General features: G+C 37.4%; 2 protein-coding genes and 1 non-coding gene across 3 annotated transcripts; 1 reads left to right on the top strand and 2 right to left on the bottom strand.

Moving 5' to 3' along the window:
• Positions 1-66306: 66306 nt before the first annotated feature.
• EXOC5 (exocyst complex component 5) lies at positions 66307-118233 on the bottom strand. The gene is made up of 18 exons (XM_045162060.1): positions 117978-118233; positions 102883-102977; positions 102107-102254; positions 100868-101062; positions 97128-97192; positions 94628-94656; positions 93497-93606; positions 92688-92732; positions 92443-92583; positions 91347-91429; positions 90134-90343; positions 88721-88868; positions 79097-79205; positions 74062-74182; positions 71470-71556; positions 69513-69621; positions 69101-69316; positions 66307-68482 (listed from the first exon to the last, which is right to left on the bottom strand). The coding sequence occupies exons 1-18, from the start codon at positions 118002-118004 to the stop codon at positions 68294-68296; spliced, it is 2127 nt and encodes a 708-aa protein (XP_045017995.1). The 5' UTR covers positions 118005-118233; the 3' UTR covers positions 66307-68293.
• Positions 118234-118328: 95 nt separating this feature from the next.
• AP5M1 (adaptor related protein complex 5 subunit mu 1) lies at positions 118329-137768 on the top strand. Its single transcript, XM_045162061.1, has 8 exons — positions 118329-118723; positions 124700-125345; positions 128695-128922; positions 129474-129613; positions 130329-130414; positions 130508-130626; positions 133919-134015; positions 137059-137768. The coding sequence occupies exons 1-8, from the start codon at positions 118650-118652 to the stop codon at positions 137139-137141; spliced, it is 1473 nt and encodes a 490-aa protein (XP_045017996.1). The 5' UTR covers positions 118329-118649; the 3' UTR covers positions 137142-137768.
• A 5578-nt stretch (positions 137769-143346) lies between these two features.
• On the bottom strand, positions 143347-143478 carry LOC123464741. The gene has a single exon (XR_006639766.1). It is a non-coding gene; the product is annotated as a small nucleolar RNA SNORA72 (small nucleolar RNA).
• Between the last annotated feature and the right edge of the window lie 701 nt (positions 143479-144179).

Genomic DNA, 144179 nt, shown 5'->3' with positions numbered 1-144179 from the left:
AAACATTTGGATGGGTGAAACAGCCAAAGCAGCCAAAAGTATTTTTGCTTCACTTTTTAACCAAGGGCTGTCAGTCCTGCTGCTGCTGCTGCTAAATCGCGTCAGTCGTGTCCGACTCTGTGCGACCCACATAGACGGCAGCCCACCAGGCTCCCCCATCCCTGGGATTCTCCAGGCAAGAACACTGGAGTGGGTTGCCATTTCCTTCTCCAATGCATGAAAGTGAATAGTGAAAGTGAAGTCACTCAGTCCTATCTGACTCTTAGCGACCCTATGGACTGCAGCCTACCAGGCTCCTCCATCCATGGGATTTTCCAGGCAAGAGTACTGGAGTGGGGTGCCATTGCTTTCTCCATGTCAGTCCTAAGTACATTCAAAATTAGAATATGAAGTGCAGATGTATCTGGAGAATTGTAATAAAAAGGGCCTTTGCTGCTTGACCTGATTACTGGTATGTTTCAGATTTATAGGAGATATTTATTTTAAAGGTAATGATGTAAGTTTAATTTCAGGCTTCCTAAGAAAACAAAGGGATTGCTTTTACCATTTATAAATGGCAAAAATAAATTGCTTTTACCATTTATAAAATAGGCACCTCTGAAGGGAGGGGTGCCATTCTTTGATGCTTCCTAACTTGGATCTGTTTTATGATCATGTTGAAAATTGTTAGCATTCAAAGATATTTACTGTATAGAAACAGAATTAATCTAGGTCTTCATTTCATAAAGCTGGGAGCACTGATGGCCATTCAATTAATTAATAATGGAAGAAGAGTCTAAAATATCAGACATTCCTAAAAGCTCTTCAGCTTGATGAGCAGCAGAAGATAAGCATTTCATTAGTGCAATGACCACTTGCACCTAATTCTTTGATGTGCCCTAGATAAGCAACTTTAAATGTAATTACAAGGGCATTCTTGGGAGATGGTTGCCAGCTGTCGTAAAGAGAAATGGCTCTCATTTTTAAAAAAAATTCTAATATCTTAATTCAAATAGAGTCCTATTGAATTGACTGCATTTTATATATAAAATATTTATAAACCAATTAGCTATAATTATGTGCCAGATAAATTTTTTGAACTACTCTACTGCCAAAGGTTAAAGTATTTAGACTTTCATGCACCACCAAAGCTGCTTTTGTGGAATTCCTTCTGTGATAACAGAAAATTTCCCTAACCTTGGAATAATGGAGAACATAGAACCCCAAACTTTATTCCAATCCATCTGCCTCCCACAACAAGAGTTTTCTAGCTTTAATTAGCAGCACCTAAATAACTTATTCTATTTTGGAAAATTGTAGCTTAAAATTGCTTTATACGTATATTAAATCCAAGCCTTCTTCCTTATAATTTCCACCAATTTATTTGTGTACTGTCCTCTGGAATCATATTGAAGGGGTAATCTACTGAAATTTGTTTTTCCCAGGATAATCATCCATAGTATCTTCCACCTTGTCTCACAGTTTCTTCTTTTAAGACCCCTTATTCCAATAACTCTCTTTCAAGTTCAACCCCAGCTTCCCTACTCCCTTAGTTGGCTTGCCATAACCAGTGTCATTTTAAGTAACATATTGCTTATCGATTTTTTCAAGTGGGAACCATAATACAAGCAACTTAAAAGGTTGTCATAAGGACTAAATGCAATATCAAATGCAGTATATGCTTAATAAATGCTTGTTTCCCCTTTCCACAAGATGAAAATTTGGGAGCACTCATCTTCTATTGGCTTCCCAGGTGGCGCTAGTGGTAAAGAACCCGCCTGCCAAAGCAGGAGATACAAGAGACGTGGGTTCAATCCCTGGGTTGGGAAGATCTCCTGGGTTGGGAGAAGGAAATGGCAGCCCAGTCCAGTAGTCTTGCTTGGAGAATTCCATGGACAAAGGAGCCTGGCAGGCTGTAGTTCATAGGGTCACACCGAGTTGAACACTACTGAAGTGACTTAACACATACACTCCTTCTGTTAATGTAACATACAGCTTATTGTTTCCTGTAGCTGTGTCACACTGATAACTAAAGTTGCATGATATGGACAGAATTGTGTCCCTCCAAAATTCATCTTCTGAAACCTTCACCTGCCCAGTGTAACTATATTTGAAGAGATAATTAATGTTAAATGAGGTTACAGGGGTTGGGCCCTCATGTGATAGGACTGGTGTCTTTATGAGAAGAGGAAAACAGACCATCTCTCTTTCTTTCTCTCAGTCTTTCTCTCTTCCCATACCACAGAGGAAAGGTGCTGTGAGGATGCAATAAGAAGGTGGCCACAAGCAAGCCAGGAAGAAAGTTCTCACGGAAAGTGAGTTTGCTGGCACGTTGATTATGGACTTCCAACTTTCAGAATAGTGAGAAATAAGTGTCTGTCATTTAAGCCACCCAGTCTGTGGTATTTTGATATGGCAACCTGAACAGACAAATATATGATGCCCACTGTCAGTCAAAATCTCTACATTTCCCCTTCATATGCTGCTGTCAAGTCCTGTCTCACTAACATTCCTAATGCCATGAAAGAAAGAGCAAAAGAGCTCAACAGTACATTTTCAGTGATTCACGAATAATTCTTCCAGCCAGAAGTAAATCTTACCAAGGACCTATGTCAGCTCATCAGGTTACAGTGGCAGAATCATACAATTATGAAAATTTGGAACTGCCCTTGCTCCTCTCCAGATTTCTGTAACTACTCCATTTCTCCCACTTGTTTTCTTAATAATCATAAAAATAGCAGCCATTGCTAGGTCCCGTGCTAAGCATTCTAGATGGGTTAACTAACAATCTTCTTGTGCCTCGGTTTTCTCACCTATAACATGCAGATGATAAAAATAATCCCTACGTTATTATGTTATCATAAAGATTAAGTGGGCTTCCCTAGTGGCTGAGCAGTAAAGAATTCACCTGCACTACAGAAGCCACAGGAGATGTGGGTTCAATCCCTGGGTTGAGAAGATCCCCTAGAGTAGGGCACAGCAACCCACTCCAGTATTCTTGCCTGGAGAATCCCATGGACAGGGGAGCCTGGCAGGCTACAGTCCACAGGGTCGCAAAGAGTCAGACATGACTGAAGGGACTTAGTGCACACACAAAGATTAAGTGGGGTGGCCAAAGTCACATAACTTGTACATGGTGGAGTCCAGATTCAAGCTAGCTGCAGGACCTTGAGCAAGTGACTAGACCTTTTTATGCCTCTTTTATCTATAAAAATAAGGACAATAATGGTACTTAGCACATAGGGCTAGGCTAGTTCAAGGATTATATTACTTAACATGTGTGAAATGTTTGCAGCTCACATACTGTCTTATAAATCACCCAATTAAGGTCTGGCTCCAAGGCCTGGGATAGAACTGTCAGCTACATGAGGGCAGAAAATGGATTATGTCTTATTCTCTGGTCTATTCCCTGCTCCTCATGCAGGACCTGACACACAACAGTCATTTATTGGGTATTTGTTGAATGAGCCAAAGGCAGGCACCAAGTAGTTAAAAGTGGTGGAATAAAAGTCAAAAATAGGAAAACAGAATGCAGGAAGAGTCCTGGAGCATTTCCTTTTTCCTTCCAGCTGCCACGACTCCAGTTTACCTTGTTTGTTATTTTCTGTATACAGGCCAAAGGGTGTTTCAGAGAAAACTGATGTAGAATGAGCAGCAAGTGTCCCAGCCATGGACTCCCACACCTGCACAAATCTCCTTTCAAAGCCCACTTCCTGGCACTTGGTCTTCCCTGTTGAACTGTTAATTGCCTCACTCATCCTGCTCACCAGTGGGCTTCAGTGCTCTGCACTGGGAGTCACTCGATAAATATCTGAATGAAAGAATGAAGGAAGTGGGGAGGTGGCAGAGAAGAAAGGGACCTAGAGTAAGAGGAAGAGAAAGAGGAAACAGAAAGTCTCTGGGAAATTTTGTCCAGGAGGTGGGGGGTACAAAAAAGCAAGAAAGGGAGTGACCCAGAGAGCAGAGCTGTTGGTACCTAATTCATCTAGGCTGGGAGACCTTCAATACTGCACACAGCTACCTGTTCTTTAGAGTCACCTCAGTGTCACGGGTTTCAGCTCATCATGGTCAGTGTTTGACCTCCCTTCCAGTTTAACAGTGATCATGTTCCTTGATCCTGGAGAGACCATAAGATGCACATGTGGCATGATGACTAATGACACCACACAGGACAGAAACTCTGGGACCCAGGAGAGTCCGAGAGAAGTGCAGAGGAGGGGAGGAGAGTTGCACACTGGGGAAGGTGAGGGAGTCTCCACCAAGGAGGGTGGAAAAGCTAGCCCGAGAGAGGTAACGACAAAGGGCGAGAAAAGATGAGGGAACAGGGACCTCGTCAGCCTCACGAAGGATGGCACCTAAGGACAACCTGATAACTGTGAAACAAGGACATTAACAATGGCTAACATGGCGTACTTACTTTGAGCCAAGAATTGCACTAAGTGTCTGACAATATATTAACATCTATTAATATATGTGTATAAGTATACATACATATATATATATATTCATGTGTAGAATACAACTATTATTGTCACCACTTTACAAGAAGGAGCTGTGTCAGAGGGATGAGCCTACTTGCCTGTGATCACTCTGTATGAATGGTAGAATCAGGAGATGAGGCCATGGGCGCAGGACACAGGCAGTCTGGCCGACAAAGAAGAGTGCAGACTCCAGGAAGAGTGCAGACTCTGAAGACAGCTATGTTGCAAAATACAAAACTTGCAGGCCTCAGGGATTACCCCGGGAAGCTGGGAGGAGCAGGAGAAGCCACTCCCAGAAAACAGAGATAAGAGGGCGTGGATGAAAAGGATGAGGTCAGAGTTACTGAGCATCCACCTGACCTCACACCCCATGTTCCTTCCACTACCTTGTGACACAGAGACAGAACTTATTAGAATTCCCCTCCTACTCTGCAGGTTGAGGACATTTATCAATCACATGCCTCATTTATCTAGAGGGAGACACGCACACAAAGAAAGCAGGGTATCACCATCCCGCCCCCGCCCCGCCCCCCCGTCTCCTCGCACAGCAGAGCCAGCCCGGCCTCACACATGAGCACTGAGACGTTTGAGGCCAAGCCTCTTTTTCCCTTGAATCCCTTTAGCTGATCATAGCTCTGTTCTACAGTGTGGTCCTGCTCTCTTCTCCAGTAACAAGCTTACAAACATCACCAGACAAAAGAATTTTTGTGGATAGTGCCAGCCAACCTTTCGAGTAGGATTTATCTTCAAAAATTTGCAAAACTTGTGGAATGACGCCGTGGAGTTTGGGCATGGTGAAACTTGAGCAAGGATCTCTAGTAGACACCATGACATGCCAGTCCACGTCCTCCTTCAGGACTGAAAAACTGAGTCCCCGAGTTGCTGGGGCACAGTGCCCTCTCTGGGAATATTCCGGCTAAAGAGAGCTTTACTGGGCAGCATGTATCGTGGGTTTGAAGGCCCTGTCCCCATAGGGGCACCTTGCTCTGGAGCTCCCTGGAGGCGAGCTGAGACCTCAGTTGAGTTTTTATCACAGCTCAGCTTCACCCTCTGCATGACCCTTGCCCTTCCCTTCCTCAGTTGTTAATCCCAAGAGCTCTCCTAATAAACATCCTGCCTGCTAATTTCCATTCCAGATTCCACTTCCCAGGGAACTCCACTGCGAAAGGATCTGATCAGGTCACCTTTAGAGAAGATATGCTCTAGTTGCCTCTCTACTCACTGTCTTCCCATGAAAAGTTAATGCATTTCCAAGTATGTTTCAGAAGAAATATTTGAGAGCTGGAGGAAAACCTAATTGCTAGCTTATCTTATGAGGAACCATACCTCACTTCCCTTTTTCTCCATGTCCCTGCTTCTCTTGCCTTTTCATTCTATTTCATTCTGTGAGCTGCTCTAGGGCACTGCCAACTCTGTACACCTTGTGGCCCCTTGGTACCTTGTGGAGAGTATGAAGTGCTCAATACCAGACCTATTGCCTGTCTTCTTCTCTTATCTTTATTAAGTCCCCAATGCATTCATATCTTACTCCTGCTACTTTCCTGCTTACAGTTCCTCACAAATAAATTACAGGCTAAGGTGCTTTAGGGATGAATTATATGATAATCATTTATGTACACATTTAATCACTAGACTCAGACTTTGTATGTCACTGATTTAAAAATCTTGGGACAGAGATTAATGTGTAGTAGACCCTGATGCTGGGAAAGATTGAAGGCAGGAGGAGAAAGGGACAACAGAGGATGAGATGGTTGGATAGCATCAAAGACTCAATGGACATGAGGGTAAGCAAGCTCTGAGAGTTGGTGATGGACAGGGAAGCCTGGTGTGCTGCAGTCCGTGGGGTCACAAAGAGTTAGACATGACTGAGCGACTGTACTGAACTGAAGGTTGTCTGGTGGCCCTAAACAGATGTGCCCACATCCAAATCCCCAGAACCTATAAATATTACCTTATTTGGAAAAAGGATCTGTGCAGATGTAATTAAGTTAAAGATATAAAGATGAGATGATCCTGGATTACCAGGGTGGACTCTAAATCTAATGACAAGTATCCTCATAAGAGATCAAAAATGAGAAGATACAGAGAGACAGAAGAGGAGAGCCAATGTAAGGGGAGGGTGACGGCAGAGACTGGAATGATGGCAGCTGCAAACCACAATGACTGGGGCCACCAGAGTCTCCTTAGAACCTTCAAAGGAAGGCTTCTTGATTTCAGACCTCTGGCCTCCAGAACTGTAAGAGAATAAATTTCTGTGGCTTTATGCCACCAACCTTGTGGTGATTTGTTACAGCATGGCTGGAAAATTAGTACATTATGGTGGGAACTGGAAGATCCAGAGAGGTTCCAGCAGTGCTATAAAATCTATGTACTGGGACATGGATATCTACTCAGCCACTCCCAGACAACACCCTGTATCTCTCCCTCTGCAGACGACCTCAGCAGCACGTTCACAGGGAGGGCATTGAGGTCACCCAGTCACTTTGCAGCTGCCTCTGATGCTTGTAGCACAGCACTGGCCAAGACGGGAGGTTAAAGAAAGGCCAGAGTACCAGATATGCTAGAGGAAGGAGATGCAGCTTCATTTGGGTGACTTTCTAACACTTAGACAAGTTTTATTGAGTTAATAATCCAACATTCAGAAAACGAAAATCATGGCATCTGGTCCCATCACTTCATGGGAAATAGATGGGGAAACAGTGGAAACAGTGTCAGACTTTATTTTTCTGGGCTCCAAAATCACTGCAGATGGTGACTGCAGCCATGAAATTAAAAGACGCTTACTCCTTGGAAGGAAAGTTATGACCAACCTAGATAGCATATTCAAAAGCAGAGACATTACTTTGCCAACAAAGGTCTGTCTAGTCAAGGCTATGGTTTTTCCAGTGGTCATGTATGGATGTGACAGTTGGACTGTGAAGAAAGCTGAGCACTGAAGAATTGATGCTTTTGAACCGTGGTGTTGGAGAAGACTCTTGAGAGTCCCTTGGACTGCAAGGAGATCCAACCAGTCCATTCTGAAGGAGATCAGCCCTGGGACTTCTTTGGAGGGAATGATGATAAAGCTGAAACTCCAGTACTTTGGCCACCTCATGCGATGAGTTCACTCATTGGAAAAGACTCTGACGCTGGGAGGGATTGGGGGCAGGAGGAGAAGGGGACGACAGAGGATGAGATGGCTGGATGGCATCACTGACTCGATGGGTGAGAGTTTGAGTGAACTCCGGAAGATGGTGATGGACAGGGAGGCCTGGCATGCTGCGATTCATGGGGTCGCAAAGAGTCAGACACAACTGAGCGACTGAACTGAACTGAACTGAACTGAATCCAAGCACTCAAAGAAAAAAACCAAAGTAAACCTCAAGATAAGGCAATACTATTAGATAATGAATCATAGGCCTTGCTGGAATAGAAAGTAATTTTTAACAACCATAAACCAAAACTGAGAAAACTGAGGTGGCAATGTTTTGATGGGCTATGGCCACATACCTAGTTGGAGCAGAGCCTGAAGCAGAACACAGGAGCAGGGCTTCTAGCTCAATATTCTTCACCAAACTAACATATAATCCTAGAACCTCTCTTTTTGGTTTGTTTTAACATTTCTAAATTACCACAGAGGATTACTTATCTATGCATTTCCAATGAGCCATATAAAAGTAAAATATTAGTCTCGATTTTGAAAATAGCTGTGTTGCCAATAGATGTTTAGAATTCCACACCAGTTTGCATCCTGGTGACATTCAGCTAGATGGAAACAGAAGCAAACAAACAAAAGGAAGGCTTAAGAACTGACCTCCCAGCTGCATGGGAAAATGGCTTTGAGGCGGTTAACCCCGGCTAGGAAGAGCCAGGGAAGCAGCAGGTCTACACCCTACCCATATATATTCAGACGCTTTGTCAAAAAAGCCCAGTGCTGGAGCATTTCAATTAGCAAAGTGGGATGGTTTACCTGATAAAATGCTCCCTGTGTGAGTGTAATTACATATTTATACCCCACAGAGATTTTTTAATTTCTGTTTGGTTTGTTTGCCTTGAAAGTGTTTGTCACTGAGAGTGTTCTTGATGTGCAATTTTAAAGCAGTGTTGGCCAACTGTGTGGCTTGTTTTCATCTGAGATTCATTACAGTTTGAAGATGATGCTTTTCCCCTTGTCTGCACACAATATTGATACTTCCACAAGAAGACAATGCATCAAGGAACAGGAAAAGCATTAAAGAGTACTGTCAAGGACCTGTCTTCTGGTCCTCCCCTAGTAGTTTTCTCTTTTTTTAAACCCACCAGAGGCTATTAATTGAATTGAAAATACTCGACACTAGGTTTTCTTTCTTTGCAAGTTTGCTTCTTTCCTGTTGTCTGTTCCTAAACCTTTTCCTTCGCTCTTACCCCATCAATATAGCAAATAATGCTGAAAGAAAGCTGGTCTTTTCTCCACCCCTCCCTTCCCTGATGAATCCACAAACACACAGATACAGATTTCTGATTAATTGGAGTTGCTTTCATTCCATCATAAGCAGCCAAGTCCCTGCTATGGGCCGGGGACCACTGTTCGGCTTGGATATACAGAGTTAAATCTGTGACCCTGATCTCATGGAGCTGTATGCTAGCAGAGGAACCAGGCGTGGAGAGAAGCAATTAGAGCCTAGCCTAGCAAGTGCCGTCACTGAGGTACGCATGAGGCACCATGGTGGCACTGAGGAGGCAGAAATCAATTCTGCCCAAGGCAGGCTTCACGGAGAAGATGGTGGCTCTTCAAGAGATCTTCTCATACGACAGTTCCGTTTTTAGTTAAGGAACCACCATACTGTTCACCATAGTGGCTATTCCAATTTATGTTCCCATCAACCCTGTAGGACAGTTTCCTTTTCTCCACATCCTCTCCAGTATTTATTGTTGGTAGATTTTTTTATGATGGCAATTCTGCCTAGGGTGAGGTTGTACCTCATCACAGTTTTGATTTATATTTCTCTAATAATTAGCGAAAGAAATCCAAGAAAGAGGATATATATCTCTCTCTCGCTGATTCACTTTTTGTACAGTGGAAACTAACACAACATTGTAAAAGTTGTATAAAATTTTTTGTAAAACCAATAAAAATTTTTTAAAAAAGAGATTGCCTCGCAGACATGAGAGTTCACCAATTGCTCAGATCAGAAGGCTCTGAATATGATCAACATGGTCCCTGAATTCATTCTTCCAGAAAGGAAAAGACACTAAGGAAGAGAACAGAAAAGATAATTGGAGATAATTATGATCAGTGCTGTGAAGGGACTATTGATGGAGATGCCATAAGGAAAAGAATTCCTTTATATGGCTGGTTAGAGAAGACCTCTCTTAGGAAGTGACACTCGAGTTGACACATGAAGGACAAGAACTCTTCATGTGCAAAGCTAAGGGAAGGGCAAGTGCCAGACCCAGATAAGGGTTGGAGTGGGCAAGGAGCAGAGAGGCAGTGTTACCAGTACAGGAAGGCACAGAAAGTGGGAAGCTCGGCTGGAGTCAGGTCCCAGAGAGCTTTAAAGGACACAGAAAATGTTCAAATTTTACTCCCAGAAATGCAAATCTAAACCACAACAAGGTATCACATCACCTGTTTTGAAAGGCTATCACCAAAAGGCAAACGGAACAAAACATGTAAATGTAAACAAAACAAAAATTGCAAAGAAAAAGGAACCCTTGTGTTCTGTTGGAAATGTAAACCAGTGCAGTCACTGTGGACACTTCATGGATAATTTTTTGCAATTACACAAAAAATCAAAAACAGAACTATCATATGATCCAGCAATTCTACTTCTGGGCATATATACAAGATCAGATCAGATCAGATCAGTTACTCAGCTGTGTCCGACTCTTTGCGACCCCATGAATCACAGCACACCAGGCCTCCCTGTCTATCACCAATTCCCGGATTTCACTCAGACTCACGTCCATCGAGTCAGTGATGCCATCTAGCCATCTCATCCTCTGTCATCCCCTTCTCCTCCTGCCCCCAATCCCTCCCAGCATCAGAGTCTTTTCCAATGAGTCAACTCTTCGCATGAGGTGGCCAAAGTACTGCAGTTTCAGCTTTAGCATCATTCCTTCCAAAGAAATCCCAGGGCTGATCTCCTTCAGAATGGACTGGTTGGATCTCCTTGCAGTCCAAGGGACTCTCAAGAGTCTTCTCCAACACCACACTTCAAAAGCATCAATTCTTCGGTGCTCAGCCTTCCTTACAGTCCAACTCTCACACCATACATGACCACAGGAAAAACCATAGCCTTGACTAGACGGACCTTTGTTGGCAAAGTCTCGGCTTTTGAATATGCTATCTAGGTTGGTCATAACTTTCCTTCCAAGGAGTAAGCATCTTTTAATTTCATGGCTGCAGTCACCATCTGCAGTGATTTTGGAGCCCAGAAAAATAAAGTCTGACACTGTTTCCACTGTTTCCCCATCTATTTCCCATGAAGTGATGGGACCAGATACCATGATCTTCGTTTTCTGAATGTTGAGCTTTAAGCCAACTTTTTCACTCTCCACTTTCACTTTCATCAAGAGGCTTTTTAGTTCCTCTTCACTTTCTGCCATAAGGATGATGTCATCTGCATATCTGAGGTTATTGATATTTCTCTTGGCAATCTTGATTCCAGCTTGTGTTTCTTCCAGTCCAGCGTTTCTCATGATGTACTCTGCATAGAAGTTAAATAAACAGGGTGACAATATACAGCCTTGACTAACTCCTTTTCCTATTTGGAACCAGTCTGTTGTTCCATGTCCAGTTCTAACTGTTGCTTCCTGACCTGCATACAAATTTCTCAAGAGGCAGATCAGGTGGTCTGGTATTCCCATCTCTTTCAGAATTTTCCACAGTTTATTGTGATCCACACAGTCAAAGGCTTTGGCATAGTCAATAAAGCAGAAATAGATGTTTTTCTGGAACTCTCTTGCTTTATCCATGATCCAGTGGATGTTGGCAATTTGATCTCTGGTTTCTCTGCCTTTTCTAAAACCAGCTTGAACATCAGGAAGTTTATGGTTCACATATTGCTGAAGCCTGGCTTGGAGAATTTTGAGCAGTACTTTACTAGCATGTGAGATGAGTGCAATTGTGCAGTAGTTTGAGCATTCTTTGGCATTGCCTTTCTTTGGGATTGGAAAAGAAAAAGTCCTGTGGCCACAGGACTGGAAAACTGACCTTTTCCAGTCCTGTGGCCACTGCTGAGTTTTCCAAATTTGCTGGCATATTGAGTGCAGCACTTTCACAGCATCATCTTTCAGGATTTGGAATAGCTCAACTGGAATTCCATTGCCTCCACTAGCTTTGTTCGTAGTGATGCTTTCTAAGGCCCACTTGACTTCACATTCCAGGATATCTGGCTCTAGGTCAGTGATCACACCATCATGATTATCTGGGTCGTGAAGATCTTTTTTGTACAGTTCTTCTGTGTATTCTTGCCATCTCTTCTTAATATCTTCTGCTTCTGTTAGGTCCATACCATTTCTGTCCTTTATCGAGCTCATCTTGCATGAAATGTTCCTTTGGTATCTCTGATTTTCTTGAAGAGATCTCTAGTCTTTCCCATTCTGTTGTTTTCCTCTATTTCTTTGCATTGGTCACTGAAGAAGGCTTTCTTATCTCTTCTTGCTATTCTTTGGAAGTCTGCATTCAGATGTTTATATCTTTCCTTTTCTCCTTTGCTTTTCACTTCTCTTCTTTTCACAGCTATTTGTAAGGCCTCCCCAGACAGCCATTTTGCTTTTTTGCATTTCTTTTCCATGGGGATGGTCTTGATCCCTGTCTCCTGTACAATGTCATGAACCTCATTCCATAGTTCATCAGGCACCCTATCTATCAGATCTAGGCCCTTAAATCTATTTCTCACTTCCACTGTGTAATCATAAGGAATTTGATTTAGGTCATACCTGAATGGTCTAGTGGTTTTCCCTACTTTCTTCAATTTAAGTCTGAATTTGGCAATAAGGAGTTCATGGTCTGAGCCACAGTCAGCTCCTGGTCTTGTTTTTGCTGACTGTATAGAGCTTCTCCATCTTTGGCTGCAAAGAATATAATCAATCTGATTTCGGTGTTGACCATCTGGTGCTGTCCATGTATACAGAGGAAATGTAAATAGGATCTTGAAAATATATCTGTGCTCCACTGCTCATAGCAGCACTATTCACAATAGCCAAGATATGAAAACAACCTAAGTATTCATCAACAGATGAATGGATAAAGAAGAAGTGGGGAGTGTGTGTGTGTGTGTGATGGAACATTACTCAGCCATGAAAAGGGGGGAAATCCCTACCAATTACTACAACATGGGCATCATTCTAAGTGAAATAAGTCAGACAGAGGACGATAAATATGTATGATCTTACAAGTGGAATCTAAAAAAGCTAAACCTATAGAAACAGAAAGTAGAATGGTGGTTACCAAGGGCTGGAGGGTGAGGGATATGGAGAGGTGTTGGTCAAAGAGTACAAATTTACAGGTGCAAGATGAATAAGTTCTAGGAATCTAACGTAGAGCACAATGGTTGTTGCTAACAATACTGTATTACAGTGTATTGAAAGAGAGTAGATCTTAAATGTTTTCACCACAGAAAAGAACTGGTGATTATGTGGTGTGATGAAAATGTTAACTAACATTATGGTGGTAAACATTTTGAAATACACATGTATCAAATCAACACCTTATACACCTTAAACTTACACAATGGTATATGCCAACTGTATGTCTAGAGTTGAAAAAAATTATTACAATAAAAAGATTTTATTTACAGAGAAATAAAAAAGTCATTGAAGGATTTTAAGCAGGGAAAATTATGTAATTTGATATAGTCTGCTAAAAAAAATCAGTTTGGCTACTGTTTAGAGTATGGGTAAGGGAGCAAAGTTGATATGATAAAACTGAGAAGGTAACTGGGTAATTCTTTGGTTACTGTCTGTACTCTCTTTGTTGTTCAGTTGCTCAGCCATGTGTCTGACTCTTTGCGACCCATGGACTGCAGCATGCCAGGCTTCCCTGTCCTTCACCATCTCCCAGAGTTTGTCTATACTCTTCAATAGACTGCAATTGCCGTAGGGCAAGAGTAATGTAATGACTCATATCAACATGTCAAACATATGGTAGAATTCAAGAAATAATTACTGAATGAATGCATGACATTCTGAGCCAAAACCAGCCTATGCAAAGGCAAGGGAGCTTGCAGACTTTACAGCTTATCACAGACCAGAATACTTTCCATTCTGGGAGAATTTGTGCCATAGTCAGCCAAAGGCATTCCCATATGTGTCTACAAGGAAGCCAACCTGCACCACACTTCTCTCATCAGCTCACCCCACTGACTCAAACATTCATCAGAATGGGAAGAGGAAATGCATGTGGAGAAGAAGCAATCAACAGACTGAGTTGTGCTGGCCTAGACAAGTAGTTAGTGTCACTGAGTGCCTACAACCAGATGCAATATGGTCACTAAGTCAGATGCACAGACCTTGGCATCCAAGGCTATGGTTAATCTGCCAAGTTAGCAAAACAATCTGAGCGGCTGTTGGAATCCTTGTTTTGATCTGCTTGGTATTTGTCTCTCTTCCTCCTCCTTCCTTGGAAAAGCACCCCATTTCCTTGTTCATTTCAAACAAATTTTAGTATAATTTTCAGTCACAGTAAATCACTCCACTTTTGGTCACAGACCTGAACATGTGACTCAGACTGGGCCAATTATGGTATCATTTGGCCCTGACTATTTAGACTGGTCCAAGTGATACAACTTGGTTGCTAGTAGACTTCTTTATCTCCCCATGGTGAGATTTTCTCACAGCAGGAAAGAATAAGTCTGATATACAGAGAGAAGAAGAAATGCACAAAATCAAAAGACAGAGAGGGACAGAACAGACCTCATCACTGAGGTCCTGGATCCAGCAATGCCTGACTCCAGGTAACATGAGTCAATGGATAGACATTTTTGTTTAATCTAACTGAAACTGGAGTTTTGTTGATTGCAACCAAAGAGTTCCTTTCAGTCCCCTCCTTGTCTTCATCCAAGTCTCCTGCTTTAGGAACCTAGAAGAGAAGTCATTGGCTTGTAGGCAGAGATTCTCAGTCGGAAACTACAAATCAGGTTGTGAATTCCAGCTGAGAGCCAGAAAGACAAGTTCCAACATAAAATTATGCCAATTCCATTTGTAATAGGTCTCTGAATTTACAGCATTTTATATTTATAGGATAGCCCCTGTTTTATCATGCTTAGAAGAACTCCATTAACAGAGCATCGAACAGAAGTCCTTTACTGGTTACTCTATCTGGGCCCTGAGTTGCTCACTTCCTAAAGAGTTACCTTTAAGAACAAGAGTATTGACTATTTTCAAATAGCTGTGCCAGTCCATGGTGAAGGCCCACTCTCTGGGAACTAGATTCTGCCCTGACTGTCATGGTGATCATAAATAAATTACCCTCTTGCATGTGACCCCTGCTCCCCTAATTTTCCTAAACTTCTTTTTTGTTGTTGTTAACTTTTAATTTCCCTTCAAATAAAGTGAGCATGCCATTGGATGTTCCAATAAGCTCATGCTGACTACTATGGAGTCAAATTAAGGGTCTCATGCCTATTCGCTATAAAACTAACCAGCCAAATAAAAACGTCTGCCAAAGAATAGAGAACTTTGAGATGGGGTGTGTTGTGAACTAGACAAAAGACTCCCCTCATAATCAGATCTTTATAGAGTGGCCTCACAGTTTAGTCTGAATTTTGATGCTGTAGATACCTGTAGCCTAAGGCACACTCATATATAAAGAACACTGAGGGACTTCCCTGGTGGTCCAGTGGCTAAGACTCCACATTCCCAATACAGGGGCCTGGGTTCAACTCCTGGTCAGGGAACTAGACCCCACACGCTGCAACTAAGAGCTCACATGCCGCAACTAAAAATCCCGATCCTGCAATGAAGACCAAAGTTGCCACGTGCCACAACTAAGACCCAGTGCAGCCAAATAAATAAATTAAATTAAAAAACAAAAACAACAACATTGCGAACGCATGCATACTCAGACATGTCTGACTCTGCATCCCCATGGTCTGTGGCCTGCCAGGTTCCTCTGTCTATGGAATTTTCCAGGCAAGAATACTGGAGTGAGTTGTCATTTCCTACTCCAGAAGATCTTCCCAACCCAGGGACTACGCACCCCCTCCCCACATCCTACTCCTCCTACCTCCACCCCTACCTCCTACACCCCCCACCCCACCCCCGTCTCTTGTATCTCCACTGGCACCACCAAGAACATACAAACACTATCTGATTCTACTGAAAACTTATTTTGGAGCCACTTAGCCTCCTTCTAGGCATTCCTCACTGTTCTTGATCTTTAGAGTTACTCTCAAAGTTTCACCTAATTCTAATATTGCCTTAATTTTTCTTAATCATAGCTTGCCAGCCAATCAGTCAGTGAACATGGACTCAGAAGCTCCTATGTAGCCATGTTCTGGTAGACATTTAGGTAAGGGAATAAGGAACAGTCAAAGTAAAAAAGTCCTGAGCAGGAAGGGTGGTATTTGAAGAAGTACAAATACTCCCAGAGTGGCAGCTTGCATGTCATCCCAAGAATCTCACTTACAAAGGGAATAAAAGAACCACATGGGATTGACCCTGAGACCACCATGTGGCAAGCCCAAAGCTGTGCATCTTTTTAACCTGGGGATATGGAGGGCTACCTGGAGAATGTCTCTGGGGAGCAAGAATGGTGGGTGGGAATAATAACTGGGCCGGCCAACCAGAATGGTTACATTTTAGTGGTTTCTTGAAAATCTCTCATAAAGCTAGGTTATACGATAGCACATAAGTCACTAGGGTTTATTGAGCATTTACAATGTGTTCTGTGCTATTCTAAAAGCTGTAAAGACATTATTTTATCCTCACATATTATCCCTATTTTTAGATGGGGGAAATGAGGCAAGAGTAGTTAACTGTTTTGTCCAAGGACACACAGCCAGTTGATAATCAAACTGAGATTTGAAGCCCATGTTGAGCCATACGGATGCTCATCAACCTGGTGGGCGGATATAATTATCCAAACTGTCACTCATCATCCATTCGTTCTTCTTTGCATTTTACACATTTGGGGCCTTCATTTCAGCTATGCAACTGATATTTCCCAAGGAAAAATTAAATATCTATATTTATTCCCTTTAGAGATCCTATTTCCCCTTTTAAAAGGTATGAAATTTAGACACCCACAGCTCTCCACAAAAATAACATCCATATTCTATGTGCATGCCCTTCTTTCGAATTTTCATGGGCTCTAGTTGTAGGACTTGTCCCACCGACTCCAATTTGAGAACGTGCTCAGTGATCCAGTGACTATAGTGAAGGGTCAACTCAAGGTCTTTCCTGTTGGTGTGCAGGTGTAACACATTGTAAATGGTGGTGTGTGAAGTTCAAATGCTTGGGAAGTTTGCTGCACGAACCATTACAAAAATTTAAAAATAATAATTGCCTATTTATTCACTAGGCCACCTGGAACAGAGTCATGTTACTTTAGTCAGCATTCCAGGAAATGCAAGGTTTTCATTTTTCTCTCTCTTTTCTGGAAGAAAGCATACTGCTGAGACTATTAAAGAAAAGGCAAATCTCCTAGCTGCTTGGGAAGCCTCCAAAAGAGTGAAAGTGAGCAGTTGTTAACAGTAGTGTTTCGATGAAAATGTAAAATCTTTGTCTTTAAAATTTTTGTTTGTTTTTTAACTGAGGAAAGTTTACACAGCTTGTGGAGAATTATAGTGGAAGAAATCACATTTTGCTTCTACCATTATTCATTTTCTCTACCTGCCAATTGTCCCCATTTCAGTCTGCTGGCACATTGGCGATGCTTAAAATGATCAGAAAGAAACAACATTTCTTATTAAGATGAGGAAAAATGCAATTAGCTCAGAATGAGAAATTTGCATCCCTCCTGGTCCACATACATTTGGAATAATTTCTTCTAAAATAAGTTTGTCGGTCAGATTTTTATTCTGCTTTCTCCTTGTCCATTGCTAATGAACAGGGTAGTGAATATTTGGAAAGTTCCTAAAACCACTGACCCTTTGACAAGAACAGAACTCTATCCTGTAAGTATGCAGTAAATACTTGTTGACTAAATTTTAAAAAGGAAAATCTTATATAAATTAGTGATCAATTAGTGATTCATGATCAATGAACAGATTTATTTAGGTGCTTTTGGGGGAAACTCCACTTGAGGTAGAGGGAAGGTAATGAATGCTTAGGTTTCTCTGTAATATTCTCCTGTCTCCTCCTTCCTAAACTCCTTCCTCACTTTCAGTCAACCTCAGATATGGGCACAGAGGTAGATGATGATTAATAATGGATGAGCAAAGTGTGACCGAATGGTCCCTTTGTTTTAAGTTTCTAGAGCTTAAGTCTTAGCATCCCCATCAACAATTATTTCTTCTCATATTAATATAGAAACTATAAATCCCAGGAATGTATATCTACTCCTTATCATATTGAGATGATAAAGTGGCAAAAGGAAAAATACAAAAGTACCACATCAGGCTGTCAAATTGAAGTTTAGGAGGCCTCTGATGGTTTCTAATCATGGGATTCGTGTAGGGAAGCTTTTTTAAAAATCTCATGATTCTAGGGGCTGTCCTCACCCCAAAATCTGATTAAGTGATCATGAGACCTGGGAATCTAAATTGTTTTTTTTAACTTCCTTACTTGATGTCAGCCATGTCTACAAATGATTTCTTCAAGTCACAACAGTACAGTCCCTAAGAAGTATTCAAGCACATGTAGTATTTAGATGACAAACAAGAATACAGGAGATATGGGTATATTATGAAGCATGTATTTGGTTTCCTGTGAAGCAGAGACTTAGCTGACTAACATATTAATATTAGATTCTAGATTATATTCACTTTATGTTGATTGCGCTACAATGGCCTGGAAAACAACTGAGTTGTTTTGAAATAAGCACCTTTCTACTCTATCAAGGTCAAACCTACTTGATGTACTTAACTAACCATGTAAAATATTACATCAGCAAGCCTACAAGGCACTTAGAGATATATTCACATTTGCATAATGTCCTCTGTAAGTTAGTCTTTGGTCCTTAAGGGTGTTTAGAATAACTGCATGCAAGAATATACTTAATCCAATCTCATTTTAGCTTTTGCTCTTTTAAGATTTCAAAATTAATAAATCCTCCTGATACTCCAAATTACCATGAGCTTTTATAAGCATAACTTTGTAACTTTAACCCATTTATGAACATACCCCACAGGCAAATGTACTAATGAATAAGAAATAACATTAGAAGTTTAAAAGATGGTCTCTTTATGAAGTAATGTAAGAAAATCCTGTTAGCTGGATCAAGTACAAAAGTGTGATTTCTTAAAAAATAGAAAATCCGTCACAAAATTACATGTAATTACAATAACCAAAGGATAGAAAGTAAGAATAGTTGAAGTACCGTGCATTATTTAACTTAGTACATGTTATCACTTGCTTGCATATGGATGAAAGCGGGAAGAAAGGAGCCGACAAACTCTCTGCCTGTGGCTAAAGAAATTGTGGTATTTTGTACCTGACTTCCTGGTATGTGAATTCTTGACCAAAGCTATCAACAGACCTGACAGGTAGACTGTGCTTCAAGTTCCTTGTCATTACCTGCCCGTCCCCTGGCTTCTTTCACGCCCTCTTCACTGCCTACCTCATTACATGGTTACACCACAGAGTAAAGGCAGTACCAGCAGCAGTCTCCTTCAGAGCCCTAAGAAATGCTAAAATCAGTTTCATTAACACGTCGGACCCCTCCTTTGAAAAGGCAACAAAATTACAAACTATACATTGTCATTACAGGCATGCATGCATGTGAATTTCTACCTTCCTAACCATTTTGTAGTAATCTCATTCACTACAAAAAAATGCCATAAACACCATATTGCAAAAAAACATATTATACACACCTCCAGTTCACTGATTAGGACACTGAGACACAGAGGGGATAAATCACTTCCCAATGTCACACAGCTAGTCCCTGCCCAAGCAGAAAATATAATTTAGATTTGCTGAGAATCTAATCTTCTATGGTTCACTGAAGTGATATCCAAAAAGAGGATGAAGTGTTCCATAAAGAATTTGAAAGGAAGATTATGAAGAGCAAGAAATGATGTTAGATAAGCCCTGAATACAGAGCAAGAGTCCAGCACAGGGACCATCAGAGCCTTAATGACAAAATAGAATATCTAGTGTGCTATCTGTGGCTGAGATGGCCAGGCTCGGTCTGGCCCTGGGAGAGGTGAACCAGTGGATGCTTCCAGACTGGAAAAGTGGAGGCTGACTTCTGAAGACCATTCCTGGAACAGGCACTCTCTGATGTTGCTAAGAACCTTCCTGGAAAGCACCTTGGCAATCAAAAGTTTGTACACTTCATGTTTTAAGTAAAACTGAAATGTGGGCAAAAACTTATCTTCAAAAGTTAACTATAGACTTATATGGTGAAAAATTAATATTAAGGAATAACTTAAATGTCCAACAAATGGAGAACAGTTAGGTAAATGATGGTATAGTTATGAGACAAAATATTATATGTCATGAGCAAGTGCGTTCTCTATAATGTGTATTGAGTCAAAACAAAATACATAAACTTATCTGATAAAATGATTCCCAATAAAAGGACATTAAAATGTTAGTGATTTTATCTCTTATTGGAAGGGCTTTGACATTTTTGATGGTTTCCAAATTCTCCTAAATGATGATGCTGTTAAAGTTTTACACTCAATATGCCAACAAATTTGGAAAACTCAGCAGTGGCCACAGGACTCGAAAGGGTCAGTATTCATTTCAATACCAAAGAAGGGCAATGCCAAAGAATGTTCAAACTACCACACAATTGCACTCATTTCACATGCTAGTAAGGTCATGCTCAAAATCCTTCAAGCTAGGTTTCAGCAGTATGTGAACTGAGAACTTCCAGATGTACAAGCTGGATTTAGAAGAGGCAGAGGAACCAGAGATCAAATTGCCAACATCCATTGGATCATAGAAAAAACAAGAGAATTCCAGAAAAACATCTACTTCTGCTTCATTGACTACTCTAAAGCCTTTGACTGTGTGGATCACAACAAACTGTGGAAAATTCTTAAGAGATGGGAATACCAGACCACATTACCTGTCTCCTGAGAAATCTGTATGTAGGTCAAGAAGCAACAGTTAGAACCAGACATGAAACAACAGACTGATTCAAAATTGGGAAAGGAGTGCATCAAAATTGGGAAAGTTCTAAATTGGGAAAATTGGGAAAGGCTGTATATTGTCATCCTGATTATTTAACTTATATGCCAAAAACATCATGCGAAATGCCAGGATGGATGAAATACAAGCTGGAATCAAGATTGCTGGGAGAAATATCAATAACCTCAGATACCCAGATGACACCACCCTTACGGCAGAAAGCGAAGAGGAACTGAAGAGCCTATTGATGAATGTGAAAGAGGAGAGTGAAAAAGCTGGCTTAAAACTCAACATTCAAAAAACTGAGATCATGGCATCCCTTCCCATCACTTCCTGGCATATAGATAGGGAAACAAGGGAAACGGTGAGAGACTTGATTTTCTTGGGCTCCAAAATCATTGCAGATGGTGACTGCAGCCATGAAATTACAAGATGCTTGCACCTTGGAAGAAAAGTTATGACAAACCTATACAGCATGTTGAAAAGCAGAGACATTACTTTGCCTACAAAGGTCTGTCTAGTCAAAGCTATGGCTTTTTCAGTAGACATGTATATATGTGAGAGTTGGACCATAAAGAGGGCTGAGCACTGAAGAACTGATGCTTTTGAACTGTGGTATTGGAGAAGACTCGTGAGAGTCCCTTGAACTGCAAGGGGATTAAACCAGTCAATCCTAAAGGAAATCAGTCCTGAATATTTTCCTGAACCAGTTGGAAGGACTGGTGCTGAGCTGAAGCTCCAATACTTTGGCCACCTGATGCAAAGAGCCGACTCATTGGAAAATACCCTGATGCTGGGAAAGATAAGTGGCAGGAGGCGAAGGAGATGACAAAGGATGAGATGGTTGGATGGCATCACCGAGTCAATGGACATGAGTTTGAACAAGCTCTGGGAGACCGTGAAGGACAGGGAAGCCTGGCAAGCTGCAGTCCATGGGGTCACAGACTTGAACAGGACTGAATGACTGAACAACAACAACAAAAAGTCTCTTCAAGGAGCATGTGTTACCTTTATAATCAGAAATAAAACAAACATTTAAAAATTGCCATCCTGGATTCTTATCTTCTATTGATGAAAAGAATTAGCAGTGTTTAGTGTGCAGGGATATATGTAAGGACGTTCATTGAGAAATTATTTGCAAGAGTAAAAAAATCAGAAGAAACAAAAGTATTTCAGCAGAAAATGGGCAAATAAATTAATAATAGTATTAAATCTATTTTTATTATTAAACAGGTAACATGTATTTATCCCTATCATGTGCTAGACACAGTTCAAAGTACTTCAAATGTCTTAACATTTTTAATCCCCACCACAGCTCTTTGAAAGACATACTACTCTTATCCTTATTATGGTTGGGATTTTATATTCATATAATATTCATTATATGCAGCTTTTAAAGAATGAGATAGTCTGATGTTCTGGCACACAAAGTTATCCGTGATACAGTGCTATGCAAATAAAGACATCATAGAAGAATATTTAAGGTGACTGGGGCTTCCCTGGTGGCTCAGATGGTACAGAATCTGCCTGCAATGCAGGAGACCTGGGTTTGATCGCTGGGGAAGGAAGATATCCTGGAGCAGGGAATGGCAACCCACTTCCGTATTCTTGCCTGGAGAATTCCATGGACAAAGGAACCTGGTGGACTACAGTCCATGGGGTCGCAAAGAGTCGGACACAACTGAGTGACTAATACACACACACACCTTCTTTGCTTTTAAAAAAGTGAAAGTGAAGTTGCTCAATCGTGTCCGATTCTTTGCGACCCCACGGACTGTAGCCTACCAGGATCCTCTGTCCATGGGATTTTCCAGGCAAGAATATTGGAGTGGGTTGCCACTTCCTTCTCCAGGGGATCTGCCCTACCCAGGGATCAAATCCAGGTCTCTCGCATTTTAGGCAGACGCTTTACTGTCTGAGCTGCCAGGGAAGTCCGCTTTTAAAAAATGTATACACAAAAATGCATGTAAGCATTTGTACATGAAGCAGTCTGCAACAACAAACTGAACTACTGATAGGGCTTTCTCTTGGGGAATGAGAGTGGAATGATGAAGAGAGTGACGTTTCTCTTCACATACTCCTAAATTTGTATTTAAAACATAAATACTTTTGAAATAGAAATATGATTACAGACTTAAAAGAACAAAAAATAAAATAAAATTACCCTACTTTCATACAACAAATACTTAGGAAGACAAAATAAAATAAAGCTGGAAAAAATCCACAAGTCACCTAACAGAAGCTGATGGATATAAGCCAAAAGATAGTTACTATTATCTTAGCCAAGAGGGAATGCTTATGAGCAAATTACTTAAAGAATGATAACTACAAGTTTAGTGTGAGTCAGGAGAGAAAAGGGTTAAGCAAAGGGTATTTATCAGTAAACAGAGAAAATTAACTGATGAGGTGAGATAGTTTTATTATTTAGCATTGAATCCAGCAGGCATCAGAGTTTCCCTGGTGGCTCAGATAGCATCCGGTAACTACTGTAACTTCTACAGTAAGAAATGACATGGTAGGTCACAGAATTTAAGAAAAATTCATCTTATAGATGATTCAGATGACTTGACAGAAGAAAAATGCATAGGTGGCTAGAGCTATTTCAGTATCAGTATACAAGACAACTCGAAGCAGGACTAAGAAATGGAGAGGAAGAGACATATCAGGACAGTTCCATCCTTACAGCCAGGCAAGAGAGTTGGGATCCCAAGCTTTAGAGGGCTCTATCAATAACCTCAGATATGCAGATGACAGCACCCTCTATGGCAGAAAGTGAAGAGGAACTAAAAAGCCTCTTGATGAAGGTGAAAGTCGAGAGTGGAAAAAGTTGGCTTAAAGCTCAACATTCAGAAAGCGAAGATCATGGCATCTGGTCCCATCACTTCATGGGAAACAGATGGGGAAACAGTGGAAACAGTGTCAGACTTTATTTTTCTGGGCTCCAAAATCACTGCAGATGGTGACTGCAGCCATGAAATTAAAAGACGCTTACTCCTTGGAAGGAAAGTTATGACCAACCTAGATTGCATGTTCAAAAGCAGAGACATTACTTTGCCAACAAAGGTTCATCTAGTCAAGGCTATGGTTTTTCCTGTGGTCATGTATGGATATGAGAGTTGGACTGTGAAGAAGGCTGAGTGCCGAAGAATTGATGCTTTTGAACTGTGGTGTTGAAGAAGACTCTTGAGAGTCCCTTGGACTGCAAGGAGATTCAACCAGTCCATTCTGAAGGAGATCAGCCCTGGGATTTCTTTGGAAGGAATGATGCTAAAGCTGAAACTCCAGTACTTTGGCCTCCTCATGCAAAGAGTTGACTCATTGGAAAAGACTCTGATGCTGGGAGGGATTGGGGGCAAGAGGAGAAGGGGACGACAGAGGATGAGATGGCTGGATGGCATCACTGACTCAATGGACGTGAGTCTGAGTGAACTCCGGGAGTTGGTGATGGATAGGGAGGCCTGGAGTGCTGCGATTCATGGGGTCACAAAGAGTGGGACACAACTGAATGACTGATCTGATCTGATCTGATCTGATGTACCACAAAATTAAAAAAAATTAAAGTTAGTAAAAAGCACATGAATGGGTTTCCCTGGTGGTCCAGTGGTTAAGAGTCTGCCCTGTAATGCAGGGGACACAGGTTCGATCACTGGTCCAAGAAGATCCCACATGCTTAAGGGCAACTAAGCCTGCGTGTCACAGCTACTGAGCCCATTGGCCCACATCTACTGAAGCCCAAAGGTCATAAAGCCCATGCTTCACAAAAAGATAAGCCACTGCAATGAGAAGCCCACATACCACAACAAAGAGTAGCCCCCACTTGTCTCAACTAGAGGAAGCTCTTGCAACAAAGACCCGACACATCAAAAACAACTAGATAAATAAATAAATAATTTTTTAAAGCACATGGACAAGTCTTTCTGGACCCAATGTTCTGCACCAGCATGGCACAACCAATATCTCTAAACATTCACTCTCCCAGCTAACACCTCTCAGGCCTGAGGGAAATGCTTTTCCACCTTCCTTGCCCTATACCCTTAAAACAGAATGCAGTGGTGTTCAGGCACCTGTGTCCACTACCATGAAGGTGTGGGCTGCGCTGCTGCTTGCATTGGAGGCAGACACCGCGCTGGAGTACAGGAGGGCTTCAGCAGCAGGAGTGCTTAGATTCAAGAAAAGATAATAATTTATAAAGCCTTCCTCCCAGCATGAATGCAATAGATTCTTGCATAAAAAATATCATTTCCTAGTACAGTTGAGCATCCATTTTCTTGCTTCTCTTTGTGTCCCAGTTTGTGGTTTCAGAGTCCTCATAAATAAGGGAATATTTAAAACAATTGCACATGGAAGCTGAAGAACATTTTGATATATTAAACAATTCATTTACTGTTAAATTTGAGTATCTAGATACCACATGTACATAAAAAAAATCTTTCACTGTTGCTAATAGTTCCATTTTTGATAACAACAGTTAATGAAATTGAATTCATTTTTAAATTAAAAAGATTAGCTTTATCTAAATATGCTTTAAAACATTGAAAATCATTATTATTTGTATTTTACCTTTTAAGCTTTCATATGTAAATTTTAATATTTTAGAAGAAAATAACTTTTTGGAAAGCCTATTAAAATAATTTTAATTTTTCATATTAATGTTTCAACACTTATTTTTACTTTATAGTTTTGGTGAAAATATATTCAAAATTTGTACACTTGAATTGTTTTGTTTTTCAAGCCTTTACATCATCCCAATTAATAGAAGACAAATTATGTGAAAATTTTCATTATAAAAACATAATTGGTGATTTTGCTGAAAAGAAGACAAAAATTTTAATAATACATACACAGTAACTTATGAAATATGTATATCTTTTTTATCACTCATTTAAACATTGTCAGACCATCAACAATACACCCAGACATGTGCAATTATATTTAAATTCAGTTGTTTTTGACATTTTGCCAAATTTCAGTCACATATAAACCATAGCTTCACTCACACTTTTCTATTGTGTCATTATGAAGGTATTATTTGTCCAGACAAAAGAGAACATTTTGGTTGTTAATTGTGAGCCTGATTTTTTTTATAACTTTCAAGTATCTAGGCACAGGGCACATGGGCCACTGTTATTTTACTCTTGCTCTGGGCCCCTCAAATAACAGAGGCAGTCCTGGATTCCAGAGACATCAGAAAGAAAGACACAGGAAACTTGTAGGATGTAGGTTACAGGGAGCAAAGGAAATAAAGACATTAAAGATGAAAAAGATTATGAATCTGGTGGTCCCACTGATAAGAAAAGGGAAGCTGAAGAGGGTAATTTGTATCTATCTGTCCTTTCATGAAGCCTGGCGAGAATGAGTAATTGAAATCAGTCATAAATGTGCAGTTGTAAACTGAGGCACTACAAATTCAGAATGAGCAGCATTAGTCAGGATAACAGGAGCATACCCTCATGGCATCAGCCTCATCAGGACACCTCTTGTACAGCAGCCCCTGGTGGGCAATGACTAAATGAACAGAGTTTGTTGGGTGAAATTAGATTTAGGTATTTCTATTATGGATAATTTCAGAGTAGCTCTTTAATTAGAATTCCAGAAACGTAGGCATTATGTCAGAATTTCTGAATCATACCATGGGGTTTTTAGAAGCAAATTTTACTAAATAAAGCATATAGAACTTTCTTGTTACTGTACTCTGAGTACAGTATAGTACTTTTTCTCTTAAGTAGCCTATGCATCTAAGCATTGACTGATATTATGTGGGCGCCACTGCTCTTATCTTCATGTTTCTCCATCTTACACCAATCTCTTAGATTGTTTAACACTTTAGAAAGAGGGACTAACCACCCTCTATTTGGCCTCAGGTCTAGGACTTGACTGGTCACTTTTTTTTTTTTCTCATAACACTCACCACCCAGGTGGTCACAGCCAATGGCTGTTCCACTCAGATTTCAGTGGAGGAAAAAAAGAGAATCTCTGAAAAGAACCATGAGGAAGACTATCCCCACCCAAACACAGAACTTAGCCTTTTCCCTCCTTTCTCCCCATCCCACCCCTAACTATCATCTCCCAGGTCTTCAGGAATCTCCCAGGATCAAAGAAGTGTTTTTGGCAGCTCTGACTTACAGGAGGCAATCTTTCAACACTTTTAATGCTTTAATAGACTGTCCTACTCATTTTTTGAGGTTAAAACGTAGCATCCCTAACCTCTACCCACATTCAATTTATGTTGTTTTATTTTTTTTTAATCAGTTCAAGTCAATTAATTATTTCCAGGATAAGCCTTATTAATGTGAATATTCTCAGTTTGTACCCTACTCTCCCACCCACTCACACACATACATTCCCCCCTTACCAGCTAAGACAATGTTGTCTACACTGCCCACTCCCTCATACTCTAAGCATATTAGGCATTTGCCAAACCAATCTGGGCTCTTCTCGAGACAGAATTTGAGGAAAGAGTAGACAGAAAAAGGACCCGAAAGAAAGGAAAATGGGGGAAGAATCTTGCTAGTAGGGCCACTTTAATTGCTCTCCTTTGTTGTAAAAAAATCTGCTGCTGCTGCTAAGTCGATTCAGTCGTGTCCGACTCTGTGCAACCCCATAGATGGCAGCCCACCAGGCTCCACCGTCCCTAGGATTCTCCAGGCATGAACACTGGAATAGGTTGCCATTTCCTTCTCCAATGCATGAAAGTGAAAAGTGAAAGTGAAGTCGCTTAGTAGGGGATGGGAAAAACAGAAAGGATTTCAAAAAAAGAATATAAACAGTTTAATTGGGCTACACAATTAAGAACAAAGGGGAAAAAAGAGGTACAGAGAAAGAAAATATTACAGGATGGGGTGTCTAGAAAATACTACAGGATGGGGTGTTGTTTCTGGGGTAGGGTTTATAAGAAACTGCCACAGGATATGGGAGAAGGGGAGAGTGGATTTTTTGTCACCATGAGATATGAAATATGCCTCCTAAAATGTTTTTAAGTGATTTAGGTAAGAATTAGACTTTTTTTAGTTTCTTGTGGTTGCTGGGCTTCTCAGAATATAATGCCTCACAGAGACTAGGTCACTTGTGCCTAAGTTAACATTTAAGTTACATAATTATAAGCCTCTGGTTAGAAAGGTATTATTGACTCCTTTTTACAATCCATGGGGTGAAGGCTCTCCACACAGAAGGAAGAGAAGGGGCAAAGGCACAGAAATATGAGAAATGTTCAAGCAACAGGAAAGTTCTAGCTGGCATGAAGATGAACTCAGCATTTCCCATTGACATACTTTCCTTTGTTTTCCCCCTTAGGAATCTTTCAAAAATCAGCTTCAAATGTTTATTATTTTCCTAGGAAGAAGAAAGAGTTTAAAAATGATGGCCTTTTTCTACCTGAGAAAATTTGCTATAGGTGGGCTTGCCACACTCTATTCCTTGGCCTGGCGGTGGATCCACAAACGTTAATTGTGATAGGTCACTGGGCTACACATTATTTACTTTTGCAACTTTCTTATGTGTGTGTGTGTGTATTTAACAACGAAAAGGCTAAAAATTAAAAGCATTTCTTGCTACTGTGTTGGTCACTAATAATTGAGATAACTCAAAATGCTGGGAGAAAAATGAAAGAGCACTTTGATCATCTGAGAGTTGAGGGAATTACTCCTAAATTGGAAAACACTTAGATTTTCACTTTCACTGTTCTTCTCTCACCCAGCTGAAAACATCAGAAAAAGATGGATTCATGTTAAAACTACTCTTCACAGGCTTCCCTGGTGGCTCAGTGGTGAAGAAGCTGCCTGCCAATGCACGGGATGTGGGTTTGATCCCCGATCCAGGAAGATGCCACATGCAGGGGAGCAACTAGGCCTGTGCACCACAACTGTTTGAGCCCTTACGCTAGAAACCCACACATCGCAACCAGAGAGTAGCCACCATCTGCTGCAACCAAAGAAAAGCCTGCAGCAGCGAAGACCCAGCATAGCCAAAAATAAATAAATCAATAAAATCACCAAAAAAAAAAAAAAAATCCTACTTTTTACATATTTAAAATAGAAGAAAATCCTGGAAATCTTTTACCAAAATACTACACAGTCCCGTTATTGTCACTTCACTACTGAAATGCATAGATTTTTTTTTAACTTAACAAGGTGATCTAGATTTTTGCTTATAACTCTGCCATGTGTATTACTTCAAGAAGCGTGGATTTTCACCTGTCAGAGTTTGAAATCGGATTTCAAAACAGGCCCAATTCCTGAACAAGAACCTGTAGAAATTAAGACCCATTTCCATGAGGACATAATCCAGCTCTAGAAGCAGCCACAGTCTAAGTATGCCAGATTTGAGAATAAAATCCCTTTTGGTCTGTGAAGAGGGTTGAAATTTTAATCAATTATTTTCTAGCTCACAGGATCCCATATGGTGTTGGGTCATTTTGAACACGGGGAACCCTTTGACCCTGCATGGCACTTTGGTTTCTCCCCCTACAGGAAAGCTGCAGCACCAACCTCTATGTGAGCAGCTGCACTGCTCCTCCCAAGAGCCGGTGGCTATCTGCTGGCAAAGCCAGGAGAGCAAGTCGCGCATCGGTGGTTTCCTTGTTGGTGTTTTGGTTTGCCATGCTTATGCACTGCTAAGTCTTTGTCAGGGATGGACCTGTTGCCCATGTTTGTTGTTCATCCCTGTTGTTAACTGACTTTCTTTCTTGCCCTCCCCTACAGCAATCACACTCCATTGTAAATGGGAAGAACCAATAAGGAAGCTGAAGGTTGCTGTCCTTCCATTGGCTTGCAAGAGCAAAAGGAGAAGAGATGTATTGCAAGAGAGAGGAAAGAGGAGTGTATCAAACAACCTCAAGAAAGGAAGTTCACTGGTATGAATTCCTATGTCTAAAGCAGTTGTACTCTACTTTGGCTGCATATTGTAATCACTGAGGGAGACCTGAAAAGACGTCTGTACCCATTCCCCATGATTTAATGTGTCTGGGGATAGACCTAAGTACTAGCAGTTTACTTTATTTTTTTTAAGTTCATGAGATGATGCTGATGTGAAGTCAAGATTGAGATCCACTCTTCTAGACTCAGTGAGTCCTCACAATGATGATTATTCTTGAATCCCTTCTATCTTTTACTCAGACTCATTGACTTGTACCCTCTCCATCATCATGGGACCATTATGTTAGAGCCATCCAGGACCTGCAAGATCAGCTAGGCATGCCCTCTTTTGAGGCCGTTATGATGTAACAGAAGAGCACTGGATCTAGGTTCAGGTGTTAGACTCTTCTGTTCATAGTTTAACCACAGAAATCTTGAAGAACAAGTCATGGCATCTCTCTGAGTTTCCCTTTTCTAAGCTACTGGACTCTGGGAAATCCAGTGACCATTATGAATATGCCTGACTCAGTTTCAGGCATATGGTAATGTACAGAAGGAAATGGCAACCCACTCTAATATTTCTGCCTGGGAAATCCCATGGAAGAGAAGCCTGGCAGGCTGAAGTCCGTGGAGTCACAGAGCAGTTGGACATGACTTAGTGACAGAACAACAACAACAATGCACAACTGCCCAGTAAATATTTTGTCTTTGTTTCTGTTTTTATACAGGAGGGCAAATTGAAGCCCAAATAGATGAAGTAACTGCTCAGAGATCTTTCTATTATATCTAAGGCCATCAACAGTTTTCTTGTTTGAGTGTATTATTTTTTTTTTAATAATCAAACCAATTGAAAACATGCCATTTAACTCAATGCACGGGTCACCCCTCACCCACTTCCTCTATCAACATACAAACACATATACTCACAAATATGGTTCAAGAGGATCTACAGTCCAGGAGCAAAAAGATATTTAAAGCTACCTCAGGATTTCTAGGGCTTGGACTGCTAACCAAATCCCAGCTCTGAAAACATTCCACTTTGAAGTCCCAGACAATCTATCTATATCTCCTCTGCTATCTCCTCCATCTACAAAATGGAAAAATTCCACCAGAGATTAATTCTTGCCTGCATAGCACTTTAAAGATTAAAATGCACTTCATAAAAAAAGCAAAGCATTAACCATAGGGCGGAATAGGAAAATCACCAAGGGAAGAGGTAATGGCAAGTGAATCAACCAGAAGGAAAGCTATTGCTGATAGTGAGCTATGCAATTGATTTGAACTTAAATTTCAAGTATCTGAAATTTGGAGTACCTGAGGTATTCCTGATTGGGACGTAACTAAAATCACATTTCCAGGCAAAGCTTCTGTGTTTATACAAAGTGCAAGCCCATTTTTTTAAATTAGAAAAAATTCAGGGTAAGTTAATTCTTAGATGAGCATTTGGACACTTTTCCTCTTTTCCTCCATCTCTCTTTCTCCCATGTGTTATCTTTACATTCAAACCTGTCACAGATGATGGTGTTTAAAGCAATGCATTGGCACAGCTAAATATCTATCTATAAAAAAGTCCTTTTCTCTAGTGCCAAAAGTGCTTAGAGGTCATCAAATATTTTGAAAACAGCAAGCACCATCAGGTACCGATACAGACTCTTGTCCCTTACTATTACCTCAAAAGATCCCAAAGTTCCCTCAATATATCTCACTTGGTCAGATACATACTAAATCAGGTACATGTTTCCCAGAAAACTGCAAAATAAGCTTAGGAGAATATTCTCTACTTGATATTGTAAAGCTTGTCTTTTCTGACATACTATATTTTACATTTCAAGAGATCTTTGTTGCTACAATATACATTGGAATAACTACTCTCCAGGTTTGTAAAATAAAAGAATAACAAAAGATGTTTAAAAGACAGTAAAAGGTAAATTTGAATATGACAAAACTAATGATTGGCTGCCATTGCCTTCTAGCCCTGTTCTCAAAGATGCTGGTGGATGGGAAGACAAACAACTTGGAAGGGAAAGGGGAACCTTTGCAGGTAACCCCATCAGAAAGCAGGGAAGCCAAGGGTGGGCTCTATGTCCCCAGTTTCCCTGGATTGAGCTAATGAAATGGGTGCCAACTTTCTGGGAGATTCCTGGAATCACTGCCTCTTTGCTGGAAGTCCTGTCAACCACAGGGCCCAGAATCTTTCCAGGTACATTTAAGCTGGAGTGGACAACTGCCACCAGGTGGGACCAAACTGAGGCCAGGACCAGGGCAGATTTAGATGGCAAAGACCCCTGAACTCCCAGATGGCTTGTTGGACAACCTCACTCTGCTCATTTCATTAATCTTGCAATTTGATGCCAGGTTTTAAGCAAATGAATTTGTTGGAGCATGCTTCTCTTGTCATGAAGAGAGTTCTACTCAACTTATTATTGTACTCAATTTTATTATCCAGTTATCTTTGACTTTGTGTATTTGAACCCCCAGGCAAGTCCAAGCTCACTGAGAAAAAGAATCATGTTTTCTATCACTCTTAAATATACCACAACATCTAGCATGGTATGGATGAGGGGGAGACACTCAACAACTGATAATTTTTACATTGCTGAAGCTTTAGTACAGCATGAACAGTCTCCATATAGACTTCTTTCACTGCCATAGATACTCTTTCTGAAAATACATCTCCCCCTACACAAAAGGCCCTGGCACTTGACTCTATCATTAGCTAGACTTTCAGGATACAAGCAGTTTATTCCTTTGTCAGGGAAGTTAACAAGGAATGAAACATCTTTATTCAAAATATCTTTGGATTCCATTGCTCATTTATAAGCACAACTTTCTACTTTTTCTGGTTTTGCACAGAGCTGCTTATCAGATGGCTATTTATTTTTTCCTATCTATGCTTAGTGATCAAGGAAAATAGAAAACACACACACACAGACACACAGAGTGTCCTTCTCGGAAGGAGTCACCAGCACAAAAGTCTGGAATGTGCTTGGCTTTGCACCCATCACAGCAAGGCATTAGAAAGATTGGATTTAGTGTTGTGTGTCCACAGATATAAAATTAGGCCGACAGAAGTCTGGATCTGGGCCTCACTCCACACCACTAACTTGTAGAGCACTGGTCGCCAAAAGGGTTTGGAACGGTTGTCTCTCTACAGATGCTGCCACTCATTTCTGTGGGAACAGACCACTTACATCTAATTACAGTTTCTGCTTAAATTAACAGGACAGATATGACAGCGAAAACTTCTTCAGACTAACTGGTGGGGAGACCTTTAGCTGACACAGCTTATGAAGTAGTTGGCTTGCAGCAAAGTAATGTCAATTTTAAAAAGTAATTTAGAATTCATATGATTCCATCCAGCAATTTGCGGTAGCCCGAGAAAAATATGTGGGGTGGGGTGGGGGAGAGGACAGAGCAGCAGAGGAGGCAGGCAGAAGCTCACATCATTTCAGAAAGAAAAATAGATTATCTTACAGAGTCAACAATTTTAGACAGATTAGGTTATTTTACACAGCACCATTACCAACTAATAAGTGGTGAAGCTGACGTTTGAAACCTGACAGTTGAACTTCAGAGCCCTCGTTTTTAACCTTGACTGCCTCTGATGATATCTAAAGCTCTAACTCATGTTGAAAATGCCACTAACAATGAAAGGGGATTCTGTGCCTAACGCTATTTGATGACAGTTTCACTGCTCTTCTTTCTGACTGCCCAACTTTATGCTGTGGGAGTCAAGGTGAACTGACCCTTCAGGACTCTACAAATCCCTTAGAATGGGTCACTAAGTAGCCTACCGAGTCCATTCGCTGTTAAAATTGGCCTCCAGCCAGCAAACGGTACCAGGCTGCCCTTGAGAAGGGACATCTCTGTCCCAGGGTTCAGAGAATTTGCCTCCAAACTGCTTTCTTGCTTATTTGACACCATCTCTTTCAATGCTCTAAATCTATCCTATCTACCTAATCTGCCAATTCCTGCCTTTGAGACCTGGGATATGATTACCATCCTTCTTTACCTTAATCAAAGCTGACCAACAGTGGCTTTGGCACAGGGCAGCCAGAGAGCCACAGATTCCCACATGCTGCCCCTTGGGCAGTTCTCACCTAGAATAGAACAACCCTGGAACTACTGACAAACATATGATGGATCAGGATGCTTGTTTCCCTTGGAATCTAGCCAGAAGGAACCCAATCTTGTTCTTTGTGAAAGCAACTACTAAAAAAAAGTTTGAAAAAGATGTTGCAGAGTTTCACAGCATGCTAGATATAGTATAGATATATTAGATATATAGTACAATATATGAATACATATGCAAGCATACACATTTAGATTTTCTCTTTTTATATTTATTTTTATGTATTTATTTATTTGCCTGGACCAGTAGTGGCACATGGGATCTTTAGTTGTGGCATGTGAGATTTAGTTTTCTGACCAGGGATTGAACCCGGGCCCCTTGAATTGGGACTGTGAATTCTTAGCCACTGGACCACCAGGGAAGTCCTGCACATATATATTTTCATGCGGAATATGCCTTATTTAAAAGTTGTATTTTAAAAGGAAGCACTTAAATTCTCTTAATTCCTCACCCTAATTCCTGATGTGAGGACTGGAAATCCCTCACTTAAAGGTACAGTTCTGGAGTCTAAATCATAGGAGTCAGAATCATAAAGATTCTTGCCTACTACTAACTGATCCTTTTATTTTTTATCTGGTTTAATTGTCTACAGTTTAAAATAGCAAATTTATTCCAAGAAGCCCCCATATCAGAGGTTAGCAAACCACAGTCCATGGGCCAAATTCTAGCCCACTACCTATTTTTGTAAATAAAGTTTTATTGGAATACAGCCAAACCCATTCACTTACATATTGTCCACATCTACTCCCACTCTACAATGACTGAGTTAAGTACTTGTGACAGAAATCATATGACCCACTAAAGGAAAAACTGTTTCCCTTTTCTATTCATAACAATCTAACACTAAACGATGTTTGGGTATTCCCCTCAACACCAACCAATTCTCCAACTCTGCAAACACCAACGGGGTGTCCCACAATTCAGTTCTATCACTCACTACCCAGAGTTAGTACAGACCCCCAGATTAAGGTCACAGTCTCATGAGACTTCCCTCACTTCAGATGCCAATTGCAAGTCTCAGGTTGCTACCTATGCTTCTGACCAACAGGTTATAAATTGTGGGTTCCTGCAAACCCTTCCTCAAGCTCAATAACTTGCTATAATGGCTCATATGAACTCAGAGAAACACTTAGATCTACTAGTTTATATGTAATAAAAATACAGATAGCAGCCAGATGAAGAGGTACACAGGGTGACGTCTGAAGGGTCTAATGCACAGGAGCTTCTGTCCTCATGAAGTGGAAGTACACCATCCTCCCAGCATATGCATGTGCTTACCAACACAGAAACTCTCCAAACACTGTAATTTAGAGATCTTTATGGAGTTTTCATCATGTAGGCATGACTAACTCCATTTCCAGCCCCAGAGAATGGAAGGTGTGGCTGAAGTTCCAAGCTTCGAATCATGGCTTGATCTTTCTGGTGATAACTCCCATCCTGAAGCTATCAAGAGGCCCCCAGTCACTGGCCCTCTCATTAGCATACAAAAAGACACTCACTCCCAGGAATCCAAGGTTCTTGGAAGCTCTGGTATCAGGAACTTGAACCAAAGACCAAATATTAGAACAAAGGATACTCCTAGCATCCCTATCATTCAGGAAATTACAAAGATTTTAGGAGCTCTCTAGCAGAGAGCTGGTACAAAGATCAAATATATTTCTTATTATACAGCACGGCAAGACCTGAGATAATTACTATCTGACCCTTTACAGAAAGTTTGATGACCCCCTGACCTAGATGAATAACTCAAGACAGCTTTTATGAGTAGCTTTTGCAACAACTAAAATGAAACCTCTTGATAGCTCTACTCTAAGACTAACAATAATATCATATCTGATGTCTGAATTCAGAACAGACTGCTCCAAAGAGCTGATTTTTTAATTCATACGCTTCACACTCAAATCGCTAAAAAACCAACCTTGAACTTAAATACCAAGACATTTTTGCCAGCTACTTTCTCCAGGGGGTACTCAAGTTATAAAATCAAATCATCATTCTTTATTCACATCATCTCAGATTACTAAGAGTACATATTTGCCTGGTCAATTTATATAATGAAGAATAACTGAAACAACAAAAAAAGCAGTTTACAGGGTTAATACAAGATCTCCATTTATTTGGAGGTAAAGAAAAAAGAGTTGGGGCAACAATGATAAAACTTTATTTCTTGTTAGACGTGGGGAAAATACTGCTTCCAAGTAATTTAAATAATTATTTAAGCAGCATTTGACTGCATAATGGGCTTCCCTGATAGCTCAGTTGGTAAAGAATCCTCCTGCAATGCAGGAGACCCCAGTTGGATTCCCGGGTCGGGAAGATTCCCTGCAGAAGGTATAGTCTACCCACTCCAGTATTCTGACCTAGAGAGTTCCATGGACTGTATAGTCTATGGGGTCACAGAGTCAGACGCAACTTTCACTTTCACTTTGACTGCATAATAATGAGATCGATCTATAAGTTTGTGGTTTCTGACCTTCTCAAATCTCTCCTAAACACAGAAAATAATTCTAAAACATGCACAATGAGCCAAATAAACACACTTTTACCTGTGAACTTCAGAAGTATGTGAAGGGAGCTTCCCAAGTTCACATTGCACCAAAGTCAAAGGAACAGAGCATGGGAAGTTAGGAAAGCACGTGCTGGGTTCAGGACTATGAATGAAACCATCTCTGAAACCTTGGGCATGTGTATTAAAACTGTCCTCTTTTGAGGAAAAAAAAAGTCATTCTATTTTGAGTCTGATTCTCATTTTGTTCATTTTAGTCTCTTTTCAAAAGATGTTTCTGTTTAATTGATGCAAAACTATTGTGCAGATTACTCTTTTGGTTGAGGGGAAGGAGAACAAAGTTTGCAGTATCTTCGGTATATAATTGCCGCACTAACACTTATTGTTCAAGGGAGGTAGAAAAGGGTTTGGGCTGAATATCCAATCATAGATTTGGGTCTCAGCCCATTTCTGTTCAGCTGTGTGATTTTAGATCATTTTCCTTGCAATGGATTCCTATCTTCTCCTAGCTGTCATTCTCAATTGGGGATGGTCAAAATTCTAACCTTTTGAGGGGAGAGGGTGAGGCTTCAGGGAAAAACACTGGGAAGCTGGGAAGCAGAGACCTCACAATGCTATATCCTCCCACCCCATGTCCCACTACTGGGTGGATGCAAAGAAAGGCAATTATCTGGGAGATTTTTGGAACTGTCATTATAGTCTGTCAGTTTCAGAGAACTCTAAGACCTGGAATGATCTCCATTGATATGTAAGCCAGAGTGAAATATCGCCACACATGGTGCCAAGAAAAGTTGAGAAAGGGATGGATTTGGATGGTTCATTTTTACCCAGAACCCAGCAGCTAGTTGAGCAGGCTTGTCCTGGCCACTGGACAATTGGTAATAATCTGGTCATATTCTGATTCACATTTAAGCCAGTTGATTTTTTCAGTCCTCACTTGTCACCTTAGGATGAGTAAGGATAACAAAAATTAGCGTACTCAAATGGGAGTGAAAGTCAAAGATCACTAGCTCTCCCGTGAAGTATTTGGTAGTCAGAACATGAGATAATCTAGCATACTGGCTTTAATGGTAAACTTTTGGTGAAGTGTTCATTGCCACACCGTAGAATCTTGAATTTGTGGTCAACTGAAGAGGAGAGTAAGAGTGTTAATTGCTCAGTCGTGTCCAACTCTTTGCGATCACATGGAATGTAGCCCACAAGGCTCTTCTGTCCGTGCAATTCTCCAGGCAAGAATATTGGAGTGGATTGCCATTCCCTTCTCCATGGGACCTTCCCGACCCAGGGATTGAACCTGCATCTCCCACATTGAGATTCTTTACCATCTGAATCACAAGGAAAGCCAACTGAAGAGGGGATCTTATTTAATATGGAACCTATTTCAGTGAATCCTAGAGTTGAATAACAGTCAGAAATTACCATTAAATTTGTAGGTCCTGAATAGGCCTTTTCAATTAGAACCTTCTGAGAAACAAACTTTTAAGGCTCAAAACCCCAAAGAAGGCAAGGAAAATATTTTTTCTTTATATTTACCTAATATTACTATTCAGATATTAATATCATAGAGGTGATCATATGCAAAACAAGAAAATATACGATACCAGCTATTGGTTAAAAATTTACTCAGATCTCCAGCACATTTTGAAAGTGAAAATTGACACAGAACCCTACTTAGAGAGTGAGTATGACCAACAGTCCCTCAGATAGCCACTCCAGTGGGTAAAGAAAAAGTGATAGAAATGGAAATTTTAGCCTTTAGCACACTGGTACTATCCTCCTTCAGGCCACCAATATGTGTTATGATCAAAGGAAAGGCAATTTAAATTTGTTGGGCAGAATTTTTTTCCCCCAGCCTATGGGCAAGCCTGTTTTATTTGCTTGACCCTCTCTAGTCCTAAAACTATTTATGGTCAGATATTACCAAACGTGTGAAGAGCCACAGAACAAAATTACATTTCTTTTAACCAAGGGTAGGGGAAATAAGTTAATTTCATGCTATTTCTTGAGGTCAGATAACAAAATGCACATTTACCCAGGAAGAGAAATCATATGCTTTTCTTCCTAAAATTGTTAAGCCTAAAAGTAAAGGCAGCTGAATTCAGAAAGTTGATGAAGCAAAGCTCTGAGAGAGCAGTTAGCTGGATGGAGAATCCAATGCCACCCAGCCAGGCTGCTTTCAGAGCACAGGGCCACTGATAATGGCTTCTTCATTGGGTGACTACAATAGGGTACCTAAGAGAAGCATCCAAGGATTGTCATTTCTACTTTCAGTGAACCTGGCAGAGAACACAGGTGGTCAGTTTCCTACATCAGTAGTTCTCACACTTTAATGAATCAAAATCATCTGGAGGGCTTTTAATAACAGATTGTGGGGCCCCACTCCCAGAGTTTCTAATTCAGAAGCTCTGGGGGTAGAGCTGATGCATTATTTGCATTTTTAACAAGTTCCCTTGGTGATGCTGCTTCTGGGAATCACACTTTGAGAACCACTGTCCTAAATCAAGACAAAGATAGCCTAATACAGAAACGGACAAACAAGCCCCAGTATTTTCTATTGAATCATATTTGCATAGCAGATTCTACCATACAACACTGATGAAGAACCACAAGTCCTATCAATAAAGCTCTTACTCAGAGAGTGTCTTGGGTTGATGTTATGGGAAACTCGCACATCCCCGAGGAATTGCAGACCACAAAGGGGCCCTTTAAGGGCTTAGAGATTGGTGGACCCAAAGCTAAGATGGTGATCTTGAGAGGAAACTGTTTCTGTATCTTCAAAGTCACATGGCTCACTCTGAGTATCACAAACTGAAGAGCCCTGGCTAAGGTCGGATCTGACAACCCTCACAGTCCATAAACATCTCTCTCACGTCAGATTTTGGGGCAGAGCACCCAATGAGTGATGTGCTCAGAGGCTGGTGATTGTGACTCTTGAACTGTGGCTACAGGAAGGCCAGAGAAGGATCAGCAGATTTGTTCTGAAATGAGCCATAGACCAAGAGAAAATATCTTAAAAATATTCCCAAATAATCCAGTCCCTTTTATCCTATCCTGGTGGGCCTCCCTGGTGGTTCAGATGGTGAAGAATCTGCCTGCAATGCAGGAGACCCAGGTTTGATCCCCAGGTTGGGAAGATCACTTGGAGAAGGGAATGGCTACCCACTCCAGTATTCTTGCCTGGAGAATGCCATGGACAGAGGAGCCTGGTGGGCTACAGTCCATGTGGTCGCAAAAAGTTGGACACAACTGAGTGACTGAGCGACTAACGCTTTCACTTTCAACACTTTCACTTTCATTGTATCCTGAAGAGCTTTAGCAGGCTTTCCCTGTGGGAAAGCCATAGAAGGGGGAAAAAATCCTTTGCACAGCATGGTACATAGTTTATAAAGCAAATTTCACATATATTGTCATTCAATTCTCATAATTTGGCAGTGTATTAACATCATTCCCATTTTGCAGATGAGGAAACAGAAATCAATCAGGTTTGTCCAAGGACAAAGACTTGAGATTTAAATCCAGGAAGCACAAACTCAGTGCATGATGCCACACTGCCTCTCAGAGGCTGTGGATCAGATGTACCACAGAAGCCCTGGAAAGTGTTCTAAACAGAAGTTAGGGCAATCAACAAAACCAATTAATATTCTTCATGTCAAGTAAAGTGACAAGTGAACAGGGCGAGGGGCAAGCTGTTTAGCTAGCAAATGATGAAGAAGCTAACTAAAGCAAGATAAAATTGGATTGGTGTTTTTTTTTTTTTTTTTTTAAGATATTTACACAGTGAATTCACAATAAAAAAATATGACTTATTTGTCTAAGGGCACACTTTAAGGTTCTTACAGAAACTGTCCTAAGGGATCCTTAAGCAAACACCTCACTCACCACTACTCCTATAGACATTTTAATACTAAATTTTGCACTAATTTTTATTTTATGATTTTCCAGGAAGAATCAGTACTACAGGAATTAAAAGTGCTTTGTTAGAGGTGGTCAATTTCCAAAGCCCAGTGGCGTTGAGAATGCTTGTTGAGACAGTTTTTAAATATGTATTCATGAAGATGCACTTCTCTCATAAGCTCATTCTCCTTCTCGCCTCTTATCTCTCTTATGTCCTGGGTCAGAGCCAGCCCTAGGCAAAACTGACAAATAGAAGTTTATTTTCAGCACTACCTCCTTATTCCTAATCTCCACTCTCCCCATCTTCCTTTAAAAACCCCAGGTACTTCTTCCTACCTCCCTCTGCTCAAGGATTCAGTTTTCTTTCCTTTCCAATCAAAATCTGCCCTCCAGAAAGGATATGATCAAATTTTTCACACTCTAGACCAGTGAGTCCCAACTTTGGCTGCACGTTAAAATCACCTTCCATTTTTTTTAAATATATACTAATGTCAAGGCCCTACCCTTGACCAACTGAATCAGAATCTCCCAACAATGAAGCCCTGGCTTCAGTATTTTAAAAACAAAACAAAAATTCCTCCAAGTGATTTTAACATGTAGCCAGGGTTGAGAATCACTATAAAGACATTAATGGGAAGGCTTGTTACCCTCTGTGGAAATAGTAGTTGTATTTTATATCAAATAACAAAGCCTAAATTATGAGATTTGCAGGCTGACCACAAGATTGATGCAGAGTAGAGGGAGAATCGGAAAGAGATCTCTGTGTTGAAATTGCCCCCCAGTATCCTATGGTTCCCATCTCCACTAGTGAACCTCATGGAACTGGACATTGGAGGGTCCTTTAAACTCGTGCATTTGGCCTAGGATTGTTCTGTCTCATGCTCTACTTCTCAGAGACACTGCCCTCTGAGTGGTGTTCATGCCTGCACTGAGACCCTCCAGTTATTTTTATTTTGTCAGATATTTTCCTTCTTAGGTCTAAGTCAAATACCTGTCCATGATTTCCAGTCCTCAGCTAAGGGAGCAAGAAGCTCCAATTTATTTAACATGGTAAATCCTGTCAGATGGTCCCTGCGTCTTCCTATAAAGAGATGGATTTAAAATGAAAGAGATGTTTCTTTCCGCACAAGTCTCATGGGGTGGCAGTTTGTTACGATCATCAAAAAAGCTGGGTCTGGGTCTCAGCTTGGTGGGCTCTGCACCAATTCTATCATTGCACCTGAGAGTGATCAGGCCTTCATGAGGTGGCTCATACACAAGTCGTAATACCAACATATTCATTTTTAGTGGGATCTTTGGTTGCCAAATGGACTATTCCTGTTGGAAGGCAATGGCACCCCACTCCAGTACTCTTGCCTGGAAAACCCCATGGATGGAGGAGCCTGGTAGGCTGCAATCCATGGGGTCGCTAAGAGTCGGACACAACTGAGCGAATTCACTTTCACTTTTCACTTTCATGCATTGGAGAAGGGAATGGCAACCCACTCCAGTGTTCTTGCCTGGAGAATCCCAGGGATGAGGGAGCCTGGTGGGCTGCCGTCTATGGGGTCACACAGAGTAGGACATGACTGAAGTGACTTAGCAGCAGTGTACACCTTAACTTAGGAAGTTTAATTAAAGTCAAGAGCTTTCTCAGGGAGAATAAAGGTACAGCAAAATACATAACAAAAAATTGCCTCTACAAAATGCTTCCTGAGATCCTGAAATTCTAGAAAACTACAGATTCCTATGTTTTAGCCCTACTCACTGCCGCTCCTTCTCCTTGCCTTTGATTTTTTTTTTAATTTTATTTTATTTTTAAACTTTACATAATTGTATTAGTTTTGCCATGTATCAAACTGAATCCGCCACAGGTATACATGTGTTCCCCACCTGAACCCTCCTCCCTCCTCCCTCCTCCCTCCCCATACCATCCCTCTGGGTCACTTTCTGAGATTTAGGCTTTGGGAGTGGCAGAAGTATCAATCCATGAGAATACCTTATTTTAGAGATATTGTAAAGAGTCAATTATCCAATATCCGATGTAGTGTCCTCAACTAGACCAGTAGTTCCCAAGCTCTACTGTGTACTAGAATTACCTGCTAACTTTAAAAAATCCTGATACCTACATCAACCCCCAGACCAATTAGATCAGGGACCCTATGGGGAGGGGGGAAGTCCATGGCATCAGTATATTAGGAGTTCAAAAACTACCACACATATGTGTTGCCAGTGAACTCAGGTTATTTTTTGAAACTACCCCGGGGTGAATCCAAAGAAAAGTCAACTTTGTGAACCAATGAACTATATCTGTTAATCCAATTAGCATATCCACAGTCAGAGTCGCTTCTCCTCAGACAGGGCTGAAAATAAATCCTTACTCCCTTTTTGTCTGCCATTCTGCTTAGGAGGGTTCAGGGTAAGGAAAGTTTATATTTTTATGACAAAGTCTTTATGTACTTTGTTCCATCAGTTCTGGACATGGGTTGCACATCCCAATCCACAGTGCTGAGCTTCCTGAAATCACATATGTCAACCACAACTCTCCCTGGGTCCCCTTAAACAGAAACTCTGAGACTGGGTGCTAGGAAACTGAAGATTTCTAAAACTCTGAAAATGAACTGATTCAAAAGTAGGGTTGAGAATTGTTGAGCCATGGAGATCACTTGGAACTTGTGATATCTGTTGGCACTTTTCATAATGATATCCCTCTTTATGCAGAGCCAGATTATACAGTGGACCCAACCAGACCAATTGGTAGTACCAATATATTCAGTTCAGTTCAGTCGCTCAGTCGTATCCAACTCTTTGCGACCCCATGATTCGCAGCACTCCAGGCCTCCCTGTCCATCACCAACTCCCGGAGTTCACTCAGACTCACGTCCATCGAGTCAGTGATGCCATCCAGCCATCTCATCCTCTGTCATCCCCTTCTCCTCCTGCCCCCAATCCTTCCCAGCATCAGAGTCTTTTCCAATGAGTCAACCCTTTGCACGAGGTGGCCAAAGTACTGGAGTTTCAGCTTTAGCATCATTCCTTCCAAAGAAATCCCAGGGCTGATCTCCTTCAGAATGGACTGGTTGGATCTTCTTACAGTCCAAGGGACTCTCAAGAGTCTTCTCCAACACCACAGTTCAAAAGCATCAATTCTTTGGCACTCAGCCTTCTTCACAGTCCAACTCTCACATCCATACATGACCACAGGAAAAACCATAGCCTTGACTAGACAGACCTTTGTTGGTAAAGTAATGTCTCTGCTTTTGAATATGCTATCTAGGTTGGTCATAACTTTTCTTCCAAGGAGTAAACGTCTTTTAAAACCAATATATTAGAAGTGCTAAAAATACCACAAAGTGTGTTGCAGTACATGCCTCCTAACATAAAGGGTAAAATGGAACATGGTCCCATTTCTATTAAAGTACATACCCTTTGGAGAAGGAAATGGCAACCTACTCCAGTGTTCTCTCCTGGAGAATCCCAGGAACGGGGGAGCCTGGTGGGCTGCAGCCTATGGGGTCGCACAGAGTCGGACACTACTGAAGCGACTTAGGAGCAGCAGCAGCAGCAGCACATACACTTTTAGAAGAAATTGAAAGGGATAAAAGAAAGCATTCTTGCCTTCCCACTAAACAAATGTTGAACAAGTATATTTGACATTCACGGTGTTCACACATATCAGTCTAGCCCTAATTTCAAGTCAGGCTTTCATTGATGCTATTTGTGTTGTTCGCTTCATAGAACAGATGATTAAATAAAGCCAGTGGCCATTTCTTACGCCTTACTATATGACTGATGATGCTAAGTCTTACTTCAGCTTCTTACTTGCTTCTTACCAAAAGTTCTCACATAAAGGGAAAATACACATTCACTTATTCATTGATTCATTCAACAAGTATTGACTGCCTTCTGCAGGAAAAGGTAGTATTTGATATTTGTAAGTACACAGGCTTTGGAAAGAGACAGCATGAATTTGAGTCCCTTCCCCGTGAGCTATTTGTTGTATGACTTTTGATAAGTGATTTATTCCTTCTAAGACTCAAGGGTTTCCTTCTGTGTGTGTGTGTTAGTCACTCAGTTGTGTCTGACTCTTTGTGACCCCATGGACTGTAGCCCGCCAGACTCTCTGTCCATGGAATTCTCTAGGCAAGAATACTGGAGTGGGTTGCCATTCCCTTCTCCAGGGGATCTTCCCAACCCAGGGATCAAACTCAGGTCTCCTGTATTACACGCGGATTCTTTACCATCTGTACCACCAGGGAAGCCCTTCAGTCTCTGTAGGATAGGGTTAATAATATTACCATAAAAGAGTAATGCATTAAAGCACTGGACATAGTATCTAGTAACTATTCAGTAAGAGTCACAGCATCCGAAACCATTATCACCACGATGCCTGCTAACTAACTGTGCTGCTAGGCTGGGTGCTAGACACCTTTATCATAAGAGTAAATTCACTCATCTGTTTGTTTATTCATCTATTTAGTAAGTCAATCAGTCAACAAATCATTTTTTAATGCTGTGCTAGGCTGTGGAAGCTCACAAGTAAGGAGGAGACAGATAGTAAATAAATGGTGGAAACCGGAGTTGGTGAGAGCCGCAGAGGAGATGTGTGTTTGTCTGTGTGTCTGTGTGTGTGTGTGTGGGCAAAGAACCCTGGCATTGTGGAGGGAGGTGTCAGAAACCTTGCCAGGGGCAAGAGGCAAAGATTTCATGGCACAGGAGACAAATGAGCAGCATCTCCAAGGAAGAGTACAGCCAGTGACATGAGGGTGTTAGGGAGAGGCAAAGAGCACTCCAGGGAGAGGGAAAACCATGTGACAGGAATAGGTTTCTGGGATGATGGCCATCGCTGACTGGAGAGGAAGGTCCTTGACTTTTCCCCGGATTTGGCATTCTGAGGGCCTGGGATTTAATTTTTGAGCCTGTAGATTTAGGTCTACCTTCTCATAAAATTCTCATAAAGATTTGATGAGTTAACCTATGCAATTCTTACGAATAAATTGAGCAAAGCTGTAGGCAAGTAGTGTTTTCATTTTTGCAATCACTCAATTACTTACTGGCAAGAAACTGAAGGTGCAAAGGCAAAAAGGAAATTTGGGTTTAATAACTGTTTGCAATGGATATTCTAATATGATTTTCATACTATTTTTCTATCACTTGGATTTATTTTATTAGCCTTTAAATATCAAATACATGATTCTGCTGCAAAAATGTGCTTTTGAAATGTTAACAGAAAGTATTATCAACATTCACTTATTAGGTTAGAATATATTCTAAACACAAAGGTTCCCATCACTTGAGCTTCTATGGGAAGAAAGCTCTGCTTACTGCAGTACAAAACACACCCAAACCTATAGCACTTCGTGTCATTTACCCTGGCTCCCGGCTGCCCAGTACCCTTTCTGAACACTTCTGCACACTCCCAGCAGCCAGAATGTCTCCTGGGAGGTATATTTTAGCCCTTAAATCTGGATTAAAGCAAGATAAGGGGAAAAAAATTGGGATTGAGGGTAACATTTATTTTCTGTTTATACTTATCTGTATTTTCCAAATTTTTCTATAATGAATCTGTTTTACTTTTTACAAATTTCCCCCAAATTACATAATTAAAAACATAATAATGGGAACACAAGTTAAACACTGAATCACTTGGGTTTCACATAATAGCTTTCTTTCCCTTCTCATAAGCCCATCTTGCTTTGTTTAATGCATTGTGACAGAGACATTAACAGTAGTGATTAAACCTCAATGAAAACCACATTTGTTGTTACTATTGTCAAATTCATCTGTTAAATTTCATGTCTGTGAATTTCCTTTCCTTAGCTATATCATGTTTTAGAATTTATAACTTAATTCTATTTTAATACTGTGTTTTTAAATCAACTTATTGTCACAAATGATAAAACAATAGGAATACAATGGCTGAACATTGATCTTTTTCTTACAAAAACTTCCCTAGAAACCTTGTAATAGGAGCAGGAGAATTGGAGGAATTCTCTAAATTTTTCACAAGGACTTAATAACAAACCACACGAAGCCAGTAATGAAAACATTTTAATCATCTGGAAATACCAATGGCTAATATTATATTTTAAGAATCAAATCGGGATTATAATATAACCTTATAGACTGCTTCTTTTCTCAAGAAATTAAATTATAGGGGAAAAACGTCATCTCCTGGTCATAGTCTAACACAGCAAGACACATTTTAATTGTAAATGTGTCTTTTAGAGCCTTTAAATTTCAAAAAGATGATGAGGAGGATGGATCCTGTGTACTTACTAATCTGTAAATAGAGTACCAGGCCAGGAATCAATTCTGAAATGCGGCATCAATTGCACAGGCTTCCACTTAGTTTTAGTTGAATAAAAGCCCTACTAGATACGCAAATAACATCAAACTTGCCAGATTAAAGAGAGGCCCCTCATACTCTAAATCATGATTGTCAATCATCACCCAGGATTAAGGGATATATTTTAAAAACCTAAAAGCAAGCGCTTCCTTTTAACTTCTGCCTACTGCGCATTTTGGATTATCGCCCAGAAATAGTATTACTTGAAACAAGACTGCCTCCCTCCTACCATCTATGAGAAGTGCATTGTTACCATCTGCTGTTGTCTATTTGGAATAAAACTCAGCAAGGCATGCAGCTTAATGTTCAGAGCCCTTCAGCAGACTCTGCTTGTGTTTAGAACGCAGCTTCACATTTAAATGGAGCTGATTTTTGGTTTAGTCAGTGTTTTCTCAACATTGCTATCCTCCCCACCAGAAAGAAGCAAATTAGTCTAAGGACTAAGACGACCACAATATATTCATGTTGTAAAGTGGAAACTTCCTTTAAACCCTGCAGTGGCCAGTGAAGCCTTACTTGTAAACTCTCCAGGTTTTTTCAAGTGAATAATTTTTCCCATTTTGTATTTTCTCATTAGCATTACCCTCTCCAGACATCCATATTACTTTCACTATTACAAAATATTTTCTTGTAAAAAGGCATGTGTTCTTAATAAATAATACCCCAAAGATGTGATTATCAAAGTGCCTTGAATATAAATAGGGAACTTATAAAAAGAGTTATAATCGATCTAACAGAGAACAGATTTTGTGAATTTGTATGAAAGAGATGTGCAAATAATATCTCTAAAGTATATACAGGAAACTAATGACAGATTTCTTTAGGGGTGGAGGGATACAGAATCTAAAGTGGGAAAGATTTACTTGTCTATATTATTTTATGCTTTTTATTTTTAACATGTAAATATATTAAGTATTTTTATAAATAACCAATAATTTTAAATTGTGAAAAATAAATACATACTGATTCTTTACATTTAAAACAAAGTCATATTTTGGAAACTTATCAAGAAACAGCCTTTTAATAAGGTTATTAAAACAAAGTGTTAATTTATGAAAAGTTCAGCATTCTATTAAATTGCTAACAAAACACTGAATTGCAACCCAACAGGTTGCTTCATTGAATTCATTCATCCACTCCTGGCAAAGACATTCCAAATTTGAAGTTAATTAATATTCCTTCTTCTGGTTTCCATAGTTTCTTTTTAAACACAAGTACCAGTAGAAACTGGCAGTAACTTCACCCATATTCTCAATAATAACCCCCTCTGGCTGTCAATATGTATGAAAAGGACATTTTTTTCCATACTCAGAAGAGCTGGCATTTTCATGTCTATTGTTTAAAAATATGCTGGTAACATTTCTTTCTCCCTCTTTTTTCACTTTGTGTATGTAGTTTGACATACTTAACTCTTTCCCTGCCTGTGGTTCTCACAATGCTCAGTTGAAAAGGGAATGCTCCAGAGTAGTGTTGCCATTCTGGATCGAAATAATCAGTCTTCCATTCTACTTTCCCAGAACCTCAAAACAGCAGTGGTTGATGAACTGGGGCCTGACAAGTGTTCTGATAGAAACCAGTATCATGGCTTAAAATTTACATGGGTGCAAGATTCTTTTGTTTCTCTTCTAACACCTGAATGAAGATCTCTCTTGTCTACTGTAAATTACAAGTTGGCTCCTTACCAATTCCTTTTTGTTTTTGGCAGCAACTCAAAGCAGGCGGAACTTCCCCGACCTGGGATGGGACCTGCGCAACCACTGAACCACCAGGGAAGTCCCTGTCCCTGCTTCCTTATTGGTAAGAAAATACATCCATATGAGTAAATGACACGGGGATCCACTAAAATGCTTCATTTGGGTACAACTAATTTGTTACATTCCACACATTTATCCTAAGGCTAGGCATTTCCCCATGGCCAACAGCAGAGAGAAGCTGTCTCAGAGTGGTGGTACCTCTTCTCTCTGCCTCATTTCCTCTCGGATCTGTGTTTGTCTTGCGGGGCTGATGCCCTCTGGGAGTCAGTGTCTCCAGCAGTATGCTCCTGGGTTGTAGCTGCCTACCAAAACATCTTTGTGTCCACTCAATTTTAGTCTAGAATGTTCACCTGTTTCTGCCATAACGCTGTTGCTACTTTTCAGATTTTGCTTTTCTTTTTCATCCGTTTCCATCTCTGTGCATTTGCACATCCAACACTGCTAGTGAAAATATTTCTGCTGACTAAATGTGTCCATTGACGTTTATAACATTTACAGACTTCTTGATCTGGAATGAGCTTCATTTTCCTAGGTTTGCACAAATCAGGCCTGGGCCACACATCCCATCAGCCCCTGTGGTCTCTGCTTGTGCTGCTCTTCACATTCGGTCCTCAGTGGCCACTGGTGTCAAAGGTACATATGTGGACCCCTCCCAAAGGCGTGCGGTCTGTCACCTCTCTGGCAACTTTCCATTGGCCTTGCTAACAGCCACGGTTATCCCAAGAAGTAACCACACAGAGCAGTTTGCTCTCACGGCTTTGTCTTATCCACGTCTCTGAGATTCACTGATCCCTGTGTTTTTCCCCTGAAAGGGATAATTTATCCAATTCCAATGGGTCTGACGGAGAAGGCAATGGCACTCCACTCCAGTACTCTTGCCTGGAGGATCCCATGGACGGAGGAGCCTGATGGGTTGCAGTCCCTGGGGTCACTAAGAGTCGGACACAACTGAGCGACTTCCCTTTCACTTTTCACTTTCATGCATTGGAGAAGGAAATGGCAACCCCACTCCAGTGTTCTTGCCTGGAGAATCCCAGGGATGGGGGAGCCTGGTGGGCTGCTGTCTATGGGGTCACACAGAGTCGGACACGACTGAAGCGACTTAGCAGCAGCAGCAGCAATGGGTCTAAATGAGAAGAATAAACTTGTAAACAAAGGATGCCCAGAAATACAATATGCCAGGGAACAAAAGACTATTTTGTTCCTAGTTGTGTGTTTTTCCAGAACTTTCTCCCTTCTTCCATGATTTTAAGTCAAAAGACAAAATGCTATTTTTTAATATGAAAAAGATGTCCCTTGCATTGAAACTGCTGTTTCCCCAGAAAAGTCCTAGGAATAAATTAAAATAGAATTTAAATTTAAATAAATTAGAAATGTGCTGACCCTATACAGAAAACATCTATATAATATCACCAGAGGACATTAAAACAGATAGAAAAGCACACCATTTGCTTTAATTGGAAGAACTTAATAATCTAAAAATGTCAATTTCCCCCAAATTAATATACCAATGTAATGCAGTCTCAATTGGAATCTCAACAGACATGGCAGGCATGCATATTGTACATACAGTATCTCCTCTGCTTATACACATATTCCATTGTCCCATCAAACTTCACTTAAAAAAAGCTAAGAGCAAAGATAAAATTATTAAGAATTTCACGATGATGTGAATAGAACCTCAAACCTTCTGAGCCTGGGCCTTGCATAACTGCACAGATGGCCCTGCCATATTTAAAAGAGAAACTCTTCCCTCCCAACTCTTCTTTCTCTTTATACTCTATTTTTCCCCCAAAGCACTTACTACCTTCTAATGTACAGTAGAATTTACTTATTAATTGTATTGATTGGTTTCTGCTGCTAGAAGCTCAACAACATCTGGGACTTTGTTCACTGATAAATCCCATGTACCTAGACCAATGCCTAGCACATAGGTGTTCAGTAAATATTGAATTGAGTGAATGAAAAATAAACCATTGAGTGAAGATAGAGTCTTTATCCTAGGCTAGTAAGACTCTATGAGGTAGAGCTGTGTGGTGATTCATTACTGGAAATATGTCACGTTGACTTCTGAACACTGGGCATCCTTCCATGAAGACCAAAGGAGACACTGAGGCCTCTCCATTCACATCTCATATTGCTGCTCTTTTGCAGGTTTGTCAATTGGGTTAGAACCTTAAAATTAGTTCAAGTCATCTTTATTGACCATCTTTAAACCTGCAGCAGGCTTTGGGTCTGGCCTAACCAAACATGAACTTGGGCAAACTCTGGGAGATAGGGAGGGATAGGGAGGCCTTGCATGCTGCAGTCCATGGGATCACAAAGAGTCAGACATGACTTAGTGACTGAACAACAATTACCAACTGGCCTATGAAGTCTTACCCACTGGCTCTAAATAACAAAGGAAAGGCTCACTCCTTAAACTCTTCAGGGTGGTTCAGGTACTTTCATCCTCTGCCCACGCTCTGTTCAGGGTCACATCAATGCTTAACTTGCATATTTAAGGTGAAAAGTATAGATTTCTTTAAGAAAGAACAATAAGCTCTTGAACTACCTCCTCAGATACTACCTATCTAGTGTGAGAAGCTACCCCAGTCAAAACTCATGACATGACTACTAACAGAGTTGAGTGCTGAGCAGGATTCTTAGAATTTTTCACTTTTTCAATGCACAAGTCTTGTGACATGATATGGGCTTTGGGGGTTGCTGGATAGTTTGGGTTTCTGATAGTAGATAAATCCATTATATTCTGAGACGTACTCTATGTTTGGGGAAAATTATCCAGGGTAGTCTGTTACAAGAAAGTAATAGTTTTTCAGGTGATCTTGGAGAAACACATGACGCCATCAGAAGTCCAAATCCAGATGATATTATCTGAGCAGCTTATTTTCTTTCCAAGAAACGAAACACAGTGGTTAGGAATACATATACCAATGGCTGATTACCCATGTTCAATCCTGGTTCTACCTTCCCCTACCTGAGTGAATTTGCTTTGGGTTTCTCCACATCTCTTTTATCCATAAGATAATAATGACAATATTAGTATCTACCTCATGGAGCTTTTATGTAGACTTAATTTAAATTCACTAAAACAACATCTGGCATAAAGTAAGTGTTCCATGAGCACTAGCTATTATGAGGAGTTCTGTCTGGCAACCAGATACGGTGTTGCTAGTGCTGAGCACTTGAAGCACTGGAGAGATGCTTTCCTATATGTATATTTAGATAAGACTCTCAATGTTCCTCTGTGGTGTTATTAAAATGAACCTACTTGGGCTTTGAGAAATCCACTCTACTGTGACTGACCATCTAGTCCCTCTGTCAATCATTTTAAAGCAGAAAAATGAATGGGCCTCGGACCAGGAGTGTGGGGGTGGGGCAGAGAGAGATTCTTTGAATCTGGATTTGGAGCCTGAAAGCTCTTGGGGTTTTGTTGATGGGCGTTAAATTAGCCTCAACATCTGGGAGCCAGAGAGAAACTCCACAGGGTCCCTGATACTGAATTACGGGCACATGAACCTGAGAAAAATCACTGCCAATGGCAGAGTAAAATCACTTTTGGGGCTGTTCTTTGGTTACCCCCCAAGCATGCAGTGAAGCTTTATTAACCACTACAACCTTAGGTTTGAGGGAATTCAAGGTGTTGGATTTACATCTTCAAATTTTAGCACTTTTAAAAAATTGACCTTTTGCAATCCAAGTCAATAAAGCAAGGGTACACCGCCTATATATTATATTACACTGTGTATTTCTGTAATGTCTGGGGTATTTGTAATGTGTATATATTACTTTATAAAAGAGGAAAAAGAAAAAATATTGTATATATATGCATGTGTTTTAATCCACTTACACAGGTGGATTGAATCCCTCTACTGGTAGTAGTAGATTAATCTACTACTAGATGTAGCAGATTAATCCATCTACTACTCTAGTAAGTCTTATCCTCTGAGGTCATATAAATTATTCAACAAACAGCACAAGCAAGGAGCTGTATAATATCCAGGAAGTTCTAGAAAATGTGCCTCTAGATTTTATATTATTTTTAATAGCACCATTAATGGCTATTAATACAAAACCAGAGTAGTTCTGTTTCAATTATTTAAGTAACCTTTTAAATAGAATGTAACTTAAATTCAGAAAAGTGTACACTCTGTAAATGTACTTCTCTGTGAATTATTAAAAAAGTGAACACACTCATGTAACTGTGCCCTGGATCAAGAAATAAAACACTCTAGAACCTAAGCTCTTGAACTACCTCCTCAGATACTACCTATCCTTCCCCTCAAAGGAAACAGTGGAGTTGCTGGGTATGTACATTCAGTAGAACATAGCAAATAGCCACCCAAATAGCAATATATCTGTTCCTACCAGAAACAAATACTAATCCCTCTTGCTTCGCATTTGCCAATACTTGGAATTCTCAAGTCCTCTTAATTCGTACCATTCTGGGGAATGCATTAATAGTACTTCAATGTGGTTTTAATTTACAATTTCCTGATAACCAATGAGGCTGAGTATCTTTTTATCTATCTGTTGGGCATTGAATATCCGACTTTGTAGACTGTGGTTCAAAATCTTTTGCCAATTTTTCTACTGAAATATCCTTAATGATTTATAGAAGTTTATTCCTGTTTTGGATACTAGTCTTTTTTCAATTATGTATACTTCAAATATTTTCCTTACTCTTAAGAGTTCCTAATTTAAATGTAATTAATTTAAATGTAATTTAAATGTAACATAGAGGTAATTCTTTTTGTTACCTGCAAAGATTTTTTTTCCTATACCACCACACAGATACTTGCCTGGTATCTTCTAGATTTATTGTTTTATCTTTCATACTTGGGTACATAAACCACCAAGAATTCCTTTTTGTGTATGGTATTAAGCAGGGAAGAGGGATCAAAATTCATAAATATACTATTCCTCAGCACCAACTTCATCGTAAATGGAAGTATCCATGTATGTATCAGTCCAATCTATTTCTGTGCCCTTTATTCTGCTCTGCTGCTGTATTTTTCATCAATATCACAGTCTTAACTACTGTAACTTTTAGTGCTGAAAGTTCTCCAAGTTTTTCTTCTCTAAGAAATTTTGGCTATTGTTGGACCTTTGTACTTTCATATGAATTTTGTTGTTCAGTCACTAGGTTGTGTCCAACTCTTTGTGAGTCCATGAACTGCAGCACACCAGGCTTCCCTGTCCTTCACTATCTCCCAGAATTTGCTCAAACCTAAGTCAATTGAATGGGTGATGTCATCCAACCATTTTATCCTCTGTCGCCCCCTTCTCCTCATGCCATCAATCTTTCCCAGCATCAGGGTCTTTTCCAATGAGTTAGCTGTTTGCATCAGATGGCCAAAATATTGGAGCTTCAGCTTTAGTTCTTCCAATGAATGTTCAGGGTTGATTTCCTTTGGGATTGATTGGTTTGATCTCCATGCTGTCCAAGGAACTCTCAAGAGTCTTTTCCAGCACCACAATTCGAAAGCATCAGTTCTTCAGTGCTCAGCCTTCTTTATAGTCTAACTCTCACATCCAAACATGACTACTGCAAAAACCATAGTTTTGACTATATTGACCTTTAGCAGCAAAGTAAGGTCTCTGCTTTTCTTTAAGGTGGTCCCATCTCTTCAAGAATGTTCCATAGTTTGTTGTGATTAGAGTCAGTCAATTTTTACAACAGATAAGCTGAAATTTTGATTAGGATTAAGCCCAAAGATCACTTTGTGGAGGACTGATTTATAATGCTGAGTCTCCTGAGCTATAAATATGGCTTTTCACCCCCTTTAAATTCTGTTTTATAATGCTATGCATAGAGGTCTTACATGTCTTTCACTAGTTTCATTCTTAGATATTTGATGTTTTTGTAATTTATTTTAAAATTGTTTTAAAATTTTTATCTTAAAATTGTTTATTGGTATAAAGAGTAATTTCTGATCTGTAGTATAGAGTTTGTAACCTTGCTAATTATTTGTAATCTGTAGTATACAGAGTTTGTAACCTTGCTAATTTCACTTATAACTTATTTGTAGACCTTCTATGTACATAATCACAATATTTGCAAATAATGAGTTTTATTTCTTCCTGTTTTTTTTTTGTTTTTGTTTTTTTGCATTATTGTGTTGGCTAGGATCTCCATTACAATATTAAACGTAAGCAGTGGTAGCAAGCATTTACTGATCTCAGGAAGATAGTTTCCATTCTTACCATTACTAACCAAGGAAGTCATCAGAGCCTAAGTTTCCTTCACAGCAAAGTCTTTAACAAAGTAACTATTTTTAATAGATATAGAATTAATATTTTCTAATTTATATCAGCATAAAGTTTTTAAAAGTTTTTGAAGCATAACCTTTATCTATTTTTTAAAGTTTATTGGCAAAGAATTGGTAATATTAATCTTTGGTTTACTTTATATTATCTGCAGAATATGTACAGAACTAGAACTTCATTCTTCTTTCCTCAGATAAATTTGTGCTTTTTCACTTGTTCAATCTTGCAGAGGTTTATCAGTTTCATTAATCTTTACAAAACACCAGATTTTGTTTTTACTGATCCTCTCTTCTATATGTTTTAATATTTTGTTATTTTCTTTCCTTCTTTCCTATGTGTTTAATCTGATGCTTTATTCTAACTTTTTGAAATAGATTTAAATGTTCTCTTCTTCTCTAATATATTCACATTAAAGGCTTCAAATGTTTCTCTATGCACTGCTTTAGCTGCATCCCCCAAGTTTTGGTAAGTTGCATTTTTACCACTCAGTTCAAATATTTTTTAATTTCCAGTGTAATTTTTCTGACTCCTGAGTTATTCAGAAATTTTATTTTTTTTTTCAAATCATTTCTAACTTTATCCCACCACAGTCACAGAACATACTCTGAATGTCAAATTTTTGAAATTGTTAGGACATTATAGCCCTCAGTTCAGTTCAGTTCAGTCACTCACTTGTGTCCAACTCTTTGCGACCCCATGAATTGCAGCACGCCAGGCCTCCCTGTCCATCACCAACTCCCGGAGTTCACTCAAACTCATGTCCATCGAGTCGGTGATGCCATCTCATCCTCTGTCGTCCTCTTCTCCTCCTGCCCCCAATCCCTCCTAGCATCAGAGTCTTTTCCAATGAGTCAACTCTTTGCATGAGGTGGCCAAAGTACTGCAGTTTCAGCTTTAGCATCATTCCTTCCAAAGAACACCCAGGACTGATCTCCTTTAGAATGGACTGGTTGGATCTCCTTGCAGTCCAAGGGACTCTCAAGAGTCTTCTCCAACACCACAGTTCAAAAGCATCAATTCTTTGGTGCTCGGCTTTCTTTACAGTCCAACTCTCACATCCATACATGACCACTGGAAAAACAATAGCCTTGACTAGATGGACCTCTGTTGGCAAAGTAATGTTTCTACTTTTGAATATGCTACCTAGGTTGGTCATAACTTTCCTTCTAAGGAGTGTCTTTTAATTTCATGGCTGTAATCACCATCTGCAGTGATTTTGGAGCCCCCAAAAATAAAGTCTGACACTGTTTCCCATCTATTTCCCATGAAGTGATGGGACTAGATGCCATGATCTTAAGTTTTCTGAATGTTGAGCTTTAAGCCAACATTTTCACTCTCCACTTTCACTTTCATCAAGAGGCTTTTGAGTTCCTCTTCACTTTCTGCCATAAGGGTGGTGTCATCTGCATATCTGAGGTTATTGATATTTCTCCCAGCAATCTTGATTCCAGCTTGTGCTTCTTCCAGCCCAGCGTTTCTCATGATGTCCTCTGCATATAAGTTAAACAAGCAGGGTGACAATATACAGCCTTGACGAATTCCTTTTCCTATTTGGAACCAGTCTGTTGTTCCGTGTCCAGTTCTAACTGTTGCTTCCTGCCCTGCATATAGGTTTCTCAAGAGGCAGGTCAGGTGGTCTGGTATTCCCATCTCTTTCAAAATTTTCCACAGTTTATTGTGATCCACAAGGCTTTGGCATAGTCAATAAAGCAGAAATAGATGTTTTTCTGGAACTCTCTTGATTTTTCCATGATCCAGAGGATGTTGGCAATTTGATCTCTGGTTCCTCTGCCTTTTCTAAAACCAGCTTGAATATCTGGAAGTTCACGGTTCATGTATTGCTGAAGCCTGGCTTGGAGAATTTTGAGCATTACTTTACTAGTGTGTGAAGTGAGTGCAATTGTGCGGTAGTTTGAGCATTCTTTGGCATTGCCTTTCTTTGGGATTGGAATGAAAACTGACCTTTTCCAGTCCTGTGGCCACTGCTGAGTTTTCCAAATTTGCTGGCATATTGAGTGCAGCACTTTCACAGCATCATCTTTCAGGATTTGAAATAGCTCAACTGGAATTCCATCACCTCCACTAGCTTTGTTCATAGTGATGCTTTCTAAGGCCCACTTGACTTCACATTCTAGGAAGTCTGGCTCTAGGTGAGTGATCACCCTAGCAGTCAATTCTGTAAATTTCCATGTGCACTTAAAATGAGTACGTATTCTGTAGTTATATGTGACTATCATTTACTTTATAATCAATCTCCTTTACATAAAAATCAAAATATTAAAATCTACTTTAAAAACGCCTTTCTCTTTACTAATGAAAGTTGAATATGTATATTAAAATATTCACTAAATTACAAAATTTTAGTGTATCCATAATTTTCTTAGGTAATAAAAATAATCAATATTCTGTATATCTCTTCTGATCAAATCCGTTAGTAATCACAATGAAAATAATTTTATTTCATTGTTAATAAAATTGCTAAAGCAGACATAAAGGCATCTGAAGGGACTTTCCAGGCAGTCCAGTGGTTAAGACTTCACCTTGCAATGCTGAGGGGTGTGGGTTTGGTCCCTGGACAGGGAGCTAAGATCTTACATGTCTCATGGCCAAAAAACCAAAACATTAAACAGAAACAATATTGTAAAAAATTTAGTCAGGACTTTAAAAATGATCATCAAAAAAACAAAAAACTTTAAAAAAGAAAGGCATCTGTAGTATAAGAAAAATTTAGTCAGGACTTTAAATATGATCATCAAAAAAAAAAATAAACTTTAAAAAAGAAAGGCATCTGTAGTATAAGAATGACAATGTGTGGGTTTTTTTTTTAATCAAATTCAGAAATAAATTACTTCTAGAAGATTTTGCTAATCCTTTGGTTAACTAGTAGCCTGCTTCAGACAACTCAGTTATGTAAAACTTCCAAAAGATCCAAAATTATACCTTCAAAATGTGTCTAAAATCCATCAAATACAATTAATTTGTAATATATCCATAATTTGTATTCATGCTTTGCACACTGTTTCTAAGGAGTATTGTTAACCTTGTTGAGATAAACATGTGTCTTTGGGATTACAGTTAAATATGATGGCTGAGAACTGTTACAGATCTGCAGTGTCTTCCCAGAAGACACTTGATATCCCCCAGGTTAAAGATTAAAATTCTGGTTCAGAATTAGGAAGTCAGTCCTGAATATTCATTGGAAGGACTGATGCTAAAGCTGAAACTTCAATATTTTGGCCACCTGATGCAAAGAACTGACTCATTGGAAAAGAACCTGATGCTGGTAAAGATTGAAGGCGGGAGGAGAAGGGGACGACAGAGGATGAGATGGTTGGACAGCATCACTAACTCGACAGACAGGAGTTTGAGTAGGCTCCAGGGGTTGGTGATGGACATGGAAGCCTGGCATGCTTCAGTCCACGGGGTCACAGAGTCGGACACGACTGAGCAACTGAACCGAACTTACAGTCCAACTATAGGAAGTCATACTTCCCAACTTAAATTTTCTAGGAGTGGTGTCATTTGAGTCTACCCATTATATCCATATACTGAAATGCTATAAAGCTTTTTTTAAAAAAACAAAAATTCAACAACTATACATTTATCAAATAAAATATTATTCAAATTTCAAAATCATTCCTTTGTGTTTCAAAGCCATAAAAAAATAGATGTTTTTCTTTTGCCACAATAATTTCTAGTATTTTTGAAAAAATGATTAAAAAAGTGTACTTTTGCTAATGTATATAATGTAAGTCAGTAATGTTAATCTTCAACAAGTTATTTAAGAATCTTGGAATCATTTTGATTCCTTCTTCCTTGCCCTCCATATTCAATAATCAATAATGTATGTCCCCCTGGTTTAATCTTCCAACTGTTTCCTGAATCCACCACTTCCTCTGCATTCCTGTTCTACTCCCCTAGTTCAGGCCTTCACCATCCAGATTAATGCAGTAGCCTAGCTTCAGCTCTCTTTTGCCCCTTCAATCATGTCACATATTCCTATCAGCCATCTTTTCAGAGTGTTCATGTTCTTCACCTACTTAATCATTAATGGTTGGTTCTTTATTATTTTTATGTAAAGCCTACACAATTTGCATAGCACTTAAGATTCTTAAGAAACTAACCTTGATCCAAATATTCCAGCTTTACTTTCTTTTTTGATAGACCACGTACCCTAAGATCTGCTCACAGTGAATACACCAGGGACTCATACACCACACTTTTGCAAGTATGAGTCACCTCTACATGGAATGCCCTCTACCTGTCCCATTTTCTGAAATACTGTCTTTTAAAAGCCTAGCTGAAATCTAACCTTCTTTTGTGAAATCTTTTTGGAGGTAGAGGTAATAGAACAAAGTGGTTAAAGCATTGGCTCTGGCAACCCATGGTTATAGTTTGAATTTTGACTCTGTTACTTTTAAGAAATGTAACTTCAGTCAAGTTAGCTATCTTCACTGTGCCTCATTTACTTCATTTGTAAAATGGGGGTAACAAAAGTACTTAGCCCCCATTGTATTAAGTGCAATAACAAATGTATTATTAGTAAGGTGTCTCACATGTAATAGTGACTCACTCAGTTGGGTCTGAGTCTTTGTGACCCCAAGGACTGTAGACCGCCAGATCCTCTGTCCATGGAATTCTCCAGACCAGAATATTGGAATGAAATGTATTATTAGTAAGGTGTCTCACATATAATAGTGACTCACTCAGTTGGGTCTGACTCTTTGTGACCCCTAGGACTGTAGACCGCCAGATCCTCTGTCCATGGAATTCTGCAGACCAGAATATTGGAATGGGTAGCCATTTCCTTCTGCAGGGGATCTTTCCAACCCAGGGATCGAACTCAGGTCTCCTGGATTACAGGCAGATTCTTTACCGTCTGAGCCACCAGGGAAGTCAGCCTGACACATAATAGGTGTTTAATAAAAGGCATTCTGTTAAGCGCTTATAGTGATGTCAGAAATAAATTAGCTTAAGACATCATGTCCTAACCCAAATAAGGATATCTGAGAGTATCTTACAGTACTACCAGCTTGCAGTGACCATATACCACTTAGATTAAGAGCTAAGGCTTTTAAATCAGCCCAACGACAGATGTGCATCGTGACTTTGTCACTATGTGCCCTTGTGCAAGTGTTACAAAGTGCAGAGAAAAGACACTTGTGATTGTTTTTCATCATCTCTTCTGTCAGCTTTTTAAAGGTATTTCTAGTCCTATGTGGGATCATCTCATTCACTTATTTTTCACCTAACATTTATTGAAATGCTGTCTTTTGTTCAGTACAGTATTAGAAGTTAGGGATATTAAGTAAAAAGATCCTGCCCTCAAAAGTCTAGCCTACTGAGAAAGTTAAAGTATGCAGCTAATAATAAGCCAGTAATAAGTGTTATAATGGTAGCATGAAACTAGGTGCTGTAGAAGCCCACAGCAAGCTGTTATTACATTTGTTAGCTGGTGGGGATGGTACGTAATTAAAACTATTAAAGTTACCTTTTATTAAACACCTGTAATAGGTCACAAGTGTCTTTTCTCCACACTTTATAACACTTGCACAAGGTTACACAATTAGTGACAAGGTCACAATGCACATCTGCCATTGGGCTGATTTAAAAGCCTTAGCTCTTAATCAAAGTGGTATATGGTCACTGCAAGTGGTAGTATTGTAGGAGGATCTAGTTCTCAGGTATCATTTGGGTTCAGACATGACTTCTTAAGCTAATCTATTTCTGATATCACTATAGGTTCTTAACAGTATGCCTACATTTGGAATTACAGAATTTTAGCTTGCTATAGCAGTGATCACAGAGCACTAACAAGGAAACTGAGGGCTGAACAATTTGCCCAGATATAGACTCCTATTTCAAATGAAATTTAACATATATTAAATCCAGTCTAGATACAGACTTTCTCATATAAAATTGATCTTACTTAAATGTATTTTTATCAGCCTACACAATAATTTTATGATTATTTTCTTTTGAATTTTATTAGTAAAAATATCCTATTGGTATTTAGTCCTTAATGGTAGATTTCCATTCTCAGAATTGGTTTCACTGATGTACTTTATCATTAATTAACAACTACTCACAATAGCAAGGACATGTATTATAGAAAAACATATGACATGATTTCAGTTCAATTCCTTTGAAATAAATACAAGTCTCATGTTTTTGGCATAAACACTTTACCCTTCTCAATTCAGTGTTACTAATTTGATCACTACAATAAAAGACAATACACCAAAAATTTGTTGTTTCTGAATAAAGCAATTATGAGTAATTTTTATTTAGAATTTTTAAATCTTTACATGTTTTCTGTAATAACTGTTTTCATCCCCCCTACCTGGTTCTACAGCTAAAGCCTCAAGAGGCTGAGTGAAGTGAGGAAGCCCCCCTCTTGCATGGGGGAGGAAACACAACATGGGTACTGGAGCTCAAATGAGATAAAAAGGGTATCACATAGGAGAGTGTATGTGTATGTAAATTTAAAACATACATGTATATACACACACAAAGCCCCACAGCACCATCCACTGAGGAGTGGTGGCACAGACATCTCAATTATAAGCATATCTCATGTACAAACTGTAGTTTCTAAATATCAATTTCCACTAAAAAGATGAAGAAACAGCTGATTCAAACTACAGGGCAGGCAAATACAAGATGAGTTTGGAGAAAGCTGTGTGCCCAATGTAAGAAAGCACTTAAAAAATGATGACAACATGTCTAAAGGACATAGGAGCCAACTTGAAGGGGATCCCATTAACCAAATGTGAGACAATTTGAGATTCAAAATAAGCAACAGGTTATAATCCATTGACCAGAAAACCATTAATTCAAACTGAAATTTTGATTAGGAGCAGGCTATATACATAGTTTCAAACTACCTTCTCACAAAATTATTACAAAGGGAAAAAGTAGCTTTATAGTAGAGAACCCTGATAGGTAGCAACGTAAGCAAGTGATTAAAATGAGTATTATCAGAAATGGTGCACTGAGATTGTGCACTACCTCATAGGCTGCAATGAGAACACAGACTTGCTTTTGTAATATCCCAGCCAAAAAAGCACAACTGGAATCGATTCACAAGGAAATAAATTCAAATTTAGGAACATTTTACATAACTGGCTTATAATCTACAAAAGTGTCAAGGGTAGCAAAAGTCAAGGAAAGACTAAGAAACCATTTCAGAGTGGAAGAAAGTAGAGATACTACAACCTAAAACACCACATGATTTTAAAGTGGATCCTTATAAATCATTATTGGGACATTCAGTGAAACTTGAAAGGGGTCTCAGGATTAGATGGGAGTAATATATCAATGTTAATTTCCTGATTTTGATAATTGTATTATGACTATATAGGAGAATTTCTTCTTGCTGGAAATACAAAAGTATTACAGGGTAATGGGGCATCATGACAGTAACTTACTCTCAAAGTGGAAAAATTTTATTTGTACAATATTTAAAACCTTTCTGTAAGTCAGAGATTGTTTCAAAAAATTTTTTTCCTTAAAAACCAAAAAACTAATCAATAGATTCCTATTAAAGAGTTGATAAAGGAATTCTATGAGATATGTAGCCCTAAAAAAGTTTTAATTATGATGAACTCTTCTGTCCAGCTCCTGGGTCCACTGTGAACATACATGTTCTTCAAAACTGTTTTAGTTTTATGTCATTAATTCACTCAGATAATTCTTTTCACATAGGATTTTCAGAATCTTAAAGATACACACATACTCACACCCTCTTCCTGTTAGGATAGTGACATGTTCATAGGTGCTGTGAGAGAGAGAAGCTAGGTGAGTTCTATTTTTTAATGGAACAAAATGTTTGTATTACTATAAAAATAACTCCTCCCCCTTGTGGCAAAAACTGAAAATACATTCCACTGAAGAATCCTAATATAGAGGCACTTAGTATTATTCCTTATCAAGTATTTTCACATATTTTTATGTGAATCCTCTAAATAGCACACAGCATTTGCAAACAATATACTTAAGAGGTAGTGTCACAGTTTTCTTTAATTCAGCACTGCCCAGATTCTACTTGGATAATTATAGCAACAAGCTGAAGGTTTGATAGATTGCCACACAAAATGCCAGAGTTCAAACAAACCAAATTTTTATCCACAGTATAAAGATTAAAATGACACGTAGGTAAAAAGGGGTGGTCCCATTCCAAGGCACCTGTCTATTTAAGATTACAGGGGAATCAAGAAGGCTTCCTACCTCTCAAAATTTAAAAAATCTGAAAGCCTACCCCTGAAGATTAATTCCTTGGAGTTGGTTCCATCCAATCTTCAGAGTTAGTTTATTAACGTGAAGATGCTCTGGGAAAAAGACATTTTCCTTCATTTAATATTGCCAATGGTGAAAACAAAAGGAGGTAACTTATCTGAGCTATAAATGAAATTAAACTTATTCCAGATTCTTATCCCTATTCTTAACTTTCTATACTTCTTCCTATTAAGTGACCAGTCACTGATAATTCTTTGTTTTATTGACCTTCCAGTGATTATAAAGTAATTTAAGTGGTTTTTGAAAGTAAACTTAATTCCAGTTTCAGACTTTTAAATTAAAAGTGGCTCAGTTGGATACTGTCTCTTCAACACAGTAATATAAATATTAGTATCTCGGCTAAAATGAATTATTGACAATTTTAATACATGTTGCACAGTACATATTAATATAGAAAAATACATGTTATCAGCAGCATAATGTTGACCATGTTCTAATCCATTCCACCTGCTCAAATATTAGTGAAAATAATTATATATTTGTAATGCATCACTGCTGTCTAGCACAAATCTATGCCTTTTGAATAAATGACTTTCCTCTGAGCTTGTTTGCTGTTTGGAGTATGACTGTGATATATTTATATTTCAATTGGCTTCGTATGTACGGTGAGGCAGATAGCAACCTTCAAACCACTTAGGAAATGAGCAAGTATGGTTAATTACTTGTCTCTCCCCCACAAAAGTGTTATTAATTATAAGAACTGAAGTTTAGCATTACCTCCCAGATAACAATGTTCAAGTATACAGAGAAAAAAGTGTTTGTTGCTTAGTCATGTCTGACTCTTTGAGACCCCATCGACTGCTACCTGTCAGGGCCCTCTGTCCATGGGATTCTCTAGACAAGAATACTAGAGTAAGTTGCCATTTCCTTCTCCAGGGGATCTTTCTAAACCAGGGATCAAACCCAGGTCTTCTACATTACAGGCAGTTTCTTCACTGTCTGAGCCACCAGAGTAAGCCCAAAAATATAGAGTGAAAGTGAAAATCACTCAGTCAAGTCTGACTCTTTGCAACCTCATGGACTACACAGTCCATGGAATTCTCCAGGCCAGAATACTGGGGTGGGTAACCTTTCCCTTCTCCAGGGGATATTCCCAACCCAGGGATCGAACCCAGGTCTCCCGCATTGCAGGCAGATTCTTTACCAGATGAGCCACAAGGAAAGACCCGAAAGTACACAGGGCCTCGTTTAAAAATATCAGTCTTGTTAAGCCCAGGGTTACCAACCTAACTGCTTCAAATCACCAATTAAAATTCTTATTTTCTAATGAGTCAGATTACTCTTCTACATACACTTGAGGGTTGTTTCTCTCATTAAATTAGGAAAGAGAAAGACGGATCAGTAGTGAGAATAAAAGTTAAGAGTTAAGGCAATTTTAAAAAGATTAAATATGCAATATTTGATTACATGAAAATGATAGCCTATTGCTAATACATTGCTAGTACATTTTTCTCTTATGTTTTCACTCCAGCATTAGCTATTTTAAGACTACCAATGCACTAAATGATCAACAGAACTGGCAAACTTACGACATTAAAATAGTTTGTTTCTGAAGGCAGAAATACTGATTTCTTCATATCTTTAAAGGTGGAATTGTCGTTCACCCCTGTTACAAAATATGGCACAAAATATCTGAATTCTATTGCAAAAATTATAACTCAAGTAGCACTATGATTACACAAAATAATACTAAAGAACTTTTTGAAGAAAAGATTTCTAGTAGGCACAAACTTAATGTTCAATTAAATTGCATGACCACTTATAAAATTTTAAAACCAAATTTTAAAAGTATGACCACACAATGGACACATTAAAAAAAAGTCTAACAGTAAATTAGTTATTAGCTCTGTATCTCAACTTCATAATCTAAACACTACAATGAGAACCAAATATTGGATGAAAGAATGAGCCCATCAAACTAAAGGACCCGGGGTCGCATAGAGTCGGACACGACTGAAGTGACTTAGCAGCAGCAAGGAGAAAAGTGTATAAAACACAAAGAGCGAGAATGATTCGGGTTTCAATCTGAACCTTTTACTTAGCTGCAGATCTTGAGCAGATATACTTAAAACTTTCTGGGGAATGAGTAACTTCAAATGGAGATAACAGTACTCTGCTCTTAGGGCTGCTTTGAAACCAAATGAAATAATGTATGCAAAGGACTTAGCACAGTGCACAGGATTTGAGTCAATAAATACAGCTATAATCATCTTTATTATGCCTCAAAATTTTTTAAAGGCTGTTTTTACTTTATGTAGAATTACTTAAAGTAACAATATGGACTGGTTCTTTTCCTCCAAAGTACACAATGTATTTCAGGACAGACTTTCTCAAGCAAAGAGAAGTACCAGAGAACTGAATACAGCTAAACTAATTGGATGAAAGCACACAATGCTTTGTATGTCAAATTCTCCACTAGAAGTTATGCTTCTAGAAAACATCTCACACTTCTGAGTCAAAGGGCAAATAAGAGTAATACACAGAATATCTCTGCATTAAAAAAAAAAAGCTAAACTCCAAGATGTGAGTTTTTGAAGTCACTAACAAATTACACACCCAGGAAACCTGACTCTCACATGCAGTTCAAGCATGCCTTAGGAAATATATAAACATGACCACCTTAACAGGTTTTCTGGCATTTCAGGAACAAAAATCTCTTTATCCTGCTAAATGTAAATACTCATCATCATAGATGAACAAAAGGCATTTTAAGGAAGCAGCAAATTCTCCACTTTGAATCTATCTACTGGGTGATAATTAAATTATTTTATGATGTGAAATATTTCAAGTGAAAGAGAAAAGAGATAGTCTAAACTATACCATAAATTACCTTACTTAGAAGCTCTCTTTAAAAGAAGAAAGGTGCTAGGGATTTGCAACAATGGTGGTACTCAAAATGAGGCTACTAATAATTGTCTTAGAATAGCCAGATAGCCAACTGTCTAAGGATGCATCCAGCCATTACGTAATAATTCCTCATAAGAAGTATTCATCTACTTTGGTTAGCTGTCATTTTCAATATCACCTGCATTCTGTACTTCACTTTCTGTATCATTTTATGAAAACATAATACACGCAAGCTTTTTCTTGAGTGTTTCTGCATATTCTAAAAATGCAGTGTTTAAGAGCATATTTTTAACTTCAAAATATTATATAAACATTGCATGTTAGCTCATGTGAAACTGGAAAATTATGAAGATTCTCCTTATTCAAAGTTGGCTAAAGTTACTAATGTACAAAGCTCCTTTATCACTACCTAAAATTTTACCATATGCATATGAAGACATTTTACTTATCTATCATCTCTTTTGAGTCATATATATTTGGGGCAAAATTTCATACTGTCCACTAATATGAAAACTACTTTAAAAATCAAATATAACAAATCCAAAGAATGCACACTGTTTTATACAATAAATTTTTTTCTTAAGAGAAATTTTTTGTTCCTAATTTTGATTATATAGTCAAGTATTTTTCTGCTTAAAAAGGAAATGAGAAAACCAATGCCATGAAAAATAAGGAACATCTTAAAAATTCAATAAAAAATAATTTATAAAATTCAGCATGATGTCTTCAAAATGTAAAAATGGAGTGAAATAAAAAAACAACTACAGGGAATTTGTTTATTGAGCAATAATGTTAACACTTCTAAATTAAGTATTCACTTATGAGTTTTCTTTGTTAGTGTCCTATCAATGGTCATAATGGAAAATATTGCACAGAACTCAAATATAAAAATAAAAATTAACAAAATAGCTAAGCAACAAATATATGCTTTACATTTTAAAAATTAATCCAAACAAATTAATTTGAAACACTTCTCTGATGTGGAAGTCTTATAATGTTCTCTCATGTTTTATTTGATATTTTTTCCCTTTTTTTTTTAAAACAAATTGACACTGTGTACAAAGAGTTCAAACGGCCAGTAAAACTACTGCTTTAAAATTGTTGGCTTTAAGTAACAGAGGTATAATTTGAATTCACATCAGAGCTTTCTAAAATGGCAATAGTACAAGCATATGACTTTCTCTAATATCCAAAACCTGTTCTGGCTTTCCTTTGGCTAAGGAACAGAAAACTAGACAGCATTCCAAAGCTGCCACAATTTCCTAAAATGCTTTGATAAATGTTGGCATACTTTATTTCTCTTGCTTACCTTGATAACACTGGGCTAAACAGAAAATGAGGAAAATTCAGTTAAAAGTAACTTAAACAGTAGCTAGCTCACTCTGGACCTGGAAGTTTCGGTAAAGTTGAACATTCAGCAACATATTCTTAAATGTAGTTTTCCAAAATTAGGCCAAAAAGCCTATATTAGAGGAAAAAGAAAAGCCAAAAATGTGTCAAACATTGAAGTTTATCTGTTCCTGGAAGACTATGAATAATACAATGGAAGCTGAAACACTACATACAGCTAAGAACGCATTCTTGCAGAGAAAGTTTATAGTCAATAATTTTTTAAAATTTCCACTTGATATTTAAAATTTTATAAGTGATTTATTATGTCACCATATTAAGCCAACTACACTCAGTAGGAATCACTCCAGAAATGCCTTGAAAAAGATAATGACACTATATATTTAAAAACTACTAGTCCTTACAAAGTTCATCTCTGGACTAGAATACAATGCTGACTATCAATTTCCAATTCCTCTTAAAATAGAAGACTACCTGCATGTTTAGCCATTCCATCTTATTTCAGTTTAGCATAAGGATAAAAATCTTAAAGGACTGCATTGCTGCTAAACACTGCCAATAATTCTCATATGCACCATTTAGTCTATACCTCACTTTTTTACTTCCCTTATAATATTAAAATAATGAATAAATATGGTCCTTTAGTTAACACCCTCTACTTTATCTTAAGTGAAATATAAAATAAGGTAGCTTTATTAATTTCTTGCTAGCATTGGCTTAAAATCTGTTTACCAAATAAGAAACTGTAAACTTTTATTCTTCCTTTTACCCAGAAAGCAGATGTATTTTGATCCACCGCTAATACCTACATACAATGTATTTCATTTTAACATTTTTTTTTGGAATAGTATTACTGTTGTACCTCAGAAAAAATTCAATGAACCAACTACAGAAATTATGCCCAATTTTCAACCTTTGAAATAGGTAAAAAGTTCTCCAGGAAAACTTAAAAATAATCTGATTAACAATTACCAGTGCTGAAAAGGTTATTGAAAATTGATAAATAATAAAATGAGTCTTGCTGTATTTTACCCATCATTAGTGCAAAACAGGAAGCTGAAATTTCCCAATGGACTATGTTAAAGAACATGAACTGGAATACTGGTAACAATCTCATTTACCTTCTGACATCAACATTTTCCAGGATGAAAACAATGACATATAGCTTCATAGAGTTTGAAATTTATATAAGTTCAGAAATGGAATTAAAACTTAAGGAAAAGCAAAATATTCTTAGTATTGTCCAAATTTCAAATAAAACCTCAAGAGTAAGTATGGCTGCTGTTTTTCCAAACAGTCATTTTTCAATAAAATGTTGGCTGTGTCATAAGAAACCTTCTGTGCTTTCTATCAACCAAGGCTTGCTGGAGTACAACACATTTCCCTTGTAAATTCAACCTCAGCTGAAATGTCGAGCAAGGCGGGCAGATCTATAGTCAGCACGAAGTTGTACGAAGGAGTGAAGAATGTTCTTGTCCAAATTAGCAAGTTGTTCTCCTGAGCAGACTTGCTTTAAATTATCTGGGTTTACTACCAGAAGATTGCAAAGTGCATGCAGAGTATCAAAAAGCTGTAATACCAGAGGAATCTGAATTGAGATAAGAGAAGGAAAAAAATATTTCTAGTTTTATAATCAGTTTGTAAATTCTTCTCACTTATGTACTGTCAGGACTTAACTAATGTTAAAGAGTTCAATGTTAGAATTTTTAAAAGCTACCAAAGTGTTAAAAAACTCAAATATTTCAGACATTATATAAACTCAACATAATCTTTCTGAAAAGATTCATATTGTGCCAACTTACTCAAACAGTAATAATCATTTATACTTTTGTAAAGTAGAACTAGTTATCATTAATTTACAGCTTTTTTAAATAATTTAAACATTGGGTGGAAACTAATTTCAGAGAGATATACATGAAGAAAGAACATATTTTCTTGATATATGATATACAGCATTAGTTATGGGCATTAATAAGGTCATCTGGACTATGGAACTAAAATACAGCATTTTCTAAAAGCTCAAAGCAAAAATGTGTTAATACTGACTGGAATAATACTTTTTTCATTTAGGAAATGTCAGATCTGTCTCGTTACAGTATCGACAAAAGTTATAAACTTTCCGCTAATGATTATGTCAGTATACATTTTTATGATCTGACTTATGTTCTTGAACTTATTTACAAGTTTGATATTTGTGAATACATACCTTGAAGTCTTTGGCACACTTCCTATACTCAGCTACATCACAAATTGCTAACATGCCACCCATACAGCTATAGGAATATTGTTGAAGATGCTCATAAATAAGTCGATGAAAACGTACTCCAAGTTCCATCAAAACTGTATCCACATTCTTCCCATCCATGGAATTTTTAATCTTCTCCACTTGTTTCCTTACGTAAGCACAGACTTTAACACAGGCCTGTAAAATTTTTTCTACACTTATTACACAGAAATATGTTATCAGCTTAGCTAAGGAGAAAATACATATAATTTCTCATTAATCTCTAAGAATTAAAAAAAAACACTTGGAGCATAATAAGATACATCAATTAAATATTAATAAGAGTTCGAATAAAGCAGATATTCTTACTAGCGTATTAAATCATTTTACTCACATTAGTATACTGAATCAAAACATTGTTTTCATCTTCTGGCTTAAAATCTGTTTTCTTTTGTTCTGCAGCCAAGATATGCTTCATTTGTCCAATCATACAATTTAATGTCCTAGAGAATTGAGAATACCATGTATTTGATCCATTTAATTTACTTTAATTTGTATTATTTATACTAAATTAAATTTAAATTATTTAATTTCATGTCACCATAAAACTATTTTACTATTGGTATACTTCAGATTTTAAAACAAGTAAATTATAGATCTTGATAGCAAAGAGATCTTAGTTTTATTAGCTTCCTGCTCAAAACACAGGACAAAGATTCATTTGTCCATTACTTTATTTAAAGAAATCTTAAAGATCTTACAAGACTGTCACTAATTCATTTCCTTCACAAGTATATTTGGAGAACGCTTAGGAAGGGAGTAAGATAGAACAACTTATAAGGAATGGCCAAAGTTTGGAAGAACAGGTGAGAAGAACCCAAGTTTCACAGTCTAAGGATAAGCAGGAGGCTGAATAAGTGGTACTGAAGGCCCAGTTGAGAAATGAAGTATGAGTCTGTAATGGCACAAACAATGTCTGAGTTTTGCGACATTCTCCAACAGCAATAAGCCATCCAGTTATCAGAATAACAGAATCTGCATTAATCCAGAGTTTAGGATCTGTAAGATAGCTATGATCAAAGGAAATAAATTTTAGGGTAATTACGAGGGAGTAATTAAAGATATGGAACAAGCAATCTAAGCACTAACAGTGAATAAAACAAAGCTGGGAAAGGACAGATTGGCAAGAACAAACAAAGCTGTAAAGGATAGACTGGCAAAAGGCAAAGATATTTAGAGCTAGAGTTCCTATAAGTAACTTATATTCGTATATGTCTTCTTGAATGGAAGAGAAAAGAGAATTACAGGAAGTAAAAATATGCCCAAACCTGGTAGCATGGGCTTTAGAATTTGAGTTCCAGTTCTACCAGCATTAACTGTATGATCTCTAGCAAACTACTTCATTTCTTTAAGCCTTCACTTCCTCATCTGTAAAATGGAAATGGTATTTCTTACTTAAATGAAATTATACAGGTAAAAATCCTTGTACTGTGCCAGTGAAAGAAAGTGAAAGTAATAATCACCCAGTTGTGTCCAACTCTTTGCAAACCATGGACTGCAGCTCTCCAGGCTCCTAGTCCATGGGATTTCTCAGGCAAGAATACTGGAGTGGTTTACCATTTCCTTCTCCAGGGGATGTTCCTAACCCAGGGACCAAACCTGGGTTTCCTGCATTGCAGGCGAATGAAATTATACAGGTAAAGATCCTTGTATTGTGCCAAGCATATAGCAAATGCCTGATAAATGCTTGATAAACAGATGACTATCATCAGCAACATATGTCCACTACCATCTCAAAAGACAGAATCCACCACTCCATATTATGAACAGGTAATTAACTAAAATAAACATCAAAAAAATTTTCAAATGTAGAGTTTTCACTCAATGGAAATTACTTTTAAAAACTGGTATATTAATTCAATGCATTTCAGATATAAGCCTGAAATCTTCTGGGTTACATACTATTTTTAAGGAGTCTGGAGAGAGGAAGAGGAAGAGGGAAAGGGAAGGGAGGGAGGCAGGGAGAGATGGGGAGAGAAGAGGGAGGATGGGGACAGAGAGAGACAGAGTGTCTACAGCAGCATTTACCAAAAAAAAAAAAAAAAAGATTTTCAAATTGAATTGGTCTAAAGTTAATCTAAACCTGCTGACTTCCATAAATAATAAATCTGGAATCCAATAAAATGACATTATTAGGATGAAATAAATATGTAAAAATAAAATCAAACATTATAGCAGGATAGTGGAATTCAAACAGACTTTTTTCTTGTCTGAAAATATTTTTCATGTTGTTATAATGGTGTTTTTACAAATAAAAAAAAGCAAGAGAAATAGTAAAACTAAAAACTTGCCTATCAATGCCAGTATCCAATTTCATCTCCATCTGTTCAATTATTTCTTTTTTTTTCTGAAGGCATTCAGATAATTTAGGAGAAGAGCTATTGAATGTTTAAAGGGGGAATAAAAATCATATTAGTAACCTTAGAATTCTAAAAGTTTTCACAATTCCTGCTTATTGTTACATACCTAGACACACATACACACACTTAATTTTAATTTGCTTCCAAATCCAAGAAGCATATAAACAGTAATTATTTAGTATTCACTACGCTCAATTCATTACAATAGTCATGATAGGAAAAATTTATCATTTAAAACAGGAGGATTTAGATTTATTATTTTCATCTCTGAGGAGCTATCCCTTTAGAATATAAACATGATTTTGGAATTATTTGGTTTCCTTTTTAATTACATTTCTGGTGTACTAGTAAGAAAAATAACAGGGTCTTGAAACTATAGTAAATTACATTAATTAAAATTTGTAGACTAACACTCAATCCAGTTGTATTTAGCTTTCCTATATTAAAAAAAAAAACCCAACATCTTGGTAGTCATATTTGCCTTCTGAATTTTACCTAAATATCAAATAACACCCAAAATACTAAAGAATATGCAACCTTAATAGTTATATGTGAATTCTTCGCTATGTGGCATTCAATTCAGTTCAGTTCAGTTGCTCAGTCATGTCTGACTCTTTGCAACCCCATGAACTGCAGCACACCAGGCCTCCCTATCCATCACCAACTCCCAGAGTTCACTCAAACTCACGTCCATCGAGTCAGTGATGCCATCCAGCCATTTCATCCTCTGTCATCCCCTTCTCCTCCTGCCCCCAATCCCTCCCAGCATCAGAGTCTTTTCCAATGAGTCAACTCTTCGCATGAGGTGGCCAAAGTATTGGAGTTTGAGCTTTAGCATCATTCCTTCCAATGAACACCCAGGGCTGATCTCCTTTAGAATGGACTGGTTGGATCTCCTTGCAGTCCAAGGGACTCTCAAGAGTCTTCTCCAACACCACAGTTTAAAAGCATCAATTCTTCAGCGCTCACCTTTCTTCACAGTCCAACTCTCACATCCATACATGACCACTGGAAAAACCATAGCCTTGACTAGACGGGACCTCTGTTGGCAAAGTAATGTCTCTGCTTTTGAATATGCTATCTAGGTTGGTCATAACTTTCCTTCCAAGGAGTAAGCGTCTTTTAATTTCATGGCTGCAGTCACAATCTCCAGTGATTTTGGAGCCCCAAAAAATAATGTCTGACACTGCTTCCACTGTTTCCCCATCTATTTCCCATGAAGTGATGGGACCAGATGCCATGATCTTCGTTTTCTGAATGCTGAGCTTTAAGCCAACCTTTTCATTCTCCTCTTCCACTTTCATCAAGAGGCTCTTTAGCTCCTCTTCACTTTCTGCCTTAAGGATGCTGTCATCTGCATATCTGAGGTTATTGATATTCCTCCCGGCAATCTTGATTCCGTGCTTCATCTGTGCTTCATCCAGCCCAGCGTTTCTCATGATGTACTCTGCATATAAGTTTAATAAGCAGGGTGACAATATACAGCCTTGATGTACTCCTTTTCCTATTTGGAACCAGTCTGTTGTTCCATGTCCAGTTCTAACTGTAACTTCCTGACCTGCATACAGATTTCTCAAGAGGCAGGTCAGGTGGTCTAGTATTCCCATCGCTTTCAGAATTTTCCACAGTTTATTGTGATCCACACAGTCAAAAGTTTTGGCATAGTCAATAAAGCAGAAATAAGAGTTTTTCTGGAACTCTCTTGCTTTTTCTATGATCCAGCAGATGTTGGCATTAGAGCTCGTTAAAAAGTAAATTTCCTTTCAAAATGTGATTCAGAGATCACAAGTAATCTATATCTTTGAGATCATTTCTGGACTATTAATTTCTTGGTATATCAATGTTTATAAAAAATGTCGAATTTTATCTTTTATATGAATATTTTTCCTCTTATGACAGTACTACACATACAATTTTATAAAGCATGCTCACATACACGCTACTTTACATAATTCTCATATGCTTCAAAAGTTCACATAAATTGACAGGAAGATATAAACCAAATCTTATTTAATATCTCATCAAAACTTGTCCTACTGATGGCATAAAATTGTTACTGTACATCTTTTCATTATAACAAGTGGGAACAAGCTAGAAGTCACCTTTCATACAGATTTAGGTTTATGACACAGTGTTTTCAAATAAAACAAAATTAATACCACAGAAGGAAGAGAATACAGAAGGCAAGGAAGAAGAGTTTATGTTACTTTTTAAAAATTTTCTTTAAACTTCACATCTTTGAGATAGATATTATTATTTCCATACAAATTACCACACTACATTATTTGCAAATGGTAAATGTTACATACTTGATGTCAAATTTCTGCTCTGAGAGATGAAGGGGAGGGAAGAAGCAGGTTACAAATGCTTACATACACCCTGAGAGCAACTAGGCTGCTTATTTCACACCCTCCTGCCCTGTTTGATGTTTCAGTGAACAGTTATTACCTTTAAAATTTAATATAAAGTAGAATATTATAGTAGTCCTTGAAATACCAATGAAAATCAGACAATTTGACTAACCTTATTAGTGGCATAAGGTGATCATTAAACTGCTTGTCAAAAAGATGAAAAATAGTATTGGCCTGGTGCACAACATCCAAAAAATAGAGATTTGCATTCTTAGAATCTGAAGAAGGAATTCCTAAAGTTGGAAGGCATGTATATGTTAGAATCATATTAAAGAAATTCATCTAGGCAACAGAAAAAAGAATGTGGTTATATATATATATATATAACATGCATAAAAAAGAACTGATGTTTCAATAAGTCAGCAATAATTTTTGTGGACAAAAAGTAAAATTAAGCTCGTTAATAACAAAGTTTTAATGCCAAATTTTCACCATATACTCAAGTCTTCATTGTTTGCTGAGATAAATAAAAAACTAAACTTGTAAGTGAATCATCTTGGACTATACCTTCTCCTTCCCCACCTTCTTGTGCCTAAAGATTCATATGAACCATGAACACACTTCTATTAATACCATTTTTCTTATAACCAGGCCTCATTGTTGGAGAAGGAAATGGCAACCCACTCCAGTATTCTTGCCTGGAGAATCCCAGGGATAGGGAAGCCTGGTGGGCTACCGTCTATGGGGTCGCAAAGAGTTGGACACAACTGAAGTGACTTAGCAGCAGGCCTCATTACCTCTGATAACAGTTAAAATAATTTTCTTATTAGTTCAAATTTCCTTATCTTTTATGCTGTATCTTATGGCCAGAGTAAGGTACTTAACATATTTCACTATGTTCTCGATCTACCATTTCCTCAAAAATATTCAAAGACTTCTCACTGTCAACAAAATAAATTCCTGATTTTCACCATTGTATTCAAGCCACTTCACATTCTGACCACAAAACAAACAGCTGATCTCTTCAGATTTCAGTTTCCTCTTTTGCAAAAGAGTAATAGTTAAATTCCAAGGTGCCTACTAACCATAGACATTTATGTTCCTAGCTAAAATTAAAAGGCATAAAGGGCCACGAGAAATATTCAGAGAAAATGAGAATTAAAAGTTTAATACCTAGAGTTCTTTACAGAAGGATGATTTTTTTTCCCCAAAGTTTTAAAACAAGGTTTTTATTTTCCCACAAATGACAAAATCACAACTGGCAAGAAAACTAAAGTCTCCAACACAAACTTACAAGAGAAAAAAGTAGTCAATACACCTATATGTATTAAATACTAATCCCAGCTATTAATGAAAGACATGAAAGGCAATAGTTATGTATGTCTTTAAATTACTAAATTATTAAAGTTCTTATAGAAAATTCAGTGAGTGTAGAAAAATGGGTATAAGCATATACACCAGTAACAGTATAGATTAGCGGGGAAAAAAATCCTTAGGAAAACAGTTTGTTTATATGCACAGAAATTTTTAAAATTTGTAACACACTTTGATCTGGTAATTTTAGTTCCAGAATTTTATCCAGAAAAAATAATTCAAAAGAAAGAAAACACGGTAAGTTCTACAGAGTTCACTACAGCTGCATAGAAAATGCATAGGAACAGAAGGAATATTCTCATCCTACCAGAAAATTTCCTAAGCCCTTCCAAATTATGAATACTGCTATTAAAATGAAGATGCTAGGCTTCCATACTAAAAAACAAATCCTTCATACCATATGGAATCAAATTTGTTGCTTTTTTATTATCTTCATTAATCTTCCTATCTTTGAGGTAGATATTATTTCAATATAAATGACCACATTAGGTTATTTGCAAATTGCAAATGTTAAATACTTGATGTCAAATTTCTGCTATAAGGAGGAAGGGGAGGCAAGCAGGCTACAAACGTTTATGCACATCCTAAGAGCAACTAGGTTAAAATAATAATAATAAAAAAGTGGGGGAGGGGGAATATAAACCACAAGGTTATTGAATTATAGGTAATTTTGCTTCAACCTTAGAAACTTTAAAGAAAGATGTTACACACAAACATTTTTGAGCATGTGCTATGTGCTTTCTAGTAGCTTCAGTTCAATTTAATTCAGTTGCCCAGTCATGTCCAACTCTTTGTGACCCCATGGACTGTAGCACACCAGGATTCCCTGTCCATCAATAACTTCCGGAGCTTGCTCAAACTCATGTCCATCAAGTCGGTGTTGCCATCCAACCATCTCATCCTGTCATCCCCTTCTCCTCCTGGCTTCAATCCTTCCCACCATCAAGGACATTTTCGATGAGTCAGTTCTTTGCATCCGGTGGCCAAGTATTGGAGCTTCAGCTACAGCATCGTCCTTCCAATGAATACTCAGAACTGATTTCCTTTAGGATTGACTGGTTGGATCTCCTTGCAGTCCAAGGGACTCTCAAGAGTTTTCTCCAACACCATGGTTCAACAGCATCAATTCTTCAGCACTCAGCTTTCTTTATAGTCCAACTCTCACCTTCATACATGACTACTGAAAAAACCATAGTTTTGACTAGATAGCTCTTTGTCGGTAAAGCAATGTCTCTGCTTTTTAATATGCTGTCTAGGTTGGTCATAGCTTTTCTTCCAAGGAACGAGTGTCCTTTAATTTCATAGCTGCAGTTACCATCTGCAGTGATTTTGGAGCCCAAGAAAATAAAGTCTGTCACTGTTTTCATTGTTTCCCTATCTATGCGCCATGAAGTGATGGGACCGGATGCCATGATCTTGGTTTTTTGAATGTTGAGTTTTAAGCCAGCTTTTTCACTCTTTCACTTCCATCATGAGGCTCTTCAGTTTTTCTTCGTTTTCTGCCATAAGGGTGGTGTCATCTGTATATCTGAGGTTATTGATATTTCTCTTTGCAATCTTGATTTCAGCTTCTGTTTCATCCAGCCCATCATTTCGCATAATGTACTCTGTATGTAAGTTAAATAAGCAAGGTGACAACATACAGCCTCGACACACTCCTTTCGCAATTTTGAACCAGTCCACTGCTCCATGTTCAGTTCTAACTGTTGCTTCTTGACCTGCATACAGATTCCTCAGGAGGCAGATCAGGTGGTCCTGTATTCTGATTTCTTTAAGAATTTTCCAGTTTGTTGTGGAACACAGTCAAAGGCTTTAATGTAGTCAATGAAGCAGAAGTAGATGTTTTTCTGGAATTCTCTTGCTTTTTCTATGATCCAACAGATGTTGGCAATTTGATCTCTGGTTCCTCTGCCTTTTCTAAATCCAGCTTGTACATCTGGAAGTTCTTGGTTCACATATTGTTAATGCCTCCCTTGGAGAATTTTTGAGCATTACTTTGCTAGCGTGTGAGATGAGTGCGATTGTGTAGTAGTTTACATTCTTTGGCATTGCCTTTCTTTGGGATTGGGATGAAAACTGACCTTTTCCAGTCCTGTGGCCTGAATTTTCAAAAACTGCTGAATTTTCCAAATTTGCTGGCATATTGAGTACAGCATCATCTTTTAGGATCTGAACTAGCTCAGCTGGAATTCCATCACCTCCACTAGCTTTCTAGGTGCTAGACTACAATGCAATTAAGACAAATAAGATTCCTAACCACGAGAACTTACATGCTATTCTCTCTGCTTAAAATACTCTTTCTCCAAATATTCAATTTATTCCTTCGCTTCATTCAGCTGATTCATGTCTCCTCAGAGGCCTTCTTTGACCATCCTTTCTAAAAAAGCCCTCTTCCCCCTGAATTCCCCATTCTACCTCCCATTACTATTCTCTATTTCTTACTCAATTTTATTTTTATTCACTGTGCTTACTAGTCATTTGTCAATCTTTTCCATAAGAATGTAAGTTCATAAGAATAAGCACTTAAGTATATGTTCAATGAGTGAGGCGAATACCAATGCATGAAAATTTTATTGTAACAAGTGCTATGAAAAAAGTTAATTCAATGATGAAATAATGAGTAACTAGGCTGGGAGAAGTGGGTCACTTTAGCTAGGTCCATCAGCAAAAGACTCTCTAAAAATGTGGCACCTTAGTTAAGATCAGAAGGCTGAAAAGCCAGACATGAGACGAGCTGAAGAAAAAGAAATGGGGGTTGGGAGGGGGGGGACACCAAGTGCAAAGAACCTGAGTGAGGAAAAAGAATAAAGGCCAGAGTGGCTGGGGTAGTGAAGGGAAATGCAAATGAGATGAGGATGAATATATAAGAGGAGGCCAGATCAAAACTATGCTTTTGTAAAGAGTTTGTTGCTGTTTTCCCCCTAAGTGTAATAGGAAACCACTAAAATGTCTTAAACAAAAAAAATTTAAGACCCTTAAATTTATACCATGACTGTCGCATGGAGTCAGTTATTTGGAAAGGTAAGAACATACAGAGAGACCAGTTAGGAGCAGATGGAGATCATGATATTTAAATCAGTTGGTATCAATGGCGACAGAGAAAAGTAGGAGAATTTGAGTTATGTTTGACAGTATATAGACAGGATTTGCTGACAGACTGGTTTTCAGGTTTGATGAAAAGAATAATTATGGCAACTCCTGGGTTTGGGGCTTCAGCAAATAGTAAATACCAATGCCTTTTAAAGACATGAGAAATAACGGGAAAGGAAGAAGTTTAGATGGAAGATAAAGAGTTTCATTTTGAATACATTAAATTTGAGATGTACACAGAACAGATGAGAGAAGTCAAGGAGGCAACTGAACTAATGGGATAGAATTTAGGGAAGAGGTCATTATTATCTTATTAATATCAGTAAACTCAAAAGGCCAAAAACAAAAGAAAAAATTTCATATGAATCTATTCCTTTCCAGGCTTATTGATGAGGCTTATTTTCGTTTCCAAACTTTACATTACTCAACTGTCTCAAGCAGAATTGCTGTCATTTCCATTTCTGCCCTCTTGGCATTTAATAACTTATAGCACTGTATTACAGTCTGCCACACACTGCTGTGACTTAATATAGTTTATCCTGCCCTGCTCAATGTAAGCAACATGAGAACTGTGTCTTTGTATAGCTTTTAGCATCTGACAAATCCTTGCACTACAGGAAGTCAAAAAGCATTTTGCTTCATTGACTGAGATGAATATATATAAAACAACAGTATGCATACAGTTTAACCAAACAGGATCAAAGGAATTTAAGATGAAGTATAATATAAATAAATATACTTACCAGCAAGTCCTGTTTCCAAGGCATAATCAATATGTTCAATACATAAAAATTCCACAAGAATGGTAAAAATTCTAAAGGCATTCCTTGGTAAATCAGAAGGATCAGAGAGCTTTAAAAAGAAAAACCAAATACATCACTCCTCAGGTTTACCTTTAAAAAAAAAAAAGGCAACTTTTTTTTTTTTTAAAGCAATCTACTTTGTATAAGACATAGTGCTCTGGTGTCAAATGGTAACTTAAATTTCTTCCACCCACCCAAAATGCCTTTCTTATATACATATAGTTACAGTGCTCCATATTTGTCTACAATTCTCCCGGCTTAAATAAGATTACTGTTTTCTGACCTGGATTGCAATCCATGTTAACCGTGACAGGAAAGAAAGAAAAGGAGAGAGAACCAATAGAAAATAAAATCTAAGGTACACATTAAAGCCAAGTATGTTTTAAAGAAATACACACAAACATAATATACACATAAGTACATATAATAAAGTACACTCAACTGCCATGTAAATGCCTTTCTTAATGTCATAGTAAAAGAAGTCTGAGAGTCACCTATTGAATAAAAGCTATTCTAGTAAAACTCAGAACCAGAAAGGATTCTTCATTTTATTGGAGGGTGGGGACAAGGAAATCAATAACAGACACTATAAAATAGGTCAGGTTCAATCCCACCTTCCTCACTTCCCATTGAGTGAACCCTTGAGATGTTATTTAACCCCACCAAATCTCAATTTCTTCATCTGTAAGGTAGGAATAGTATTAACAGTACTTATATCCTAGCCTTGAGATGAAAATAAAGTATGAAAATACATGTAAGATATTTTGAGCTTAGTGTCTGGCACATAAGTTCACAACAATAAATGTTCATTTTGATGTTGATGTTGCTGCTGATTAGTAGTTATGCTGAGAAAATTAAATCCCTCTTAAAATGTTGGAAAATAACCTCCCAACTTCTTGTAACTGCTGCCTACATTATTAATCAATTGATTGTTGCCTATTTGTTGTCTCTATTCATGCTCCCTCTGAGAGTAATGCTTGTTATCTGATATATACAGCTGGGTGTTTAAAAGTGCATAACCCACTTTAAATTCTCTAAATCTCTACTGCTTATAATTATAAGTTTGGTATTACTTGATTCCCTTGTTGGTCTTAATACCACCCCAACTTTTACCCTTCTCTACCACAACTCTCACCTCCCTTCTTTGTTCAATGCTTTACAAATGTCATTAGCAAGCCATTTTCCACATTCCTCCTCTCTACACCCATATATTCATGCATAATTGAAAGAAGTAGACTGAAAAAGTTGTAAGGATATACAAGACAAAAATAACTGTTAACCAACTGGACCTAAATGACATTCATAGAACATGCTATCCAACAACATTAGGATATACATTTTCTTTAAGTATTCAGAAAACATTTACCAAGATGGATCATATTCTGGGCTAAAAAACAAGTCTCAATAAATTTAAAATGGATTCACATCACACAAAATACATCCTCTATCCACAACAGAATCAAACTTAAATCATTAACAGAAGATATCTAAAAAATCCTCTAATATCTGCAAATGATATAACATACTTCTAAGCTACTCTTCAGCCAACAGAAATCAAAAGGGAAATTTAAAAGTATTTTGAACTGAATGAAAATAAACACAACAAATAAAAATTTATTGTATGAAGCTAAAGCAGTATCTTAAAGAGAAAGTTATAAGATTAAATCCTTATATCAGAAAATAAGAAGGGTCTCTAATCACTGATCTCACATTCCACCTTAAAAACTAGATAAAGAAGATCAAATGAAGCCTAGGTAAGCAGAAGGAAAAGAAATAATAAAGAGTGGACATCCATGAAATACAAAACAGGAAAATCAATGATACCAAAGCTGATTCTCCAGGGAAACTAATAAACTAATAAACCTATATCACACACACAAGACACAAATCATCAAAAATGAATAGGTGATATCACTATAGATTCAACAGGTTTTAAAAAGATAATAAGCTACTATATATGTAATAAACAAGAAAGTCATAGTGTAAAGTACAGCAAACTATATTCAATACCTTATAATGACCTATAATGAAAAAGAATATACATATTATATATAATATTATATATATTATATACATAACTGGATCACTTTGCTATACACCAGAAATTAACACAAAACTTTAAACAATTTTTTTCAATTAAAAAACACATACACACACACAAATATCAACTGAACATTAAAAAAAAGTATAAGACAATAACATGAACAACCTAATCTCCCAAAATTCAACAATCTGTGTGAAATATACAAATCTTAAAGGACACAAACTACCAAAGCTCACTTTAAAAGCAATAGGTAACTAAAATAGTTCCATATCTACTAAAGAAGTTGAATTTGTAGCTAAAAATACTCACAAATTTAAAAACTACAGGCACAAAAGACTTCACTAAGTTCTACCAAATATTTAAGGAAGATATAACACTAATTTTACACAAACTCTTCTAGAAAATTAAAGAGGAAGGAATATTTCCAACTCATTCTATGAGGCCAACAGTACCTTGATACCAAAGCTACAAAGACATTATGAGAAAAAAATATGTATAAATCAATATCCTTTGTGAACACAAACACAAACACAAAAACAAAAGTTTAGTAAACCTAATCCAACAATACATAAATAGGACAATACATGATGACCAAGGGGGGTTTATTAAAAGAATGCAAGGTTAACATTTGGAAATCTATCAACGTAATTCACATTAACAGAATAACAACAACAAAAAAGCATTTGACAAAGCCTAATAGCCATCCTTATAAAAACACCTAGAAAATTATGAATAAAAGAATTTCCTTAATCTGATAAAGAGCATCTATGAAAAACAAATGGGTCCTAATCAAACAGGGTTTCTCTGGTGGCTAAGTGGTAAAGACTCCGCCTGCAATGCAAGAGACTCAGGTTCCATCTCTGGTCAGGAAGATTACCTGGAGTAGGAAACGGCAACCCACTCCAGTATTCTTGTGGAGGAGCCTGGTAGGCTACAGTTCGTGGGGCTGCAAAGAATCGGACCCAACTAATCACACGCACACACACATACGTATATGAGTGTGTGTATATGTATATGTATGTGTGTGTGTATGGACCTAGAGGTTATCATACTAAGTGAAGTAAGTCAGATAAAGACAAATATCATACAATACAGCTTATTTGCGGATTCTAAAAGAAAAAGAAGACACAAATGAACTTATTTTCAAAACAGAAAGAGACTCACAGACACAGAAAACAAACTTATGGTTACCAAAGGGAAAAAGGGGATGGGGGAGGGATAAATTGTGAGGCTGGGATTAACATATACACACAACTATGTATAAAACAGACAACCAACAATGACCTACTGTATAGCACAGGGAACTATATTCAATATTGTATAACAATCTATAAAGGAAAATATATATATACACACATAAATATACATATAGCTGAACTGCTATGCTGTACACCTAAAACTTAGGCTTCTCTGGTGGCTCAGACAGTCAAGTCTGCCTGCAGTGCAGGGCACCTGGCTTCAATTCCTAGGTTGGGAAGATACCCGAGAAGGGAATGGCTAGCCACTCCAGTATTTGTGCCTGGAAAATCCCATGGACAGAGGAGTCTGGTGGACGACAGTCCATGGGGTTACAGAGAGTCAGATGTGACAGAGCTACTAACACACACACACACACGCACAAGCACACACACATTCTGAAACTTACATGATATTATAAATCAACTATATTTCAATAAAAAATTATTTAAAAAAGGAAAAACCTACAGTTGGAATCATATTAATGATAAAAGACAATATTTGAGAATAATGCAAGGTGTATGCTCTTGCCATTTATATTCAGCATTATAGTAGAGGTTCTGACCAGTGCAACAAAGCAAGAGAACAAAGCAGGCATCTATATTGAAAAGAGTAAGTTAAAACTGACTTTATTGGCAGAAAATATGATACTCTATACAGAAAATCCTATTGAATCTACAAGAAACATTATTAGAATAAGTGAGTTAGGTCAGGTTGAAGGTATAAAATCAACATATAAAAATCAACTGTATCTGAAAACTCAGTTTTGCTAAAATGTAACTTCTCCATAAATAGAACTATAGATTCAAAGTAACTTCAGTCAAAATACCAAACTTCTTTCCCCCCAGAAATTGACAAATTTATCATGTGAATTATATGAAAACGCCTCCTATGGAAATGTTAGAGGATTTTCACTACCTGATTCAAGATTTATAGTTATAGTGATCAAAAATGTGTAGTATTAAATTCTCAGAAGAAAACACAGGCAGTATGCTCTTTGACATAAGTCTTAGCAGTATTTTTCCGATCTGTCTCCTAAAGCGAGAGAAGAGAAACAAAAGCAAAAATAAAATGGCACACAATCAAACTTAAAAGCTTAGCACAGCAAAGGAAACCATCAGCAAAACAAAAAGGCAACATACTAAATGGGAAAAGATATTTGCAAATGATATACAAGGTAAGAGGTTATTAATATCCAGAAATATTAAAAAGTCATATAATTCAATATTTTTTAAAAAACTGACTAAAACTTGGGCAGAGAATCTGAACAGACATTTTTCCAAAGGCGACACACAGATGGCCAGCAGGCAGATGAAAAGATCCTCAACATCATTAATCATCAGAGAAATGCAAATCAAACACACACCTCATACAGAATGGCTATCAAGTCTACAAACAACAAGTGTTGGCAAGGATGTGGAGAAAAGGGAACCCTAGCAAAATGTTAGTAGGAATGTAAATTGGTGCAGTCACTATGAAAAACAGTATGGAGGTTCCTCAAACAACTGACAGTAGAATTATCATAAGACCCAACAATTCCACACCTGGGTACACAGCAAAAAACAAAAACACTAACCCCAAAAGATACATTCATCCCAATGTTCACAGCAGCATTATTTACAATTGCCAAGATAGGGAAGCAACCTAAGTGCCATTAACAGATGAATGGATAAGAATATGTGGTAATATATACAGAATGGAGTACTACTCAGCCATAAAAAATTGAAATTTTGCCATTTGCAGCAACATGGAAGGACCTGCACAGCACTATGCTAAGTGAAATAAATCAGAGGAATAGTGTATGATATCACATATGTGGAATCTAAAAAATACAACAAACTAGTGAATTTAACAAAAAAGAAGCAGACTCATAGAGACAGAGAACAAACTAGTGGTTACCACTGTGGGGGGATATATGGATATGCTGTAGGAGACACAAACTATTGGGCATAAGACAGGCTCAAGGTATTGTACGACGTGGAGAATATAGCCAATATTTTGTAGTAACTGTAAATAGAGAGTAACCTTTCAAAATCATATAAAAATTTTAAAGTTTTTAAAAAAGAAAGAAACCTTAAAGGAAACAAATACAATAAAAGAAAATATAAAAGGAAATCTTTGTGACCTTAGGTTAGGCAAGGATTCCTTATATATGATACCAAAAATACCTCCCATAACAGAGAAGTATCAAAATTAATAACTTCTATTCTTTGAAATACTGTTTAGATATGAAAAAGACAAACCACAGACTGAAAAAAAAAATCTGCACATTAGGTATCTGATAAGTGAGTTTTTCCCTGGTGGCTCAGACAGTAAAGCGTCTGCCTGTAGTGCAGGAGACCCAGGTTCGATCCCTGGGTTGGTAAGATTCCCTGCAGAAGGCAATGGCAACCCACTCCAGTACCCTTGCCTGGAAAATTCCATGGATGGAGGAGCCTGGTAGGCTACAGTCCATGGGGTTGCAAAGAGTTGGACACAACTGAGCAACTTCACTTTAAATTTTTTAAAAAATGAGTCTTAACTACATATACAACTGTCAAGAAATAAGAACCCAATTTTTAAAAATGTTACTAAGGAGAAATGAAAGCGTATGTCTGCATAAAGATATCTAATGAATGTTCAAAGCAGCTTCGTTTTTAACCAAACACTGGAGCCAATCTAAACTGCCATCAATAGGTAAGTGGATAAGCAAAACAGTGAAGAATCTGCCTTTAATGCAGGAGACCATGGTTCAATCCCTGGGTCGAGAAGATCCCCGAGTGAAGAAAACAGCTACCCACTCTAGTATTCTTGCCTGGAGAATTCCATGGATAGAGAAGTCCATGGGTCACAAAGCGTCAGACATGACTGAGCAACTAACACTTTCACTTCTTTTCCATGCAATAAAATATTATTCAGCAATAAAAGAACATACTAATACACACAACATGAATGAATTTCAAAACATTTATGCTGGGTTAAAGAATCCAGAAACACATGTATATACTACATTATAATCCCATTTATTAAAAATTCTAGAAAATTAATCAACTTCTTGAAAAATCCTATTTAGTTTTCAAGACTCAGTCCTGAATCTTGACAACTTCTTTTTGACAACTAATCTACAGTGAAGGAGGTCACGGTTGCCTGAGGACAGAAACAGAGGGAGGAGAAAAGGAGAATTTACAAGTAGAAAAGGAAACTTTGGGGGTGATGATCTGTTCATTACTTTGATTGCACTATAGCTTCATAAATGTACACATAATTTACCAAAGTTACCAAACTGTATAGTTCAAATACATGCAGTCTACTGAATGTCAATTATATCTCGACATTACTAAGCTTTTTAAAAAAGAAAAATACACCCAATCTTCTCATTACACTGCCCTGTTTTATATTCTTTAATATTTCCATCAACATCTAACAAGGTCAAGTCCAAATTTCTAAGTATGGTATATAAAGAATTTTAGTCTACATTTTCAAATTCCCATCTCATTATTCTCCCCAAATCCTTCTACAGTTCAAGCTGCATGATTGTTCTCTGTATATGTCTTTGTGCATGTAATATTCTCTTTTCCTGAAACCACCTGCCAGAATCTTGAAGATACCCTATTTATCTTTCAAGACTCAGACCTCAAATGTCCTCTCCTTTTTGAAATCTTCCCTGAAAAACACTCGTCCTTAATTCCTTAACCAGTCAGAGCCAGCTGCTTCCTTTTTAAGTCTCAACAGTGTGTATCTGTTGTTGTGCTGTTCAGTCACCCAGTCCTGTTCAACTCTTTGCAACCCCATGGACTGCAGCACGCCACGCCTCCCTGTCCCTCACCATCTCCCAAAGTTTGCCCAAGTTCATGTCCATGACATCAGTGATGCCATCCAGCCATTTCATCCTCTGACGCTCTCTTTTCCTTCTGCCCTCAATCTCTTCCAGTAACAGGGACTGTTCCAATGAGTCAGCTGTTCACATCAGATGACCAAAATATTGGAGCTTCAGCTTTAGCATCAGTCCTTCCAAAGAGTATTCGGGGTTGACTTCCCTTAAGACTGACTGGTTTGATCTCTTTGCTGTCCAAGGTATTCTCAGGAGTCTTCTCCAGCACCACAGTTTGAAGGCATAAATTCTTGGTGCTCTGCCTTCTTTACAGACCACCTCTCCCAATGATACATGACCAATGGGAAGACCACAGCCTTGACTATATGGACCTTTGTCAGCAGAGTATATACTGTCTAGGTCTGTCACAGCTTTCCTGCCAAGAAGCAATTGTCTTCTGATTTCATGGCTGCAGTCACCATCCGCAGTGATTTTAGAGCCCAAGAAGAGGAAATCTGTCACTATATACATAGTGTATATCTACTTGCACTAATTCTTTATATATCTACCTCTTTTCTCACTATTCAAAAGTAATGTGTATGTTTTGTACTTAAAACCTTAATGCCTAACATGTCAGGTGGTACAAAGTAAACACAAAATAATGTTTGTTAGATCATCTAGACTGCAATGAATTAAACTGATTTTCAATTTTGTCTTTATCCAGACAGAAGGTCATGATTTAGATCTAGTTACTGAGTGTGACTCAAGGGCTTCCCACATGGTGCTAGTGGTAAAGAACTTGCCTGCCAATGCTGGAGATACAAGAGACCTAGCTTCAATCCCTGGGTTGGAAAGATCCTCTGGAGAAGGGCATGGCAACCCACTTCAGTATTCTTGCTCAGAGAATCCCTTGGACAGAGGAGCATGGTGGGCTACACCCCACAGGGTTGCACAGAGTTGGACACGACTAAAGTGACTAGGCACACATTGTGACTCAAAACAATAAATATGTTGACAGCTTCAGGTTTGATGATCTGATGGTATAGAAATATTTTAACATATTTCCAGTATTCAGAAGAGTAGAGCTATTACTGTATCAAATACAGCCATCACATACCCTGAGGTGTCATATCTTAACATTTTTCCAAATGTACTTCAGATTTTTTTTCTTCTGTGGTGGCAGGGGCAGTCCAACATTATAAAGTGCCTTACGTATTCCTCCCAAGACAACCACTACTCTGAAACTGTTTATCATACCCATGTTGTGTATGCTCCTGAACAAAGTATTTTTACTTTTTAAAACTTTATATTGTGGTATAATGAATATATCTTTCCCCATCTTGCTCTTTCCACTAAACATTATATTTTTGAGATTTACTCATGCTGACACAGGTAACTCTAGTTTAGTCATTTAAATTGGTATATTAGCTTTCCAGTATATGAACAATGTCACTTTATCAATTCTTTCTACAGCACACTTAGTTTGGTTCTAATTTTTCACCATGACAAACAATGTAGCTTATGATGTTAGACATGTCCTGTGAACTTACAAATTCTCTAAGAAATTAACAAATTACTCTCCAAAGTATACCGATTATTACGTCCATTGGCAGTGTATAAGAACTTCTATTGCTCCACATCCTTACCAAGAGTATCAACAAAATTTTTGCCAAGCTATTGAGAATTAGTATTTTCCCTGTCTTAAGTTTCATTTCCCACCAGTGAGACTAAATATCTTATTGATAACTCACATTTTCTGTATTTATGTATAGCCTTTGACTTGTTTTCTATCGATTTATATTTATATTTACATTCTACATTGATCCATCAATATAAATATAAAGACCACATACATCATACAAATAAAAAATTATGACTACCTCAACTCTCAATTTCATACTTAAGAAATATGTAGTTCAGTTTCTTCCTCTGTAAAACAGAGATAACAACCTCACAGAAATGTTACAATGACTAAATGAGTTAAAGCATACTTAAAGTGCTTGGAATAGTGCCTGGAACATAGTATGTGCTATACAATTACTAACAAGTATTATTTGTTTTATAAATCTTCTGCTAGTAAAACTGGTTAAAGCCTTCTTTTCACACCGTGGCTTAATTGTTTACTTTGTTAAAGTGTGTTTGTTGAAGGCATTCTAAATTTTTAACGGAGTCAATTTTTCCTTTCCTTTGATATCTATTCTTAAGGCATCTTTCTCTCCCTAATGCTGTATTTCTTTATGATATGGTTCTAACCCTCACTTTCATATTTTGATTTAATATCTCACTGAAGAAAATTTGGTATCTTCGTTTAAAATCATATTAAAGTATACTTCTAAACAATTTAAAAATAATTCTGTTCTCTAAACAAAAATCCTACTTTTTTATTACGATAAACAGGTGTTCATAACCAGAGAGCAGAGCTACATCTTAGTATAAACAAGCAAAACTTAAAATACATAGCTATATATCAATTAAATAAATGTACAATTCTTACCCTATGACATCTTTCAAAGGCTTGTTTGGTTTCTTGCAAAAGATTAACCACCACTTCCTGGGACAGGAAAGTCTCTCCATGAGTATCAATACTTGGCCCCAGTGGTAAGTTGGTACGTTGTCTAATTCTCTCTTTAAGATCTTGAATACTAATGCATAATAGAAACAAATGAAAAAAGAAAACTACTATACATAGATTTCAATGTCAAGTACTCTCAAACTTAGTATACATGAACTAATAAAAAGAAAAATGGACCAATAGCAGGAGACCTAAAACTTCTAATTTCAATAAGTAATTCTGTAAAGTGAAGCAAGCATTAATCTCTAAATAGAAGACTATCATATGAAAAGTGAGTAGATTTGCAGTTATTATCTCTAAAGTCTCTTTTAGGTCTACAATTTTGACTCAATATTTAGCTCTACAATTCTGACTCATTAGCCAAAAACTCCTTGTTTAGTTTCCTTAGGAAGTAGGCCTTTCGAAGTAAGCTAATATTTCAGATAATTAAATGGCCCCACTTAAAACAAACTTTAAAATTTTAAAGCTTTTTAAATATACTAACTACTTAAGCATATTGTACATTTCTTTATTACTATTAAACATAATTTAGCTTTTCTAAATGACTGAGGGTTATTAAGAACATTTATTATAGTTATAGAAGGCTAGATTACTTTTGTTCCTATTTATAGAATATATAGCTCCAGATTGTGAACTTTAAAAAAAAATTCTTATGGTTGTTTTTTAGCTTTTCTCTTTTACTTGCTGCCTTTCAGATGTCACTTCTTATTCCTAGTTATAATCTCTCCATGATCATTATTTAATATATAACAAGCTAGGAAATAAGCTGATTTAGCTGTATGAATATTATATGAACCATCAACTCTGATGGTTCACAAAAGTCATTTTGATTCATCCTAGAATCAACTAAATTCCAGATAGGTAAGATCTAGATTACTGAGCTGTCAACCAATTCTTAGAGCAAATCATTTTATTTTCTTCTAGGATATGAATAAATTCAAGTTTTAATGTATTAAACAAGTTCATGCCCAAGTCATTTTAAAAGCTCAGGGTATCAATTTGCAGGGGTTTTTATTCTTTTTAACCACACCTGCAACAGCAGCAATAAAACAATTTACTTCCCTAATAGCCTGGAATAATTAACTCAGTCTGAAAAAAGGAAAGGGGGGAGGATGGGAGGAACTCTTTATGGCACTGGTATTCTGTTTTACATTTTAATAATGTTAGAATATTTCAACATGTGGCTAAAAAGATAGGATTTGATGAATGGTATAAAAAAACTGATAATTCTTCACAGAAAATTCTAATGACTATCAATATTTCACAAGTTGTCCAAATATAAAAATGTTTTTAATATCTTTAGTTTTAACTATAACATTTAACAAAAACGCTTACCCTCCTGTGCCAATGGATCTCTTTTGATGGTTTTTTGAATCATAATAGCGCTGAAGGATCATAGCACTTCTGCTTTTCAAATAGCCAGTCTCTATTTCAATGTAGCTCTCCAAATAGGAAATGAAAATGGACTTGATAAGCTTAGACAAGAAAGTCTGTTTATCAGTACCTAAGTTAAACTCCATCAACTTGCTGGAAAGATTTGTGGTTCTTTTCATGGAAAAGAGGGGGAAAAGATAAATGTATATTTTAGGTATGGTAATAATATTAAAAAATACATCTTTTTACAATGTGACTTTTGAAAAACTTACATTAAACCACCATTTCTTAAACCCTGGGAAATTACTTAGGATGGAGAGAGCAACTGCATAAGGTTATATAAACATATTAAGTAGAACGTATATTACAAATATCATGGTTTTGAAAACTGCCATAACTCCTAGAGACAACTCAACAAGAGGAAACTGAGGCAACCAACCAGTCTAGAAATGGCAACAACGCCAGAATGGCTTCAAGTATGCCATTCATGACATGGTACCAAGTCAAAATACTTCCTCTGTTCATTCTCTTCTCTGGACTTGCCTCTAATTTTCTGTTTCTCACTGCTGAAGACAGACTCACAATAGTGCTGCTGTTGAAACAGACTTCCTGATTGTAGTTACTTTTGAAAACCCTCTTCTCAAAATGACAATGAAGAAAAGCAACAGGATTGGAAAGAAACTCCACATGAAGCTTCTACAAAGTGTAACACTGCCATTTACAAAACACAAGACAAATTTTCACATCAGACTTAAGTCTGAAACCATCATTGGTTAAGAATTTGTCACTCCTTTTCTCAACTTCTAAAGCGCTAATGAAAATAAATGTAATTATTACTCATTCTTAAAAAAATTAAACAATAATGAACTAGTTTACAATTAAGATCAAAAACATAATTCTCAGGTCTTAGTTTAAACAAGACTTAGTCTTAGTCTTAGTCAGGTCTTAGTTTATACTTCATTAAAGTATATTAACATAAAGCATAATATCTAATAGTTAACATGCTAAGAAAGATACTCATACAATACTAGTCTATACAGCCAAGTATTTAATGCTAAAAGCTATATTGCTATCTGACAAACTGTTATTCAAAAACACCTGAATATTTCCCAGTTTTCTATTTGAAGAAAAGAAAAGGTGAGATATTACTATTTTCTAATAATTAAAAATATACCTTGTGTATAAATCATAGAGACTTTTGAGATACTGCTCTGCATCAGACTTCCAACATTCTTGTAACTGGTCTTTCACAAAGCTCTAAAAAGAAAAGTCAACATTCTGTTAATTAAATAAATATTAAATTATAGAGTCAACATTTTTTTCTGCTAGAATTACTCCATTTTCTTGAACTGTTCTGACTTAAAATCCAGTGGCAAAGGCAATGCATAGGAAATAGACCAATATAAAAAAAATTAAAAAACAGGTTTTTAGTTTACTGCTTCTCATATTTACTTTTACATTTATATCAGTGTTGGTACTAAGCATTAAGAATCTCAAATATCTTGTCTTTTGAAAAAAATCCCAAAAAATAACACTTCAAGCTATATCAATATGGTCAATTCTTTAAAGTAGCATTTCCCAAACTGTAGTCTAAGTAACACTAGTGTCCTTTGAGACACTAAGAAATATTACTATAAAATTGGGAAAGGCAGTACATTACATTTCCACTTCTAGAGGATCACAATATATATTAGTACCTCTAAAGAATATTAAAAGTTGTGTTTTTAAAACAACATTTATTTAACACTGCTGAATCCATTGGTAAACAGTTGAGGAAATGTTGCCTTAAAGTACAGAGCTATGGAAGTAAAGGCTGTAAACGAAACATTCAGAGTTTTTTCTTTTCATGTTAGTGCCATATGACAAAAAATTCTACAGATCTTGTAATTCTTGTTCAAATTTACTTTACTAAGGTAAAATAAGGTAATCAATGTCAATGCTAAGTACCATTCTTAGCATTTCAAAATGCTATTGACTGGTCAAGGTGAGAGCCCAGTGAATATTAAAATCCGAGGCTAATCTATCACACCTGTTACCACTACTACTGATACACATGTAATTTCAAACACATGCTCTGATGACCGTGAGTAGCACCTTTTAACACTTTTGTTTTAAAGCTCAACACTGTCACTCCTTTCCCCTATACTTAATAAGTGAATTGCTGTTCCTAAGGATATTACACAAATAAACTCAATTTTTAAAAACTTTTAAAACAGAGGGAAAAAAACACATATAGTCTTAAGAACTACTTAGTCACTGTTTAAAATTACCTGTAGTTTGATTTCAAATACATTTTGAATAAGTTTAGCCAGTACTGTTTCTGGATTACTAAAGATATCTCCAACTTGTTTGTTTACCCGCTGACAGAGTATTGCTGCATCTTCAAATATATCGTTTCTCAAGTAAGCACCCTAAAGAGCAGAAGAATTTTATATAATGAATATATAATTTAAAATGCTTTTTAAAACACAAATTAGCATAAAATAAAATCAAATGAAGTGTACTGTTATGTTACCTCCTGGCACTGCTTTATATAAACATCAACACAATGAGAATAACCCTAAGAAGAAGAGAGAAATACACATCACTTTTTTGGTTAAGTTATAACAACAATAACAATGTCAATAAAAGAGGTATTATATATAATAAAGCTATCTCTATGCCTCAATAAATGGTCAGCAGTAACAGCTACTCTCTGGTTTCTGTATTCCAGTGGACACTTAAGGTCAAGCCTTCTTGCTTTTGAATTATTTCATAAAATGTTTGACTAAAAAAAACAATAAACAGCCAGAAGGGAGACAGTTTTCTACATCAAACTATATAAAAATTCAGTGATGGCTTTATTATTAATAGTATTAATATTAATTAATAAGTATTAATAGTATTAATATTAATTAATAATAAGTATTAATAGTACTGAATATAAGATCCTTAAGACCTAGGATTTAGTATCATTTCTGGAGAAACATAAAAAATATACATTCAAATTATTCCAAACAGTGAAAATTAACACTGTGATACACTAAAACAACAGGGCAAAATCACAGACTGTAAAACACCGTGGTGGTTCAGTGGTAAAAATCTGCCTGCCAATGCAGGAGACACGGGTTCAATCCCTGGGTGGGGAAGATCCTCCAGAGAAAGACACAGCAACCCACTCTAATATTCTTGGCCAGGGAAATTCCATGGATAGAGGAGTTTGGCAGGTTACAGTCCATGGGATCACAAAGAATCACAACTTAGTGACAAAACAACAACATACAGAATTAACATTATCTCTACATTCTTTAAGACTAATCTGCACTTTAAATTTTTTCTATGTACCTTAAAATGAAGTAAAACAGCTGCTACTTCTCTCATTCTGGAGATTTCACCTCTTCTTTGAGCACCAGTAAACTCCTGAATCAACTGGCATTCTAAATCATGGTATTTACCTAAAAATAGAAAGTCATTCAGCTACAATGAGACAAAGTACACAGGTTATTTGTAAGTATATGGTTTCTTTATAAATATAATGACTATGAATCTAGCTTTCTTTTAAAAGAATTGTGAAAACCATTAGATTATAGATAGTGGATCAAAACTCTTATTATAATATACTAAGGTATATAAATCTGTATTTTCAACACACACAAAAAATCTTCCCAATTGGCAAAACAGATCAGCTCCTATAGTCTGACTTCCATTTATGACTATGGGAAAAACCTGGATGTCATTTCTGAAAGCAAGAAATAGGAAAAGTCTTAAACCTGACTTTAGAGAAAGAGTAAAGAGAACTATCAAACTCTTTACTAGAGTTCAAATGTCTTTACCATGAACAAAGGCAAATTCAACACCAGATTATAAGACAACATGTGGTATTTGATTCACTACATTCTTGGGGCTATTACGGTACACTTTTGGCAAAACAGGTGATTTTTGAACTTCAGTGAGTTCCTGAATAGTGACTTAGAGCCTAGAAATATAGTGGCTATTAAAGAAATCTGGAATGATCTGCCTAAAGTACAATCTAAAGAACAAGTTTCAAACTACCATGTACGGAGTTAAATAGGTACTAAAATAGTCATACAAGCTTTTTTTTTTTTTTTTAAAAAGAGAGACAGGTATGTATGGATACAAAAACAATGTCTAAGATATGTTGTTAAAAACACAAGGTATCAAGCTATTTGTATAGGATGCCACCAATTTTAAAATACATGGGGACCATATAAAAAAATTCTACATATTATATACATGATTTATGTTCTATGCTTATATCAAGATATCCATAGAGTACTATGGAAGAATACACAAGAAACATAATATTTAATAGCTGCTTCAAGGAAGAGGAATCAAATTCACGGATGGGGTGGGAGGATGACATTGTTCCCACTCTCTTCTTTTACAATTTTCTTTTTTTATAAAAGTAGTTTGATCACCTATCCAAAACAATTAAATAAATAGAACCCCACTTACTTGCAATTTTGGATTTAACTTCTGAAAATCTGAAAGATAGAAACCAATGATGAAGTTCATTATTTGTGACAAATGTACCATAGTAATGTAAGGTATTAATAAAAGGGAGAATGAGGATACATAGGAACTCTCCATGCTAAATGTCTTCATACAGGATGGGAGGGAGAGGGAGGGTGTGGCCGAGGAAGGAGGGCAAAGATAAGGCCAGAGCGGAGAGAGTGCTGAAAGGAAGCATGCCATTTAACAAAGCTGAAACCGGGCAATTCAGATGGAGTATCTCGTTCTCACTGAGGAAATTCACACTGAATAACCAAATCCCTTTTAAAGAGGGAGGAATTCTGAACGAGACATTAATTAACTGAGCCAGTCCCAACAACTGATTTATTGTCCCTACTCATATTCATTGGCATTTTAAATTCACTTGATATTTGTCTCTTTTCCCTTCTGTTGGGATTTTCTCATATGAAGTTTCATTATTGTCACTTAAAAGAAAATAAACAATAAGTATATATAAATGATGCTGAAACTCCAGTACTTTGGCCACCTCATGCGAAGAGTTGACTCATTGAAAAAGACTCTGATGCTGGGAGGGATTGGGGGCAGGAGGAGAAGGGGACGACAGAGGATGAGATGGCTGGATGGCATCACTGACTCAATGGATGTGAGTCTGAATGAACTCCGGGAGTTGGTGATGGACAGGGAGGCCTGGGGTGCTGTGATTCATGGGGTTGCAAAGAGTCGGACACGACTGAGCGACTGAACTGAACTGATATATAAACGAGTTATTTTAAAACTGGAAAAATAAAATAGAAGCCATAAAAAGGACCCCGTGTGTGCCTAGCTTTCAACCTCTGCAAATTCAGAAACTAAAATATCAATTAAAATACACTAGAACTTTTTCAAATCATAAATATCAAAGGGGAATGCACAACATGGAAAATTAAGGCTGAAAGATGTCACATAATTAAAGTGATAGGTGAGGGGATGGCAAAAAAGATGCCAAAGATAGATAAAAAGGGTAATAATTCAAAGAACTATACAAAATTGATATGGGCTTCCCAGGTGGCTCAGTGGTAAAGAATCTGCCTGTCAAGCAGGAGACGTGAGTTTGAATGAACCCTGGGTTGGTAAAATCCCCTGGAGATGAAAATGGTAACTCGCTCCAGTATTTGTGCCTGGGAAATCCCATGGACAGAGGAGCCTGGCAGGCTATACTCCTTGGAGTCACAAAGAGTCTAACACAACTTAGCAACTGAGCACACAGACAACAAAATTGATATATCAAAGTTATGGTGGATCACAGAGTACAGAATACATTAGGTTATATTGATCTCTGTGAGAAAATTAAATTTGATTAAGATGTAAATTCAATTCTAAGGCTTGGGAGAGAGGTTAAAACAAAACTATAAGAGAAGTATGTAACTGAGAAGTGGGAGAAGATGAGTATATACGTCTGATATTTGTATGGGTGGGAGAAAATTATCATATACCCATTGTGAGCCATACATTTTATCCATTTAAGTAAATGGTTTAACTCTGAAATAAAAGCTTTTTTATGGGTGACATTAAAAATCATTCCTTATAATGTTGGACAAGCATAAGAGTATCAATAATAGCTAAATGATTATTACTGCTAACTCTTTATGATGACACAAAGTTCAAAGTAAAATAAAATATATTTATGGGTAGGGAATATTGGGACATAATGGGCAAACTTTAAGTACAGTAATACATTTACATTCTACTTGTACCCGAGGATCTTCAAGTACCACAAAAGGATATATTATCTGTTTTCAGAGAAGATATGTTTTTCCAGATATTTAAATAGGAGAACCACTATTAATAAAATTAGAGTCTGACATTCCATGGACTAAAGGAAACCATGAAAGAATTTTCTTCTCAGTGAAGCTTCTTTAAGGTTGAAACCATTAATACCTGACTTAGCAATGGTCCTAAGGCATGGCATCTAAAACAGGACTTTGTAACCTTAAGGTCCCTAGGAAGGAGCCTTCAGATAGGTTAAATGGTCTAAAATGCCAAGAAACTGTATACAACACTCTGTTTATCTGAACTTTTTAAAGGCAATTTCATAGCTTTTACCAGCTTTTCAGAGGTGTCCAACACTCCCAAAAGCTTAAGAACTCTCATCTAGAGGAAAAAGCAGCTCAAGAAACCATGTTTAATCTTTTTCTGCCCTTCTAACACTGTTATCAAAGTCCAAAAAAAAAAAAAGAAAATTCAAAATGTCACTTGTCAATTTCAAAATTCTCCATCATTTTTTTTTTTCAAAAGAAAAAGGATTGAGATTATTTCAACATATATCATTAAATTTAGTTGCTAAGAGACCATATTTTTTCAATCAACTATTGCATACTGTATCTTTTAAAGGCAGTCCTCAGTAAGTTCTTGTTGAATTAATGAGTAATACAGGTAAAAGTACAATTTTATTCCATACATTACACACCATAAAGACAAATTAACTCTTGAGAAATAAACTTGCCTATCAAAAGGTAACTCTTGGGCGATTAGGTGCAACTTCTGAATGATGTCTGCTGCCTCCTTTATCTATTAAAAAATAAAAGCAATAATTAAAAAAAAAACTTTATATGTATCAAAAAATAATTTTGTATTTAAAAATAGTAATATTCTCATATGTATGTCCACAGACTCTCACCCAAACAATTTTCTTTTAAAATACACAATAAAATCTTGTGAGCAACAGGAATACATCTGGGGTATCACCAATAATGAGTCATTGAAACATAAACATGTCATTATGGTATTGAAATCTTGTGATTTTATAATGCCACAATCCCTTCCCAATGAAACCTGCAGTTCAAGTCTACTCTGAAAAAATTCAAATAATTGACTGCTGAAAGCGAGTTTAAGTATCTTGTGAGTTTATGAACAGAGAAACAAGAGTTATGAAAATAATTCAGACCATACTGATGCATATAGCCCACTCTAGGTGAAGAAAATAACAAAATGCTTGTCATTTAATGAACATATCAAGTTTTAAAACTTGTTAACATGAAGTCTTCTGAATAGAATATGATACAAAAATGTTTGTACTTATTCAAACTGTGTAACTAAAGGATTTAGACAAGGAGTCTAAAATTTTTTAAATGCAGAAATTTGTGCTTATTCATATTAATGTATAGAGAGTTATATATGCTAACTTTTGAAAACAAATTTCAAATAAGCATTGAGTTTAATTTTGGCACACCTTTAGTATCTGATTTTATCATTCACTTTCTTTAACACTAAGAAAAAAAAGAAAAAAAAAAAGAGACTCCTACAAACGTTGACAGAAGAGCTGAGAACCTTCAAACAGACCTTTCTAAGTGAGTACTCATGTGAAGTCTGGCAAACAACAGTGGGAAAAAAAGAGCAAGGCCAAATGATACTGCTGATGCCAAACAAGAGTGAATATAGACAGCATTTCTGCGTCAGCTACTTCTCTCCTAGTCAGCACGTCACTGCCATTTTCAGTTACCAGACGCTCAGTCTAATTCTGCTGCACAGGAGCATAAATTAACACTGCAAGGTCATTTTTCAACATGCCATTTAGTGGTACTAGCAAGGTCCACCACTTTCTCCTTACCAATGCTCCCTTCAGAAGGAACCTGCCAGGTACATGCTTTATGTTTCCATCAGGAGTTTGTTCTTGTTAAGAGATGGAAGTCCCCATTATGCAGTGTTTGCAAACTTCACTTAATATAGGAAGACGTACAGCAGAGTAAATAACATATGATTTTATCAAATTACCAAATTATTTTACAAAAACTATTTCAAGCACAGTAGTTCTTAAAGTCATCTGTCAGTTAAAATATACACTAGGCACAGAAGTTTTCAAAACCACAATCTAATAACCTGCTTACATCTGCTACTGATGTCAGCGTGAGGTGACAGACCACCCAATGCTAACATGTTAAAGATAATCAGGGCCACCAGGCATTATCTACATGGAGAACGTTAAGTTGTGATTCTAAGAAGAAAAACAACTAACATACTTTGTAAAGATGGAGGTAAGAGGGAATACATACTATGGACATAAAATTGTTTTTTTTTCCCCCAGAGAAGAAAATTAGAAGATTTTGAAAAGCAAAGATTAAAAAAAAAAAACAGCAAAAATGACTATGGAGCAGGAAGAAAAAGGACTAAGATGTGTTATCTTTTCCCATTCTAATTCCTTCCACAATCACACACCGACATGGGTGATTTTCCTTTTCTTTCCACTGGCAAGGTGGCTGGTACACAGTGCAGAAAGTGAAACAGCCAGAAGTTTACCTAATAATGAGCAATCTAGTACCATATATGAGGTTCCTAAGTGTAGTTAACTGTGACAGTACCAGGCCAAAAATAATGACTCAACAGTAACCCAAAATCTATGGGAGACATGAGAGAAAAAAAGACAATTGTGAAAAGAGGACTAAAGTATAAGAAAAAAAGAAACAAGATGAAACAAAATGAGATATGGGAGAGAGTGACACAAAAGAAAGAAAATAAGAGGACTTAGCTTAAACGCTGTTAAGTCTGTACTTATTCCTCAAAAATTAGACAGCTAGTGACCAAGTGACGGAGAAGGCAATGGCACCCCACTCCAGTACTCTTGCCTGGAAAATCCCATGGACGGAGGAGCCTGGTAGGCTGCAGTCCATGGGGTCACTAGAAGTCGGACACGACTGAGCGACTTCACTTTCACTTTTCACTTTCATGCATTGGAGAAGGAAATGACAACCCACTCCAGTGTTCTTGCCTGGAGAATCCCATGGACAGAGGAGTCTGGTGGGCTACAGTCCGTAGCAGAAGAGTAGGATACAACTGAGCATACACACACACACACACACACACACATGTAATCATTCCATTTTAAAATATTTACTTTTCTCTAGATTCTAAATGGCTGCCTTGAGCTGCATGAAATAAACAGACCAACTCACACTGGGTAAAATATCTGCATTTTGTTTATAACAAAGCATAAATATACTCTACAATCCAACAGGTATAATCCAAGGTAACCCAAGGTATAAGACTTGAATTACATACAATTTTATATATATATATTTAAAAAACAATTTTAAAAATATATATATTAATATATACTTTTATAACACATTAGAAATATGTATGTTTCATGTAGGAAACAAAACAAAAACATTCAAACAAAACAAAACTGTACCCTGAAAAACAGTTTGGTGTTCAAGCCCTATGTGTATGTGTGAGTGTGTGAGAATCACATGAATGTATAAAAGCTAGATACTGCCAGTGTTTTACAAGAGTTTAGGTATGATTATGTCCTTGATATTAATCTTACAGCTCTACTTTATATTATAAATATAATTCCTGGAACTCATTATTTAAAATACTGTCTTTTCTATAGAGGGATATTCTCCACACATATAAGCATTTCTTTCAAAGATCTCTAAAAATTATAAACTCAATAAATCCATATATTTCCTACTCACAAAACAATGTGTTGCTTAATTCAAAGTGAACTTCAATACAACTTAGCTTTTAACATTCCACTACCTGAGATATCCCATGGAGTAAACCTGGAAAATATTCTGGAAGACTGTATTCAACATATTAATAGACAATGTTATTACTATGTGCATATACTATTCATAAGAATGTCTATTTTTTCATGCACTCTTAATTTTTTTCCCCCTGAGGGGAAGAAAATGAGCTGAATAACCTTCTCCCAAGATTGTAGAGTAACCAATACCATACAACCTTAGACCAGGATTAAGTGACTAGTGCTATGAAAAAGATTAACATGAATAATTAATTCAGATTTTTCAATTCTTTTTGATCCAAACTATGCTTTAATTTTTATAAAAGAACTTTATTCAAGTAACAAAAACTAGAAGCTCTGAATTTCTTTTACAGAAATATAGTTCAGTTTGTAAATGATTTAGGGTCACACCACCCCCTCACCCAGGGGAATATGACTATTAAATTCTTTTAATATTAAAAGTCAATTATGAAAAAGAAATACTTATTAACATAGTTAAATATTTCTAAACCATACACATTTCATAAACAAAATACCAGGAAATCCAACTAAAAATTTGAATATAAATTTTGTTGGCAAGTGTATTTTTCAGAATAAAGACTTTTAATAAGTCAGCTACTCAGTGATTTGAAGTCTGACTCTGGAAAGCAGCAATTGTAGTTCATAATTAGAGCATTATTAGTAATGTTATTACATGCTTTTATCCTTCTGACAGTGCTCACCTTTTCAGAATTTGTAAAAACATCAGATTTCAGTTCTCCATCTAGAAACTCATTGAAGTATTTCATCAACTTCTGAGCCTCTACTGCCCGTTGTCTGGGTGTGTTTACCCCCTCCAACTGGTCTCCAAGGTGACAGACTTTGGTTGCTACATAGCTGATGTGCTCATCTAGTTCTTGGAAATGTTGGAAGGCAACCTAGGAGAAACATGCACGAGCATAAAATACAATCAGAGAACCCAGATTAACTATTAATACTATTGTTATTACCAAGGGGAATTTGCATTAGAAGTATTTTGAACCTATTACTTTAACTACTTAAAAATACATTATCTTATGTAAACAAGACACTATTTTATTAAATATTAATAAATATTTATTAATCTATTAATAAATAATATTTATTAAATATTTTCTAACAGTTATACAGGCTTAAGTGAAGGAATCTAAACATATGAAAACTGAGTAGAAATCAGCTTGCTAATCCTTAATACTCAAGAACAAACAACCCCTACAAGGCAGCAATGCTAAACATGCTCTTCTAACTACACTTCTAATTAAAGGTCAATCAAGTTCCACATCAGGCTCAGGATGTGAAAGAGGTTCAGAGGTTCCTGATTAAGTCTAGGGCCTAAGAAGTAAGAATGGCTAAGAAGCTTGGCCTATGTACCCCAGAGTCACCCTAATGCTAATGGTCTAGTTTTTCTCCAAAATGGACTGAGGAAGAGTCCTGCATCTGCTTTTCCCAGTTACACTAGCATTCTCATTAGGGTATCTGCCTCACAACTTCTGTGAAACTTCCCAGACCAGGTTTCCTCTAGGGAAAAATCTGATCCAGGCAATAGTTGGTCTGGTATTATTATTTCGCTTTATGATTAAATGAGAATGCAAATAAATACCTAAATATCCAAGCTAGTCATGACTCCCTAAAAATACAGGTCTGCTGAGGTATCATTCTTAAAAATTTGCATTGTTAAGAGAGGAAGCAAGGACCACACTGTACTGAATACCATCCCATCCTAAGAAGGGAGTACTCTAACCCCAAACCATCACTCAGTAGCAAACAAGTGCACCAAGAGTGCCTGGTAACAATTAATTAATATTTTATGACATGAGATGGGAGCAGTATAAAGAAACCTCAACAATTACTATTTGACTAGACTTTAAAAAAAAAAAAACTTAAAACTGAAAGGATATAAACATATTAAAGTCTGTATATTCATTATTCAATTAACAGTTTACCTGATTGCTTTTCTGGAGTTCTTGTACCTTCCTGGCAAATTCCTTAGCTTCTTTCTGACACTGTTGCTCTAGTTTCTCTACTTTCCTTTGAATCCTTTCATCCATTATCTGGAGCTCCTGAATATGATTTACAAATTCTTCTAATAATCTAACAAAATAAAATTAGAATATGTATCAATCCATCTATAATTGATCACTAGGAACTGATCAGTCCACTTATAATTGTAAATAAAGCATTAGTGAGCATTCCTTGAGGTAGGGATGAACATGTTAATTTTCTCTCTAGCATTATGTTAGGGATTATCTCTGATATAAATGAAAACCTCATAGGAAATCTCCAGATTAACCCCCAGAAATGAAACCAATTTTACAGAAATAGTCAAAAGGGTAAAATGTACTATATAAACATAATATTGTACATTCGAGGTATGGTGAGTTTTGTTCCCCCAATTTACAACAATACTTAAAATGGCATACTCAACATGTTTTATTTTAGAGGTATAACCAGTAATTTCTAATTTATTATTAATTGGAGAAAAGATTAAATTCTCATAATGCAATAAAATCCCTTCCCCCATGTCACTTAAAGTCCTTTTCTAAAATAAAAGAAACATAAAAGGAAAAAAAATAAATCTCAAGCTTCTAATGCTTCTTCCTTTTATTGGTCAGTTGTTAACTCCCTTTTCATGAATATTGAAAGGAATTCCAACAGTCACCTCTGTTCCAGACACAAACTTGTACTAGATTGGGTCTATGAAAAAAAAATTTTACTTCACCTTTTAGGATCAAAAGCTTCAGGTCCCCCTCTAGAGCCTCCTCCTGGGGTTCTCCATACAAGACGTTCAATATACTCATCTGCCACAAAAGGCTCCTAGTTTACAAAATAAATGTTCTTTTAAAAGTTTCATACATAACTTACTACTACTTACAAAAATGAAATAGGTAATACTATGTGAGAACTGAAATTAAACTACTAGTTAAATATATCTATTAAAATGTACAAGCTTTTTCTATTTAAAAAGTCTTCAATAAACAAATCATTTAATGAAAATTAGGATATTAAAGAGTTTGATAAGCAGGAACAAACTAGTGGAAAAGTGAGCAAAGAAACAATTTATAGAAGAAATAAAAATGGCCAAGAAACATGAAACATATAAAGCTTCACTAGAAATCAAATAAGGTCAAGTTATTACTTTTTGGGGGCCTCACTGACAATGTTTTTTCTTTTTCCTTAATTACAGTATTTAAATACAGTATTTCCTTAATTACAATATGCAATACAGGGGCAGGTAGGCTGAAATTCACACTCTCATTATTGCTAAGTCACTTCAATCGTGTCCAACTCTGTGCAACCCCATAGACGGCAGCCCACCAGGCTCCCCCGTCCCTGGGATTCTCCAGGCAAGAACACTGGAGTGGGCTCATTATTGTTAGAAATGTTAAAAGGTACAATATTTTTAGAGGGCAATAAGCAACATTTTGGTAACGTCAACAGGTCTACAAATGCTCACACTATTTAACCCAGTAATTCTACTTTTAAAATTCTAAGGGAAAAAGTAGATATGAATGCAAAATTTCTGTAATATGTATAATGCTGAAAAGTTACTTACAGAAATATCAACAGAATCATTATTGAAAAATTATAGTCAATTTATAGGATAAAAAATTATGTTCCTATTAAAATCATGTTGTAAAAAAATTTAATGAAATGAGAAAAAATGCTCACATATAATATTTAATATTAAAATAGCAAGACAAAAATGTTCTAAACTTTATAGAAAAAAAGAATTAAAAAAAAATCAGAATAGAAGGCCCAATTAAGAAAATTATCATTCAAATGTTCACTATCAGCCGATAATGTGTTTTTTAAACATAATATTAACACATGAATTTACATAGTTTCCATATTACCCTATTTCATATAAACAGGTATCATATATATTGCCTCACACTTAGCATGTAACTTAAACTGATAGCATTTGTTGGTGATTTCAGTTTGAATTTTTGTATCTGTAAAACTTTCCATTCTTAATCATATTTTAAAAACATATTTTCATTGATGAACATTCACTGAACAATAAAATGTCCACTGCCAAGCAGTCTGTTAGGCTTTGGAATAAAAAGATGTATATAACACAAATGGCACCCTTCAGAAACTTACAACATGAACAGGGAAAAAGTATTAAAGAATACAGTAATAGTACGTGACAATTAAAATTTAAAATTTGTGCACAAACTTCAGTACTAACATTGCTGAGTGAGTTGTTAACTCAATAGGTAGTTGAGTGATGGAAAAAGGATATTTCTTAATTCAGCAAATGTTTAGTAAACAACTACTCTTGTGTTGAGCACTGTGGCGGGCACTAAGAATACAGATGTGAATTCTATACACAAGTCTCTGCAAGTTCTCACAGAAATGATCTTCTACTAAGGATACAAACCTTAAACAGTAATTACAGAAATAACTAATCACAATTGTGATAAATGTGGGGGAAAGAAATTCCTGAATGCTCTAAAAACAGCAACAGAGATGAAGGGAAGATGGAAATGAAAGAAGACTGGTATAAAGAGTGAGTATTGCAACAGTCTTACTTTCTGAGAGCATGACACTTTAGCTGAGACCAGAGGAAAGAAGAAAAGTCAGCCAGAAAAAAAATGGAACAGTTCTCCAGACCATTAGGGAAAGAGAAGATAGAGCTTAACCCATTAGAGGAAAATGGACTAGATCACAAATACCACATATGGAAGGATGTAGAGAGAAATGACAGTTAAAACCCATAGATGATAACCTGTCTTTTTATCATCATCACCATCATCATCACATTGGAATTTGAGAGAATGGCTTACCAGTCTGATATGGGAGGAGGACTGAGAGGATAAGCTTCAGTCAGAACAATAACCATCGGAAAAAGAGGAGGAACACCAACGAGAATAACGGCTCACATAATCATTTAACATTCACTGTGTGCAGTTAAGACCAGAGGTCCTATTTTATCCCCAGTTTATAATGAGGAAGCTGAGACTTAGGATACTTACTTGCCCAAGATAACGCAAGCTGTACACTGCAGAGTTGAGATTTAAATTGCTGTTTCCACTGCTATATAACACTTAATAGCAACTTTGGGAAACTACAAATAGCTCCTTGTGCCTACAGTTTAGGTGGTGAGAATAAGAGGTGAAGCTAAAAAGGTGAAAACTGCCACATGAAGGCACATGCACATCACTGATTTGTCTTTTAACATTTCTCCTTATAGTCATATGGCATCAAAAATACAAGCCAATAATTTTATCAGACAATTGATAAACTGTCACATGCCTTGTATACATAAAATCCATGATCAAGTTTCAAACTGTACATATTTTTAAAGAAAACTATAATTTTTATTATTGTTAATATCAGTTATTGCTAAAAAATAAACATCAAGTAGCAAGAACACAGGAGAAGGCAATGGCACCCCACTCCAGTACTCTTGCCTGGAAAATCCATGGACGGAGGAGCCTGGTAGGCTGCAGTCCATGGGGTCGCTAAGAGTCAGACACGACTGAGCGACTTCACTTTCACTTTTCACTTTCATGCATTGGAGAAGGAAATGGCAACCCACTCCAGTGTTCTTGCCTGGAGAATCCCAGAGACAGAGGAGCCTGGTAGGAGGCCGTCTATGGGGTCGCACAGAGTCGGACACGACTGAAGCAACTTAGCAGCAGCAGCAAGAACACATAACAACATAAATAGTTTTTAAAAAAATTTTAAAGACTCTTTTTAAAAGGTTCTTTCATAGTGGTCAAAATAACTGAGAAATAGCAGCCATAGTAATACAGTTCTAGGAAATATAAACATCCGATATGATCAAGGCTTGAAAAGCAAAACTGCTAGCTACTTTTAAAAAATTCAGTTCAAATCAGATTTTAAAATGGGCAGAAGAAATGAATAGCCGTTTTCCCAAAGAAGACATATAGATGGCCAAAAGGCACATGAAAAGATGCTCAACATGGCTACTGCTACTGCTAAGTCACTTCAGTCGTGTCCGACTCCGTGCGACCCCATAGACGGCAGCCCACCAAGCTCCCCCGTCCCTGGGATTCTCCAGGCAAGAACACTGGAGTGGGTTGCCATTCCTTCTCCAATGCGTGAAAGTGAAAAGTGAAAGTGAAGTCACTCAGTCGTGTCTGACCCCCAGTGACCTCATGGACTGCAGCCTACCAGGCTCCTCCATTAATGGGATTTTCGAGGCAAGAGTACTGGAGTGGGTTGCCATTGCCTTCTCCTCTATCATCAAAAAGAACACAAGTAACAAATGATGGCCAGGATGTGGAGAAAGGGAACCCTTGTACACTGCTGGTGGGAATAAAAATTGGTGCAGCCACTGTGGAAAACAGTATGGAGATTTCTCAAAAAAACAAAAAATAGAACTACCATGTATGTTAGCTGCTCAGTCATGTCTGACTCTTTGGGACCCCATGGACTGTAGCCCACCAGGCTCCTCTGTCCATGGAATTCTCCAGGCAAGAATAATGGAGTGGGTTGCCATTTCCTTCTCCAGGAGAACTTCCTGACCCAGGGATCAAACCCAAGTCTCCCTCACTGCAGGCAGATTCTTTACCATTTGAGCCACCAGGGAAGCCCAGGACTACCATATGACCCAGAAATTCCATACTTGGGTATATATCTGAAAAGACAATAACAACAACAGCAATTTGTGCAGATATATGCACCTCAATGTTCATAGCAGCATTATTTACAATTGCCAAGATATGAAAGCAATATAAGTGTCCATCAACAGGTGAACTGATAAAGAAGGTGCAGTATATAGATACAATGAAACACTACCCAGCACATAAGAAAGGATGAAATTTTGCCATTTGCAGCCACACAGATGGACCTGAAGGGCATTATGCTGAAAGTGAAATATATCAGACAGAGAAAGACAAATACTGTACAAAATCATTTATAATGGGGAATCTAAAAAATATAACAAACTAATGAATATAACAAAAAAGAAGTGGACTCACAGATATAGAGAACAAACTAGTGGTTACCAATGGTAGGGAAGAGGACAGTATCAGGGTAGGGTAACGGGAAGTACAAACTATTGGATGTAAGATATGTTACAAGGATGTATTAAATAACATGGGGAATATGCCAGTATTTTGGAATAACTGCAAATAAATAAATAAATTCAGTTTACCCAGGTGCTGACATGATTGATGATTAAATCATAAGGATGAGTTAGATATTCTGCAAAGTAAATATTCTGACCCTCTAAAATACAATTTACTCATTTAGCTGCTGCTGCTGCTGCTAAGTCACTTCAGTCGTGTCTGACTCTGTGTGACCCCATAGACGGCAGCCCACCAGGCTCCCTCGTTCCTGGGATTCTCCAGGCAAGAACACTGGAGTGGGTTGCCATTTCCTTCTCCAATGCATGAAAGTGAAAAGTGAAAGTGAAGTCGCTCAGTCATGTCCAACTCTTAGCAACCCCATGGACTGCAGCCTACCAGGCTCCTCTGTCCATGGGATATTCCAGGCAAGAGTACTGGAGTGGGGTGCCATTGTCTTCTCTGACTCTTAGCAAACATATTTACATAATCATACCTGAGTCTACCTCACTTGAGACAAAAGAGTTGACATGTTTAACAAATCTTAATTTACAAGCACAAATTGAGAAACAATGACTCAAAGGAACTTATGCTTAGAGCTACTCAGAACTTTAGAAAGTCTGACAAACACATGAAAGACTTCTAAATAAGACGGTAATGACCAATTTTTAAAAGTGTTTACTATGTGCTAAATCTGTGCCTAGCACTTACAATCTTATTTAATACATACTTAACAAGTCTATGAGGTAGGTTCTATTAATATAGCCTAGTTTTATACCTGAGAAATTATGATACAAGGGGGTATTTAATCCAAGGCCACATTGGTGAGGTATAATCCATGGGGTCATAAGGTTCCAATGGACTCAAGAAATCATGATGTTAAATAGATCCAGAAACTATTCATCATAAGATGGAAGTAGTAACCCCAGGATCAAACAAGAACAGAGCCAGAAAGCAAACTGCATAAGCAGGTAGCCCATGTTTTTCACTACTATTGCACGAGCATGCTTCCCTTAATTCATATGTATGGCCTTATGGGAATCACTTGAAACCAGATGATAGAGAAGGAAAAGCATGAGCTTGCTTCATCAAGAGTTGGCTAAGCATGTTGGTATCAAATAAAAATGAACAGCAGCTGCAATCACAACTTCCCTCAGCGGTGGCCTTGAAACTCGGTGACAAGAAAAATATCCTCCCAAAAGGCAATGACTGTTCATCCTCATGGGTGGTCAGAAAACTGACCTAGTTAGAATATACATGGACTCATGGATAGTGGCCAAGGACCTAGCTATCAGAGGAGAAAGACTGGAAGAAAGAGAACAGGGAAATCTGGGGTTGACGCACGTGAATGGACACATGAGACTGGGCATGAAGTATGAAGATCTTAGTATCACATGTTAACATCCACAAGGAGACATTTACTATGGAAGAAGAATAAATAACCAGGTAGACAAGATGACTCTGCCACTCAACCCACTTCTAATTTTCCTCCAGGGTAAGAACCCCAAATGGAGTGCTAGAAGAGCTACCTGTCTCCTCCCCCCACCAATGTACATGAAAACATGGAGCTTAGTGGCACAGGAGTGTTCTGCAGGGAACACAGATGTGTAGTCCAGATATTCCTTCAAGAAGGGTCACGCTCTAGCTGCCAGCAGTGCTGCCAGCAGAGCATTCACCTGGCGGTATTTTCAGGGATCCTTCAGCTGCACAGAGCTCCTTCACTCAATGCCATACTTTTCCCAATGTTGTCTGTGTCTGCTCAGTTGTGTCCAACTCTTTGCGACCCCATGGACTGTCTCCTCTCTCCATGGCATTTCCCAGGCAAGAATACTGGGGCAGATTGTCATTTCCCACTCCAGGGGATCTTTCCGACAAAGGAATCAAACACGGTCTCTTGCGTCTCCTGCACTGGCAGGCCGATTCTTTACCACTGCACCACCTGGGAAAGCCAATGTGGTCTCTATCTAATTACTAAGACAAGGATATAAAGGCCTGACCACTTGAGTATAAATCAGGGCAACTCTGACAGGTAATTTTAGTTTCAGAACTCCCCACAGGAACTATCAACACTGTTGCTGGGTCAGCACTGTACTGCTATTTCTCCTAAGACCCAATTTTGCTTATCTACCCTGTCCTTTCACATATACTCACCCCAAGGGTACTTTCTAATAAATATTCTGCCCACGGCTACTGCGGCTGCTGCTAAGTCATTTCAGTCGTGTTCGACTCTGTGTGACCCCATAGACGGCAGGCCACCAGGCTCCCCCGTCCCTGGGATTCTCCAGGCAAGAACACTGGAGTGGGTTGCCATTTCCTTCTCCAATGCATGAAAGTGAAAAGTGAAAGTGAAGTCGCTCAGTTGTGTCCGACTCTTAGCGACCCCATGGACTGCAGCCCACCAGGCTCCTCCGTCCATGGGACTAAACTGTCTTAAAGTCAGCTTCTCTGAGAAAACCTGCAACATTGTAGTAGTCTAGTCAAGAGATGCTAATGACTCAGATCAAAGTAGCAATGTAAGGATGCTGTCATATCGCCAGGTTCATGACCTTTTAAAGGATCTGTTCATATGGATGTGAGAGTTGGACTGTAAAGAAAGCTGAACGCCAAAGAATTGATGCTTTCGAACTGTGGTGTTGGAGAAGACTCTTGAGAGTTCCTTGGAATACAAGGAGATCAAACCAGTCTATCCTAAAGCAAATCAGTCCTGAATATTCATTGGAAGGACTGATTCTGAAGTTGAAACTCCAATACTTTGGCCACCTGATGTGAATAACTGACTCAATGGAAAAGACCCTGATGCTGGGAAAGATTGAAGGCAGGAGGAGAAGGGGACAACTGAGGATGAGATAGTTGGACGGCATCACCGACTCGATGGATGTGAGTTTGAGCAAGCTCCGGGAGTTGGTGATGGACAGGGAAGCCTGGCGTGCTGCAGTCCGTGGTGTCGCAAAGAGTCAGACACAACTGAGCGACTGAACTGAACTGATACAGTGAGTGAACTGAATGCTGATAAACTGGATGTGGCAAGAAATTTTAAAAGGGAATCATGATGACTCGTAAAGGTTGCAACCAGAACAACTGTATGAACAGTGAGTGGTACCATTTACTGAGACTGGGAAGGAGATGGAAAAGCGAGTGGGGAAACAAGAGCTCTATTCTGCATATTATATGCGGAAGATGCCAATCTGATATACATGTGAAAATGTAAAGCACATGGTCAGAAAAATAAGCTGTATTACAGGGAAGAAACTGGTGCTAGATATAATTTTAAAGTTATTTAAAACCTCAGAACTGGATTAGATCACCCAGGAAGAAGGGCATGCCAACATGTGGAAATAGGAAGAGGAAAGGAAACCATCAAGAGACAAAATAAGAGGGACCAGTAGAGGAGGAGGAACTACTAGGAGAGAACAGTATCCTGGAAGTGAAATGTAGGTTTTATCTTCAGAGGCAATCAAATTATCACAAGAGTTAAAGATAAATCAGTTGCTGATTTTTAAAAAATGGAAGTTTTGAAAAAACAAAAAATCTTTTCTGCTTATAAAACTAAATAAATCCCAGTAACTTATTAATACTTAGCATTGCAAAGGCATTTACAATGAGAAAAAGAGGCAAATTAACAAATTCTTCAAGACCTCTAAATGACCAACTCCTCCTGAGGATTCTCAAAGATACCTGTAAACAATTCCCCTCAAAATCTTCTAGAATTTCATGAATCTAACAAAGGTATATCTTAATCTCTATTTTTCTATAGTAATTAAAAGCAAAATCAGCCAAAACGATCTAAGTATGTACTACAAAGATACTATCATGTTAAATTCAACTTTGCATGCATGCTCAGTCACTTAAATTGTGACTGATTCTTTGCCACCCCATACATTGTAGCTCGCTAGGCTCCTCTGTCCATGGGATTTCCCAGGTAAGAAAAAAGGAGTGGGTTGCCATTTCCCTGATCCAGGGATCAAACCAGCATCTCCTGCACTGGCAGGTGGGTTCTTTACCACTAAGCCACCAGGGAAGACAAACTTTACATAATTTATTAGTATGTTTATCTGTTAAACTGATTTCATATTCTTATAAGTTTCATATTCTTTATTACCAATTGTAATAAAAATATAGGGTTTGTAGTCATTTCTATTAAAAATTAAGACCTCAAGCCCTTGAACAGGAACATAAATCCCTAATTTAACACTTTCTCCTTGAGAAAATCCAACTAAACTTTCTCAAAAATATTCAATAAAATATGTTACAGTTCAGTTCAGTCACTCAGTCGTGTCCGACTTTTTGCGACCCCATGAACCACAGCACGCCAGGCCTCCCTGTCCATCACCAACTGCTGGAGTCTACCCAAACCCATGTCCATTGTTACAGCCACCTACAAACTCAAAGAACCTATAATATTTTCACTTACCAAGGTTAAAAAAAAAAAAAAAAAAAGGCTCAGAGGATTTCAGGAAGAAGTATTTCTGGGTCCTATTAAAGCCAACTAACAAGTAGGTTCAGGTACTTCCTGTAGAAAGTACTTTTCTTAAATTCACTATGTAACAGACCACTGTCAAACTAATCTTTAAAACACTATTCACTTTTAGTCAGAAACTTCCCTATGCAATTTCAAAACTATGATGTTCACACTCTTAAATCTACCCTTTTAAGTTCTTATTTTACTGAAGCTAAGTCGCTTCAGTCGTGTCCGACTCTATGCGACCCCATAGACGGCAGCCCACCAGGCTCCCCCATCCCTGGGATTCTCCAGGCAAAAACACTGGAGTGGGTTGCCATTTCCTTCTCCAAAACTACCTAACCTAATTTCTTTGCACCCCAAAATGAACAGGCACACTACCACAAGCCTACTCTCATCTTCTCTTCAAACTCATGTTACTTCTGCTTCCTTACCTGTGATCAAGTTACTCAATCCACAAGGATACTTGTGGGAAAAGCATTTTTTCCCCTAGATTATCTCAACTGATTCCTTCACTCTTAAACAATCCCCATGAAGCTGAAAGGGCTCCCCTGGTGGCCCACTTCATAAAGAATCTGCCTGCAATGCAGGAGACCAGGGTTCAATTCCTGGGTCAGGAAAATCCCCTGGAGAAGGAAATGGCAACTCACTCCAGTATTCTTGCCTGGAAACTCCCATGGACCACAAGAGCCTGGCAGGGTACAGTCCATGGGGTTGCAAAGAGTTGGCTACAACTAAGCACATGTACACACATGCACACGGGGCTTAAAAATTCAAATCCCAACACAGAATAGTATTTAATACCAGTAACACTTCCATTTTGTCATTTATTGCTTTATACTAACATCTGCGGGAGAAGGCAATGGCAACCCACTCAAGTACTCTTGCCTGGAAAATCCCATGGATGGAGGAGCCTGGTAGGCTGCAGGCCATGGGGTCGCTAAGAGTCGGACACGACTGAGCGACTTCACTTTCACTTTTCACTTTCATGCATTGGAGAAGGAAATGGCAACCCACTCCAGTGTTCTTGCCTGGAGAATCCCAGGGACAGGGGAGCCTGGTGGGCTGCCGTCTATGGGGTCACACCAAGTCACACATGACTGAAGTGACTTAGCAGCAGAAGCAGTAACATCTGTAAGTTTCTCTCTTCTTACACTTAAATTGAAAGCAAGGGCAGGTTTTGTCATCTATTTCTCTTACTTTCCAGCTGTGGTCAACAGAATAACATTGAGCACATGGCAGATGCACAATAATTCAAGACACTTGCTTGCCCATAGCCAAATCCCCTGCTGAGGACCTTGAAAATCAAGATTTGCCCCTTATATCCAAAACCAAAAAAAGACAGGACCACCATGCTCCACTCCAGAAATAAAAAATAGGCATTCTATGGTGCTATAAATTCAAGACTCTACTAGAAACCAAACACGAGCTTTATGCAATTCCAGCACTGGAACTAAATGAATTGTACCCATTTGGCTTCTCCTTTTAACCACATTTGATTTTATTTTCATGAGACTGTGTTTTGTGGTGGATTTAAATGAATTACATTTATTGAATACTAATTCTTTTGAAAAGCACTACAAATGTTTTGTTTCAGGCTAGCAAAATGGGATTCATCCTACCCAAGGAAAGGCTGAAAGAAAGCACACACAAGACAACTAAGAGGCTAAGTGATAAGCATGCCAGGAGAGCTTTTGTTCCAGTGGTCTTCGGTCCTGGTTCCTGACACAGTCCTCCTAAAACTCTTCTAATCTGCTGAGTGACAAAGCTGATAGGAGTGGTTTACACAGAACTCCTAAATCTCTTGGAATCTCCTGGGAGCACATTTGGCTCTACTGAAGCAACTCTTGGTGGGTTCCTGGATGGCGACTGGTCACCAGAAAGATAAAGAATGATTAGAAGCCCAGAACTTTCAGCCTCATCCTCTATACTCTGTGAAGAGGAGAAGGGTTAGAGATTGAGTGAATAACTGATTCTCTACATGATGAAATCTCCATAAAAATCCCTAAAGTGTGGGGTTCAGGGAAATTCCTGGTTGTGGAGCACATCACGTTGCTCGAAGGGTGGCACACCCAAGGAGAGAATGGCAGTGCGGTACTCCTCCATACTCTGCCTTATGCGCCTCTTCCCTCTGGTTGTTCCTGAGCTTCTTAATAAACCAGTAATCTAGTCACTAAATTGTTCTCCTGAGTTCTGTGAGCCATTCTAGCAAACTACTGAACCCAAAGAGGAGGTCATGAGAACCTCCAATTTAAGGCTGGCCAATCAGAAACAGAGATGACAACATTGGTATCCAGAGTGGGGGCATTTTTGTGAGATTGAGCCCTTAACTTCGAGCCCTTTGTGGGACTTAAGCTAACTCCAGGTAAACAGTATCAGAATTAGAGTGAATTGTAGAAAACCCAGTCAGTGTCTGTTGGAAAACTGAATTGTTGTGGGAAAAAAATCTCCATCCCCATACATCTGGTGTCAGAAGTGAAGCAATATTGAGAGTACTGGTAAAATGTTGAGAGAAGAAATGTGTTTTTTTTTTTTTCCTTTCACTCCCTCAACTAGATTTTTAACTCAAACCATCTTTTAATTCCAGTACCTGGAAGGATTTCTGGCCTAGGGTAGAAAGCTAAGTTTTAAGGAAAGCTTAAGGAAAGCTAAATGTTTACTGAATGAATCCATTTTATATACATGATACTATCATCGGTGGCCAAGTTCCATAAATATGTATTTAATAGCTAATATGGCTAAAACAAGTAGCATATCAACATCTTGAAAGTAAAGGAGTGGTCCTTTCTTGTATATTTTATGTTCATTACTAACTAGTTAACTGAACAACAGAATCTTTTTGAATAAGTCTTCAGTCTGGGTAACTTATTTTGTAAATCTAAGAGACATAAATATGTTTTTATACAAATGTCTTCTTCACTGTTCAAATTCTAATCTGGAAGTCAAAGAGTCATTGTCACCACAGTCCAATTACCTGACTTCAAACACTATTATTAATGCATCCACATTTACAAAAAAGAAAAAAAAATCAAATTCCTAATTCTCAATGATGAAAAACTCTTCCCTTACATGCCACTCCTCGTCTTCATGCATGCTATTCTTCATGAACTAAGATGAACTCTTCCCTTGTTTTTGGGGTCTACACTTGTATGGTCTGCTTTATTGGAATGTCCCTCCACCCAGTTCCACAAACTCAAATTTAATTTGTCCTTTGTATTTCATTCAAATGCCACCTTCTAATCCTTTCCCACTTCTAGAGGTAATCTTCCTATCCTTTCAACTTCTATAGCACTTTACCTAGACCCCTGACACCATTTATAACTTTATTTCAAAAGTATGTAGCTATATATCTATCTTCTCTCCCCCTATTTAACATTAAGGGCAAGTTCTATTTATAATTCAACATTTTCCAATGTTCCATGGAATTCACAAAATTAACTGTAGAAAATAAAACATTCTCATGGTCAAAGAAGTTTGGGAAATGAACTTCTTAAAATCTTTAACATACCAAGGAATATTGTAAATCTCTAATGAAATAAAGCATGCCCATATCCAAAACTTTTTTGGGCTCTGAACCAGTTGTGTTTTTTCTTCACATCTCATAGGATTAATATGTATATAGCAAACTCTTTGAGACATGAAGCCTCATTAACTTAGTAGGTACTCAACAGATTCTGCTTAACAAAGAATCCTCCCCTCCCGTAAAGGTAACTTGCCCAAACAGAAGAATGACAGGACAGAAAAACAGCAAGTGAGAAGGGAATACAAAGTTCTCAGCAGTGCAGTGAAAAGAGAAGAATACTTATGACAACAGAGAAAAAATTTACTATTCCAGCCACTTTTTATATGTAGAAGACATAACACAAACCACATATGAACTCTTTTTAGAATGTCCATCCTGAGGTGATCATTTAGAAACACTGCAGACAGAACTTTTAAATCATTTCTGTCAACTGAGGAAATATCATGTAGTTTGCTTTTGTTGTATGAAAGTGTTTATGTCAAAAAGAAGTCTCACAGGATCAACAAGATTTTAAAAGAAACAGGGTTAACACTTAAGATATTTCACAGATGCAAAGCATAATTTTGCTTTAACTTCTTTTTCAGTGTGAAAAAATTAAGGCACAATCCAATTTATTGGTGCATTAAAGCCAGGATGCATAAAAACTAAATATCCTTGACTACATCCTAACCTGTTTTCCATAGTTCTCCAGCTGTGACTAAGGAAGGAAAGTAAGAGAAAAAAAGGCACTCCCTGATTTGTCCTACAAGCTATCTTCTAAAGACAATAGCAACAGGAAATGGCAGCGATAGCTAAAGTTCGGTTCTTTTCTTTTTTCCTTCTCCCTGTAAAGCAAACAGACCAACTTTCTACTTGGCGGTGAAAACTTATTCAAGGGTAGGAATCCACTGTAGGGCTGAAAAGATAAATACACTTATCATTCCTATTAACATTTAATTTTAACTATTAATGTAATACGCTTTTAATTTTGATGAAGCAACAAATTACACATGGTCAGCAAAGAGAAAAGTCACATGTGTTAAGATCCACAAGCATGTTCAATCAAGGGCACTCTATAAACCCTGTGGACACAGGACTAGTTGTCTGTATTATCACTATTAAGTATTCCCTGCTCTCATAACTGATGTCATTGCATTAACTCAGACCCTAATTTAGTTTAACTACCTTAGTAAATGGCAAGACATGAGAAAGCAAAATAAACTACACATATTTCTCTATTTCCTCTCCTTCCCCCATGCAGAACAAAAATCAAATACATTTTCAAGGAAGTATATGCGGACTCATATGATCAAACATTTAAAGAAAAAGAGACAACTGGGAATTCATAAGCCCAAAGGTTAATATCTTATGAACAGTATGACAAAGTTAACAGTTTTCTGTATATTAACAGCTGGCTGGTTCCCTATTTCATGAAAGATTTCAACTTCATAAATTAGTATCTGGCTCAGGAACACACAGTAAAAGCTTTTAGCAAAAAGAAGGTCTCCCTGCTCCTGTCAATCACTAAACAAATGGCACAATTTTGGAGTTAGAGAAATTAATGCAATATATATATGTCCCTACACTTAAATCTAAGAAAATATAATTAATATTTCCCAATTCTTTCTAATAATTATACTCCTTCACTCACAAATTACTATTTTATTACAATTTATTATAACAATAGCATACACTATTCCTCAACAAATGCATTATCTATCCAAAAGCTGACAGAATTCCAAAACATAGTTAAATTAACACTAACAAATGAAAAGCTCCCAGTTGTTACAAAAGCTGTGGCATTCAAATTTTAAGCCAAAAAAAAAGAAACAAAACACCCCAAATAACAAAATAAAGCCTGCTGAATCTTACGCAGAAAAAAGAATCCAATTTTCACCTATGGAGAAATTATCTATTGTCAACTTAATTATTGTCTTCTTAATTATTACCTACACTTTTGTTACTCAGTATGAAACATAAGCACACACAAAAAGGGTCCATCCTTCTCTCTCCTTCACATCTCAGCTTTCATTTCTTTTACAAAAGGAGATACCCTGTTGTTAGGTGGTCCAATTAAAATATTCCTCTTCTATTATCTCAAGCATCACAGCTTCTCACACTGGATTCCCCTCGGCTCAATTTTTAGTTTTAGAGACTGAAAACGGTCCAGCAAACACATTAGAATGTCAATGTCTCACGCGTTAAGGATTCTCGGGGGGTTATGTTACACTTCAACTCCTCAAGACCCGAACACAAATGTTAGTTTTAGTTTTGACTTTCTTCAGTGGGAAGGGTTTAGTAGGCCTCTATTGTCCTAAAAAGAGACTACAGCCTTCTCAAATGAAAGGGTAAACTGCTAAAGTGCCGCTTCCAACACTGGCTAACGGAGTCATTACTCAATCACGAGAGCCCCCTGTCGTCCCAATCTCAAGGGGCCCCCCCCTAGAATACCATGCGGGGATCCAGGCGACAAGACGGAACTCGCCAGACTTGGGTCAGCCTCCTCTCTCCGCGCCCTAAGTCAGCCCGTCCCATCCCGAGCTCATCTTCCAAAGCCCAAACCCCGAGGCTCCCTTCCAGCCGACGCTGCTCTGCTAGGACTCCTGGCTCGCACCCCTGCCCACCTCCCCACCCGGGGCCCCAAGCTACCCCTCCCCCCTTTCACGCTCCGCTTGCGCCGACACCCGAGCCACCACCCCACTCCTTCGCCGTCGCACCTTCCTTCCGTCGGGCTGCTCTCGGGCAGCGGCAAACGCCCACTCCTCTGCCCGCACCCCGGGCCTGCCACTCCCTGAAGGGCCGCGGAGACCCACCTCGAACAGCTCGGCCGTCGTGGCCATCCCGGCCGGCTGAGAGGCACGCCTCGCACTGGATGCCGTCTCCGCTTCACATGCTGCGCCTCAGCGGCGCGGTACACAGGTCCCCGCTCGGCTCGCCAGCTTCGGCTCCCGGCCGCTGCGGGCCGCCCCGCTCCCCACAGAGCCCAGGCGGGGCGGGAGAACGGCCATGAAGCGAAGCCGCAGACGCCTGTCAGAGGCCTCCCGGCGCCGCCCGCGCCGCTCCCATTGTCACCGCCTCGTACGCCGGAAGTGGAGCTGCGCGCGCCCGGGTAGCTGTTGGGAGGGGCAGCCGAGGAGGCGAGCAGCGGGCGAACTGCAGAAAGGCTCCCCGCGCGAGCGAGTGAGGAATTATGATCCTTGCGGGCCACCGTCCCGGAAGTGGACTCTGGAGAAAGAAGGTAGTTGGGCTGATAGAGATATGTTTATGAGGACTTAAAGTGGGGATTCACGGAACTTTTTGTGGCGTGCGTTGTGCCGGACAGACCCAAAGGTTTTAGTCACTTCACCTGAAGAAGTTAGCTTCTCTGCTGAGCCCGATCTGTTTGCGGTGGAGCAGAAGGTGGCTCTGAAGACGCCTGAGAAAGCCCGTCTTGGCTCTGCCTCGGTGGCCACCTTAGTGATAAGCTGATGCCTTAGTGGCTTATCATGGCCCAGCGGGCAGTGTGGCTTATAAGCCACGAACCAGGAACTCCACTGTGTGGCATTGTCAAATTCTCCAGGTAAATGCAAATCTGTATCCTTAGGCGTGATAGATAGGATGGATGGATAGTGTAGCATAATTTTGTGATGCTGTGTATTCCTGATCCAACACCTGGGCAAGTTACTTAACCCTTATAACATCTGTTATTAATAAGTGGAGACTGTGATACTACCTCATAGTGTTGTGAGAATTAAATGAGTTGATGCCTGGCACATTTTCTCCTGAGTAAAGTGAAGTGAAAATCGCTCAGTCGTGTCCGAGTCTTTGCGAGCCCATGGACTGTAGCCCGCCAGGCCCCTCTGTCCATGTGATTCTCCAGGCAAGAATACTGGAGTGGGTAGCCCGTTCCCTTGTCCAGGGGATCTTCCCAACCCAGGGGTCAAACCCAGGTCTCCGTCTGGCGGGCGGATTCTTTACCAGCTGAGCTACCAGCGAAGCCCTACCATCTTACCAGCCTTACCACCTGCGTAAGATTGGTACAGAGCTGACAAAAGGAAAGGAAACTTTCTGAGCAGTAAATGTTTCAGATTTTTCTACTTTTGTTAATAAAAATCGTGTAAGGACATTTTAATTCATTCTTCTGAAAAGTCCTTGCTGAGCAGTATCAAACTGTTACTTTCAGCTTCTTATGTTTAATTCCTAGAAATTCTCTTTACTTCTAAAGTTCCTAATTGTTGAAAATTGAAAAAATACAAAAAAAATTAAACTGAATTCACTTTTTAAAAATGGTGTGAGCCGATCTAGTGCCACTTATATAAAATTTGCCACGTTTTATCAAAATAACTCTGTGCAGAGAGTTACACATACAGTAACTCATTGTAAAGTATGGGCGGCAATTGAGTAACTTGTTTCACCTTTTATTCTTGTAAACATTCATTCTTCCCTGAGAAAAGCTCTATAGTGAAGTATTCATAGCTAGTTCTGAATCTAGATTGAGGCTGATAAAGATGAGTATATTTTAAGTGAAAAGTAGTAGGCAACGTGAATATGAATAATTCCCTTTCCTTCCTAAACAATTTCTGTTATTGTAGACATAGAGACTTGAAGTTTACCATTTTCTCAGGGACACTTGGCTTACATTTGTTGTTGTACTACCTCAGGAGGTTATTTATAATCTTTAATATGGTTCATCAGCCTTTTTGGTCCATCCTTCCCAGATACTCCTGCTTTATTTATATATTCCCCTTGGTATCTTTATTTCTGCCATTTGCCTACCTCATATGATTGGTGTTATGGTTTTGTTTGTGTGTTCATATATATATATATATTTTAAATTCTATAATTTAACGATACAGATGTCATTCCCATTTCATAACATTTGTCAGATTTCTCAGCATAATTTTTTTTTTTTTTGGCTGCACTGCATCTTCCTTGCTGTGTGGGCTTTCTTTAGTCACAGTGAGTGGTAACTACTCTCTAGTGGTGCACAGGCTTCTCGTTCTGGTAGCTTCTCTCGTTACAGAGCATAGGCTTTAGTAGTTGTGGCTTGCAGGTTCTAGGGCACAGTAGTTGTGGCCCATGGGCTTACTTGCTCCACCGCATGTGGGATCTTCCCAGACCAGGGATTGAACCTGTGTCCCCTGCGTTGGCAGGCAGATTCTTAACCACTGGACCAGCAGGGAAGTCCTCTCGGCCCTATTTTTAAGAAATATCCAGGTTACTTTGTGTTCATCTCAAGCATCACTGTCCACCACTTCAGTGATGGAAATGGGATGATTTGGGAGAATGGCATTGAAATATGTATAATATCATATATGAAACGAGTCACCAGTCCAGGTTTGATGCACGATACTGGATGCTTGGGGCTGGTACGCTGGGACGACCCAGAGGGACGGTATGGCGAGGGAGGAGGGAGGAGGGTTCAGGATGGGGAACACATGTATACCTGTGGCGGATTCATTTCGATATATGGCAAAATCAATACAATATTGTAAAGTTAAAAAATTAAATTAAATTTAAAAAAAAGTGTTGAACATAAAAAAAAAAGTTCTAAACTGTGCTGTCTAAATTGTAGCCACTGGCCACAGGTAGTTGTTGAATTTTTGAAATGTGGTTATTGTAACTAAGGAACTCAGTTTTTAATTTTGTTTCATTTTAAGTTTAAAAAGCCATGTAAGGCTGGCAGCTACTATACTGGATCATGCAGATCTAGGCCATTGTTTCTGCTTGCTCTGTAGTACTCCATGGTTTCCATCTGCCACATTTTACATATCCCCTTCTCCTGCTGGTGATCTCCCAAATTGCCTCCAACTCAGCTATCAAAACCATGCTGCAGTAAATAACCTCAAACAGTTACATGAGACATATCTATACTGGTTTTGACTACTACCAAATAATTAGCTCCTCAGAATACTTTGACCAGTCTACACTCTCACCATCACTATCTCTATTCTTTTCTAACACTTACTGCACTTTTTGCCAGTATTGGTGTAAAGAATATCTTACTTTCATTTGCATTTCTCTATGGTAGCAATGATGATAGTCCTTGGGCTTTCCTTTTCTGTGAATTGCCTATACATATTCTTTGTTTTTTCTTTGAGATTTGCTGGCTTTTTCCTGGTAACTTGTGGGAGTTCGTTCTGTAATCTTGATATTAGTCCTGTCATTTTTAGCTATTACAGATACTTGATCTTAACTTATTATCATTGTCAATGAACTTTTCATTACTTTGGTTAAACAGAAACCCTTAGTTTTGTTACATAGTAGTTAGCCCTTTAGGGGATTTGTTGTAGTCTTTCCCTACCCTTATTGCCCAAAGATGTCTTCCTACATTATTTTCTCTTGACTTTGTCATTTTATTTATTATATTTAGGCCTTTAATCCATCTATAGTCCATCTTTGGATGTGACATTAAGTAGGAATCTTACTTTGTTTTTCTCTGTACTATGAGCCAGTTTTTCTGAATCATCTTCCAAACAGTATGTATTTTCTTCATTGATTTGTGGGCTGTTTTGATAGTTTTTTATGTCTTCCATTGGTTTGTCTCAGTTCTATTACTTTCTCTGTTCTTCTGCCAGCACCATACGGTTTTTATATCTGTGGCTTTGTAGCTTATTTTTATATCTTACAGAGATAAGATTTTTGTACTGCATACAATAACTAGTTTCTTGAAGAAGCTGTGCTTGTTTCAGAGCTTTTCCCACCATTCTCAGAATATTTCAGAACAAAACTTAAGATACGTTTGGGTGGACTTTTCAACATCTCTATGAAGCAGCAAGTTCAGTTCAGATAATTCATCTGTCACTTGTTTATCTTGTATCACTGAACAAATTAATTAGGTTTTATTTTTTTCTGTTTTCTGACCTCTTGGGCCTAGAGTTAGAGTGAAACAGGTATATGTATTATCCACATATTTGCCAAAGGATAAAGGCCATCACTTAAGATTTGAGAATCCAAACGATTTTTCCTCTAACTACTTTTTTCCCCACAACAAAACTTGGTTTAGATTCTGGTTTAGAGATTTGCTGTCTGGATAGACAGTAACAGCACCAACTCAAGTCTAGCTTAGGTTGGTATTTTTCCCTATAGTTGTGGGGCCATTTAAAGTTCAAGTTCTACTTTACAAAAAGCCTAGAATAAATCTGAAAAGACAGATTGAGTCATCCAATAAAGTATTTATTGAGCACATATTGAGGTATCATATAAGAACCCAGGGGGCTTCCCAGGAAGCACTAGTGGTAAAAGAACCCACCTGCCAATGCAGGAGACCTGGGTTCAGTCCCTGGGTGGGGAAGATCCCCTAGAAGAAGGCAGTCCACTCCAGTATTCTTGCCTGGAGAAGCCCATGGACAAAGGAACCTGGCGGCTTCAGTCCGTAGGGTCGCAAAGAGTCGGACACAACTGAAGCGATTTAGCACTACACATAAGGTCCCAGACTGACTTATTTTTACAATTTCAGTCATGAAATTCTTGCACTTTGAATTTTAAGAGAACACTTAAGAGCTAAAATTTCCCTTTCCTCAATCAAGAAAGCACATCAAAATGTAAATGAGTGAGGTTCACTAATACATGAATAACTTTAAATACATTCTCATTTTTCTTTTTTAAAATTATTTAAACAGCAATTTGTCTCAGTTCTGTTACTTTATCTGTTCTTATGCCAACAACATATTGTATTTATATCTGTGGCTTTGTAGCTTATTTTACTATCTTGTAGAGGTAAGGTTTTTATACTGTGTACAATAATTAGTTTCTTGAAGAAGTTGTTCTTGTTTTCAGAGTTTTTTCCCACCATGCTCAGAATATTTCAAAACAAAACTTCAGATATGTTTGGGTGGACATTTCAACATCTCTATGAAGGCCATAAGCTGGATCCAGATAATTCATCTGTCACTTATTTATCCTATACTAATAAAATATTAGTAGTATTAGAGAATTAGTAGAAAAACATTTTGGCTAGGTGTGTTCTTGATCCTTGATCAGAATTGCCTGTATGTTCTTTAGCCATACCTTATTTTACAAATAAGAAAATAGACTTTGGGAAGTTAGGCAATTTATACAAAAGCTGTGCTGTGCTTAGTCTCTCAGTCATGTCCAACTCTGCGACCCCATGGACTGTAGTCTGCTTCTCTCTTCATGGGGATTCTCCAGGCAAGAACACTGGAGTGGGTTGCCATGCCTCCTCCAGGGGATCTTTCCAACTCAGAGATTGAACCAGGTCTCTCACATTGCAGCCAGAGTCTTTACCATCTGCGCCACCAAGGAAGCCCTATACAGAAACCAATAGCAAATAATTGATTTTGTTGTGGACTTTGGAGTGGAGAAATAAGGAATAGGGAAAGTACTTTTTTTTTTTTAATTAAGAAAATGTGATCTAACATTTTTGTAAATAAGCAAAAAGTATCTCCTGTTTCTCCCAAAAAGGGATGAATTAGTAACTTATTGTTCAGCATAGAGCTTGCAAACCATAAAAGATTATTCTTATTTTATTCTTTTTGTTACCTCATAGTATCTTCCAAGGCCATATAGATAAACCACTATTACTAAAATGCCCTTACATATTTCTGTACGGCTTGGCAAGAAGACTCAGGGTACTAGTGAATTCCTAATGTGGAGGATTAAATTAAACCACTTTTTTCGATCCTGCTCTACTAAGATGGAATCAGAAAAAATATCCTGTGGTGGGGTGGGAAAAATTTATGAAGGGAATCAAAAGGTACAAACATGGCTATAAAATAAGTAAGTCATAGGGTTGTAATGTACAGCATGGTGACTATAGTTGAATTATACTGCATTGCATATTTGGAAGTTGCTAAGACAGGAAGTCTTAAAAGTTTTCATTATAAGAAAAAAATATGTGTAACTGTATAAGGTGACAGATGTTAACTAGACTCACTGCAGTGATTATTTTGCAACATATACAAATACCAAATCATTATGTTGCTTCCCTGAAACTAATATAATGTTATATGTAAATTATACCTCAATTGGAAAAAGAAGGAGGGAGGAAGGAAAGAGAAAGGGAAGGAAAAACAAGACAAGAAAATCTTCTTTGCAGTCTTATCTGTAACAACAGAAGTGATGTTTCTACCAATGGGAATCCAGATAGATTGTAGTTCCTTAACCCAATGGAATACTATGCAGCTGTAGCTTCATGAATACTAACTTGGAAAAAAGTAAGTTTCACTGCAAAATGTATCATTGTTTTTTAAAAATGACAGTGTGTTTATGTTTTAAACATACACATGCCTTGCTTATCAAGTGGGAATCTGAATAGCCAAGAGTCGAGGATTTTGAATTAGAAACAGGTATCCTACCTATTTAAAAAGTGAACTAAATTCAATTTTTAAAAATAAAAGAAAATAGCATTTATCATTTGAGATATATCAAGTACATAAGAGTTTAACATTAATATAATATTTTTTTGATTGTGATTTTCATGTGTCAGTGTATGTATTTGTTTATTATTGTGTGTTTTGTTAGTATTTTCCTTGTATTGGTTTTGGACTTCCAATTTTTGCAGGAATTAATTATGTTTTTATTTCCATTGAGGCAGACGGTATCCAACTGTTGAAAAAAGAGCTAAAGTCTTCAATGGAGCAAGTTATGTGCCTGTTCCTGAAGATGGTCCCTTCCTGAAAGCACTGCTTTTTGAACTGAGATTGTTGGATGACAAGAAGGACTTTTTGGAGAGTCGTGATAGCTGCTCACACATCAATAAAACATCCATTTACGGAGTCCCAGTAGGAAGTGAAGAACTCTGGCCAGTTGTTGCTTTTCTGAAGAATGGCATGATATATGCTTGTGTTCCACTGGTTGAACAAACTTTATCCCCTCGTCCACCATTAATTAGCATTAGTGGAATTTCACAAGGCTTTGAACTTCTTTTTGGGGTACAGGATTTTCTTTCCTCAGGTCAAAAAACTGACAGTGAGCTAAATACCAAATTGAGCCAGTTGTCTGACTTGCTTTTACAAACGTGTCCCTTTGGCACTTTGTTAGATGCCAACTTACAGAATTCATTGGACAGTATTAATTTTGCTTCTGTTACTCACCTACAAAAACAGCCAGCCTGGAAAACTGGAACATACAAAGGAAAACCACAAGTTTCTATTTCTATCACTGAAAAGGTAAACTCCATGCAATATGATAAACAGGAGATAGCAGATACATGGCAGGTCGTTGGAGTTGTCACTTGCAAGGTGAGATTTTCTCTGATACTTGTTTTATCATACCACTTAATATTTATGGAGAAAAGTAAATTTTGCTGACTATTTTACGTCATAATGTGACGTTCTTGATTCTTACCATAAACAGCAGTCATTAGCTATTATATTCAAGTGAAATTTTCTAATGTTATCTTTTTGCATTCTTTACTAAATATACTATCTATATGCAGTTGACCCTTGAACAACATGAGATTGAACTACATGGGTCCACTTATATACAGATTTTTTTCTTTGAATACGTACTACATTCAGTCCCATACTATCTGCAATTGGCTGAATGTACAGTTAAATCCATAGATGCAGAACCTGGGATACAGACTGCTGACTGTAAAGTTATACATGGATTTTTGACTGCACAGAGGGTCAGCTGCATTGCTGTGTAATGAATTAACCTGTCATCACAACCAATAAACATCTACTATACTTGTAGTTTTTGTAGGTCAGGACTTTAGGGGCAACTTAGCTGGGAACTTCTAATGTGGATGTCTGTCACAGTCAGTATTTCAGCTGGGGCTGCAGTCACCTGAAGGTTTGAGTGGGACTGGAAGTTTTACTTGTGAGGTGACTCAGTCACATGGCTAGCAAGTTGGCCCTTATTGGTAGGAAACCTCAGTTCGTTTCCACATGGACTTCTCAACAGGCTGCTTAAGATTCTCACAACTTAGTGACTTCCCTTTGACCAAACAGACAATGGAGCAGGCAGCCAGCCAGCCACCTGAGGCACAAGTGAAAGCTGTTCTTCTTATTACCTAGACTGAAAGGTCACGTAGCATCACCTCTGCCACTTTCTGTTCACCAGAAGCAGATCACTTTGTCAGCCCACATTCAAGGGAAGTGGAATTAGGCTCCATCTTTTGAAACAGTAATATCAAAGAACTTGTGAAAATATTTTAAAGTCACTATACTTATTTTCCAGTTTTTTTAGAGTGAAATTGATAAATCTTTGACTTAATATCTGAAATCATTTTCAGGGACTCATTTTATTTTTTTTTTACCTTTTTATTTAAACAAGTCACTAGGTAAATATAGGGTTCTCTGGTTTAAGGTTAAATAATAGGAAAAGACAATGAAAATAACAATACAGTTAGCAGTGATAATTGCCACATTCAATAATGATCAAAAATAGAAACCCTCCAAAAAAGAATGCTTATACATGTATATTAATATTCTGAGGTGTCTTTCTGTTTTCTTCCTTTATTTTCTGCACTAATAAACTTTTTATGTATCATATTAATGTTGAGTGAGTGCAAGTCACTCAGTCGTATCTGACTCTTTGCGACCCCATGGACTATACAGTCCATGAAATTTTCCAGGCCAGAATACTGGAGTGGGTAGCCTTTTCCTTCTCCAGGGGATCTTCCCAACCCAGGGAGTGAACCCAGGTCTCCTGCATTGCAAGCAGATTCTTTACCAGCTGAACCACAAGGGAAGCCGAAGAATACTGGAGTGGGTAGCCTACTCCCTCTCCAGTGGCTCTTCCCAATCCAGGAATCAAACCAGGGACTCCTGCATTGCAGGCAGATTCTCTACCAACTAACTATCCAGGAAGCCTGTATTAATGTTGAGTAGCTATGTAAAAATCTAATAGATTAAAAGTAGATTTCAAGAACAGAGAATTAAAATGGTCCTGGCAGACAAATTGAGTCTTTATTTTTCTTTTTAACCTGTGTGCAAGCAAAGTCATTTCAGTTGTGTCCAACTCTGACTCTTTGAGATCCTATGGACCATAGCCCACCAGGCTCCTCTGTCCATGGGATTCTCCAAACAAGAATACTGGGATGGGTTTCCATGCCCTCTATCAAGGGATCTTCCCAACCCAGGGATTGAACCTGTGTCTCTTACTTTCCCCGCATTGACAAATGAGTTCTTTACCACTAGCACCACGTTGGAAGCCCCTTTTAACCTTAAAGTGATCTAAAAATGTATGTGTTTGCTTTACACTCTCTTCTATTATGGTCAAATATACATTCCAGCTATTACTTTTAATGGAAATAATTACCGTAAATGTCTCCAACTTAAGGTGTTTGCAGATTATGTCATTCACACCTCTTAAAGTTGTTGAATGCACTTCTCCCTTAAGTTCTGTAAAATAAAAGTAGGGAAATTCACTATGTGTTTTTTCATTCTGTGGTAATGAACAGGGAATATGTTATATATAATTTAATATTAATTCATATCATGGTATTTAAATAGGTCTTTGGTAGACTGACCCTAGTTTTTTGCTTCTGGGAATTTTGAACTGGCTTCTATTCTTGGTCTAATACAGATAGATGATCATGATGTTTAGTATAGGAATGAGGGTTTGTTGACTCAAATATAAGAGGAACTGAGAGAGTAAGTCTCTGATCCTCTGACAGTCACTAATGACTCTAGCCTAGAGACTAGGATACACAGAGAAGCCAGAGTTAACAGAAAAGCAGCCACATATGTGTTACAACCCCAAAGCAGGAGTTCATGGAAAAGTCTGAGAAAGTGCTGTGTCTGGCCACCACTGCCTTAAAACAGAGCTCAGAGTGAGGTCTGTGAAGCTATCATATCTGGTTTCTATGACTTTCCTACTATAATGACTTCCCTTTCCCTTCTATCTCCTAAATCTCTCATGAGTACCTCTCACTAGCAAACTAACCCAGACCACATAGGGAAGAAGATCCTGGGCTGCTCTGTGTAACAAAGGTAGGCCACGGAGGTGACAATACAGACTATAAGGCTTCACACAACACGTGTAATGAATTGACTATTTAAGAAGAAAAGAGCATTGTTGCTGGCAGGAATAGCACATACAAAAGTGTAGATATAAGATATGGTTTATTCAGGTAAATTCAAGAATCCAGTAAGTCTAGAGCATTACTTGTGGGGTAGAAAATGGTTAAAGAAATAGGTGGGAACCAAACAGCAAAAGCTTTAAAAGTAATATAAAACTGAGGGGCAACTATTGAGAGGTTTTGGCATGGGTACAATAGAATTAAGATTATTTTATTAAGATAGCTCTGGCATTGATGGAGAATCTATTGATTAGAGGAAAGTGAGTCTAGATACACTTAGAGGGCTGTGACAGAAATATTTTTTGTAATAGGAATAGAGAAAAGTAGTTTTTTAAGGATTTTAAATGTAAGCAGAGGGTTCTAGGAAGGTTCTCCTGGTCTCTGGCTTGGGTTTCTGAGAGCTGTAATAGTATCATTATCCAGAACACAGAAAGCAATGAGAATAATTCCTTGAAAGAAAAGTGAGTTAAGTTGTGAAAAGTGCCTCAGATAAATTAAGAAAAGCCTCATCCAGAAGAAGACTTCTTCAAAGCTCTCGGTGATATCTGTTTGTGTTGCAGTGTGATCTAGAGGGCAGCATGCCAAATGTTACCATTAGCTTGAGTCTCCCTACCAATGGATCTCCACTTCAGGATATTCTGGTTCATCCTTGTGTGACATCTCTTGACTCTGCCATTCTGACCTCTAGTAGCATTGATGCAATGGATGATTCTGCATTTAGTGGACCGTACAAATTTCCGCTCACTCCACCGTTAGAGTCATTCAACTTATGCTACTACACTTCCCAGGTAAGCAACCTTGGAGAAGTTGGCACTTTGCTAATCTTTACATCTATGAATTGTGTTGTTAGGAAATCACCATACTTTTGGTCGAAACAAAACCTTTTCATGAGTTACTTACCAGAAGATTTAGATTGTTTCCCCTTAATCAGCTTTTTCATGACCAATTTAAGTGACTGCTGACTTGGGAGGGTGGGGGAGTGAAGATACAAGCAGAGCAGCAGGAACTGTGGGCATGTGTCAGGGATCAGTATGGCTAGTGCATGTTGTGTGTTGTACGTCATAGAGAACCTGGAGGAGGAGAATCTGGACAAGCAAGAGGAGGAAAAAGAATGTATTACACACCTTTGTAAGGTACCTTTCTGGAAATAGAAAGAGATGGAAGAATCCCTGTCCTTAGAAGGACTGTAGCTCCATCATCTGTTGTCAGAATGACTTCATTAAAGGCATATGTGTATATAATGACTATATTACTGCACAGTTCTTTCCTCAGTTACCATTGGCATTTTAGACCCATTAACTTGAGAATCATGTAAAAAATGTGTTTGTTTTGTTTCCAGGTCCCTGTTCCACCAATTTTGGGTTTTTATCAAGTGAAAGAGGAAGAAGTACAACTAAAAATAACAGTTAATTTAAAACTTCATGAAAGTGTGAAAAATAGTTTTGAATTCTGTGAAGCTCATATACCTTTTTACAACAGGTAGGAATAAAATTACATGATGCCATGATTTCTGCCTTCCTCAGTACATTGGCACTGCCCTATAATAAAGTTGTCTTGGTTTTTACCTTATTTTTAAGATCTAAAAATTTCGTGTTATTCAAGTGTATGTTGATTCTGAACCAAAACATAGTTGTAAAAATAATCTCTTTGTTTTTTAATGTCACCATTTTTCTGGTTAAATTTGCTAGTAAATTATAAGCTTTAGCCAGTGTAGCTTCCTCAGGGATTATTTTTCTACTGGCTTTATTTCTAGCAATTTCTCTGCACTGTACCTATATTAATAAGTTAAGCCAATGATAAAACCTGGTGAATTAAGTCAATTATAAGATTTTTCCTTACCAGCTCTACTTTTAAATTTGTTCTACAGCATAGTTCTTTTCAAAGGCTACATACTATATAGTAAAAATCATAGTTTTAATGTTATGTAATTCATGTGCCTGTATTAATACAATGACTTTGGGGTCATCTTTAGAATTAATAATGAAATGTATAGCATCACCAAAAAGATTTATTGTGTTTCTGTGTTTTTTGAGATATGATACTCATTATTTATTCTGCTCTATTCTGCAAACTTAAATGCAGATTTGCTTTATGTTGTCTTTGTATTAAGTGACAGTAGCAAGATTTGACATATATCTCTTCAAACTTAAATCTGTGATTTTTTTTTTTCTATTATCTCCATTTTTTTTTAAAGAGGTCCCATCACACATGTGGAGTACAAAGCTAGTTTTGGCCAGCTTGAAGTATTTCGAGAGAAAAGCTTATTGGTCTGGATTATTGGTAAACTAGGTTTTGGTTTTTTTTTTTCTTTCATTCATTTGCTGTAGAACCTATTTAGTTTATAATAGTTGATTGGTATATTACTGTTTCTAGGACAGAAGTTTCCCAAATCAATGGAAATTAGTCTTTCTGGAACTATAACTTTTGGAGCCAAGAACCATGAAAAGCAGCCATTTGACCAGATTTGCATCGGAGGTACAGCATATTTAAAGGTAAATATATTTATATGGCTCACTACATTAGAGATCTTTCCTTTGTTTCTGAAATACATGTATCTAATTGATTTTTTTTTCGGAGAAGGCAATGGCACCCCATTCCAGTACTCTTGCCTGGAAAATCCCATGGACGGAGGGGCCTGGTGGGCTGCAGTCTACGGGGTCGCTAGGAGTCGGACACGACTGAGCGACTTCACTTTCACTTTTCACTTTCATGCATTGGAGAAGGAAATGGCAACCCACTCCAGTGTTCTTGCCTGGAGAATCCCAGGGACGGGGGAGCCTGGTGGGCTGCCAACTGTGGGGTCGCACAGAGTCGGACACGACTGAAGCGACTTAGCAGTAGCAGCAATTGATTTTTAATGTTTTGTAATCCTTTGGGGGGATAGGAATTCTTTTTGTCTAAGTCCTCTTCTAGATTTTAGTAAAATTCTATTTATTAGTCACTTTCTATTTCATGTAATACTTAAATATTTTAAGAGGAAAGAATTATGTAAAATTTAAAACACTTCAATTTAACCTCTTTCTACCCAGCTCTTAAGATACCGCACTTGAGATTTGTATACAAAGAATATAAGATACAGTCTTTGCGCTCTATGGGTTTTTCAGTGATGCTTGTCAGTAATTAATCAGGACTACCTGCTTTTGGACTTTCAAAAAAAGACTAAGCTCTTCCAACCAAAGTGGTCAAGGAAAGCTTTGTAGTAGTGATGAACTGTAAGGAAAACTCTGAGGCCCAGATAAGCATGAATATGAAGCCTTGAAGATGGAACTAACATTTGTATAGGTAAAGACATGGTTTAATCATGGGAATGAAGGATAACTAGGCATATTTAGGAACCCCTGCTAGAAACAGTAGTTACACAGAAGGCTAGATAAGTGATTTAGGTCTGGACTGTAGAGGGTTTGAATCTGGCTTTCACTGCTTGTTAGAAAATGTTATACTTTTTTTGAGTATGGGAGTGGTCCTTCAGAAAGTGGTACTTTATGAGGATCAGCCTGAAATGGATGTGAAGAAGATGAGAGAGGAAAAAAGCTAGAGACAAAGAAACTTTTTTAGTATTTCAGATGAAAGTTGATAAATAAATGATGCTAAGCTAGTATAGTGTCACAGAAAGAGAAAGAAAGGGAAAAAAAGAATAGAGCTGTGGTAAGGGTAAATCCTTTAATCTCACTAATTAAGTAGAAAGATAAGAAATAGTTTTAAGTCAAAGATGGTGTCATTAAAAACAATTATGACTTAAACTAGGGGCTTCCCAAGTGGCTGAAAGGTAAAGGATCTGTCTGGCTAGTGCAGGAGACACAAGAGACATGCGTTTGATCCCTGGGTCGAGAAGCACCCCTGGAGGAGGAAATGGCAACATACTCCAGTATTCTTGCCTGGGTAATCCCATGGACAAAGGAGCCTGGCAGGCTACAGTCCATGAGGTCACAAAAGAGTCGGACACAACTGAGTAACTAAACAAAAACAAACCAGACTTGAAGCTCCCAGAGAGCAGAGACCATGTGAATCTCATTCATTATTTTATTCTGAGCATCTAGTTCAGTACCTCACACATAAGTATTTGAAGAATGGATAAGTGTACTTAGAAGAAAGCTCTATTTCTTAGAAGAAATACAGAGAAGGTTGAGAGGGAGTGGGCTTCATATCACGTTGTTGCAGGTAATAGCAACTTATACCAAGGTGGGTGTCTAATAGGGGCTAAAAAATCTAAAGTTGATTCTTAAGAGAAAGTTCAGCTGTTCATAGGATCTAGGAGTTATCCATGGAAAAGAAATAGTTGAGGCAGTAGAAATGAATAAGGTCAGAAAAAGATAAGAGAAAATAGGAAGATTCAGGTGAATTAGTGAAGGAAAGTGAAAAGGTGATCAGAAAGGTAGCGGGAAAATCTAAATAGAATAGTATCAAAGTAGACTGGAATCTATACATAAAAGTGACTAGGGGAAATAGTAGTGAAATCAGAAGTACACTGATGGTATTTCTTCTGTATTGACTTCAACTGTATCCACAAGGTTTGTTTCAATGATTATTAAAAAAATTCCCACTTCTGTATGTTTTTCAGAAAAAAGTGGGATGTTAACTATGTTATATGTTTTTTCAAAGGTAGGGACTATAACTTTTCTATTCATTTTCATCACCTAACCAGTTACAGTGTCATAGAAAGCATGTAATAGATATTTGTGTTCACTGAATAGATTTATTTTTATCATATCTAGTTTTGTGGAAATCTGCCTTGTCATAACTTCCAGCATCCAGAATTATACCAAACAAGGAAGCCATAGATAGCTCTTTACTGTTAGATAATTTGAGTGGCACTAGGGAAAAAAATTGCTGAGGAGACCTGAAAATTATATCTATGCATGTGATCAGTTAGTTTGACAATCAAAAGAAGAAAGACAAGAAATGAGAGAAATATTCAGGAAAAGAAGAAGAAAGAAAAAAGTATAGAAAAACTATCAGGCTATTGCAAATTCAAAAGCTTTTAGCAGCAAAGATGAGGAGAATCACAACAAAAGGAGGCTGGTCTGTGATAGACCTTTCATAGTTTATGTGGCTATCACTATGCCTTTAGCAAAGGTACTAATGGCCCTCTCTGTTATAGCACAATATATTAACTGGCATTTATACTAATGACACTACATGATCAATTAAATTCAGGAATTTACATTCATTCATTGCCTTCGTTGATTACATTTTAGAAAAGTTCTATATAAGTTAAATCTTAGTTTTCTGAAAAATCAAGTAGAGCATTTTATTCCCTCCAAAACCAGATAAACTGGTGTTCCCTTTTTAGTAATTACATGCTTGTGTTTTGCTAAAAGGTGTGTAAAAGTATTATGGTCTGAACTATATCACAATCACCTAGTCTTAGAGACAGAAGAGAATGTACAGAACAGCAGACCGCAGGGAAGGGCCAGCAACATCTGTAATCAGTCGGCTCTGAGCGCAAATGCCCATTCTACTACCTGTTTCCACCTCTGAACCTCGGTTCCCTTGTTTGCAGAATACAGATAACTTGCCGTGTAGATTAGACTGTACATTAGTGACGGGCCTGGTATGTGTTAAGCACTTTGTAACGGCAGCCTTACAAAGAAATGACTCTAATGCTAAAGGGAAAGATTAGTGTGTATGTGTCCATGTGTACACATGCACACATTAACAATATTATTTGTGATTTTTGTGAATTGCGTGAAATAAATTCCTAAAATTGTGTCAAGGGAAAAAAATGTGACCATCATTTTTACCAAATAATCACCTTAACTTGGTACATTTCTCTTCTGGTTCTAGCTTCATTTTAGGATCTTAGATTACACACTCACTGGATGTTATGTGGATCAGCATTCAGTTCAAGTTTTTGCATCAGGAAAACCAAAAATAAGTACACGTAAGTTGCACAACTTCAAGCCAACTTGAGGGAATTAAAATGGTGTTACATTATTATTAACTAAGATAAAATTAAAATGTGGAAGAAAAAGATAAGAAAATAATCCCAATTTATAAAAATTCTGGCCTAAGCCATCCTGTGTTAATAGGTTATATACGTTGCCCTCTGCCTTCTCCTATTTATAAAGTGGTCTGAATGAGCAAGAATTGACATAGAGGTGGGCTCTAGTCTAAAGTTGAATTTGCTTTGCTCAGTTTATAATATACTCTTTGACTCTTCGGCAAGTTAGTGAACTTCTTAAAGTTTTAATTTCCTCATGTATAAATTGGAATTAGTAGTAGTATTTATCTCAGGATTGTTATGAGATTTAAATAAAATTTATATTGATCAAGCACTCAACATAATATTTAGCATGTAGCATGGATTCAATAAATGTTAAGTGTGAGTATTAAAATTTAAAATATTTTTAGCCAGTGCCACAGTCAGTGACCATTACTTAGTACCCTGCTTTACCAAAAGGAGACCAATAGAAAGTTTCTTGCCTTTAGTGAGTTTGTTAGTGTTTCATATATATATGTATGTGTTTCATATGTATACAGTGTTTTATATATATATAAACACATATGTGAAAATATAGGTAGACGAAACAGCAATTTAATTAAAATTATTGAATTAAAACTTTAATTCGGATCAAATACAGACATATGGCATAAAACAAACAAGTAGTTAGAATGAGGGTAGAGTTAGCTGAACATAAGTAGAAACCTTTTTGCCTCATATGTTAAGACTAAAACTATCATATTTAGATACTGCTAAGTCACTTCAGTCGTGTCCGACTCTGTGCGACCTCATAGACGGCAGCCCACCAGGCTCCCCCGTCCCTGGGATTCTCCAGGCAAGAACACTGGAGTGGGTTGCCATTTCCTTCTCCAATGCATGAAAGTGAAAAGTGAAAGTGAAGTCACTCAGTCGTGTCCGACTCCTAGCGACCCCATGGCCTGCAGCCTACCAGGCTCCTCCATCCATAGGATTTTCGAGGCAAGAGTACTGGAGTGGGGTGCCATTGCCTTCTCCAATATTTAGATAAGTATATCTAAATCATCAGGGCTTCTCTGGTGATTAAGTGGTAAAGAATCTATCTGCCAATGCAGAAGATGCGGGTTCAATCCCTGGGTTCGAATGATAGCCTGGAGAAGGAAATGGCATCCCACTCTAGTATTCTTGTCTGGAAAACCACATGGACAGAGGAACCTGGTGGGCTACAGTCCATGGGGTCACAAAGAGTTGGACCCAACTTAGCAGCTGAAAAACAACAATCTTAAACTAAGGGTTAGGGTCCTTAAAGTAGGAAAGATAGGACAAGCAAGACTTTGGAATTTGAAAGTTTCAAAAGATTATAGAACTCAGAACTACTGAATTCTAGGTAATTACTTGTGAATGGCAGTAATAAATTCTATGAGGTATAACCAGAATAAGCCATATTCTTTACTGCCATAGGTTTTCCCTATGCTTTCTCCTATATCATTTTTTTTAAGAAATTCATACATATGAAAGAATCTTCATAATGCTTTAAAAAAATTTTTTTATGAAGGCACAGTATAATTGTTAGCTTGGACAAACCAGAAGTATTGTCTAAATGTAAATAGACCAGTGTTTCTGTGGGAAATATGTTGTCTCTTTAGATAAAATCTAAAATATTGTAAGTATATTGTTAATATTACTAAACATTGTAGTAATTTTCAGAGAGCATAATACAGAATGGAATGTTTCAGTAATATACCTGCTTCTTAATATATGAATGAAAGACGTCATTTTAAATGGATAATTATAACCAATCTCTTATTTCCTTCTTCTTTTAGTTTCAAAATATAGCTATCACTTTGTGCAACTATGTGAAAAACTTTATTGTGCCATCATCTTGACAAGAAAATCTATATTCATAATATACAACTTAGTTCTGATAATAGTTTAATAATGCTAATGATGGTAATTTAAATAATAATAACTAATCTTTATTGCTTACTATGTGCCAGGCATAGTTCTGAATACAGGCTGACTCATTAAATCCTTAGAATGCCCTACGTAAGTGTTATCTCCATTTGATGGATGAGGATGCTGATGGAACAGAGAGATTAGGATCACATAGCTAGTAAGTGGCAGAACTGGGACTCAAATCCAAGCAGTCGGTCACTGGAGCCTGACCACCTAACCAATATGCTGTTGCCTCTCAGTGTTACTAGATTCTCAAACTGAAGTAACAGTGAAAAAAGGCAACAAGGTAATGATCGTTGTTGTTGTTCGGTCACCCAGTTGTATCCAACTCTTTGTGACCCCATGGACAGCAGCACGCCAGTATTGTACACCTATCCTTTTCATTATGAAGAAGATGCATGAAGAGGTATTGTAGAAAAGGCAGGATTGGATAAATAGAGATGTATGGAATAAGAATTTACATGTGTCTAGCTTCAAACGAGCATTATCTCAGTTTTATGTGTCAAAAAACTTTAATTCAGAGAAGTTGTCATTTGTTCAAAACTATTAAAACAGAAACCTTAAATCTGATCAGAACAATAAGAAACCACTAAAGCAACCTTTTTAAAACATTACTAGAAAGTTGAGTATGTATTTCTATCTATGAAATTTTGAATGCATAAAGAATAGCAAGAATAGAATCAGAACTGTGATGAAGAGGTGACAGAAGGGAAACCAATGAACATATTTTTAATGTTTTTGTAGCTGAAGTAATGGTCTATAAGAAACAGAATTTAGGGAAGATGTGAGGAAAAAATTAGCAGGTTTAGCATGAAGGATATCGGCATAAATTTGGCATATATAGGCTAAAAGATGGATTATTCATGTATTTAATAAACCCATACTTTTAAAGTGGTTGAAGTTATAATAATGCCTTAATGAAAATTGAATTGAAATGACTGTCTCAAAGAATTTCCTCTCTTGAAATAATTGTGTTCCAAAATTTTAAATACCATGACTTTGCTTTCTCATTGAATTTTTGTTAATATAATCTTATCTTTTTTTTTTTTAGACCGGAAGCTAATTTCTTCTGACTATTACATCTGGAATTCTAAAGCTCCTGCTCCAGTAACATATGGATCATTATTACTGTAACTGTCTCGTGTTTAAATGGGATTTATACACTAGTAACAATTTAAATCAGTCTTTTATTTTTAATGTATATACACATAACCTGTAATTGAAAATCATTTATTTAATGATAAAATATTCTTGTTCAATGTTTTTAGTTTGATTTAGTTTGAAAGAACATTTTAAAAACTAATGTATCCAGTTTTTTTACCCTTGATTTTACTTAAGTATGATTCAGAGCATAAAATCTAGTGATTGACTTTCAGCTTATTTTAGACTAGTCTTGACTTTCCTTGCTATACGTGCTTCTTCCTGCCCCTGTGGCAGACATGGCTAATCACTCACAGCCGTCTTTCTCCATTGGGCATTCCTGGATTTGGAATCAGGCTCCTTCACAATCCAGAGCTGCAGGCTGCCACTCCCAATGGATTGTAGATGACATGTAAAATAAAAAAAACTATTTGCTCTTGCAAACCTGAGTACTAAGTGCTAGTACAATGCTTTGTTACAGAATACCAGAGACCAATTAGAAACAACTGTAAATCTCTTGAGAAAATAGCCAGTGAAAATGAAGGAAAATCGTTTAAATATAGTAACATGTTTTTTAATAAGAACTATCCTACTGACTAATAAAGAATCTGCATAATTCTATTTACAGTGCTTATCTCTGTTCTAGAGTTACTTTTCAAGCAAACATATTAAGCTGCAACAGTAACATTTTGTTTAGAATGTCAGTAAGCACATTAAGAGGTGTGGGATACCTTCTGAAGATGAGCATAGTATTTCGTGATTACTGAATATCTGCAGCCAAATTTGTAAAGATAAATTTAGATATAGTATTGGTTTTTCTCTGTTTTATTATAATTCATTAATGGATGCATTCAGGTTAAAATTCAAAAGCTATCTTATGGGTGTAGAGTATCACTTAATCTTATTTCAGTTTCGTGTAGCACATTATCTTTGCATTTGTCACTCTTGTTTCCTTATTGGCATGCTCTTGGTTTCTTTAGGAACCATCCAGTCATACTCTATTCTCTACCTATTTTTACAATTATATATTACATTCTATTTTCATAGTAGCTCATTGTCAAGTTGGACTTTAAAGGAAAGATGAAATGCAAGAAAAGATGAAATCTCAAGTTCCTCAAAACTTACTCCATGTCAAGTTTCTTTTTACAGAAGAGTTATAAAAAATATGCATCACAAATTAATATTCAGTTAAATTGTATCTTGGTTTCTTTTTTATGAGTCTCAAAGAAAAGCTTAGAAAAAGCGGCGAACTTTGTGAAAGAAAGCTATGGTACTTTGAAATGAGATTGCATATTAATTTAGGATTTGAAATATGATTTTTAAAATTAAGGTCAGTCCTACTCATTATAAACTCCTTTTCTGCAAAGCATTATGGCATAATGTTCTATGTTCAGAATTATCCCAAGTAATGAAAATGGAGTAAATTCCAGACCAGGACTTTAGCTTATTATTCTAGGCTCATCACAGATCATCAGTAGTAAAAAAACTTTCCTTTTGAAAGAAGAAATCATTCCCCTTAAGTTTTTTTTAATCTCTTAAACTCAAGAGAAGTTTAACATTTCACTTATATTAATGGAGCTATTTGTACATCTTGATTGTATAAATATTTATCCAAGTACACTAAAACAGGGAAGAGGCATTTCTCTAGTGAGTGGGCTGAGATTCCATATAATAAACCCCTAGGTAAGCAGTCAGAAAAACCAGTGAATCTTTGCTCTGACACTTCTAGAAACCTGAGGAAAATCTAAGAAGTACTGGAGAAGTATAGGGACGATGGGGAACCTGATGCCATCTGTTGCCATTCCATTCTAACATACCGCTACAGAACTTAAACTAACTCATGTTTTCATCCTGTTGAGATCAGCTGGGCACACTGTGATGCTTTTGATTTTGTCTAGAAACCTGTCACTTCAGGATAATTTCTGAAGACAAAGTCTGTTTCCCGTTTGGTAGGTGACCTGTTTAATGTTTTCTCTGTGTCTGGGAACTCCTTAGTGTAATTAGCGACCTTTGAACTCCACAACTAATCCTGAGCTATTTTGTATTCCTTACTCATCTTTAAGGCTGGACCTTTCTTTTCTTCAGAGTCCGCTGCCACAATTAAAGAAGAAACAGCTGCATTTCAAAGGGATTCCGATTCCAGAAGCTTAATCGTGATTGACATGTTCTTATTCTAAGCTATAAGACACTCTTAAGAGTCCTTTCTTGGGTTAAAACTTCAATCATTTTCTAAAAAATTATCCCACTATGGATTTTATTCATTTTCTTTGATAACTATTCTTTGCATTTTTTAACTTGAAAGATGCTGTGCATTTGCACTGAATATGAGCACCTACTTCCAGTTAAAGATTTGGATGGTGTCAGACCTACTCCAGAGGCAGAATTGCTAAATTCCCTTTTAGTGCCAAAAAATATGATTATGAAATCTGATGTCTATCATATGGGTGATTATTCTTCAGTAGACCCAAAATGTACAAAAAGTGTTAAATTTCTGAAAATGTACTCCAGAAAAGATAGTTCATGATTTTGATAAAACTCTTCATTTCTTTATTTTTTACAAACAGTATTTTTTAAACTTTTTAAAGTCAGCAGTACCCTTACAGTGTAAGTCAGTCCCCTTACAGTGGTGGGCAATTTTTACCTTTTACTTTTTAAATAATTAATTCAAATGTCAGGTTTGAAGAAAATAACCTGTCAGGAATTCTTAAATTATTTGTTTAAAAAAATTTAAATAAAACAGTCTTATAAAATTAATTTATTCACACTAACAGTATTTCTAATGAGTTTAAACTAGTTTTATACATCATATGGTTTAAGGTGTTTCAAAGCACAATTTTATACATAGAACAACTGCTAGTATTTTTCTTCTAGTTTTTATTGTAGTATTTCAGAATTCTTTATAGACATTCATGGACTCTGCACCACCCCTGGGAGGTAGGTAGGTCGAGTTATCATCCAGAGTCTCTGCTGGGACCGCTGCCACAGCACAATGGTTGTTTCTAAGACAAAGGTCAGAAAAGGGATGTTAATAAACAGTCCTCAGGTTTAAGGGACTTTTTTAGGATTACATCTTAAATTCCAACAAATCAGATTTAGGAGTTACTGAAAGTGAAATTGATCCATCCCTCATCCAAACTTTGCAATACTTTCCTGTTCTGACATCATTTAGATAGTTAGCTGTATTATCAGATTAGAAACCATTGTACCAGCCTGCTGAAAGGAAAAGGAGGCAAAAAGCTAAACATGGGATGAATTCTGAACCTTTTAACCTGGCTGAAGTACGTTGGTCCCTGTTATGCAAATACCTTCAATCCTCTGCTAAGTTCAGTGGAAATAATTTTGTTGAATGACAGGTTTATTCAGCAAGGATTCAGTTGGTGATTAATCCCCCTTTGATCTAGGGTATTTCACTTAACTACCAGTTACCTCGTTCTGACAAAGTGCAACTGAGATTAGGGAGATCACTAGAACACTACCAGGGTGTGCATTTATTCTCCATAACCTTTTAAAGCAAGGGCCAAGAATGCAATTTATTTTCAGTATTTGAAGATGTAAAAGTCCTGCCTGCTAAGTTAGAAAGTCAATTGAATACCAAATGAAGTTTATTTCTTACGTAATAGAACAAACGTTTCTTTTTACTTTGCCCAACAATGATTTTAGGAAACTTAGGCTTTGAAGTAACAAAGACTACATTCTAAGTACATCTTCTAGTTTTGTTTCATATACTAGAGTGTATATATATTGGCCCTGAGATAACCCAAAAATCAAAGCTGCAGCTTAGGCTGAGAGAAATGCTTCTATTTTATGAAACTGCACATTTTCTCCCCATCCGCCCCCATTAAAAACTGTCATGGAATGTGGTAAATCCAATTGGGGAAAACACGTCACAATATACAATTACTCATCTTAAGACTTCTGATTTCAGAGCTTTATTTAACTTTGTCCTTTCTTGAGTAAAAAGCTTGTTATGTTCCCATCATGAATCAGATCTTTTTCATAAAGATACCATTACAAAAATACTTCAAACTCATTATTTTAAATTTATCAAAATAACTATTTTCCACAGTATTGTTTACTATTTTACTAATTTTTCTGCCTTTTTCTTGCTTAACTGGGTACCCTTCTTCCATAACTCTAATCTTTGAAATATTTATGAAAATGTGTACAATATTTGAAGGATAAACTTGTAAGGTGTTTCATGCTAGATTTCTCAAGGAATTCACTTTGTAAAACTATTATCAGTATCGGTGTCAATGTTTACCTTGCCAGATGTCAAATTTGGAGATTTATTTCTTGAGTGTATTTTGAGAACCTTAAAAGTAGAAACGATGTATAACAAAATTTGTTTTTAAATAGTAAATTCTTAATGACTAGTGTTATTACTATAGACAAAGCTTTTTTAAATGCTTTATAGTTGTTCATTATTCTGGTATCAATTTGTAGGTTATATATTTGGATAATTTTCTTATACATCTTTTTGGCTCAGACTTTTATGATCCAATTTCTTTTTTTTTAATTTATTTATTTTAATTGGAAGCTAATTACTTTACACTGTTGTAGTGGTTTTGCCATACATTAACATGAATCAGCCATGGGTGTACATGTGTTCCCCATCCTGAACCCTCTTCCCACCTCCCTCCCGATCCCATCCCTCAGGGTCATCCCAGTGCACCAGCCCTGAGCACCCTGTCTCATGCATTGAACCTGGACTGGCGATCTGTTTCACATATGATAATATACATGTTTTAATGATATTCTCTCGAATATAAGCAATATTGAAATGCTCTTTTCTATTTAAGATGAAAAAAGTACCTGAAGACTGAATAAGGTGATAGATAGAATCAGAAAATTGAAACTATATATCAGACAAGGGTGATCCAATTTCTAAATAGAAACAGTGACTCAAATAAGGGCATATCTAACTTATGTTGGTGCCAAATGAGCATCTCTAATTTGAATTTAATAACTAAACTTTCTGAATATCTTTTAATAGCAAGTTACTTAATCATGGTAAAACCTGAGGATCATAAAAAATAGAAGATAGAAGGCGGGGTCCCTGACCATGTTACTAAGAAACTACAATAGTATTTTTAATAATTATACAGTAAATTTTTAGTTAACATTGCAGTATATTTTGAAATATATGCTATCAGAAAAAATATATATAAAACATAGATGTTTATGTGCATGTGTTTATATAATTATATGTTAGTGTGTCCAACTTGGGAGGTTTCCCTATGAAATATTTCATTAACATGTCAGGAAGAAGAATATTCGAAGTCAAATATTCAAATATCTTGATCTAACCACACTTAGTAGTAATGAAGAGAAGCAGAAAATGAGTATTGCCAAAGAAACTCTTGAGGTTACTTTTATAAAATGGTTAAAACTAGTATGAGTTGAAAGTTTCTCAACCATTATTATCAACAGCTGTTTTATGGATATGATAACATTATTGTCTATATATAGATTGGAGCAGTGGAATGCCTTATCTGTATTACTAGTTTACTGCTTTGAAAGCAGATTATTCTGAGGTCCAGACTGACTTTTCTCAGGCCTTGGCCAGTCTGTGTAATTGATGGCAGTATAGTGTTTAATATTTGATGCACAGCATTTATAGATGGACAGATGCTCTGGAATGGAAACCACCTGCTAAATTGTTTTTCTGGTAGGACATGTGAAAATTTGTATCTCTTAATATTCCATTAAACCTTTAAAATGAAGCTATGTTTTGTTTAAATGTCTTCTTTTTAAATGATGTTTTCTGTAGGAAAAAAACATTGTTTAGTTAACACACTACTAATAAATAAAAATGAAAACTCTTATTAAATTTTTTAGTTTTTCTTTCAAGGGACTTGAGTGCCCTCTACAGGTTATAGAGATAACCAATGACTGTAATTAAAAAAAAAAAAACAAAACAAAACAAAGCAAAACAAAAAGCTCCAACCAGTTTTACTAAAGGAAAACTGTTGATTTACTTTTCACCAATTTGTTCCAGTCTTCTAATGATATCAGAATCACCTAGAAAATAAAGCACAACAATTTTTCAATTCATTTAATGGTAACTACTAATCATCAAACTAGCAATGGTTATCTTCAAAAGTTATCACACTAGCTGTGCTGCCATTTCTCAATGTTGATCAGATACCTAGAGTCACAGACACTGCTCATACAAGATGCAACATGTAAATTGGACTTGGTTTATCACCAGCATTTATAAAACCAGACCTAGGTAAAGAACTAGATCTGGGGACACATGCACGGTCTTAACATAGTGAACATTTGGCCTGCCCTAATGATTACAAAATCAGAACAGGGAGAATATTTGCAGTGACTGTATTTTTAAACTCTGGTTTTTCCCTCTTAGAAGCAAAGCGTATGTGATCTCTTTTATTCATATTGTTAACTTTGTTAATTTGCCAGTGATTGAAGTAAGGGTTTTTTTCCCGCCAGTTTTATAGTTCAGTGTGAAGAATATAATGTTAAAACCATTGAATTTCCAAATCACTTAGCTGGCTTTTTTTTTTTTTTTTGGTGGAACTCTTTAAATGTTAGAACTATAATAATACACTTTCTCTTATAGAAAGCAGATTGGGAAAATATTCAGCTATTTTGAAATTTATTGAAAATGTGGAGAAAAACTTGATTATTTCCAGTTACATTTTTAGAATATTATACATTGAAATAAATAAACCTTTTTGAATATCCATCATGTAAATTTATTAAAGTACGTGAGTTTTATTTCTTAATCTTGTTGGTGAGTGGTGATTGTGTTCAAGCTCAAAACATAAGGCTAAGTTAGAATTTCTTTATTTAAAAAAAGTTAAGATTGAACAGATAATGCTTTGGTATTATTGTTGCATAGATCTACTAACTAGAAAGAGTATTTTTACTTAAAATGCAGAGATTTCATATCTGAGTCACTCATTTCAAAGTACACATACTTTCTCAACAAGTGTAACAGATTTATTTCAAAAGGATATAGGAATTCATTTTTTATATGAAACTATAGAACTGGAGCACTGGTGGCAC

The sequence above is a fragment of the Bubalus bubalis genome, chromosome 11 (genome assembly GCF_019923935.1).
Source record: "Bubalus bubalis isolate 160015118507 breed Murrah chromosome 11, NDDB_SH_1, whole genome shotgun sequence".
Classification (NCBI taxonomy): domain Eukaryota; kingdom Metazoa; phylum Chordata; class Mammalia; order Artiodactyla; family Bovidae; genus Bubalus; species Bubalus bubalis.
Note: the sequence above shows the minus strand (reverse complement) of the source record. Positions and strands in the feature narration are given on the sequence as shown.

Bases quoted from the DNA above. Each gene is read 5' to 3' on its own strand.
- EXOC5 (XM_045162060.1), bottom strand. From the start codon at position 118,004: ATGGCCACGACGGCCGAGCTGTTCGAG. The intron at 93,607-94,627 runs GTAAGTGGGGTT...TTCTATTTTTAG, and splicing joins AGTTAAATCCAAAATTGCAA to GTAAATACCATGATTTAGAA. The intron at 71,557-74,061 runs GTTAGTCAAATT...AACATTCAATAG, and splicing joins CACCTTATGCCACTAATAAG to CTCTTCTCCTAAATTATCTG.
- AP5M1 (XM_045162061.1), top strand. From the start codon at position 118,650: ATGGCCCAGCGGGCAGTGTGGCTTATAAGCCACGAACCAGGAACTCCA. The intron at 118,724-124,699 runs GTAAATGCAAAT...CCATTGAGGCAG, and splicing joins GGCATTGTCAAATTCTCCAG to ACGGTATCCAACTGTTGAAA. The intron at 130,627-133,918 runs GTAAATATATTT...TTCTGGTTCTAG, and splicing joins GAGGTACAGCATATTTAAAG to CTTCATTTTAGGATCTTAGA.